At 37.8% G+C, this 144,179-nt stretch overlaps 4 protein-coding genes, 2 long non-coding RNA genes and 2 pseudogenes across 11 annotated transcripts in view; 5 read left to right on the plus strand and 3 right to left on the minus strand.

The window, feature by feature from the left end:
• Positions 1-2,261, plus strand: part of LOC135198394 (uncharacterized) — a 23,497-nt gene extending 21,236 nt beyond the window's left edge. For all 4 annotated transcript variants that reach the window (XR_010310793.1, XR_010310792.1, XR_010310790.1 and 1 more), the window contains exon 5: positions 2,009-2,261. This is a non-coding gene — a long non-coding RNA (uncharacterized LOC135198394). The remainder of the gene's footprint in view (positions 1-2,008) is intronic.
• Positions 2,262-10,108: 7,847 nt separating this feature from the next.
• On the minus strand, positions 10,109-80,170 carry LOC135198630 (uncharacterized). Its single transcript, XR_010310848.1, has 4 exons — positions 80,108-80,170; positions 22,067-22,256; positions 20,969-21,104; positions 10,109-15,507 (listed from the first exon to the last, which is right to left on the minus strand). It is a non-coding gene; the product is annotated as an uncharacterized LOC135198630 (long non-coding RNA).
• Positions 80,171-86,904: 6,734 nt separating this feature from the next.
• Positions 86,905-99,595, plus strand: LOC135198631 (uncharacterized). 3 transcript variants are annotated; one of them, XM_064226398.1, is made up of 3 exons: positions 86,905-87,321; positions 91,916-92,599; positions 98,305-99,595. In XM_064226398.1, the coding sequence occupies exons 2-3, from the start codon at positions 92,056-92,058 to the stop codon at positions 98,574-98,576; spliced, it is 816 nt and encodes a 271-aa protein (XP_064082468.1). In that variant the 5' UTR covers positions 86,905-87,321; positions 91,916-92,055; the 3' UTR covers positions 98,577-99,595. The 3 variants fall into 3 exon arrangements, with proteins under 3 accessions (XP_064082468.1, XP_064082466.1, XP_064082467.1); XM_064226396.1 differs by lacking the exon at positions 98,305-99,595 and adding an exon at positions 94,323-94,951 and having other exon boundaries at positions 86,912-87,321; XM_064226397.1 differs by lacking the exons at positions 86,905-87,321; positions 98,305-99,595 and adding exons at positions 90,697-90,841; positions 94,323-94,951.
• Positions 99,596-101,807: 2,212 nt separating this feature from the next.
• Positions 101,808-110,261, plus strand: LOC135198396 (uncharacterized). The gene is made up of 4 exons (XM_064225935.1): positions 101,808-102,056; positions 102,723-102,824; positions 108,239-108,715; positions 109,654-110,261. Exons 1-4 carry the CDS (start codon positions 101,991-101,993, stop codon positions 110,176-110,178), a joined length of 1,170 nt encoding a protein of 389 aa, XP_064082005.1. The 5' UTR covers positions 101,808-101,990; the 3' UTR covers positions 110,179-110,261.
• A 7,742-nt stretch (positions 110,262-118,003) lies between these two features.
• On the minus strand, positions 118,004-118,159 carry LOC135198872 (U4 spliceosomal RNA; annotated as a pseudogene).
• A 1,220-nt stretch (positions 118,160-119,379) lies between these two features.
• LOC135198873 (U4 spliceosomal RNA) lies at positions 119,380-119,535 on the plus strand (annotated as a pseudogene).
• A 6,966-nt stretch (positions 119,536-126,501) lies between these two features.
• Positions 126,502-134,087, minus strand: LOC135198268 (uncharacterized protein DDB_G0271670-like). Its single transcript, XM_064225838.1, has 3 exons — positions 133,911-134,087; positions 131,427-131,625; positions 126,502-126,776 (listed from the first exon to the last, which is right to left on the minus strand). Exons 1-3 carry the CDS (start codon positions 134,085-134,087, stop codon positions 126,502-126,504), a joined length of 651 nt encoding a protein of 216 aa, XP_064081908.1.
• The window catches only part of LOC135198269 (adhesive plaque matrix protein-like), an 18,854-nt gene continuing 8,760 nt past the window's right edge, over positions 134,086-144,179 (plus strand). Inside the window, exons 1-4 of the mRNA XM_064225839.1 lie at positions 134,086-134,107; positions 134,616-135,482; positions 136,041-136,466; positions 138,432-138,707. Of these exons, the coding sequence (XP_064081909.1) occupies positions 134,086-134,107; positions 134,616-135,482; positions 136,041-136,466; positions 138,432-138,707 (1,591 nt within the window). The remainder of the gene's footprint in view (positions 134,108-134,615; positions 135,483-136,040; positions 136,467-138,431; positions 138,708-144,179) is intronic.

Genomic DNA, 144,179 nt, shown 5'->3' on the forward strand with positions numbered 1-144,179 from the left:
GCATAAAGAAGGCTACAGCGCGCAACGCGTAGGACAGATTAGATTAGAAAAATCTGAGTTGAAAAAGTGTTAATTAACGAAGCTCGAGGTATTGTTTAATAGGATGTGTATCCCCTCCCCCCACCTCCATATCCTTAGAATCCTTCCTAAGAATCCTCAGGTTGGGATCCACTCATTCCCTGCGACACGAAGCTATTGTGCATAGAAATGAAAGACATGGAAAGGAATTGACTAGTCGAAAAGTACTAAATAAATCTTACCTTCTGTTTGAATTGTACCGACATTTTTGTATTTTTAATTTGCTGAAGTGTGTATGAAGTACTTATTCATTGCCTTTGACATCGTATAAACTACTGACGTCAGTATGTAGCGGTGGTTTCCAACCTAATCTTGGTCATGCCCCACCTGGTTATTTTTTTTATCGACATTCTGATGTCTCCTGTTGTGATTTATAATTCTTAATATTCAAAACTTGAATATTAAGAATGGAAGAAACTTAAGAAGGCCATTAACTAGGTTTAAACATTTTCGAATTTCCCCCGCCCCCCACCCCCCAACCTTTACGTCAAATCGGGAATACTATTTCACTGAAAGGGGTAGCTTAGACTATACTCGCGTGATACATCAGCATTTTGACAATGCCAAATAGTCATTAGCTTTTGCTACTGGGAAATTTCAAGTGGTTATAATCCAGCACAACAGTTTTCCTCCTTTCAAGTATTAAAATCCAGCTTCAGAATTTATTCGCTGTGAGCTTTTAATACTGAACAGGTAAGAAGTAGTTATATTTGCAATTTCTTATGGGTTAATAATCTTTATCAACTTAATTTTTTCCCTTTGATGAACTGAAGTAGATAATGTAAGTTTTTTTTATGCCAAGATAGTCTATTCAGTTTTCTAAATGTTTGACGTAATTACTGCTTGGTCACTTCCTCAGTCTTTTCATATCTTTTGTTGATACTTGGAAGTTTTTACTTTATCATACTTTTTTTTAACTTTAAATTAAATCTGTCTTCATTGCCTTTTCAAGTTCTTAATTTACGCGAATCCTTAGCAAGCGATTGAGTCCTCTGTACTTTGCAAAATCACTTGAGCTAAGGTCATTGCAGGCGTTTCCCTTATCAGCCTTTGTATTCTTTGTATTCTTTCATGTTACTGAAACTTCTCCATTTTCGTAGAAACCACTCCAAAGCTATGAAGAATATGTAACGCCGTAGAAAACAGCCCTCCGTGGACAACGGGTTATAGAGAAAAGGTTGCAAGATGTCAAAATGTTAGGGCCAGCGCTATGAGAGAGATTCATACTTAATATAATTTAGCTATTCAGTTTTAGGTCTAGTAATAGCAATTACCACTTATTCCTTGTTTCATAAGTTGGGTGTTTTAAGTAAGGTTGAATTCTCATGGAGCCACTTACAAATATTGCAAGAACTTTTGTGATTTCCATCTTCTAAATAGTGGTTATTGAGTTAATCATGCATGATTCACTTACATTGTAAGAAATGTGTGATTTCCATCTTCTAAATAAAGTGGGTATTAAGTTAAGCATTGTAAGAACTCCTGTGTGATTCCATCTTCTAAATAGTGGGTATTGGTAATATCTCATATCTTGGTTTTTGTGAAGCCCTCAATCACTTTTTTGAACTCTTAATTTGCCCTAATGAAACTTAAATGGTGCAACATCTGGACATAAGGGGATGTCCCATTCTTCCCTAAGCAACATTTTGATTGTAATTTTGATATTCTGGTTCCTCTATATCTTCAAAACATAATTACTATATATGCAAAGTTACTTACCTTTTGTAGTGATCCCGCAATTTTAAGCTCTCTCTCTCTCTCTCTCTCTCTCTCTCTCTCTCTCTCTCTCTCTCTCTCTCTCTCTCTCTCTCTCTCTCTCTCTCTCAGGGGCGACGTGATAACCAAGGAATATTTGGCTAAAGTGTTTTATGAGGTAGGCAACATTCCTAGGAGTTCTTTTGCCTTTACTATAAATTTTTTTTATCTCCAGGTTATCTTTACCTTCGGGACGAAATAGAGAAAATTGAAGAATACTTCTCATATTCAACTCTGCCTCTACGACGAATGGAGACGAAGAATACATCTCATATTCAACTTTACCTCTGCGTCAAAATGGATTAGATTGAAGGATACTTATCGTATCCAACTTTGCCTCTACGACGAAATGGAGAAGATTGAAGAAAACTTATGTTCAACGTTCATATAACCGAGGCGTCTCCCTTTTGTCAGCTTCTCCCGCATTCCCTCCCCCTCCCCCTCTCCCCCCCTCCCCCCTTCCCCCTCCCCCCTTTTCACTCCCCACCATCCTTCCAGCTTCATCAGATGCCGCATAATTCTTTGTCAAGAAGTGACCAAAGAGTTTGAAATATAGGTCTTGCATTGCATTTACAGAAAAGCCTGTTGTTCATTTGGTCTGCCATTCCACTAAGTATGTAGAGAGCTGATTTGTGTTCTCGTTGGTGCCAACAAGTGCTTCCAGTTGTGTTAGACAATTAAGGTTGATAACCATGGTAGATGTTAGGTATTTGTTCCGTTTAAAAATACAGCAGTTTCCTTCTAAATTTTCATGTTAGAGATTTGTCCCGTTTAAAAGTTCATCTGTTTCCTTGTAAATTATTATTAATTTAGGTATTTGTTCCGTTTAAGAATACAGCTGTTTTCTTCTAAATTTTCAGTCATTGTTAGAAATTGCCTTGGCGTATCCTCAAAGTTGCTCAAAAATTTCAAAAGCAGAATTTTATGAATTTCGACAGCTAGGAACTACAGTTTAGTTTTAAGAATCCTATGTGGACTTTCATATTAACAGTAATATCAGAGATGAAAATATATTTTAACATCTTAGAAGTCAGATATTGTTGAAGATTGAATTGATACCGAATGTATACAGGTTTTGGGGTAATGTTTTGAGCATTTCCATGTGAATGTGTATACTCAGTTTGGTCAATGACAGAAAATTGGTTCTCAAGGTTTCAAAGATTACAAAATAGCCCCGAATTTCCTTTATTTGAAATTTAATTTCAAATGCTACCGCTAATTTTTGAATTTCCCGGGAGGGAAACTTAAGTATAATAGTTAATATAAATAATTTAGCGTATAAATGTCCATTATTGACATAAAAGGTAGATACTTATGTAAAGGGGAGGTAAATGTTATTAATATAAAGGGGAAGTAAATGATGTTAATATAAAGGGAGGTAAATGTTATTGATGTGAAGGGGAGTTAGATGTTATTGATATAAAGGGGAAGTAAATGTTATTGATATAATGGGGAAGTAAATAGTATTGATATAAAAGGATATAAATGTTATTAAATGTTAGGTAAATGTTATTAATATAGAGTTAAATATTATTAACAAAGGAAAGGTAAATGATAATTTTTGACGTAAATGGTAGATAAAGGTTAATCATTAAATCAGAAAAATATTTTGACATAAGTGGAATATAAAAAAATGAGTGGAAGGAATATTTTATTAAAATAAAGGAAAGTGAAATGTTAAATCTTAACAAATGTTAAAGGTTGATTATTAACCACAGGAGGTTTATAATGCGCTGTTTTTTCAATGATTCCGTAACAGACATTTAGGGTCTTAGAAGGGTAAAAAAAACTCCAATATCAAATTTTGAAGAAGTCATAATTCACGAAAGCATCTCTTGTCGGTGTCGTTGTACTGAAGGTAGAAATTTTTTTCTGGTTTGACTTTAAGGTCTTCCAGATTTTATATTAGATTTTCTAGAAGGTTTTCCAGATGGTTTTCAAAAGGTTTTTCCGGGCGATTTTCCAGGTTTTATAGGTGTTTTTTCAGATGATTTTTCAGAAGGGCTTTCCAGAACGTTTTCCAGATTTGTCAGAAGGCTTTCAGATGGGTTTTCCAGATGGGTTTTCCAGAAGGCTTTCTAGATGATTTTCCAGATGGGTTTTCGCTCCATGGGAAGTGGTGATTGTGGATACTTGAAATGGATACTGATGTGCTGGAATTTTCTGTTGAATTGTGTAGAAATTCAACAGAACAGAAAGAATTGAAGTATTAAAGTAAGAATAAAATTGTAAAACAGTGCAGAAGGAAGAGTATCTTTTGTGTTCCAGAAGTAAAAGTATCTGTGTCCCTGAGAATGAGGATTCATGTAGACCCTCGATCCATTACCAAATGTTCAAATTGTCAAGAATGTTTGCATACGCTTGAGTCATGCTATTTGTCCTAATGAACTTAACTATTTCTATGAAGTCTCTTCATCCACTTGCAATGGTGTAAGGAAAAGAAATTTCTTTGTCTGTTCTGAGAGAGAAACTAGTTTGCCTGACCAGAGCCTAGTTGAAAGTCTTTGAAAGGTTGTCATATGCCTGAACTTACTACAATTAATTTACGAATTACTGTATAATGACAGTAATAATTTGTTATAAATTTATTCCATTTGATGTATGATTTTCTATGTCCTGTAGTTTTAAAGTATCAACCTAACTAATGCGACAAGTACTATTACCAAGCGGGTGAGTGTGCTTAAAAATGATTTGAAATTTAAATTTAACTAAGATGACGGAAGTTTCATTCAGAGGATTAATAAGTAGAAAATTGTCTTGAGATTAGCGAATAATTACCAATTACAAAAACCATCTTCGATTTTGGTCCTCGGAAAAAGGAAGTGTTTTTATGTATTCATTCCACGAATCAATGTTAAATCCCCCACCCCCCTCTCTCCCAAAAAGGAAATATTTTTATGTCTTCATTCCACGAATTAATTGAAATTTCTCTCTCTGTGTGTGTGTGTGTGTGTGTGTGTGCAAACAAGTATTTTAAGTTTTCATTCCACGAATTGATAACTCTCTCTCTCTCTCTCTCGTATCTCCCCCCGCATCTCTCCTCTCTCTCTCTCTCTCTTACCCTTCATAGCATAAGTCTTCCTAAGTTCTAAAGTTTTTAGAGAAAATGGTAAAACAAGAAAGGCCTTAGGAAAAAAAGTGCCACTATGAAAGCATGAATTTTGTTTAACTTTGATAATCAATATTTTGTTCCATGGTAGTTTCTTGGTACATCAGTATCCACTGTATGATTGGGACGTGAGTGATAAATCGTAGTATGTTTGTTGTCTTGTTCAAGCTAGCAGGCTTTGGGAACAATCCATTGTCTGACGCTTGTATGTGAATTCATTCTTCATTTCCTTTGGCAGACCATTTTGTTATATATTTAGGTCGTCTGGGAGTTTAGATAAGGTTTGAGGAATAAGATTATGAAATCGTATGAAATGAAAGTAATGGGTGTTCTACGTAAGTGGTAATTTTGGAAGTTCATTTTAAAATTTTTACAAGGGTTTCAAAGTGGTTTCATCTTAATATACAGAGAGAGAAAAGAGAAGATGGAGCCATAGAACTGGCCTTTTAAGTAAGATGTAACGTTCAAAATACTTAGCTCATCAAGAATCACTAAGTCACAATCTCTATTTTTGAGTAATAACTTTTATTAACACTCAAAAACACGTAATACATCAACTCGAACGTTTCTATAGTCAGATAATCTCGTTACAAATAATTTGGAATGTACCCCGCAATACTTTGAGCAGCCATCTCTTATAAATTTTAGAACGAATTCAGTCAATATCCGTCTGAAGTTTTTCTTGAATATTCCGTGTAAATTCGTAAATATGAACTGTAAATTATATTAGCAGGCCTTAAGATCTTCCAAAAAATTGTAGTGAATAGCCAAGTTAGCTTTGCAATATGCAATAATTTCTAAGAAGTCACGCGAGAGAGAGAATGCAACTCTTCAAGGCCGACAAAAACGTTTCGCGTAGCAAGTTGATTTTTAATCAAATTCCTCTCACGAAAACTTAACACAATTAACTAACTGTTTAGACGTGCTGTCGGTGTAATGTAAGTAATCTTAGTGCCTTGTCTAAATAAACTCAATGTAGAACTTCGCCGTAATTTGATCCTGAAAGATCCTCTGTTCTCATGAACTGTGGGGGTTGGCAGCACTGCAATATCACTGTTGGCAACTTGGCAGCACTGCAACGTAATCCACTGCGCCTTTGCATGCTTTCTTCAATTGCGCCCAATGTTGGCTGTCAAGTTTTGCTTGTATTGAGAAAACAGCTCTTAAAACTATTTCTAAAACTATTTGGAGATTATTTCTCTCTTCTGGTTGGTCAGCTGTAGTGATGTCATTTCCTTCCGTGAAGGAAACGAATAGTTCGAGTGTCTTCAGTCTCCTCTATGACAGTTTGTTTCAGCACAGCTCGCTCTCTCTCTCTCTCTCTCAAGTTTCACCCTGTTTCTTTCTTCCCTACAGAAATTGTAGACTTGGTACCTTTCTCTTTATTTTGTCTCCTGCGACTCTCCTTTACTTTTCCCCTACGGTTTTCTTATTATAGTCTTCGACAGCAGATTTACCTTCTTCAGTCCTCTTCATAGCAGTTTTACCCTCCTTTTTTATCTTAGCAGTTTTATCCATCGTTGGTCTTTCCTACAGCAGTTTTAAGCATTGTCTGTAGACTGTGACAAAAATGTCGCCTTGACTCTGCTGCCAGGTGGTTTACCGTATCTTTGTCAGTGGTATTAGTAAACACATTATCTGTTGACTCAGCTCCTCGATTCTGTTCTTTCAAAGCTGTTGGAAGTTTCCACATTGTTGAATCTTCGGTGGTATGCTAAGGGGGAGTTCGTCACTCATGCATACATTAGCTTAAAACGATTTGATGGTGTACGTGTAGGAATATCTGAGAAATCTGGCTATTCGGCTGGGAGAGGATAAAGCCAGGGGGCGTGGATTAGACGAGCATTCGTTCAAGTTTTCCTTTAATTTTATGGTGATTCACTCGTAGAGAGAACTGTACGAATTCGAGGGACGAACTTGTCCATTTGTGTGATTGTCTGCTTGGAAGAGGGACTTCGGTGTGTTTAGATTCTACAGTGACATGATTGTTGTGAGATTCTGGTCCCCAAACTTTATTTTAAATATTATCAAAGGTTATTCATTATATGGTTCTGCGCTCACAAATCAGTGTACATCGTGGTTAACGTAAGTCAGTCAATAGAAAATAAATTTCTAGGCTGGACGGGGTGGTCCTTTTTGGGACTTAGCATTTCCATATAGAAGAAAAACTATGATAGTCACGGCAAATGTTATCTTGCAAAATGAGCTTCGGGTGTTATTTCTGTTCGAAACTAAAGAGAGTACTAGACCTACTTAAATCGCAATTGAAATGTGTGAAGTAGGATGGTGAGCCCGCTTTCTTTGACTATTACGTATGACATATTTGAAGCTTTAAGAGAACCATTTTCTGTCAGTATTATATATTCACTTTAAATGCTTACTTAGCAACACTTGTTACACCAAATCCTGTGTCATTTGTAGCAGTCAGTCTTCAATACAGGATTACAATGACTGGTGTTTACTTCAGGCAGAGTCGGTGATTTGACTTAACATTTACAATAGTATCTGTCAATTCCAGTAACGTTGACTAATGTATGATAAATTGTCAGTTCTAGTAACTCTACTTTAGTGTCCGAAGTATTTGGTACGAAGTTAAATTTTTCATGCCACATTGTTAGTGAAACTTCAATTGCAACCTTTCAGTAACTGTCAATTCGAGTTAAATTAAGTCAACCAGAAAGTCCTATACTCAAGTAATTCTTTGTACTTGAGTCAAGAGACGTGAAAAAAGGTAAGCTATAGACTATTAGCCACCCGAAGTCAGGCTTCGTCTAGGCCTGTACATATTTGTGATAGTTAATATTTTTTGATACATTGACTAAGTATGCATCATTGAGAAATATGTTTTACTATATAATTTAGTGACGAGGGGAAGCACTTAGGCATTCTAGTTCGTAACACCCCTATGTTCTATACGTTGCCATTCTCTTAACATGACTAAAGGGTTTTTCTTAAACAGTTAAGAGCAAGGTTGTTTCATAGACGCCCTTGGGTCTGTTCTTGGCTAGATATTGAAAGTAGTATCTACTGGAGCTTTGAGGTTGTTGGGAGGAGGCGGTTTGATGTTGGAGAGAGTAGTGTTATATGAACGTTTTGAGTTAGAAATTTGTTTGGAAATTCTACTACGTTACTGTATTGTATAATTGTGTGTATATAATAAACAAACTAATTAAATATACAGGTTTTTTTATTCCCTTTTGATATAAATAAAACCAATTAAATACAGAATTTTTAATTCCTTTTGATATCTTCATATATAGTTTTTCTTTGCGTTTCTTTTGTACAATATCTTTTCCTTTCTTTTTTTTTCTTTCTATTTCTTTATGTGGGTTATGTTAAACACCATTTGCATTGCTGGTTGTTGACATTCAGTGTATCCAGTCAGTCTTTTACTGAAGTCCCATTCTCTCATCTATGTGCATTCACTTGAAAATCCTACTTTAATGTAGCAACTATTTTAAAGTAATATTCCCAGTGAATGCACAGAAATGAAAAGAATGGGACGTCAGTAAAACATTGACTGGATAAACACTTCAAGAATATGTACAACCAGTAATGCAAAATGGTGTATTTTAGAACCTTCCGAGGAAAAAGCTTCGGTAAAATGTGGTCAATTAGCACTATACATACAATTTTTCATTAAAAAGCTACCAAGATACCAAGAAAAAAAACTTTTACATCAGGCTTACACGTCAATTAGGCCTAAGCATACCAAGTAGCGTAAAAGTATCAAAGTGACTCTCAAATGCCATGTATTTACATTGGCCACAATGATCTTTAGTTAAGTCTAATCTCCAATACTTAAAAGCTGCGGTCTTCGCAAACAAGCCTTGAAATCCCCCAAAGGGAAAGGATGAAGAAGACTTCTTTGCCAAGTGAACCTCAAACCCACGCTGATTACAAGGCAGAGGTGAGTGCCCTCAAGTCCGTTACACCTGTTCTGATGACGTAACGGGCAAGGCACTAGTCACATAAGTCTTCGGTTTGGGTTCGAATCCCACCCAAAAAGGAGAACTTTCTTCCATTTTCCTTGATTTCAGGGCTTGTAGTGTAAAATTTGGCTTACGAATATAAGGAGCTGGATCTAACTAGAGATTGTGACCAACATAATGCTAGAAATAAGTTTACAAAATTTCACATAAGGCCTACGTTATAGTGTGATAGTAAGTAAGGTTTACGTTATAGTGTGATAATAAGGCTTACGTTCTAGTATGATAAGTAAGTTTTACGTTATATAGTGATAATTAGTAAGGTTGACGTTATAGTGATAATTAGTAAGGTTTAAGTTAGTGATAATTAGTAAGGTTGACGTTATATAGTGACAATCAATAAGGTTTACGTTATAGTGTGATAATCAATAAGGTTTACGTTATAGTGTGATAATCAGTAAGGTTTACATTATAGTGATAATAAGTAAGGTTTACATTATAGTGATAATAAGTAAGGTTTACATTAAAGTGATAATAAGTAAGGTTTACATTAAAGTGATAATAAGTGATTTAGGACCATTAAAGTGATAATAAGTAAGGTTTACATTAAAGTGATAATAAGTAAGGTTTACATTAAAGTGATAATAAGTAAGGTTTACATTATAGTGATAATAAGTAAGGTTTACATTAGTGATAAGTAAGGTTTACGTTATAGTGACAATCAATAACTAAGGTTTACATGATAGTGTGATAACCAATAATTTGCAACCAAATACTCAACTAGATCAGTAAGTTAATAGATAAGGTTTTAAACAAACAGCCGAACATCTTAAAATAACACTGGAACATCTCGTTCTCTCAGCGATGGATACAAATATTAATAAAAAATCCAAAAAGAAACAAAATCAAAATGACAAAGCTATAGGGAACGCATTTATTAAGAATAATTAAGCCTAAGAGCGTAAAACTTGTCTTGGCATCAGGAAGAAGATTCATTACGAGTTACGTTGCAGATTTTCGCGAGCTTTTGAAATGAAAAATTATGGTTTGTAGACCTTTCAGAGGCAGTTATTAATATTATGCAGATAATGGCTGGAATGTTACATTACTATTATTATTATTATTCTAACCAGGATACAAAGCAAAATCTCAATATAAAAATTTTAGAAAAATTATAAACTCAACCTTTAAAGTGGATTGTTCACGCATTTTGAAAAAGACAAACTTTGTTTAAAAAAAAAAAAAAATCTGAAGGAACTACAGAGGCCCAACTTTCAAAAGTTACAAATATAAACTTTATCATTTATAATTTCTGTCCTTTTGAGTTTTTTCAATGAATTTCATAACCATACTGAGATAAGCATTGTAAGTAGTCTGAACAATGTCTGGGGCTTTTTTTTCTTCTTCAAATACACAAATACTCTGAGGTCAAATCCAGTAGTTACAGACCAGTCAATCTTTAGTTTTACAATGACCAATAGGTACCACAGACAATTCTGTCAAAAAATCATATACAATCTTTAGTCTTCGAATGACAAATAGGTACCACAGAATTCTGTCAGGATAAATCACACACCAAAGTCTTAGAATGATCAAAGAACAACAACAAAAGGTTTACGAACCATTCTTTACCAAAAAGCAGCTGGTTTAAAGTATTATGGATCTGCCCTAAGATTTGGATATTACGTGCCAATTTGAACCACATGAAATTAGAGTTTTCGAATCGTATTATATCACGACTGGAGGATGTCTAGACATTCTTCTCAATCTTGTGAAGAGTAATTATGACCAAGGAGATTTGAAAGTGAATAAACTTCAATCAAAATTAAAAGTGCTTGGTTTTATTCCAACTACAAAAACTTTGTGAGCAGTAATTATGGCTAAGGAGGTTTGAAAGTGAATGAACTTCAAACAAACAAAATTAAAGTGTTTGGTTTATTTTAACTACTAAATAAACTTCAGCAAGTTGTATGCGTTAGTCGAGCTGAATTTGTAGATAAAGTCTAGTTAACTGAATTGTTTGTATCGTGTTTTTACGTTACATGGAACCTGTGGTTATTCAGCAACGGGACCAACGGCTTTACGTGACTTCCGAACCACGTCGAGAGTGAACTTCTATCACCAGAAAGTTAATTGAATTGGTTTTGGTTGACTTCAAAGATCACAAACTTTGAAAAATTTATGTCTAGTCTACTTGAAATTCTGAATGTCCTGCTAAATCAAGTATTTTGGATGAATTATTAAAAGACAAACTTCTGCAAAGTCAACTGGATTTGGTTGACTTAAAAGAACAACAGACTTCTGCATAAACCAGCGAAGTTTGGTTAACATGAAATTCTATAACTTCCAAAATATTAATGGAGTTTTAACTTTAAAACTATGAACTCTTATAAAACAAAGGGGTTTAGTTCACTTAAAAACCTGTAACTCAAGCTAAAGGGAAATACTTTAGTTGGAAAATACTACTAAATTTCAGAAAAACTGACTCTGGTTGACTAAAACACTTTATAAACTTCGACAAAATTCAGGTACTGATCATCCAACTAAGTGAAAAATCTGAGTCATATTCCAAGTATGAACTCCAGCGTTCAAAACACTTCTTGCCGACTTATTGAAAAAAGCTCTCAAGGGCAAATGTTTTTTTAATCTTGGAACCTGAGTGAAAATACCAACGCATGGAAGTATAACCAAGCAATATTCCAAAAGTAATGCTATATCATTTATAGATTAAACCAGCCTTGGGCGGGCACGGGCTCTTGCTCTTAATTAAAACTTCCCGTGTTACTCTTTCAGTAATAGGATCCAGAACTCTTAAAACCAGCAGATTAAAAATTAAAAATTCTTGTTCATGAGACAATATTCATTCACTGGTCATTCCAAGACTATAGTGATAAATGTCAAGTAATTCAAAATAATTATAAAGCAAACTAGAATTACTTTAAACAGGACTTTGACAAAACAATTCTGTTGTTTTGTTCCTTGTGAGACAGCATGAGTTATCAACAAAAGCCTAAGAAGCAAAATGTATAATATCGAAGGTTAATACATATAAGAATTGAAAAAAATGAATTCTTGATGAAGATATAAACAAATAGAAAAACTAAATACAGTAGACTACTGACGTTTTCACGGTTAATGTGTTGAGAGAGAGATCTTATTAGAATGAAGCTGATTAATGAAAATATGGAGACGAAGATAAGCCAAAACAGGTTTAAGCCCAAAATCCTGCAAAACATAATCACAAGTACACAACTGACTACAATACACGTTATCATTAAGAGTATTATAAATAACTTTAGACTTTTGATAATTTTCAAAAATTCAATTGATAAAACCTTTAATACAAATATCCTGCAATATAAGTTATCTTTGAGTATAGTATTTTATAAATAACTTTGGAATTTCGATAATTTCCAAACAAATTCAATTGCTAAAACCTTTAATAAAAATATTCAGGAAATGCCACAAGATGCGCCGTGTCTTATGCCTTACTGACAGCGACTAAAAATTAACGAAACAAATAACTTGCAATAGTAATTTGACTGTCGTTAATGTCCACCTTTAACACCATAAAATAGGTCCGTTATGAAATGGAAGCAGGACCCAAATAAGTATAACATTAAAACTTCGCATTTGGAGAGGACTCCGCCCTTATCAGTGTAAGTTGCTTATTAAGTTGCTAATAAAATTTTAATGCAAGCACCTCCCTAAACTGTACAGGATCTCCTCAAAAGCTCCAAGAAATTTACAAAATTTACCACTGGAGGCAGAACTAAAACCCCTGAAGCCTGCTACGAAACAGCTGCAAATTAAAGGATCCTGAAGTGTAGAAAGTTTGAAATTTATTAGCCATAATCAACTGCCAATGAAGACCACCCTGAACGTTACTAAACAATCATTAGGTACAGGATGGTACCACTAAATCACTATAGAGAAGTTTCAAGGCACCCTAAACAGTGTAGAAAACATCTACAATATGTCAGCTGCAAATGAAGGCACCTAAAGTGTAGAAAACTTCTAAAATATGTCAACTGCAAATAAAGGCACCTAAACAGTATAGAAAACATGTAAATAGTTCGTCAACTGTAAATGAAGGCATCTAAACAGTGTGGAAAAGTTATACAAAAATTTGTCAAATGTAAATGAAGGCAACTAAACAGTGTAGAAAACCTCTAAATAATTAGGCAACTGTAAATGAAGGCACCTAAACCGTGTAGAAAACTTTTGAAATAGGTAAACTGTAAATCAAGGCACTAAAACAGTGTGAGAAAACTTCTACACTGTCAACTGCAAATGAAGGCACTTAAACAGTGAGGGGAAAACTTATAAAAAAAACTGGTTAGCTGTAAATCAAGGCACTAAAACAGTATGGGAAAACTTCTAAACTATTTGTCAACGGAAAATGAAAAGCACCATATTAATCATTACTAAGCACTAATTTGTAAAAGAAAGCACCACCAAGTCACAACAGAAAAGTTTCAAGTTGCTTGACAACTGCAAATGAAGGGACCCTGAACAGTGTAGAAAACTTCTAAACTATTCATCTATTGTAGATGAAGGCACCACCCTAAACGTTACTAAACATTCAATAGGTACAGGACAGCATCACTAGAGAAAATTTTCAAGTTACTGGACAATTGCAAATTGAGGCATACTGAATTATGTAGAAAACTTTAAAAAGTATAAGTAAACTGCATATCTAAGTCAATTTCCCTTTAATATTCCTTTAACGAAGCCGACCCCAACTTAAAGTTAAAGTGAAGATGCAATGCATTACTACCATGAAACTAATTCTAGTTGCATTTTGATAAATTTGTATCAATTAACTATTTTTTCTTCCTTAATAAGCAGGATGATCTCTCTCTGTATTTCTTTTTACCTCCTCTTAATCTTCCTAATGAACACCATAACATTCTTTTGAAGCTTGAATTTCAAGTCGATGGCCCCTGTGCTTGTTCCATATGAACAGCGCTCATCCTCTGAATTTCTAACAGTATGTACAGACACCGAGTTGAAACAGTTGCTAGTCAGCTGTGAATGACAAAAGGATTTACAATAAAAAAAAACTCTCTCTCCAAAGAAGTGAATCGGAGAAAAAAGATAATGGCGCAAGGAAATACGTGGAATCAATGAAATGTCTCTTTTGAAATACATCATATGCAAGAAGTCTCCTAAAGCGTGTGACAAATTATAGGAAAGATGGAGAGATGCTTTTCAAACCCTGACACCAGATATGGAGTTGCAAAGCACAGCACGGGATAAATGATAGCAATCACTAAGAAGTTTGGATCAACTGACTGAAATTTATAGTATGAGGTTACTGCTGTTATTCCTAGCTAAAAGTTTTACCCTTACAAGAAAGTTGTGAAGTTTGAAGGGATTAGTCGATAGGCTGTTGCAGAAATACACAAAATATTTCATGAAAATTGCTAATAAACTTGACAATGACACTAAATTTTAGATTTTGAAAACAGTTACATATAGGACTAACAGATTGCAAAACGTTCTATAGACGATTGTTTTAAGTGTTGTCACAATTTAACAGATACTATTTGGAAGTGTAACAGGAGAAGAAAAATAAACTTGGTTCAAATGTTGCAAGTAAATTCTCTCTCTTTTGTCTCTACACAATACTTAGATTTCAATATGACTGGTATTTATTAATCCTCATTATATGCAACCTTATGTTTTTTTTTAATTACTAAATGTTAAGACTTAAGTTACTTCATTTAGCAAAGAAACACAAATGCTGTATTGTGTCTTTCAGTCACTGGTTTTAAATAAATGATATAATAATATTCAACTACTGAATGACATACAACTTCCAAATAGTTTACAGTATCTCATTTAGTCCTCAGAATATTTCCGGGGTAAAAATTTTACAAAATTATGAAAAAGAATATATATACGTAGTACCTTATACTGGAAAACAACTAAGCAGATTGTGGGATGGGATGGAGTAGCAAATATACTTTTTAATCATTTATAAAGCCATAATCTTGAATATCAAAACTTAAAATTCTTATTAACAGTCAAAGCTACGGATTACTTCAAAAATTTAAAGTGAAAAATATGATTAATCAGGTCATGTGTTAGCTCTGTGCACCAACTTTTTTTTTCAAACCTAGTTACATTAAGTCAGTCCTGATAGAGATGCTGAAAAGTGGCTTTGAAAATTTCTGAAAAGAGGGAAATGTAGAAATGAACATCAACCAGTTTAAAGTGTGTAAAGGGAGAGTTCACATTACTAGACTACAGAGATGCCAGTGTCAGAAAGCAATCTGGTTCTTCTCGAATGGACCACCAAATTTGTACAAGACAAAAGGTTCTCAGATCCCTGTCTTTTAGATGACCTTTTTTCTCTACAGTGGGTCTTTCTTGGTGGATGTCAATTTGGACCAAAAGAGTGTGAATTCAGTCTTGATGTGGATCCATCTTGATGTGAGTATGCGACGAGTTCTGTAATTAATTCTTGAAATGATGGACAAATACTTCTTTAATTCTTGCAATTCTGGGTAAATATTTCTATCTGGCAGAAGGAATATGACGTTCATAAGATCAGGTACTACTGGCAAAGGTGTATTAATCTTCCTCACTTGTTTTGAATTCCTGCTGGTATACGTTTTCATCTTAGACCTGCAAAAGGAAATCAGTTATTCATCTTCAAAGACATTGAGTTTTTTTTTTACCAAATGATGCATTGGTGCATTAAATGATAAAATGCTGATCATTGTTAATATATCATTCATCACTAACAAACATCCACATGGAACAAGACTGAACGTCTACTGACTTACAAAGCAAGCTCTGCGCAACAGAAGGACCACATTACTTTGAATTAAATTCAAGGAATATCAAAGATAAATGAACTTATTAATAAATACACGAACAGAACCACAAGTCATGGAAATTAGAGCAACTGTGCATAACACTTTCCAGTACCATTACAGCCTCTTTCAAATTACAATAGCTGGAAAAAACAAAACCACAACCACATTTTTGGACCCGCCCCCAACCGCTGGGAGACTACGGACGTCATGAACATGATCTCACGGTAAAGCAAAGACCCGAATTACCTGGCATTTAATGCCACCACCTTCGTAGAAGACTCGGGAGGCCCCATGAACAGGGCCACTACCTATGCCAAGTGATTCAAAGATGCGGACAGTATGAAGTCACCCAATCAAGTCTCGGTTTGGGTGGAATCCAGACTTGTTCCTGGAAATACATTGGATTGTATATTAAATTTATGCCAAATGCCAAGCACTGAGACCTACAAGCTACGAGGTCATTCAGCACTGGGGCCTACGAGCTACAAAGTCATTCAGCACTGGGGCCTACCAGCTACGAGGTCATTCAGCACTGGAACCTACCAGCTACGAGGTCATTCAGCACTGGGCTACTCCCAGCTACACGGTCCACACACTTTGTGCCTACAGCTACGAGGTCATTCAGCACTGGGACCTACCAGCTACGAGGTCATTCAGCACTGGGACCTACCAGCTACGAGGTCATTCAGCACTGGGACCTACCAGCTACGAGGTCATTCAGCACTGGGTACCTCGCTACAGGTCATTCAGCACTGGGACCTACCACTACGAGTCCATTCAGCAACTGGGACCTACCAGCTACAAGGTCAATTCCAGCACTGGGACCTACCAGCTACGAAAGGTCATTCAGCACTGGGAACCTACCAGCTCACGAGGGTCAGTTCAGCACTGGGACCTCCAGCTACAAGGTTCATCCAGCACTGGGACCTACCAGCTACGAGGTCATTCAGCACTGGGACCTACCAGCTACGAGGTCATTCAGCACTGGGGGACCTACCAGCTACGAGGTCATTCAGCACTGGGGCCTACGAGCTACGAGGTCATTCAGCACTGGGGCCTACCAGCTACGAGGTCATTCAGCACTGGGGCCTACGAGCTACGAGGTCATTCAGCACTGGGACCTACCAGCTACGAGGTCATTCAGCACTGGGACCTACGAGCTACGAGGTCATTCAGCACTGGGACCTACCAGCTACGAGGTCATTCAGCACTGGGACCTACGAGCTACGAGGTCATTCAGCACTGGGACCTACCAGCTACGAGGTCATTCAGCACTGGGGCCTACGAGCTACGAGGTCATTCAGCACTGGGGCCTACGAGCTACGAGGTCATTCAGCACTGGGGCCTACCAGCTACGAGGTCATTCAGCACTGGGGTCTACCAGCTACGAGGTCATTCAGCACTGGGGCCTACGAGCTACGAGGTCATTCAGCACTGGGACCTACCAGCTACGAGGTCATTCAGCACTGGGACCTACCAGCTACGAGGTCATTCAGCACTGGGACCTACGAGCTACGAGGTCACTTCAGCACTGGGGCCTACCGAGCGTACCGGAGGTCATTCAGCACTGGGACCTTACCAAGCTACGAGGTCATTCAGCACTGGGACCTACCATCTACGGGAGGTCCTTCAGCCACTGGGGCCTCCGCTACGAGGTCATTCAGCACTGGGGAACCCTACCAGCTACGAGGTCATTCAGCCCTGGGCCTTACCAGCTACGATGTCAATTCAGGGCACCTGGGACTACCAGCTACGAGGTCATTCAGCACTGGGGCCTACCGAGCTTACGAGGTCATTCAGCACTGCGGGCCTACCAGCACGGGGAGGTCATTCAGCACTGGGGACCCTACCAGGCTTACTTGGGGAGTTCCATTCATTGCCACTGGGACCTACCAGCTACGAGGTTCCATTTTCAGCACTGGGGCCCCCTACGAGGCTTACGGGATGGGTCATTCAGCACTGGGGCCTACCAGCTACGAGGGGTCATTCAGGGCCACTTGGGCTCCTACCAGCCTACGAGGTTCATTCAGCACGGGGGCCTACCCAGGCTACGGAGGTTCATTCAGCAACTGGGACCTTACAAGGGAGCTAACGAGGTCATTCAGCACTGGGGCCCTACCAGCTACGAGGTAATTTAGCACTGGGAACCTACCAAGCTACGAGGGTTCATTTCACGGGGCCAACTGGGACCTACCAGGGCCTACCGAGAGGTCATTTCAGCACTGGGGCCATTACGAGGCTACGGGAAGTCATTCAGCACTGGGGGCCTACCAACTAGAGGCCATTCAGACTGGGGCCATACCAGTCTTACGGGGAGGTTCATCAGCACTGGGGACCTACCAGCTGGGGCGAGGTCATTCCGGGGCCACTGGGGGTTGACATACCAGCTACGGAAGGGTCATTCGCAGGGGCCACTACGAGGTCATTCAGCACTGGGGCCCTACCAGCTACGGGTCATTCAGCACTGGGACCTACCAGCTACGAGTCATGTCAGCCTGGGTACCTACGCAGCTACGAGGTCATTCAGCACTGTGACCTACCACTACGAGGTCATTCAGCACTGGGACTCTGACCAGCTTACGCGGTCATTCAGCACTGTGACCTTACCAGCTACTAGGTTCATTCATCACTGGAGAAGCCTACCAGCCTACGAGGTCATTCAGCACTGGGGTCTAACCAGCCCCTACGAGGTCATTCACACTGGGGCCTACCAGCTACGAGTCATTCAGCACTGGGGCTACCAGCTACGAGGTATACATTCAGCAACTGGGACCTACCACTACGAGGTCATTCGCACTGGGCCTAACAGGCTACGAGGTCCATTCAGCACTGTACCTACCACTACGAGGTCCTTCAGAGCACTGGGGCCTACCGGCAGCTACGAGGTCATTTCAGCACTGGGGCCTACCAGCTAGCGAGGTCTTCAGCACTGGGGCCTACCAGCTACGAGGTCATGTCAGGCAGCACTGGGCCTACCAGCTGCAGGTCCTTCAGCACTGGGACCTACCACTTACGAGAGTCATTCAGCCACTGAGACCTACCAGCACGAGGTCATTTCAGCACTGGGGGCCTACCAAATACGAGGTCAATCCAGCACTGGGACCACGCTACGAGGTCATTCAGCACTGGGCTACAGCTACGAGGTCATTCCAAGCAGGGGCCTACGCCAGCTACGAGGTCTTCAGCACTGGGGGCCCTACCAGCTACGAGGTCATTCAGCACTGGGACCTACCAGCTACGAGGTCATTCAGCACTGGGACCTACCAGCTACGAGGTCCATCAGCACGGGGTTACAGCTACGAGGGTCACACTGGGGACCTACCAGCTACGAGGTCATTCAGCAACTGGGGCCTACAGCTACGAGTCATTCAGAACTGGGGACCTACCAGCTACGAGGTCATTCAGCACTGGGGACTACCAAAGTAAGAGGTCATTAGCATTGGGGGACCTACAGCTACGAGGCATTCAGGGCACTGGGGCCTACCAGCTACTACGAGGTCATTCAGGCACTGGGAGCCTACCGAGCTACGATTGGTCATTCAGCACTGGGACCTACCAGCTACGAGGTCATTCAAGCACTGGACCTACAGCTTCGAGGCATCAGCACTGGGACGCTACCAGCTACGAGGTCATTCAGCACTGGGAACCTACCAGCTACGAGGTCATTCAGCACTGGGACTAACCACAGCTACGAGGTCATTCAGTCACTAGGGACTGGGGCCTACCAGCTACGAGGTCATTCAGCACTGGGGCCTACCAGTTCTACGAGGATCATTCAGTTCACTGGGGGGGACCGTACCGCCAGCTACGAGGTCATTCGCACTGCCTACCAGCTACGAGGGGGTCATCAGCACTGGGGCCCACCAGCTACGAGGTCATTCAGCACTGGGACCTACCAGGGTACCGAGGTATTCAGCACTGGGGGGCTAAGCCTACGAGGTCATTTTTCAGCACTGGGACCTACCAGCTACGAGGTCATTTAGCACTGGACCTACCAGCTACGAGGTCAGGTTCATTTAGCACTGGGGACCTACCAGCTACGAGGTCATTTAGCCACTTGGCCTACCAGCTATTTTCGAGTCATTTAGGCACTGGGGCCTACCAGCTAAATACGAGGTCATATAGCAATGGGACCTACCAGCTACGAGGTCATTCAGCACTGGGGCCTACGAGGCCATTCAGCGCTGAAACTGAAACTGACAGTAAACGATTTGAAAGGTGTAACAGGAGGAAAACTTCGCACTTGCACTAAGAGTCAATTGTTAAAAGAGGGTGGAGAGTAAGATGGAAGAAAGAATATGAAAGGAGGTACAGTAAAAGAAAGAAAAGGGGCTGCAGCTGGGGGCCGAAGGCACACTGCAAAGAACCTTAAGTAATGCATACAGTGCAATGTAAGTGGTGCACTGACGGTACACTAACCCCCTACGGGGCACGTGAAAATATGCAAATTTGGATCTATCCTAGATAATGACACCCGACCCCACCGCCGGGGGTTTTAACCAGCTATGTATCCACTTTGCTGCCTCTTTACTATAAACCCGTTGGGAATGACCGTCAAAACAATCAAAACAGTAAATATCTTAAAAGGCAATGACCACCAAGAAATATTTGTCCTAGATAAAGACCACCCCCACCCCGCCCCCGAAAACCCTTGGGGGTAACTGGCTAACATCCCAAATTCTTAATAAAATAATTTTAATGAATTATTGCACAAAAATTTCATATGCAAGAACAGCAAAATGTTATATGATGGACGTCATTTAAGTATAAGCCAGAATTTCTTCCAACACTTATCTCACTTCCGTTTTCAAACCTGATGCATTATAAGGGCTGACTTCGTTCTCAGTATTTTAGGAGCACGTCCAGTTTAATCAGACGTTCCGAGTCACCAAACTATTCTACTAATCAGGAGTTTTAATCCAGAACAAAGTCGGGAATAAATATGCAAATGCACTCTTCTGATCACAGCAGAAATTGCGTCTGTATACCAGTGGTTCTAGATCTATTTTTGGTGATGGCATCCTTACTAATGTAATCATTACCGTGGCACCCTTTTTTCACCATCCCAACAGTGTGTGTGTGTTTTGTTAGAGTATACACACTGACTATTATATGAAGACTTCTGCAAACTTTTTTCACAATGTTCATTGAGATAATCTAGCTAATACAAAATTCATGACAGTCCTGCGGTGCCGCTAAGGACTGTCTGTGGCACCCAAGTGTGAATCATTACCCTATACAGTATACAGCTATCCTTTTAAATTTACCTTGGTAGGGCTCCAGTCATATCTCATCCTGTTAAAGTATCAGAAGTCTTTCAGTTTCCCTCTGGCGAACGAGACCAGTACTCATATGAAGGGGGCACGCTAATCCTCTTGTACTGCTAAGTCACAGTGCCCAAACCTGAAAAGGAAATGAACTTTAGACATCATAACACTTCCAACAATCATATTGGAATTTCTTAAGGTAGGTCGAAAAGCATTCTGTCAATAGCTGAAAATACCTCATGTATTATAAAAGGAGTCACTTGGTTTTCAACAGTTATGGACGGACATTTAAGCTGACCAATTCGCACTGATGCGAGCGTTAAGTGGTAAATTCTGGTAAATTCCTTTTACTTTAAGAGCCAAATTGTCATCATGTAAATTACCCTTAGCTTGACCCTAGATTCCTATTGGGGAGATAATATAACCATCTAACTAACAGATAAATCAATGAGATATGCTAAGATGCAGCTAACCCCAAACTACGTTTCTATTGAACTCGTGCAAAAATTTCGAATGTCAGATCCATTACTTGATACCAGATTCCTAAATGGAGATTATTATTGTTATATTAACTGTTTGACTTTTAATTTCTCAGAGAGGATAGTTACGAATGTCACCTTAGTTTCTATGAACCCTTTAAGGTGAAAACACAACTTCATCTGTAAGTGAAAAATGTTATGACTTGGGTATCGTGATCTCGAGGTGGTGGTGGTGGTAGTAGTAGTAGTAATTTGTCTTTGTAAAGGACTGCGTAATAACAGTAGTAGTAATAATTTGCCTTTGCAACGGACTCTCCCTTGAAGTCTTGGCGACTGAGAACTTTGAGTGGCCAATAATTTCCCAGCACAGTAACCAATCTTGCTTTGTAAGTATATTAGTCCTCACAGTCAAAAACCGCTGCCCAAGTTCGACTGTTTTCACGTGAATTTGAACACATCTCTTTGATCAGCGACTACACTCAACTTATTCTGTTGCTAAAGTTTTAATGACTAATGTTGACCTATCACCAATTTGAAATGGATGATACCAACAAAACTTCCGATCAAAGGATCACCGCCAACAGCCTTTGGACAACAGGATGATTCTCCTCATCATTACCTTATTATGATCCAGAAATTTCCGATCCTATTAGCTTGTTAGGTTCCAGGAATGAACGATCCAATTGGCACCAAGAATCCTTCACCTTCCCTCCAGCTTGTGATTCCAGCATCCTTCATATCCTATTAGGAACCAGCTTCCTGTAGGAGAGAATCCTCGTCCTGCGAGTAATGCAAGTTGAAGCCCCAACCTGAAAAACAAAAAAGAAAATTGTCAATAATATTAAAATGTCTTTCAAAGAATTGAAAATTTCTATGGTAGACTATTATGCAATGTAGCCCTTCGGCTCCAAGATTAAACACCTCTCATTCCTCTTACTGTCTCCCCGTTCATATTTTTTCTTCCACCTGACTTTCCACTTTCTCTAACAACTGTTTCACAGTGCAATTGCTTTGAGGTTTTCTTCGTTACATCTGTCAAACCTTCTTAACTGTCAATTTCCCTTGCAGCGCTGAATGACCTCAAAGGTACCAGCGCTTGTCCTGTGGTGGCCTAGATTCTATATTCCATTCTACTCCAGGGTGCCATTTGCTGCCTAATTATTGTGTGACAGTAGACGTCTCCAGAAAGGTTTGTCCTTAAGAGCATTTCATACTTTTGTTAACATAATGTACTGTATGAACTGGTGATAACTTATTCTTTACAACAGTGCAGACGGAAGGCAAATTGAGGATATACAAAGAAGAAAACTAGGAGTAGCAAGAGCTCTAAGTTCTGAGAAGAAACGTGTGGTCAAGGCATGAAATCAGCTTGAAAACCAAGATGAGAATATTTAATGCAGTAGTACTACCAGTCCTGATGTATGGTCCACCTGGGCACTGACCAGAACAAAGGAGAGAAGGTAGGATGCTATTGAGATGAAGCTGCTGAGAAGGATACTTGGCATTAAATGGGGAGATTATGTTAGGAATGAAGACATCAGGATGAGATTGAGGCAAAGGCCAGTCAGTATCAGGCTGAAGAGGGAAAGGCTGAAACGGTTTGGACATGTTAGAGAGGATGGATGGGGAAAGAGACCCCACGAGAGCACTGAGAGCAGTACAAATAGGAAGAAGACCACTGGGAAGGCCAAGAACTAGATGGATAGACATAATTGTCAGACATCTTGATGAGGAAATCCAGAACCTAGAGGAGGAAGCGAGGGAAATGGTTCAGGAAAGAGACAGTTGGAGAGGAACTATATAAGCCTTATGCCACTGGCAAGTGGCGGGAAGATAAAGTAAAAGTAATTAGGCAGATTGTAATTATACAGAATGTAATTATATGTATACTACTCTTGTATATATTGTCCTTTCAGAACATTTTGAGGTAAGTAAAGCCTAGATCATCATATATTATTAACTCAGCTGTTCGGTGTAGGATTTCCTTCCCGGGTTGGAGCAAAATGTGCTTCTTATATTTCTTGGGATTTGAGTTATATCCCGGGATTTTTACTGGTATTATTTATTTCCGATGCACAGCTATTACAAGTCGTGGTGTAAATTATTTGGATACGAGAAAGTGAAAAAAGAGGGAGAAAGGCTGGGAAACAGAAGTACAACTTTGCTTAGTTCAGAGGGTATATTTTTATTCATATTAAAAGAACTGGATGAGCAAAATTCTCCATTTTCAGTTAAGCTGAAAAGTTCCTTATTCAAAAGAATAAATGAAAGGAGGAATACAGTTCTCGTTGCCCTTAGGAATAATGAGAATTTGGATATATCTATTGAAGAAGAAATGACAGTTGCTAACTACAGGCAGCAACAGAACAGGTTCACAGCATAGGCAAAAAGGAGTATGATTGCAAACATATAGGAAAGGAATTTAATGTGCTTGAGGTAACAGGAGAGAGAGCACAAAATTTTGAAAAAATATTCCAGGCCCTCAAAAATGTACCACCAACATCAGTCAGTTGAAGCTGGACTCTTTATTACAAAACTAAGAACCAAGTTAACTGATTGCAGTTAATGTACTAAGATTTAATGGAGCAAGGATTATTATCCTATTACAGTAGCTTCTAATTCTAAATTACATTTAGTTTAAATATAAAAGGTACCAATAATATCAATATAAACTAATAGAACTTTTCTGATTAATTAAATGAGATTAAATAAAATTGTGCTTGATCAACCACGTGTATCATTCGACAGCCTAGTTTACTGCTGTTAAACTATTTTTACACAAAGTGAAAGTATGATACACTGAAGCTCTGAGATATTTAAGCATTAATAAAGCTTAGTATAAAACCTTTTAACAACAACTGATGCGGGAAATCCCGGGATCCTGGGAAATAGCATGATTTTTCCCCAAATCCCGGGATACAGAAAAGTTCCTTAAACAGGAAACCCTACATTCAACTTTGGCGTTGGCCTTGACCAGCACCACGCATGCGCCACCAACCGAAGAGCAAAATCTACCTACGACGAACGACACATTTTATCGAACTACTTATCCAAAATTAAGTACAGCAAGCAACATCACAGTCAAGACACCAACGCCATTAAACAGAATGAAGAGAAAAACTGCTTGTTGAGTGAACTAGAGCAAAGAAGCCAGTCATTCTGCATAATTGGACAATGTGTCGACCCAAAATTTGTGCAAGTAATGGCCAAGATCTATAGCCTTGTGAATAACTAAGCAACGCAGTAGTATATAAATTAATACGTCAATAGTTACAAAAGGCAAATATTAACCATAAGGAATCAAGCACTGTCCTTGGCAGCTGTTAATTCTCGTGATACAGAGTGAATGCAATGACACTGATCGGTGAACTGTAACTAGAAATCATTAATTAATAATACGAAGGGGAAAAAAAACTCAAAATGTTAGCCTCCATAATGCAGAAAAAAATACTTGAAAAGTTAGCCTCCATAATGTAGAAAAAAACTCAAAATGTTAACCTCAATTATGCAGAAAAAAATACTCGAAAATTTAGCCTTCATAATGTAGAAAAAACTCCAAATGTTAGCCTCCATAATGCAGGAAAAAACTCCAAATGTTAGCCTCCATAATGCAGAAAAAAAAACTCAAATGTTTTAGCCTCCATAATGCGAAAAAAACCACTCCAAATGTTTAGCAAATCCATAATGCAGAAAAAAACAAAAAAAACTCCAAATGTTAGCTCCTAATGCAGAAAAAAACTCCAAATGTTAGCCTCCATACTGCAGAAAAAAAAAACTCCAAATATTAGCCTCCATAATGTAGAAAAACTCCCATAATGTAGAAAAAACTCCAAGTACAAATGTTAGCCTCCATAATACAGAAAAAACTCCAAATGTTAGCCTCCATAATGTAGAAAAAACTCCAAATGTTAGCCTCCATAATGTAGAAAAATACTCCAAATGTTAGCCTCCATAATGCAGAAAAAACTCCAAATGTTAACCTCCATAATGCAGAAAAAACTCCAAATGCAAATGTTAGCCTCCATAATGCAGAAAAAACTCCAAATGTTAGCCTCCATAATGCAGAAAAAAAACTCACAATGCAAAAAACGTTAGCCTCCATAATGCAGAAAAAAACCACTCAAATCCGTTAGCCTCCATAATGCAGAAAAAAAACTCCAAATGTTAGCCTCCATAATGCAGAAAAAAACTCCAAATGTTAGCCTCCATAATGCAGAAAAAAACTTCCAAAGTGTAATCAGCCTCCATAATACAGGAAAAACTCGAAATGTTAGCCTCCAATTGCAGAAAAAAAACCTCCAAATTTTAGCCTCCATAAATGCGATCCAAATGTTAGCCTCCATAATGCCAAAGAAAAAAACCTCCAAATGACAGCCTCCATATGCGAAAAAAACTCCATTGTTTAAAAATCTCCAAAATACGCAGAAAAAAACCAAACCTTCCAAATCTTAGCCTCCAATAATTGTAAGAAAAAAAAACAAAAAAATAAATGTAGAAAAAAACTCCAAAAGTAAAAACCAAATGTTAGCCTCCAAATAATAAAAACCCAGAAAAAACCTCCAAATTGTTAGCCTCCATAATGTAGAAAAAACTCAAATGTAAGCCACCATAATGTAGAAAAATAAAAAAAAACCTCAAATTGTTAGCCTTCATAATGCGAAAAAACCTCCAAATGTTGTTAACCTCCAATAATGCAGACCTCCAATGTTGACCTCCAAATAATGCCAGAAAAAAAAACCTTCCAAATGTTTTAGCCTCCATAGAAAATTGCCAGAAAAAAACTCCAAATGTTAGCCTTCCTAAATGCCAGAAGAAACTCAAATGTTAAACCTTCCATTAAACCAGGCACCCAAAGCCTCCAAATGTTAGCCTCCATAATGCAGAAAAAAAACTCAAAAACCCAAAGGTTAGCCTCCATAAATGCAGAAAAAAAATTCAAAGTTAGCTCCAAATAAGCAGAAAAAAAACCCTTCCAAATGAACAAGCCGGGGGGCCAAAAATAAATGCAGAAAAAAAACTCCAAATGTAAGCCTCCAATTACCTGCGAAAAAAAACTTCCAAATTATAAGCCCCATAATTGTAGAAACACCCACAAAAAATAATGTAGAAAAAAACCTTCAAGTACCAAATGTTAGCCAAATCCCATAAATAAAAAAACCAAAGAAAAAATCCAAAGTTAGCCTCCCAATGTAGAAAAAACAAAAACCAAATGTTAGCCCAAATATTGTAGAAAAATACTCCAAATGTTTAGCCTCCATAAATGGCAGAAAAAAACTCCAAATGTTAACCTTCCATAATGCAAGAAAAAAACCCAATTGTTAAAAAAACCTTCCAAAATTGCAATTGGTCACCTCCAAATTTGTAGCTCCAATTAATCCATGAAAACAAAACCCTCCAAATGTAGCCTCCATAATGCCAGAAAAAAACCTCCATGTTAAACCTCCATAATACAGGAAAAAACTCCAATGTTAGCCTCCATAATGCAGAAAAAAAAACTCCAAATGTTTAGCCTCCTAATGCTAGAAAAAAACTCCAAATGTTAGCCTCCATAATGCAGAAAAAAAACTCCAAATGTTAGCCTCCATAATGCAGAAAAAAAACTCCAAATGTTAGCCTCAATAAAGCAGAAAAAAAAAGCTTCCAATGTTAGCCTCCATATGTAAAAACTCCCATAATGTAGAAAAAACTCCAAGTACCAATGTTAGCCCTCCATATACAGAAAAAACTCCAAATGTTAGCCTCCATAATGTAGAAAAAACTCCAAATGTTAGCCTCCATAATGTAGAAAATACTCAAATGTTACCTCCATAATGCAGAAAAAACTCCAAATGTTTTTAACTCCATAATGGCAGAAAAAACTCCAATGCAAATGTTACCTCCATAATGCAGAAAAACTCCAATTTAGCCTCCATAATGCCAGAAAAAAAACTCCAATGCAAACGGTTAGCCTTCCATAATGCAGAAAAAAACTCCCAAATGTTAGCCTTCATAATGCAGAACAAAACTCAAATGTAGCCTCCATAAAGCCGAAAAAAACGGCCAAATGTTAACCTCCATAATGCAGAAAAAACTCCAATGTTAGCCTCCTAATACGGAAAAACTCCAAATGTTATCCTCCATAAATGCAGCAAAAAAACTCCAAATGTTAGCCTCACATAATGCAAAAAAACTCTCCAAATTTAGCCTCCATAATGTAGAAAAATACTCCAAAATTTTAGCCTCCATAATGCAGAAAAACTCCTAAAGTTAACCCTCCATATGCAGAAAAAAACTCCAAATGCAATGTTTAGCCTCCATAATGCAGAAAAACTCCAAATGTTAGCCCTCCATAATGCGAAAAAAACTCCAAAATGCAAACGTTAGCCTCCATATGCAGGAAAAATCCAAATGTTAGCCTCCATATGCAGAAAAAAACTCCAAATGTTAGCCTCCATAATGCAGAAAAAAACTCCAAATGTTAGCCTCAATAGCAGAAAAAAACTCCAAATGTTAGCCTCCGTAATACGGAAAAAAACTCCTAAACAGACCAAATGTTAGCCTCCATAATGGCAGAAAAACTCCAAAGTTAGCCTCCCATAATGCAGAAAAAAAACTTCAAATGTTAACCTCCGTAATTGCAGAAGAAAACTCCAAATGTTAGCCTCCATAATGTAGAAAAACTCCGAATGTTGTAGCCTCCATATGTATAAATAAACACTCCAAGTGTTAGCCTCCATAATGCATAAAACTCCAAATGGTCCTCCGATAATGCAGAAAAAACTCCAATGCAAAATGTTAGCCTCCATACTGCAGAAAAAACTCCAAATGTTAGCCTCCATAATCAGAAAAAAAAACTCCAAATGTCCAACGTTAGCCCCATTAACCATAATGCAGAAAAAAACTCCAAATGCAAACGTTAGCCTCCATATGCAGAAAAAACTCCAAATGTTAGCCTCCTAATGAGAAAAAAATTCCAAATGTTTAGCCTCCATAATCGGAGAAAAATTTAAAAAACTCCAAATATTAGCCAACCATAATTCCAGAAAAAACCTCCATAATGTTAACCTCCATTAATGCAGGAGAAAAAAAAACTCCAAATGCAAATGTTAGCCCTTCCATAATGCAACAAGAAAAAAAACTCCAAATGTTAGACCTCCATAATGCAGAAAAAACTCCAAAATGCAAACGTTAGCCTCCCATAATGCAGAAAAACAAAAAAAACTCCAAATGTTAGCCCTCCATAAAATGCAGGAAAAAAACTCCAAATGTTAGTCCTCCATAATGCAAGCAAAAAAACTACCAATGTTTAGCCATCCATAATGCAGAACAAAAACGCCAAATGTAGCCTCCAGAAAAATACAGAAAAAAAACTCCAAATGGTTAGCCTCCCCATAACTGCAGAAAAAAAAAACTCCAAATGTTAGCCTCCATTAATGCAGAAAAAAAACTCCAATGTTTAGCCTCCATAATGCAGAAAAAAAAAACTTCCAAATGTTAGCCTCCATAATGCAGCAAAAAAATCTCCAAATGGCTAAAGCCTTCCATAATTGCAGGAAAAAAAACTTCAAATGTTAGGCCTCCCAATAAGCAGAAAAAAACCTCCAAATGTTAGCCTCCAATAATGCCCCCCCCAGAAAAAAGAAAAAAATCCAAAATGTTAGGCCTCCATAATGCAGAAAAAAACCTCAAAAATGTAGAAAAAAATCCAATAAGACAGAAAAAATCTCCAAATGCTTAGCCTCCATGCAATGCAGAGAAAAAAATCTCCCTAAAAAAAATGGTAGCCCCATAAATGCAGAAAAAAAACCTCCAAATTTGCCCTACATAATGTTAAGAAAAAAACTCCAAGGCAAAGTTAGCCTCCATAATGAAGAAAAAAAAATTTCCAAATGTTAAAAAAGCCTCCAAAATAATGTTAGAAAAAACTTCCAAAATGTTAGCCTCCATTTTTTTTACTGTAGAAAAAAACTCCAAAATATTAAGCTCAATAAGCAAGAAAAAAAAACTCCACCAATGAGTAGCCTCCATAATGCAAGAAAAAAAACTCCCAAATGCAAAACTGATAGCCTCCATCAATGCAGAAAAAAAACTCCAAAATGTTTAGGCCTCCATAATGTAACAAAAAACTCCAAGGGTTCAAATGTTAGCCTCCATAATGTGGACAAAAAAAACTCTAAATATTAGCTTCCATAATGCAGAAAAAGCTCCAAATGTTAGCCTCAATATGCAGAAAAAAAACTCCAAATGTTAGCCTCCATAATGCAGAAAAAACTCCAATGTTAGCCTCCATAATGCAAAAGAAAAAATTACCAATGCCAAATGTTAACCTCCATAAAAATGCATAAAAAACTCCAAATTTTAGTCCTCAATTAATGTAGAAAAAAAACCGCCAAATTGTTAAGCCTCCATATGCAGAACAAAAAACTCCTAAAATGGTTAGCCTCCATAATGCAGAAAAAACTCCTAATTTTAAGCCGCCATAAAATCGCGAAATAAAACTTCCAAATGTTAGCCTCCATAATGGCAGAAAAAACCTCCAATGTCAGCCTCCAAAAATAGCTGCCAAAGGAAAAAAACTCCAAAATGTTAGTCCTCCATAACTGCAGAAAAAAAACTTCCAAATATTAAAAAAACCTCCATATGTAGAAAAACAACCCTAAATGTTTAGAAAAAACTCAAGTACGAATGGTTAAGCCGTCCATAATATAAGAAAACAAAACCTCCAAATGTTAGCCTCCATAATGTAGGAAAAAAACTCCAAATGTTAGCCAAAAACCATAATGTAAAAAATACCTCCAAATGTTAGGCCTCCATAATGCAGAAGAACTCCAAATTGTTAAAAAACCCTCCATAATGCAGAAAAAACCTCCAAATGTTAGCCTCCATAATCAAAAAAAACTCCAAATGTTAGCCTCCCTAATGCAAAAAACAAAAAAAACTCCCAAATGTTAGCCTCCATAATTGCCAGAAAACAACTCCAAAAATGTTTAACCTCCATAATACAGGAAAAAAAACTCCAAATGTTAGCCTCAATAATGCAGAAAAAAAAAACTCCAAATGTTAGCCTCCATAATGCAGAAAAAAACTCCAAAATGTTAGCCTCCATTAATGCAAAAAAAAACTCCAAATGTTCCCATCCATAATGCAGAAAAAAACTCCAAATGTTGAGCCTCAAAAAAAAATTAACGCAGAAACCAAAAGCTTCCAATGTTAGCCTCCAATAATGTAGAAAAACACTCCAATAATGTAGAAAAAACTCCAAGTACAAATGTTAGCCTCCATAATACAGAAAAAACTCCAAATGTTAGCCTCCATAATGTAGAAAAAAACTCCAAAATGTAGCCACCATAATGTAGAAAATACTCCAAATGTTAGCCTCCATAATGCAGAAAAAACTCCAAATGTTAGCCTCCATAATGCAGAAAAAAAACTCCAAATGTTAGCCTCCATAATGCAGAAAAAAACTCCAAATGTTAGCCTCCATAATGCAGAAAAAAAACTCCAAATGTTAGCCTCCATAATGCAGAAAAAACTCCAACTGTAACCTCCATAATACAGGAAAAAAACTCCAAATGTTAGCCTCCATAATGCAGAAAAAAAAACTCCAAATGTTAGCCTCCATAATGCAGAAAAAAACTCCAAATGTTAGCCTCCATAATGCAGAAAAAAAAAAACTCCAAATGTTAGCTTCCATAAAGCAGAAAAAACTCCAAATGTTAGCCTCAATAATGCAGAAAAAAGCTTCCAACCATTGTTAGCCTCCTATAATGTAGAAAAACTCCCATAAGTAGAAAAAAAAACTCCAAGTACAAATGTTAGCCCTCACCATAATACAAGAACAAAAAAACTCCAAATGTTAGCCTCCATAAATGTAGAAAAAACTCCAAATGTTTTTTATTAGCCCTCCCATGAATGTAGAAAAATACTCCAAATGTTAGCCTCCATAATGGCAGAAAAAACTCCAAATGTTAACCTCCATAAATTGCAGAAAAAACTCCCAAATGCAAAATGTTAGCCTCCCATAATTGCATGGAGAAAAAACTCGCAAATGTTAAGCCTCCATAATGCCAGAAAAAAACTCCAAATGCAAACGTTAGCCTCCATAATGCAGAAAAAAACTCCAAAAATGTTTAGCCTTCCATAATTGCAGAAAAAAACAAAAACTCCAAAATGTTAGCCTCCAATAAAACGCAGAAAAAAATTTGTTATTGTTATGATACAATAAAGTTTGTTCATACTTACCCTGGCAGTATATATATAGCTGTATTCTCCGACGTCCGACAGAATTTTCAAAAACTCCCGGCACACCCGCAAGTGGGCGGCCAGGTGGTTAGTACCCATTCCCGCCGCTGGGAGGCGGATATCAGGAATCATTCCCATTTTTCTATTCAGATTTTCATACACCCCTGTCCCCTGAGGGGAGGTGGGTGGGTACTTTAATTATATATATCTGCCAGGTAAGTATGAACAAAACTTTATTGTATCATACAATAAAGTTTGTTCATGAAACTTACCTGTCAGATATATATATAGCTGAATCCCACCATTGGAGGTGGGAAGGGACAGAATAGAAGGATTTAGGAAACACCTCAAGTGCAGATGATTGACATCTTGATTCCTTACCTGTTAGCATAGCTGACTTCTTGATTACTGTCACCGAAGTCTGCTTTTGCTTTACTAGAGTTGCCAACAAGGTAGTGACCTGTGTAGTTGGTGCGCTCTAGATGATCTGTCAACGGGGGCGTGACCACAATGTGACTAGACCATATTGACCATACTGTGAGGGCAACGAAGCTAAAAATAAACCACCACCTTGACCTAACCTATCGAAGTTAGTCCCATAACTTCTAGGCTAAAGAAAGGGAAGGCGCCTCAAGCAACCAACCCTTCAACCATAAACCAACACCAAAATTAAAAAGCACACCTACCCCTTTTCTATAGGGTAGTATTTGTGCTGCTCCCTGCCCCCAACACCATTTCTGCGGATATGTATGGTCCAAGCGACTCGCAGTTCTCATATGCCGTCTTCACATCCCGCAGGTAATGTGAAGCAAACACAGAGTTGCTTCGCCAAAAAGTAGCGCTAATGATATCATTAAGTGCCATATTCTTTCGAAATGCCATTTGAAGTCGCAACCGCTCTCACTTCATGGGCTTTTATTTTCAAAAGCTTCATATCACCATCCGAGCAGGACGCATGGGCCTCCGTGATGGTGTTTCGCAAAAAGAATGCCAGTGCATTCTTCGACATAGGAAAGTCGGGTCTCTTAACAGAACACCATAAGTTCTCCGAAGGACCCCGACAATCTTTGGTCTTTTGCATGTAAAATTTGAGAGCCCACCCTGCAGGGCACAGGACTCTCTCTGGCTCTTGTCCGATGAACTCTGTTAACCCCTTGATTTCAAAGGTTTTTGGCCAGGGGTTAGATGGGTTCTCATTCTTCGCTAAGAAATTAGGATCCAAGGAGCACACTGCACGTGTCCTCTGAAACCCACATCTTTACTAATTGCTTGAATTTCACTAACTCTCTTTGCCGTAGCAAGAGCAGTTAGAAAAATCGCCTTTCTAGTAGTGTCTCTCAATGAGGCAGCATGCATAGGTTCAAAGGGAGCCGACATCAAGAATCTTAGAACTACATCAAGGTTCCATGATGGAACCTTTGGTTGTAGTACTTTGGTTGTCTCAAACGATCTCAAAAGATCGTGAAGATCTTTATCATTTGTCAGATCTAATCCTCTGTGGCGGAAGACAGCTGACAGCATGGCTCTTATATCCTTTTATTGTGGGCACTGCTAATTTGTCCACATTTCTCAAATGCAGGAGAAACTCAGCGATTTGGTTCACAGAGGTCGTGGAGGAGGAAATACCTTTCTTCCTACACCATCTCCTGAAGACAGTCCACTTCGACTGATAAACTGCTCGAGAGGAAGCTCTTCTCGCATTGGCAATAGCCTCTGCCACTGATCTTGAAAAACCTCTCGCTCTGGCCAACTTCTTGATAGTCCTGAACGCAGTCAGACTCAGAGCGGAGAGGTTTCCGTGGTACCTCTCGAAGTGGGGCTGTTTGAGAAGATCGACTCTCTCTGGCAGGGTCTCGGAAGTCTACCAGAAGGAGACATGACCTCCGTGAACCAATCGCTTGAGGGCCAAAAGGGGGCGATCAGAGTCATTCTCCGCTCCTGGCGACGCCGCAAACTTCCTTGTTACCTCTCCTAAGAGTTTGAACGGGGGAAAGGCGTTACACATCCCATCCCCGTCCATCCCATAAGGATGGCATTCTACACCGCTATTGCTTCCGGGTCGAGTACTGGAGAGCAATAAATCGGAAGCCTCTTCGTTTTCGAGGTTGCGAAGAGGTCGACTAGCGGCCGTCCCCACAACTTCCATAGCTCTTGACAAACTTCTAGATGTATGGTCCATTCTGTGGGAAGCATCTGATGTCGACGGCTTAAAAGATCCGCTCGAACATTTGAATTCCTGAAATGAACCTTGTCAGGATCACTATGTTTCGAGCCTTCGCCCATAGAAGGATGTCTCTCGCTATCACGAACAGTGACCGAGAGTGTGTCCCCCCCTGCTTTTTTATGTAAGCGAGAGCCGTAGTGTTGTCCGAGTTGATCTGGACAACTCGGCTCACCAATCGTTCTTCGAAGAACTGAAGAGCCAACCGAATAGCCTCCAATTCTTTTAAGTTTATGTGCCAGGACCTCTGTTCCCCTCTCCAGAGGCCTGACACTTCCTCTTTCCTAGTGTTGCTCCCCAGCCCACCATGGAGGCGTCTGAGAACAACACTAGGTCGGGGCTCAAAAGCTTGAGGGACAATCCCTTCCGAGAGTTTGGTCAGATCTTGCCACCACTTCAGATGATCCTTGAACCCGTTTTTTGATATAATCAAAGTCGAGTCTAGATTCTTGTCTTTCCAGTTTTCTGCCATAAAAAACTGGAGTGGCCTGAGGTGCAACCTCCCAGGGAAACAACTTCTCCAGCGAAGAAATGGTTCCCAGCAGACTCATCCATTCCTTCGACCGAGCATGTTTCTTTCCCTAAGAAAGGCTAACACTTTCTCTAAGCATCTCTGCTGACGTTCCTTTGATGGAAAAGCTTGAAAAGCCGCTGAATCCATCTGAATCCCCTAGATACACGATGGACCTGCGTGGGGATCAGATTGGGTACTTTTTCGTATTTTACTATAAGGCCCATGGGCCTTTCGTCAGCTGTAATGTCGTCTGAAGGTCCTCCAGGCACCTTGACTTCGAAGGCGACTTGATTAGCCAGTCGTCCAGGTAGAGCGAGACTCTTATTTTCGATAGGTGAAGCCATTTCGCACATTCCGCATGAGGAAAGTAAAAACCATCGGCGCCGTACTCAGACCGAAGCACAGAGCCCTAACTGGAAGACTGTCCTTTTAAGACGAACCTCAGGAACTTCCTTGATTGGGGATGGATCGGGACGTGGAAATAAGCGTCTTGAACAAGGTCCAATGACACCATCAATCCCCTGGTCTCAAGGCTCCCTAGCACAGACTGAGAAGTTTCCATCCTGAATTTTCTTTCTTTACAAAAATGTTCAGTCTGCTGACGTCTAGGACAGGTCTCCATCCCCAGACTGCTTCGGAACCAGGAATAAACCTGTTGTAGAAGCCTGGGGAATCCAGCATCAGAACTTCCTCTACGGCCTTCTTTTCCAACATTTGATCTAGAAGGTCGAGTAAGATCTGTTGCTTCTCTGACCTGGTATGCGGGCGACAGGTCTATCGGCTTCGTGCTCAAAGGAGGCGTAGAGAGGAAAGGGATCTTGTATCCTCTCTCGATCACTCTAGGGTCCAGGTGTCCGCCCCTATCGTCCTCCATGCCTGAGCAAAATAAGGTGAGTCTCGCACCTACAGGTGCCTGAAGGGCAGAAATGTCAATTTTTTCCCTTCTTGGTAGAAGAGATCTTACCTCTGAAGGACCCCCTTCCTCTCGAGGAACCTCTAGAGGAAGGTGCTCCACGAAAGGGCTTAAATTTCTTCTTGGGTGCTGGAGCTGTTGAAGTAGAAGCCTGAGGAGTAGGTCGTCTTGAAGATTGAGTCAAGAGGTCCCTTGTTGCTTTTTCTTGCAAATTTACCGACAGATCCTTAATCATGGACTGCGGAAATAAATGCGTAGAGAAAGGGGGCGAATAATAACCTCCGCTTTCTGAGCGGGAGAAACTGCTTTCGCCGTAAAGCTACAATAGAGAGCTCTCTTTTTAAGCAGACCTGTAGCAAAATGAGATGCTAACTCATCAGAGCCATCCCTTACTGCTCTATCCATACAAGCTAGTACACTCGAAAGCTCTTCTAGCGAAATTGAGTCTTGACTCCTCGATTGTACATCCAGCGCCCCGAGGCACCAATCTAAAAAGTTAAACACTCTAGCGTCTTATATAACCCCTTGAGGTGATGATCCGTCTCCAGTCAATTGTTCCAGGAAACCTTAAGCCGATGACAAATAAGATCTCCTTGGAGCGTCCACCAAATTGGCGAAATCTCCTTGAGAAGAGGACGGTGCCTTCAATCCTGCTTCTTCTCCTGTCTCGTACCAGATCCCGGCTCTCCCTTTCAGTCTAGATGGAGGAAGTGCAAAAGAAGTCTTCCCTTTAACCTTCCTTGAATCCATCCAAACTCCTGGACTCTCTTAAACGCTCTCTTCGCGGAGAGCGAAGTGGCCATCTTAACGAACGCCAGGGGCCTTCTGGCCTTCGATGAAGCAAATTGTGAAGGTGGAGAGCAAGGAATGGCGCTTGAAAATTCTGGAATAATTTCTTAAGTAAAATCCGTCAACGTCTTATAGTCTGACGCCGCTGACGCATTGGGTTCGTCATCATCAGTAGGCAGCTGATCACTAGACGAATCTTCTCTTGGTCATCAGCGCCCTTTCAAAGATCGCGATGACTTCGACACTTTAACCTGAGAAAACATCCTTACGTTTCGGACTCAACTGTTGATTGTCCTGGAAAGCGTCCCAATATGCAAGGCGCCGTGCGTTCTGAGAAAGGTCCTGCAGAAACCATCCTGATGTGAAGAACGCCGTGCGTTCCTGAAGAGCGTCTTGCTGAGCGTCATGATGTGAAGGACGCCGTGCGTCCTGAACAGCGTCAGCTTGAGCGTCTTGCTGAGCGTCATGATGTGTAGGACGCCGTGCGTCCTGAACAGCGTCAGTTGGAGCGTCTTGGCGAGCGATCCGCGCGTCTTGAAAAGCGTCTTCTCGAGTCTGGTAAGCGCTTCGTTGTTTAAGACGCCGAGCGTGATCATCAACATGCAAAGCTTGACGTTCCGATCTGATTCTTGAGCGTTCTCGGCCTTTTGACAAAGACGCTGGCCGCTTGTGCGACAACTCCAGTCTCTGTCAAATTCGTCTCTCCTAGACGCCCTTTCATGAGGAACGTAATCACGTTCTCTAATGCGTCGGCTACTAGGAGTTAGACTCAAAGGCCCCCGAAAAAACGCGGAGTAGGAGCCGGGGACTGCCTAGTTCTCTTAACAGGCAGCCACCTATCCTTCCTTCTATGATAGTTTCTGCCTCCTTTCTCTCAAAAAAGGAGGCTAACTGTCTCTGCATTTCCCAAAGCATTTTCCTTGAAGGGAAAGTTCTCGATCAGGAGAAGGACTCATCCTGTGCGAGTAAGATGGCGAGGGATGCCCTTTCCTTCAACTCAGGAACAAGCTTAGAGCGACTGGACGCTCGAAAGAGTCCTCCCCTGATGAAGCCTTGTTCCTTTTCTGTGGCGGAAAAGCTTCAAAATCTTCAGGTGACGAATCTACATAACGATCAGAAGGACGTGAAGCGTCTCTTCTCTGAAACCTCTCTTAAGAGGGCGACAAGAGCGACGGCCGCTTGTGCGACAACTTGCGCCCCTGCGCTCTCCCCTTGAGAGGTCTTCCGAGCGTCCCAACCTCGGCGAGGAGAGGAAGTCTCGGAAGAAGAGAAGCACTCTTTAAGTATTCGTGCCCGTGCACGAACACCGGCAGCCTGAGATTCGTCCTCAGTTTCTGCCGAAGGGACATCAGACCGGTCAATTAGATCCCGTAACCCTCCTTCGGCTTTCGGCGTGCCCTCTCCCTAAGGCCTGGGAGTCCGGCAGGGGCTAGGCCTAGAGGCATTATGGGACCGATCTGACACCCCTTCCACTACACTAGATGCACTAACACTTTTATCACAATTCACATTGACTGTAGAGCAATCACTTAGATTCCAAGGCGCGAATCGACTCCATGATCGTAAACTAATACGCTTCCTTCTGCAGACACTCTGATTGTTCGGCAATACAACAGGATCTGGTTGAATTACATCTGCAGGAGGATTTAATGGAGACACAATTCTACCTTGACTTCTACTCACAGAAGCACTCCTAGAGGAAGACCTCCTGATTCTATCACGCTCAAGCTTTTTCACGTAAGAATCATATGCCTTCCATTCAATTCAGTCAATTGCTCACTCGATGCATCTATCATTCAACATACATACATCGACACGACATTTCGAGCACACTGAATGAGGGTCTACCGAAGCTTTCTTGCACCTCACCTTACATTCATGCACCTTACCACACCCTGAAGCTCAGCAGCGCTAGATCCAGAACATCGTAATCAAAGAAAAGTCAAAGCCAAATTCAAATCAAATCCACTATCACGTATGCCAAGCCAACAAGCCAAATCAAAACCAAAAGTCAATCAGAATACTCAAGTTAGCACAAGAAGTTTCAAATCCTAGGCGGAGGTCTGTAAACAGTTGTTTACCGACCGGCGACAGAGAAAATCTGAATAGAAAATGGGAATGATTCCTGATATCCGCCTCCCAGCGGCGGGAATGGGTACTAACCACCTGGCCGCCCACATGCGTGTGCCGGGAGTTTTGAAATTCTGTCGGACGTCGGAGAATACAGCTATATATATATCTGACAGGTAAGTTTCATGAACAAAACTCCAAACGTTAGCCTTCCATAATGCAGAAAAAAAACCCCCTCCAAATGTTAGCCTCCATAATACAGGAAAAAAAAACTCCAATGTTAGCCTCCAAATGCAGAAAAAAAACTCCAAATGTTAGCCTCCATAATGCAGAAAAAAAACTCCAATGCCTCCAGAAGGCAGAAAAAAAACCCAAAAATTGTTAGCCTCCATAATGCAGAAAAAACTCCAAATGTTACCCTCCCAATACTGCGAAAAAAAAAACTTCCAAATATTAGCCTCCATAATGTAGAAAAAAAACCCCACCCAATAGAAAAAAACTCGAAAGTACAAAGGTTAGCCTCCATAAAAAACAGAAAAAACTTCCAAATGTTAGCCTCCATAAGTAGAAAAAAACTCCAAAATGTTAGCCTCCATAATTTGTAGAAAAAAGACTCCAAATGTTAGGCCTCCATAATGCAGAAAACTCCAAATGTTACCTCCATAATGCAGAAAAAAAAAAAAAAAACTCAAAGCAAATGTTTAGCTCCATAATGCAGAAAAAACTCCAAAATTTAGCCTCCATAATGCAAAAAGCAAAAAACTCCCAAATCAAACCGTAGCCTCATAAAGCAGAAAAAAAAAAACTCAAATGTTAGCCTCCCATAAATGCAGAAAAAAACTCCAAATGTTAGCCTCCATAATGCCAGAAAAAAACTCCAAATGTTAGCCTCCATAATGCAGAAAAAAAACTCCAAATGTTAGCCTCCATAAAAATACAGGAAAAAAAACTCCAAATGTTAGCCTCCATAATGCAGAAAAAAAACTTCAAATGTTAAAAAAGCCTCCATAATGCAAAAAAACTCCAATGTTAGCCTCCATAATGCAGAAAAAAACTCCAAATGTTTTACCCTGCCAATAAAAACTGCAGAAAAAAAAAAATTCCAAATATTAGCAAATGTAGAAAAAACACCCATAATTGCTCCAGTACAAGGTTAGCCTCCAATAAACAGAAAAAACTCCAAATGTTAGCCTCCATAATGTAGAAAAAACTCCAATGTTGCCTCCAAATGTAGAAAAAATATCCCAAATGGTTAGCCTCCTAAATGCAGAAAAAACTCCAAATGTTAACCTCCATAATGCAGAAAAAACCTCCAAATGCAAATGTTACCTCCATAATGCGAAAAAACTCCAAATGTTAGCCTCCATAATGCAGAAAAAAAAACTCCAAATGCAAACGTTAGCCTCCATAATGCAGAAAAAACTCCAAATGTTAGCCTCCATAATGCAGAAAAAAAATTCCAAAATGTAGCCCCCATAATGCAGAAAAAAAATTCCAAATGATAGCCTCCATAAGTGCAGAAAAAAAACTCCAAATTTAGTTTCCCATTAATACAGAAAAAAAAACTCCAAAAGTTAGCCTCCAATTAATGCAGAAAAAAAAACTCCAAATGTTTAGCCATAATGCAGAAAAAAAAATTCAAAGTTTTTAGCCTCCAGAATGCAGAAAAATAAAACTCCAAAATGTTAGGCCCCAAATGCAGAAAAAAACTCCAAATGTTAGCCTCCATACTGCAGAAAAAAACCTCCAATATTAGCCTCCATAATGTAGAAAACAATTAATGTAGAAAAAACTCCAAGTACAAATGTTAGCCTCCATAATACAGAAAAAACTGCAAATGTTAGCCTCCATAATGTAGAAAAACTCCAAATGTTAGCCTCCATAATGTAGAAAAAAACTCCAAAAATGGTAGCCTCCATAATGTAGAAAAATACTCCAAAATATTAGCCACCATAATCCAGAAAAAATCCCAAATGTTAACCTCCATAAATGCAGAAAAAACTCCAAATGCAAATGTTTAGCCTCCATAATGCAGAAAAAACTCCAAATGTTAGCCTCCATATGCAGAAAAAAAAACTCCAAATGCAAACGTTAGCCTCCATAATGCAGAAAAAACTCCCAAATGTTAGCCCTCCATAATGCAGAAAAAACAAAATCCAAATGTTAGCCTACATAATGCAGAAAAAAACTCCAAAAAGTTAGCCGCAATAATGCAAAAAAGCTCCAAATGGTTTAGCCTCCATAACAGAAAAAAACTCCAAATGTTTAGGCCTCCATAATGCAGAAAAAAACTCCAAATGTTTAGCCCTCCATAAGGCAGAAAAAAAAAACTCCAAAGTTAGCCCTCCAAAGCAGAAAAAAACAAAAAAACTCCAAATGTTAGCCTCCTATGCAGAAAAAACAAACCCAAAAGTTAGCCTCATTAAGCAGAAAAAAAAATTCAAATGTTAGCCTCCATAATGCAGAAAAAAATCCAAATGTTTAGCCTCCAAAGCCAAAAACAAAAAAAACCAAATGTTTAGCCTCCATAATGCAGAAAAAAAACTCCAAATGTTAGCCGCCATAATGCAGAAAAAAATCTTCCAAATGCTTAGCCTCCATAATTGCAGAAAAAATCTCCTAATGTTAGCCTCCCATAATGTAGAAAAAAAAAACTCCAAATGTTAGCCTACAATAATGTAGAAAAAACCCACCGTGCAAATGGTTAGCCTCCAGAAGGGCAGAAAAAAAAATCCAAAATGTTAGCCTCCATAATGTAGAAAAAACTCCAAATGTTAGCCTCCATAATGTAGAAAAAACTCAAATATTAAGCCCTCCATATGAAGAAAAAAATCTCCACATGATAGCCTCCATAAAAAAAAAAATGCAGAAAAACTCCCAAATCAAAATGATAGCCTACCATAATCGAAAAAACTCAAATGTTAGCCTAATAAGTAAAAAACTCCAAGTGCAAATGTTTAGCCTCCATAATGTAGAAAAAAAATCTAAATATTAGCTCCATAATGCAGAAAAAAAGCTCCAAAATGTTAGCCTCAATAATGCAGAAAAAAAACTCCAAATTTTTGTTAAAAAAAACCTCCAAATGCAGAAAAAACTCCAAAATGTTGCCTCCATAATGCAGAAAAAAACCAAAATGCAAATGTTAGCCTCCATAATGCAGAAAAAAACTCCAAATGTTAGCCTCATAATAGAAAAAAAACCTCCAAATGTTAGCCTCCCTAATCAGAAAAAAACCTAATGTTTTGCCTCCATAATGCAGAAAAAACTCCTAAATGTTAGCCTCCATAATGCAAAAAAAAACTCCAATGTTAGCCTCCATAATGACAGAAAAAACTCCAAATGTCAGCCTCCATACTGCAGAAAAAAAAACTTCCAAATATTAGCCTCCATAATGTAGAAAAAAACACCCATAATGTAGAAAAAAAACTCAAGTACAAAATGTTAGCCTCCATATAACAGAAAAAAACTCCAAATGTTAGCCTCCATAAGTATAGAAAAACTCCAAATTGTTAGCCTCATATTTCAGAAAAATACCCAATGTTAGCCTCCATAAGCAGAAAAAAATCTCAAATGTTAACCTCCATAATGCAGAAAAAAAACTCCAAAATGCAAATGTTAGCCTCCATAATGCAGAAAAAACTCCAAATGTTAGCCTCCATAATGCAGAAAAAACTCCAATGCAAACGTTAGCCTCCATAATGCCAGAAAAAACAAATGAAATACCACCCTCCATAATGCAGAAAAAAAATTCCAAATGTTAGCCTCCATAATGCAGAAAAAAAATTTCAAATGTGAAAAAAACTCCATATGCAGAAAAAAAAAACTCCAAACGTTAGCTTCCATAATACAGAAAAAAAACTCCAAATGTTAGCCTCCATAAGCAGAAAAAAAAACTCCAAACCTGTTAGCCGCCATAATGCAGAAAAAAAAAATTCAAAAAAGTTAGCCTCCATAATGCAGAAAATAAACTCCAAATGTTAGCCCTCCATAATGCAGAAAAAAAACTCCAAATGTTTAGCCTCCATAATGCAGAAAAAAAAAACCTCCAAATATTAGCCTCCCATCTGTAGAAAAACTCCCTTGTAATATAGAAAAAACACCAAAGAAAAAAAAAAAAAACTTTAGCCCATCCATGAATACAGAAAAAAACGGCAAATTTGTAGCCTCCATAATATAAAAAGCCAAATGTTTAGCTCCAGAATGTAGAAAAAACCTCCCAAATGTTAGTCCTTGCCTAATGTAGAAAAATACTCCAAAATGGTTAGCCTCCATAATCCAGAAAAAATCCAAATGTTAACCTCCATAAACTGCAGGAAAAAACTCCAATGCAAATGTTAGCCTCCATAATGCAGAAAAAAAAAACTCCAAATGTTAGCCCCATAATGCAGAAAAAAATCCAAAATGCCAAACCGTTAGCCTCCATAATGCAAAAAGAAAAAAAACTCCAAAGGTTTAGCCTCCATAATGAAGAAAAAACTCCCAAGTAGCCTCCATAAATGCAGCAAAAAAACCTCCCAAATATTAGCCGCCATAATGTGAGAAAAAAACTCCCTTAAAGTAGAAAAAACTCCCAAGTACAAATTTGTTCCTATAATACAGAAAAACTTGCAAAATGTTAGCCTCCATATGTAGAAAAAAACTCCAAATTTAGCTCCATAAGTTAGAAAAAACTCCCAAATTTTAGCCTCATAATAAGAAAAAGAAAAATCTAAATTTAGCCCCCACCTAATCCAGAAAAAACTCCAAATGTTAACCTCCATTAATGCAGAAAAAAACTCCAAATGCAAATGTTAAGCCTCCATAATGCAGAAAAAAACGCCAAATGTAACCTCCATAACGCAGAAAAAAACTCCAAATGTTACTGAATAAAGAAAAAAACCCAAATGTTAGCTTCCATAAAGCAGAAAAAACTCCAAATGTTAGCCTCCATAAGGCAGAAAAAAAAACTCCAATGTTAGCCTCCATAACCGAGAAAAAAACAAAACCTCCCAAATGTTAGCCTCCATAAATACAGAAAAAAAACTCCAAATGTTAGCCTCCATAATGCAGAAAAAAACTCCAAATGTTAGCCTCCATAATGCAGAAAAAACTCCAAATGTTAGCCTCCATAATGCAGAAAAAAAACTCCAAATGTTAGCCCCTCCATAATGGCAGAAAAAAACTCCAAATGTAGCCTCCCTAATCAGAAAAAAAACCCTTCAAATGTTAGCCTCCATAATGCAGAAAAACCCTGTTTAGCCTCCATAATGCAGCAAAAAAATCAAATGTAGCCTCCATAATCAGAAAAAAACTCAATGTTAAGCCTCCATAAGCAGAAAAAAACAAAATCTCCAAATGCCTAGCCTCCATAATGCAGAAAAAAAATTCCTAATGTTAGGCCTCCCTAATGTAGAAAAAAAACTCAAATGTTAGCCACATAATGTAGAAAAAAACTCCAAGTGCAAATGTTAGCCTCCATAATGCAGAAAAAAAAATCCAAATGTTAGCCTCCATAATGTAGAAAAAACTCCAAATGTTAGCCTCCATAAGTAGAAAAAACTCAAAAATAATTAGAAATCCTAATGAAGAAAAAAAACTCCACATGATAGCCTCCATAATGCAGAAAAAAACCCAAACTGCAAATGATTAAGAACCTCCATAATGCAGAAAAAACTCCAAAATGTTAGCCTCGTAAAAATAAAAAAAACTTCCAAGCAAATGTTAGCCTCCCCATAATTAGAAAAAAACCTCTCAAAAAAATTATTAGCTTCCATAAGCAGAAAAAACTCCCAAAGTTAGCCTCAATAAGCAGAAAAAAAACTACCAAATGTTAGCCTCCATAATGCAGAAAAAACTCCAAATGTTAGCCTCCATTAATGCAGGAAAAAATTCAAATGCAAATGGCCTTAGCCTCCACATGCAGAAAAAAAATCCAAAAAATGTTAGCCTCATAAGTAAAAAGAAAAAAAAACCTTCCAAATGTTAGCATCCATAATTGCAGAAAAAAACTCCTAATGTTAGCCCTCCATTAATGCAGAAAAAAGAAAAAATCCTTAAGTTAGCCGCCATAATGCAAAAAAAAACTCCAAAGTAGCCTCCATAATGCAGAAAAAAACCTCCAAATGTCAGCCTCCATACTGCAGAAAAAAAAACTTCCAAAATATTAGCCTCCATAATGTAGAAAAACCACCCATAATGTAGAAAAAAAAACCAAGTCCAAATGTTAGCTCCAAATACAAAAAAAACTCCATGTTGCCTCCATAACCGTAAAAAAAAAAAAAAAAATCAAATGTTAGCCTCCATAATGTAGAAAAAATTACTCCAATGTTAGCCTCCTCCAATGAAGAAAAAAATCTCCAAATGTGAACCTCATAATGCAAGAAAAAAAAAAACTCCAAATGCAAATGTTAGCCTCCATAATGCAGAAAAAACTCAAATGTTAGGCCTCCCTAAATGCAGAAAAAAAAACTCCAAAAGCCAAAACGTTAGCCTCCCATATGCAGAAAAAAAACTCCAAATTTGCCCTCCATAATGCAGAAAAAAACAGAAATGTTAGCCTCCATTAATGCAGAAAAAAAATTCCCAAATTGTTTAGCCTCCATAATGCAGAAAAAAAACTCCAAATGTTAGCTTCCATAATACAGAAAAAAAACTCCCAAAAATGTTAGCTCCAAAGGCCGAAAAAAACTCCAAAGTTAGCCTCATAATGCAGAAAAAAAAAAACTTCAACAAATGTTTAGCCTCCATAAAAATGCGAAAAATAAACTCCCAAATGTTAGCCTTTTCCATAAGCAGAAAAAAAAAATCCAAATGGTAGCCTCCACTTGCAGAAAAAAACCTCCAAATATTAGCCTCCATAATGTAGAAAAAATCTTAATGGTAGAAAAAACTCCAAGAGCAAAAGTTAGCCTCCATAATACAGAAAAAACTGCAAATGTTAGCCTCCATAATGTAGAAAACAAAAAACTCCAAATGTTAGCCTCCCCATAATGTAGAAAAAAACTCCAAATGTTAGCCTGCAAATAATGTAGAAAAATACTCCAAATGTTAGCCTCCATAATCCAGAAAAAAACTCCAAATGTTTAACCTCCATATGCAGAAAAAAAACTCCAAATGCAAATGTTAGCCTCCATAATGCAGAAAAAAACTCAAATGTTAGCCTCCATAAATGCGAAAAAAACTCCAAATGCAAACGTTAGCCTCCATAGAAATGCAGAAAAAAAACTCAAATGTTAGCCTCCATAATGCCAGAAAGAGAAAAAACTCCAAAGTTAGCCTCCATAATGCAGAAAAAAACTCCAAATGTTAGCCTCCATAATGCAGAAAAAAATTCCAAATGTTAGCCTCCATAAATACAGAAAAAAAACTCCAAATGTTAGCCTCCATAATGCAGAAAAAAAACTCCAAATGTTAGCCTCCATAATGAAGAAAAAAAAACTCCAAAATGTTAGCCTCCATAATGCAGAAAAAAAACAAACCCAAAGTTAGCCTCCAATTTTTAATGAGAAAAAAACTCCCAAGTTACCCTCCAGAATGAGAAAAAAAACTCCAAATAAATTAGCCTCCATAATTCCAGAAAAAAACTCCAAATGTTAGCCTCCCAACCTAATGCAGAAAAAAATCCAAAGGGTTTTAGCCTCCATAATGCAGAGAAAAAAAACTCCAAATGTTTCAGCCTCCATAATGCAGAAAAAAACTCCAAAATGCTAGCCTCCATAATGCAGAAAAAATTTCTAAATGTTAGCCTCCATAATGCAGGAAAAAAAAAACTCCAAATGTTTAGCCTACATAATGTAAAAAGCAAAAAAACTCCAAGTGCAAATGTTTTAGCCTCCATAATGCAGAAAAAAACTCCAAAAATGTTAGCCTCCATAAATGTACGAAAAACAAAAAACTCTCCCAAATGTTAAGCCAACCATAATGCAGAAAAAATACTCCAAATGTTAGCCTCCATAATGCAGAAAAAAAAACTCCAAATGTTACCACCATAATGCAGAAAAAACTCCAAATGTTAGCCTCCATAAAATGCAGAAAAAAACTTTCCAAATGTTAGCCTCCATCAATGAAAAAAAGAAAAAACTCCAAATGTTAGCCTCCATAATGCAGAAAAAAACTCCAAAATGTTAACCCCTCCCATATAAGGAAAAAAACTCCAAATGTTAGGCCTCCATAATGCAGAAAAAAAAAACTCCAAATGTTAGACTCCATAATGCAGAAAAAACTCCAAATGCTAGCCTCCATGATGCAGAAAAAAAAAAAACTCCTAATGTTAGCCTCCATAATGCAGAAAAAAACTCCAAATGTTAGCCTCAATAATGGCAGAAAAAAAAACTCCAAAAGAACAAATGTTAGCCTCCAAATACAGAAAAAAAACTGAAAAAAACAAATGTTAGCCTCCATAATGTAGAAAAAAACTCCAATGTTAGCTGCATAATGTAGAAAAAAACTCTCCAAATGTAGCCTCCCCATAATCCCAGAAAAAACTCCAAATGTTAACTCCATAATGCAGGAAAAAAAAAAAAACTCCAAATGCAAATGTTAGGCCTCCATAATGCAGAAAAAACTCCAAATGTTTTTTTAGCACCTAATGGCAGAAAAAACTCCAAATGCAAAACGTTAGCCTCCATAATGCAGAAAAAAAACTCAAATGTTAGCCTCCATAATGCAGAAAAAAAACTCCAATGTTAAGCCCTCCATAATGCAGAAAAAAAAAACCTCCAAATATTAGCCTCCATAAGTCAGAAAAAACTCCCTCCAAAATGTAGAAAAAACTCCACGTACAAATGTTAGCCTCCATAAAGACAAAAAGAAAAAAAAATGCAAATGTTAGCCTCCATAATGTAGAAAAAAACTCCAAATGTTTAGCCTCCATAATGTAGAAAAAAAACTCCAAATTTTAGCCTCCATAAGTAGCAAAAATACTCCAAACCCTATTGTTTAGCCCCACCATAATCCAGAAAAAACTCCAAAGTTAACCTCCATAATGCAGCTCCTAAATGCCAAATGTTAGCCTCCATAAATGCAGAAAAAACTCCAAATGTTAGCCTCCCATAACTGCAGAAAAAAAAAAACTCCAAATGCAAAACGTTAGCCTCCATAATTGCAGAAAAAAACAAAAAACTCCAAATGACCTCCATAAGCAAGAAAAAAATATTCCAAATGTTAGCCTCATAATAAAAAACAGAAAAAAAAAACTCCAAATGTTTTTTAGCCTCCATAATGCAGAAAAAAAAACTCCAAATGTTAGCCTCCATAATAGAAAAAAACAAAAAACTCCAAATGTTAGCCTCCATAAATGCAGAAAAAAAACTCCAAAATGTGCTAAACCATAATGCAGAACTCCCAATGTTTACGCCTCCATAAATGCAGAAAAAAACTCCAAATGTTAGCCTCCATATGCAGAAAAAAACTCCAATGTTAGCCTCCTCCATATGCAAGAGAAAAAAAACTTCAATGTTTAGCCTCCATAATGCAGAAAAAAACTCCAAATGTTAGCCTCCATAATGCAGAAAAAAAAAAATCCAAAGTTAGCCCTCCATAATGCAGAAAAAAAAAAACTCCAAATTGTTAGCTCCATAATGCAGAAAAAATCTCAAATGCTTAGCCTCCATAATTGGCAGAAAAAAAATCTCCTAAATGTTAGCCTCCATAATGCAGAAAAAAAACTCCAAATGTTAGCCTACATAATGTAGAAAAAAAAAAACTCCAAAGTGCAAATTTTGCAGCCTCCATAATGCAGAAAAAAACAATCCCAAAAATGTTAGCCTCCATAACCCCGTAGAAAAAAACTCCAAAGGAAAAAATTTTAGCCTCCATAAGTAGAAAAAAACTCAAAATATTAGGCCGGGCCTAATGAAGAAAAAAACTAAAAAAACCACAAATGTTAGCCTCCCATTAAATTTGCAGAAAAAAACTCCAAATCAAATGATAGCCTCCATAATGCAGAAAAAACTTCCCAAAATGTTAAAAAACCTCCGCCTAATGTAAAAAACTCCAACCGTTGCAAATGTTAGCCGTTCCATAATGGTAGAAAAAAACTCTAAAATATTAGCCTTCCATTAAATGCAGAAAAAGCTCCAAATGTTAGCCTCCAATAATGCAAGAAAAAAAAACTCCAAAATGGTAGGCCTGCCCCATAATGCAGAAAAAAAACTCCAATGTTTTTAGCCTCCATAATCAGAAAAAATTCCCAAATGCAAATGTTACCTCCATAAAAAATGCAGAAAAAAACTCAAATGTTAGCCTCAATAATGTAGAAAAAAAAAACCTCCCAAAATGTTAGCCTCCATAATGCAAGAAAAAAATCCTAAGTTAGCCTCCATAATGCAGAAAAAACTCCCAATGTAGCCTCCATAATGCAAAAAAAACTCCAAAGGTTAGCCTCCATAATGCAAAAAAAGAAAAACTACCTCAAAATGTAGCCCCTCCATACTGCAGAAAAAAAAAAACTTCCAAATGTTAGCCTCCATAATGTAGAAAAAACACCAAAATAATGTAGAAAAAACCTTTCCCAAGTACAAATGTTAGCCTCCATAATACAGAAAAAACCCAAATCCAAATGAGCCTCCATAAAGTAGAAAAAAAAAACTCCAATGTAGCCTCCTAACCTGTCGAAAAATACTCCAAATGTTAGCCTCCCATAATGCAGAAAAATCGCCAAATGTTAACCTCCCAGGAATGCAGAAAAAAAAATCCAAATGCAAATTGTTAGCCCTCCAAATGGCAGAAAAAACTCCAAATGTTAGCCTCCATAATGCAGAAAAAAAATCCAAATACAAACGTTAGCCTCCATAATGCAGAAAAAACTCCAAATGTTACCCATCCATAATGCAGAAAAAAAATTCCCAATGTTAGCCTCCATAATGCAGAAAAAAAATTCCAAATGTTAGCCTCCAGTAATGCAGAAAAAAAAAAAACTCCAAATGTTAGCTTTCCATAATACAGAAAAAAAACTCCAAATGTTAGCCCTCCATAATGCAGAAAAAAACTCCAAATGTTTAGCCCTTCCCCATAATGCAGAAAAAAAAAACTTTCAATGTTAGCCTCCATAATGCAGAAAAATAAAAACTACCAAATTTTAGCCTCCAAATGCATAAAAAAACTCCAAAGTTAGAAAAAAACCCTCCATTACTGCAGAAAAAAACCCCAAATATAGCCTCCAGAAGTCTCCTTTAAATGTAGAAAAAACTCCAGAAAAAACAACCAAATGTTAGCCTCCATAATACAGAAAAATAAAAAAAAAACCTGCAAATGTTAGCCTCCAATAATGTAGAAAAAAACTCCAAATGTTAGCCTCCCATAATGTAGAAAAACTCCAAATGTTAGCCTCCATAATGTAGAAAAATACTCCAAATGGTTAGCCTACCATAATCAGAAAAAAAAACTCCAATGTTAATGAAACCGCTCCATAATGCAGAAAAAAAAAAAAAAAAACTCCAAATGCCAAAATGTTTAGCTCCCAATAATGCAGAAAAACTCCAAATGTTAGCCTCCATAATGCAGAAAAAAAAAACTCCAAAAAATGCAAACGTTAAGCCTCCATAATGCAGAAAAAACTCCAAATGTTAGCCCCTTCCCTAATGCAGAAAAAAAAAAAACTCCAAATGTTAGCCTCCATAATGCAGAAAAAAAACTCCAAATGTTAGCCTCCATAATGCAGAAAAAAAAGAAAAAAATCCAAATGTTTTAGCCTGCCATAATACAGAAAAAAAAAAACTCAAATGTTAGCCTCCATAATGCAGAAAAAAAACCTCCAAATGTTAGCCCCTCCATAATGCAGAAAAAAAAACTCCAAACTGTTAGCCTCCATAATGCAGAAAAAAACTCCAAATGTTAGCCTCCATAATGGCAGAAAAAACTTCCAAATGTTACCCTCCATAATGCAGAAAAAAAACCTTTCAAATGTTAGCCTCCTAATGCAGAAAAAAAACTCCAAATGTTTTTTTAGCCTCCCCATAATGCAGAAAAAAACCAAAAAAAAAAAATGTTAGCATCCATCAAATGCAGGAAAAAACCGCCAAATGTTAGCCTCCATAATGCAGAAAAAAATCTCCAAATGTAGCCTCCCCATAATGCAGAAAAAATTTCTCCAATGTTAGCCTCCATAATGCAGAAAAAAACTCCAAATAAATTAGCCTACATAATGTAGGAAAAAACTCCCTTAAGTCTGAAAGTTAGCCTCCAAAGCAGAAAAAACTCAAATGTTAGCCTCCATGAATGTAGAAAAAACTCCAAACAAATGTTAAGCCACCTAATGTAGAAAAAACCACTCAAATGTTAGCCTCCATAATGTAGAAAAAACTCAATGTTAACCTCCATAATGCAGAAAAAACTCCCAAATGTTAGCCAACCATAAAATCCAAAAAAAAAAAAAAAAAAAAACTCCAAATGTTAGCCTCCATAATGCAGAAAAAAAACTCAAAATGTTTACCTCCATAAATGGCAGAAAAAAACCAAATGTACTCCATAATACAAGGAAAAAAAACTCCAAATGTTAGCCTCCATAGCAGAAAAAAAACCAAATGTTAGCCTCCAAATGCAGAAAAAAACTCCAAATGTTAGCCTCCATAATGCAGAAAAAAAACTCCAAATGTTAGCCTCCATAATGCAGAAAAAAAACTCCAAATGTTAGCCTCATAACGCAGAAAAAAAAGCTTCCAAATGTTAGACCTCTTATAATGTAGAAAAACTTTCCATAAATGTAGAAAAAAAACTCCAAGTACAAATGTTAGCCTACAAAATTAGACAAAACTCAAAATGTTAGCCTCCATAATGTAGAAAAAAACTCCAAATGTTAGCCTCCATAATGTAGAAAAAAGACTCCAAAATGTTAGCCCTCCTAATGCAGAAAAAAACTCCAAATGTTAAACCTCCATAATGCAGAAAAAACTCCAATGCAAATGTTAGCCTCCATAATGGCAGAAAAAAAACTTCCCAAATGTTAGCCTCCAGAATGCAGAAAAAACTCCAAATGCAAACGTTAGCCTCCATAAATGCAGAGAAAAAAAATTCCAAATGTTAGCCTCCATAATGCAGAAAAAAAAACTCCAAAATGTTAGCCTCCATAAAAGCAGAAAAAAACAAAAAAAATCCAAATGTTAGCCTCCATAATGCAGAAAAAAAAACTCCTTAAATGTTAGCCCTCCATAATGGAACAGGAAAAAACTCCAAATGTTTTGCCTCCATAATGCAGGAAAAAAAAACTCCAAATGTTCAGCCTCCATAATGCAGAAAAAAGAAAAAAAACGCCAAATGTTAGCCTCCATAAATGTTCAGAAAAAAACTCCAAATGTTAGCCTCCATAATGTAGAAAAAAACTCCCAAATAGTTACCTCCATACTGCAAGAAAAAAAAAACTTCCAAATATTACCTCCATAAGTTAGAAAAACCACCCATAATGTAGAAAAAAAACTCCAAAGTACAAATGTTAGCCTCCATAATACAGAAAAAACTCCAAATGTTTAGCCCTCCATAATGTAGAAAAAAAACTCCAATGTTAGCCTCCACTAATGTAGAAAAAAACTCCAAATGTTAGCCTCCATAACTGCAGAAAAAAACTCCAAATGTTAACCTCCATATGCAGAAAAAAACTCCAATCAAAGTTAGCCTCCATAATGCAGAAAAAAACCTCCAAATGTTTTAGCCTCCATAATGCAGAAAAAACTCCAATGCAAAACGTTAGCCTCCATAATGCAGACAAAAATCCAAACCCTGTTAGCCTCCATAATGCAGAAAAAAAACTCCAATGTTTAGCCTCATAATGCAGAAAAAAACTCCAAATGTTAGCCCTCCATAATGCAGAAAAAAACTCTAAATGTTAAGCCTCCATAATACAGGAAAAAAAACTCCAAAATGTTAGCCTCCATAATGCAGAAAAAAAACTTTCAAATGTTAGCCTCCATAATGGCAGAAAAAACTCAAAATGGTTAGCCTCCAATAATGCAGGAAAGAAAAAAACTCCAAAATGTACCCCATACGCAGAAAAAAAAACTTCCAAAATATTAGCCTCCCATAATGTAGAAAAAAACAACCCCATAATGTAGAAAAAACTCCAAGTACAAATGTGAGCCTCCATAATACAGAAAAAACTCCAAATGTTAGCCTCCATAATGTTAGAAAAAAACTCCAAATGTTTAGCCTCCATAATGTAGAAAAATACTCCAAATGTTAGCCTCCATAATGCAGAAAAAACTCCAAATGTTAACCTCCATAATGCAGAAAAAACTCCAAATGCAAATGTTAGCCTCCATAATGCAGAAAAAACTCCAAATGTTAGCCTCCATAATGCAGAAAAAAACTCCAAATGCAAACGTTAGCCTCCATAATGCAGAAAAAACTCCAAATGTTAGCCTCCATAATGCAGAAAAAAATTCCAAATGTTAGCCTCCATAATGCAGAAAAAAATTCCAAAATGTTAGCCTCCATAATGCAGAAAAAACTCCAAATGTTAGCTTCCATAATGCAGAAAAAAACTCCAAATGTTAGCCTCCATAATGCAGAAAAAAAACTCCAAATGTTAGCCTCCATAATGCAGAAAAAAAAACTTCAAATGTTAGCCTCCATAATGCAGAAAATAAACTCCAAATGTTAGCCTCCATAATGCAGAAAAAAACTCCAAATGTTAGCCTCCATACTGCAGAAAAAAACCCTCCAAATATAGCCTCCATAATGTAGAAAACTCCTTAATGTAAGAAAAACTCCAAGAACAAATGTTAGCCTCCATAATACAGAAAAAAAAACTGCAATGTTAGCCTCCATAATGTAGAAAAAACTCCAAATGTTAGCCTCCATAATGTAGAAAAAACTCCAAATGTTAGCCTCCATAATGTAGAAAAATACTCCAAATGTTAGCCTCCATAATCCAGAAAAAACTCCAAATGTTAACCTCCATAATGCAGAAAAAACTCCAAATGCAAATGTTAGCCTCCATAATGCAGAAAAAACTCCAAATGTTAGCCTCCATAATGCAGAAAAAAAACTCCAAATGCAAACGTTAGCCTCCATAATGCAGAAAAAAACTCCAAATGTTAGCCTCCATAATGCAGAAAAAACTCCAAATGTTAGCCTCCATAATGCAGAAAAAAACTCCAAATGTTAGCCTCCATAATGCAGAAAAAAAACTCCAAATGTTAGCCTCCATAATACAGAAAAAAACTCCAAATGTTAGCCTCCATAATGCAGAAAAAAAAACTCCAAATGTTAGCCTCCATAATGCAGAAAAAAAAACTCCAAATGTTAGGAGCTCCATAATGCAGAAAAAAAACTCCCAAATGTTAGCCTCCATATAAGCAAAAAAAGAAAAAAAATCCTTTTAAATGTTTACCAAAAAAACTCCGCCTAATGCAGAAAAAAAACTCCAAATGTTAGCCTCCATAATGCAGAAAAAAAACTCCAAATGTTAGCCTCCATAATGCAGAAAAAAATCCAAATGTTAGCCTCCATAATGCAGAAAAAAACTCCAAATGTTAGCCTCCATAATGCAGAAAAAATCTCCAAATGCTAGCCTCCATAATGCAGAAAAAATCTCCTAATGTTAGCCTCCATAATGCAGAAAAAAAAAACTCCAAATGTTAGCCTCCATAATGTAGAAAAAACTCCAAGTGCAAATGTTAGCCTCCATAATGCAGAAAAAAAATCCAATGTTAGCCTTTTTCATAATGTAGAAAAAAAACCCAAATGTTAGCCTCCATAATGTAGAAAAAACTCAAAATATTAGCCTCCATAATGAAGAAAAAAAATCCAAATGATAGCCTCCAAATAGAAAAGAAAAAAAACTCCAAATGCAAAGATAGCCTCCATAATGCAGAAAAAAACCAAAATGTTTAGCCTCCTAATGTAAAAAAACTCCAAGTGCAATGTAGCCTCCATAATTTGGAGAAAAAAACTAAATGTTTAGCTTCCATAATGCAGAAAAAAAGCTCCAAATGTTAGCCTCATAATGCAGAAAAAAAACTCCAAATGTTAGGCCTCCATAATGCAAGAAAAAACCCAAAAAAATGTTGCCTCCATATGCAGAAAAAAATTCCATGCAAATGTTAGCCTCCATAATGCAGAAAAAAAAACTCAAATGTTAGCCTCAATAATGTACGAAAAAACAAAAAAACCTCCAAATGTTTAGCCTCCATATGCCGAAAAAACAATGTACTCCAATGCAGAAAAACTCCTATGTTTAGCCTCCATAATGCAAAAAAAACTCCAAATGTTAGCCTCCATAATGCAGAAAAAAACTCCAAATGTTACCCTCATAACCGCAGAAAAAAAAAAACTTCCAAAATATTAGCCTCCATAATGTAGAAAAACACCCATAATGTAGAAAAAACTCCAAGTACAAATGTTAGCCTCCATAATACAGAAAAAACTCCAAATGTTAGCCTCCATAATGTAGAAAAAAACTCCAAATGTTAGCCTCCATAATGTAGAAAAAATACTCCAAATGTTAGCCTCCATAATGCAGAAAAAACTCCAAATGTTAGCCTCCATAATGCAGAAAAAACTCCAAATGCAAATGTTAGCCTCCATAATGCAGAAAAAAAACTCCAAATGTTAGCCTCCGCTAATGCAGAAAAAAACTCCAAATGCAAACGTTAGCCTCCATAATGCAGAAAAAAACTCCAATGTTAACCCTCCATAATGCAGCAAAAAAAATTCCAAAATGTTAGCCTCCATAATGCAGAAAAAAAATTCCAAATGTTAGCCTCCAATAATGCAGAAAAAAACTCCAAATGTTGCTTCCATCCAAATACAGGAAAAAAAAACTCCAATGTAGCCTCCATAAAATGCAGAAAAAAAACTCCAAATGTTAGCCTCCATAATGCAGAAAAAAACTCCAAATGTTAGCCTCCATAATGCAGAAAAAAACTCCAAATGTTAGCCTCCATAATGCAGAAAAAAACTCCAAATGTTAGCCTCCATACTGCAGAAAAAAAACTCCAAATGTTAGCCTCCATAATGTAGAAAAACTCCCATAATGTAGAAAAAACTCCAAGTACAAAGTTAGCCTCCATAATACAGGAAAAAAAAAACGCAAATGTTAGCCTCCATAATGTAGAAAAAACTCCAAATGTTAGCCTCCATATTGTAGAAAAAACTCCAAATGTTAGCCTCCATAATGTAGAAAAATACTCCAAATGTTTAGCCTTCCATAATCCCCAGAAAAAACTCCAAATGTTACCTCCATAATGCAGAAAAAAACCTCCAATGCAAATGTTAGCCTCCATAATGCAGAAAAAAAACTCCAAATGTTAGCCTCCATAATGCAGAAAAAACTCCAAATGCAACGTTAGCCTCCATAATGCAGAAAAAAAACTCCAAACTGTTAGCCTCCATAATGCAGAAAAAAACTCCAAAGGTTAGACTCCCATGCAGAAAAAAAACTCCAAATGTTTAGCCATAATGCAGAAAAAAATCCAAATGTGAGCCTCCATAATACGAAAAAAAACGCCAAATGGTTAGTCCATAATGCAGAAAAAAACTCAAATGTTGACCTCCCATAATGCAGAAAAAAACTCCAAATGTTAGCCCTCCATATGCAGAAAAAAAAACTCCCAAAATGTTAGCCTCCATAATGCAGAAAAAAAAAAACTCCAAATGATTACCCTCCATAATGCAGAAAAAAAAACTTCAAATGTTAGCCTCCATAATGCAGAAAAAAAAAACTCCAAATGTTAGCCATAATGCAAAAAGAAAAAAAATCCCAATGTTAGCATACCCTATGCGAAAAAAAACTCCAAATGTTAGCCTCCATAAGGCAGAAAAAATCTCCCAAATGCTAGCCTCCATTAATGCAGAAAAAATTTCTAAATGTAGCCTCCATAATGCAGAAAAAAAACTCCAAATGATTAGAAAAAACTACATTAATGTTTAGAAAAAACTCCAGTGCCAAATGTTAGCCTCCATTAATGCAGAAAAAAATCCAAAAAATGGTTTAGCCTCCGAACATAATGTAAAGAAAAAAAAACTCCAAATGTTAGCCTCCATAATGTAGAAAAAACTCAAAATATTAGCCTCCATAATGAAGAAAAAAACTCCAAATGATAGCCTCCATAATGCAGAAAAAACTCCAAATGCAAATGATAGCCTCCATAATGCAGAAAAAACTCCAAATGTTAGCCCTCCAAATGTAAAAAAAACTCCAAGTGCAAAATGCTTTTAGCCTCCTAATGTAAAAAAGAAAAAAACTCAAAATTATTAAGCTTCCATAAGCAGAAAAAGCTCCAAATGTTTGCCCTCATAATGCAGAAAAAAACTCCAAATGTTAGCCTCCATAATGCAGAAAAAAACTCCAAATGTTAGCCTCCATAATGCAGAAAAAACTCCAAATGCAAATGTTAGCCTCCATAATGCAGAAAAAAACCCAAATGTTAGCCTCAATTAATGTAGAAAAAAAAACTCCCAATGTTAAGCAGGAAAAAATGCAGAAAAAAAATCCTAATTTTAGCCTCCATAATGCAGAACAAACTCCAAATGTTAGCCTCCATAATGCAGAAAAAAAAATCCAAATGAGCTTCCATAATGCAGAACAAACTCCAGATTTTAGCTTCAATAATGCAGAAAAAAACTACAAATGTTAGCCTCAATAAAGCAGGAAAAAACTCCAAATGTTAGCCTCAATAATGCAGAAAAAAACTCCAAATGTTAGCCTCAATAATGCAAGAAAACTCCAACTGTTTGCCTCCATAATGAGAAAAAAAATCAAATTTGAGCCTCAAGAATGCAGCAAAAACGCCAAATGTAGCCTCATAATGCAGAAAAACGCCAAATGTTAGCCTCCATATGCAGAAAAAAAACTCCAAATGTACTCCAAAGATCCAAATGTTAGCTTCCATAAAGCAGAAAAAACTCCAAATGTTAGCCTCAATAATGCAAACAAACTCCAAATGTTAGCCTCAATAATGCAGAAAAAATTCCAAATGTTAGCCACAATAATGAAGAAAAAAAACTCCAAATGTTATGCTCAATAGTGCAAAAAAAACTCCCAATGTTAGCCTCCGTAAAACAGAAAAAACTCCAAATGTTACTCAATAAAAAAAATCCAAATGTTAGCTTCCATAAAGCAGAAAAAACTCCATAAATGTTAGCCTCAATAATGCAGAAAAACTCCATAAATGTTAGCCTCAATAATGCAGACAAAACTCAAAATGGTTAAGCCTCAATAATGCTAGAAAAATTTCAAAAATGGTTAGGTCTCAATAATGCAGAAAAAACTCAAAATGTTAGACCTCCATAATGTCAGAAAAACTCAAAATGTTAGCCTCAATAATGCTTAAAAATGACTCCATGTTAGCCCATCCGTTAAAGCAGAAAAAACTCACCAATGTTAAGCCTGGCCGTTGGTCAAAAATGCGGATAAAAACCCACAATGTTTAGCTTCCCAAAAATTGCAGAAAAAACTCCAAATATTAGCTTCCATAAAGCATGGAAAAACACTAAATGTTAGCTTCCATAAAGCATGGAAAAACTCCAAATGTTAGCTTCCATAAAGCAGGAAATAACTCCAATGTTAAAAAAGCCTCCAAATAATTGCAGAAAATAAACTTCCGAATGTTTAAAGCCTCAATAAAGGCAGAAAAAATTGGGAAAAACAAATAAATTAGCTTACCCTTAAAGCAGGAAAAAGCTCCAAAATGTTAAAGCCTATTGCAGAAAAAAAACTCCAAATTTTAGCCTCAATAATGCAAGAAAAAAAACTAAATGTTAGCCCAATATTGCAGAAAAAAAATCCAATGTTAGCCTCAATAATGCAGAAAAAAAAAAACTCCAAATGTTAGCCTCAATAATGCAAAAAAAACAAAAAAAAAACTCCAATTTGTAACAGCCTCAAATAATTGCAGAAAAAACTCCAAATGTTAGCTCAGTAATGCAGAAAAAATCCAAATGTTGAGCCTCAAGTAAGCAGAAAAAATCCAAATGTTAAAAGCCTCAATTAAATGCCAGAAAAAAAATCCAAAGGTTAGCCTCCAATAATGCAAGAAAAAAATTTCCAAAATGTTAGCCTACCTAATGCCCAGAAAAAAATCAAAAGTTAGCCTCATAATGCAGAAAAAAACCTCCAAAATGTTAGCCTCAATAAATGCAGAAAAAAACTCCAAATTGGTTAGCCTTCCAATAACGCCGGAAAAAAAAGTAAAAAAACTCCAAATGTTAGCCTTCAATTTTTTTAAAAAATTTTGCAGAAAAAAACTTCGAAAATGTTTAGCTTCCAACAAATGCAGAAAAAAACTCCTAAATGTTAGCTTCAACAGGGCAGAAAAAAACTCCAAAATAATTAGCCTCAAGAAATGCAAAAAAAACTCCAAATGTTAGCCTCAATTAATGCCAGAAAAAATCCCAAAAATGTTAGCCAATCCAATAATGACAGAAAAAATACCAAATGTTTAGCCTCCCAATAATGGCAGAAAAAAACTCCAAATGTAGCCTCAATAAATTGCAAAAAAAGAAAAAAACCAAATGTTTAGCCTTCCATAAATGCAGAAAAAAACTCCAAATGTTAGCCTCCAATAATGCAGGAAAAAAATCAAAATGTTAGCCTCAATAAAATCAGAAAAAAACCTCCCAAATGTAGCCTCCAATAAATGCCAGAAAAAACACCAATCTGTTAGCCTTTCAATAATGCAGCAAAAAAAAACTTCCAAAATGTTAGCCTCCAATAAAATGCAGGAAAAAAAACTTTCCAAAATGTTAAGCCTTCCAACAATGCCAGGAAAACTCCAAATGTTTAGCCTTCCAACAAGTGCAGAAAAAAAACTCCAAAATGTTTTAGCCTCAATAATGCCAGGAAAAAACTCCAATATTAGCCTCATAATGCAGAAAAAACTTCCAAATGTTAAGCGCCATAAAGCAAAACAAAAAAAACCAAAACGGTTAGCTTCCAATAATACAGGAAAAAAAATCCACTAATGGTTATCTTCCAATAATGCAGAAAAAAAACTCAAATGTTTACCTTCACTAATGCAGAAAAAAATCCACAAATGTTAAAAGCCTCAAAATGCGAAAAAAAACTTCCAAAATGTTAGCCTCAAAATCAATGCAGAAAAAAACAATTCCAAATGTTTAAGCCTCCAATAATGCAGAAAAAAACTCCAAAATGTTAGCTCAATTAAAAAAAAGAAAAAAATCTTCCAAATGTTAGCCTTCCAATAATGCAAAGAAAAAAATTCCAATGTTAAAAAAGCCTCCAAATAAATGCAGAAAAAAAACCTCCAAATGTTAAAGCCTCAAAAATAAAACAGAAAAACTCCCAAAATGTTTAGCCTCCAATAAATGCAGAAAAAAACTCCAAATGTTAGCCTCAATAATGCAGAAAAAACTCCAAATGTTAGCCTCAATAATGCAGAAAAAAACTCCAAATGTTAGCCTCAATAATGCAGAAAAAACTCCAAAATGTTAGCCTAATATTTGCAGAAAAAAACAACCAAATGTTAGCCCAATAATGCAGAAAAAAAACTCCCAAAGTTAGCCCTCCATTAAGCAGAAAAAAATCCAAATATTAGCTCAGTAAAAAATGCCCCCCCCCCCCCCGCCAAAACTCAAAAGTTAGCCTCAATAATTGCAGAAAAAAAACTCCAAATGTTAGCCTCAATAATGCCAGAAAAAAAAATTCCAAATGTTAGCCTCCCTAATGCAGAAAAAAACCTCCAAATGTTAGCCTCAATAAAGCAGAAACAAAAACTCCAAATGTTAGCCTTCCAATAACAAACAGTTTTTGAAAAAAATCAAAATCTTAAGCTTCAATTTTAAAGCCTGAAAAAAATCGAAATGTAAGCTTCCATAAAGCAAGAAAAAAACTCCAAATGTTAGCCAAATTCAATAATGCAGAAAAAACTCCAAATGTTAGCCTCAATAATGCAGAAAAAAAAACATCCAAATTTTAGCCTCAATAATTCAGAAAAAAAAACTCCAAATGTTAGGCCTCATATTGCAGAAAAAATCCAAATGTTAGCTCATAATTTTAGCAGAAAAAAAAAACTCCAAATGTTAGCCTCAATAATGCAAAAACAAAAAAAAAACAAAAAAAAAACTCCAAATGTTAGCCTCAATAATTGCAGAAAAACTCCAAATGTTGAGCCTCATAATGCAGAAAAAATCCAAATGTTAGCCTCAGTAAATGCAGACAAAAAACAAAAAAAATCCAAAATGTAGCCTCAATAATGCAGAAAAAAATCCAAATAGCCAGCCTCCCATAATGCAGAAAAAATCCAAATGTATGCCTCCATAATGCAGAAAAAAAATCAAAATGTTAGCCTCAAATAATGCAGAAAAAAACCCTCCTAAATGTTTAGCCTCAAGAATGCAGAGAAAAACTCCATATGTTAGCCTCAATATTTGGCAGAAAAAACTCCAAATGTTAGCTCAAACCTAATGCAGAAAAAAATCCAAATGTTAGCCTCCATAATGCGAAAAAAAATCAAATGTTAGGTAGCCCGTCCATAATGCCCCCCCCCCGAAAAAACTCAAAATGTTAGCCTCAATAAATGCAGAAAAAAAACAAAAAAACCTCCAAATAAATGTTAGGCCTCAATAATGCAAAAGAAAAAACTCCTTAAATGTTAGCCTCAATAATGAAGAAAAAACTCCGAAATGTTAGCCTCAATAATGCAGAAAAAACTCAAAATGTAGCCTCAAACAATGCCGAAACTCCCACAAAATGTTTAGCCTCAAACAGTGCAGAAAAAAACTCCAAAATGTTAGCCTCAACAATGAAAAAAACTCCCAAATGGTTAGCCTCAATAATTGCAAAAAAGAAAAAACAACCAAATGTTTAGCCTCCAATTTTGCGGAAAAAAATCCAAAGTTTAGCCTCCAATAATGCAAAAACAAAAAACCCAAAATGGTTAGCCTCAAATAATGCAGAAAAAATCCAAAATGTTAGCCTCCATAATTGCAGAAAAAAAATCCAAAATGTTAGCCTCCAATAATGCAAAGAAAAAAATCCAAATGTTAAGCCTCAATAATGGCAGAAAAAAACCTCCAAATGTTAGCCTCAATAATGCAGAAAAAACCTCCAAATTTGCCACCTCAATAATGCAAAAAAAACTACAAAGTTAGCCTTCAAATAATCAGAAAAAAAACTCCAAATGTTTAGCCTCAAAGATAATGCAGAAAAAACTCAATAATTAGGCCTCTAAATAATGCAGAAAAACTCAAATGTTAGCTTCATAAAAGAAAGCAGAAAAACTCCAAAATGTTAGCCTCAATAATACAAGAAAAAAAAATCCACTATTGAGCCTCAAAAATCCAAACTGCAGAAAAATCCACCAATGTTAGCATCCAATAAATGCGAAAAAAAACTCCAAATTTAGCCTCAATAATCAGAAAAAAACATCCAAATGTTAGCCTCAATAATGCAGAAAAAAACCCAATCCAATCCCAAAGTTTAACCTCAAGAATGCAGAAAAAAATCCCAAATGTTAGCCACTGCAATAATGCAGAAAAAAAACTCCAAATGTTTAGCCTCAATAATGCCAGCCGAAAAAAAATTCCGAAATGTTAGCCTCAATATGCAAGAAAAAAAACTCCAAATGTTTAGCCTCAATAAAGAAAAAAAACTCCAAATGTTAGCCTCAATAATGGCAGCGAACAAAAAAAAATCCAAATGTTAGCCTGCAATAAAATGCAGAAAAAAAGCTCCAAATGTTAGCCTCAATAAAACTAAAAACCGAAAAAACTCAAAATGTTAGCCTCAATAATGCAGAAAAAAAAACTCCAAATGTTAGCCTCAATAATGCAGAAAAAACTCCAAATGTTAGCCTCAATAATGCAGAAAAAACTCCAAATGTTAGCCTCAATAATGCAGAAAAAAAACCCCCCAAAAAAACTCCAAATGTTTGTTAGCCTCATATTGCAGAAAAAAAAAATCCAAATGTTAGCCTCATAAAAAACCAAATGCAGAAAAAAAAACTCCAAATGTTACCTCCAATCAATGCAGCAAATGAAAAAACCTCTCCAAATAGTTAGCCTCAGTAATGCAGAAAAAATCCAAATGTTAGCCCTCAATAATGCAGAAAAAACTCCCAAATGTTAGCCTCAATAATGCAAGAAAAAATCAAATGTTAGCCTCAATTAATGCAGAAAAAATCAAAATGTTAGCCTCCATAACGCAGGAAAAAAAACTCCAAATGTTTAGCCCATCCAATAATGCAGAAACGAAAAAAACTCCAATGTTAGCCTCAATAATGCAGAAAAAACTCCATATGTTAGTCTCAAAAATGCAGAAAAAAACTCAAATGTTAGCCTCATTTAATGCAGAAAAAACTCAAAATGTTAGCCCTCAACAATGCAGAAACTCCCAAATGTTTAGCCTCAAAAGTTGCAGAAAAAAATCCAAATGTAGCCTCAATAATGCAGAAAAAACTCCTCCCAAATGTTAGCCTCAAATAATGCAGAAAAAACTCCAAATGTTTAGCTTCCCATAAAGTCCAAACAAAAAAACTCCAAATGGTTTAGCCTCAATAATGCAAAACAATCCACTAATGGTTTATCCTCAATAATGCAGAAAAAAACTCCAAATGATTAACCTCAATAATGCAGAAAAAAATCCGACAAATGTTTAGCCCCTAATAATGCAAGAAAAAAACTCCAACATGTTAGGCCTCAAGAATGCAGAAAAAAAAATTTCCAAATGTGTTTAGCCTCAATAATGCAGAAAAAAAACTCCAAATGTTTAGCCCTCACTAAGTAAGAAAAAAACTTTCAAATGTTAGCCTCCCATAATGCATAAAGAAAAAACATCCAACTGTTAGCCGCAATAATGCAGAAAAAAACTCCCACCAAATGTTAGCCTCAATAATGCAGAAAAAAGCTAAATGTTAGCCGCATAACGGCCAGAAAAAAAACATCCAAATGTTAGCCTCAATAATTGCAGAAAAAACTCCAAAATTGTTGAGCCTCCATACAATGCAGTAATAAAAAAAACTCCAAATGTTTAAGCCTCAATAATGCAGAAAAAAACAAAAAAACTCCAAATGTTAAACCTCAATAAAGCAGAAAAAAAAAACTCCAAATGTTTTAGCCTCAATAATGCAGAAAAAAACATCCAAATGTTAGCCTCATAATGCGGAAAAAAACTCCAAAATGTTAGCCTCCATAATGGCAGAAAAAAACTTCCAAATCCAAAGTTAGCCTCAAATAATGCAGAAAAAAACTCCAATGTTATGCCTCAATAAATGCAGACACAAAAAATTTCAAATGTTAGCCTCAATAATGCAGAAAAAAAACCAGCCAAATGTTTAGCCTCCAATCCAATGGCTAAACAAAAAAAACTCCAAATGTTAGCCTCAATAATGCAGAAAAAAACTCCAAATGTTAGCCTCAATAATGCAGAAAAAAACTCCAAATGTTAGCCTCCATAATGCAGAAAAAAAACTCCAAATTTTAGTCCTCAATAATTGCAAAAAAGAAAATTCTTCCCAAATGTTAGCCTCCATAATGCAGAAAAAAACTCCAAATGTTCCAGCAAAAAAACTCCAAACTGTTAGCCCTCAATAACTTGCAGAAAAAAACTCCCGAAAAATGTTAGTCCTCAATAATGGCGAAAAAATCGTCCAAAAAAATCCCAAATGTTAGCCCCTCAATAAGGCAGAAAAAAATCTCCAATTGGTTTAGCCTCAATAATGCAAAAAAAAAACGAAAATGTTAGCCTCAATAATGCAGAAAAACTTAAAAACCTCCAAATGTTAGCCTCAATAATACAGAAAAAAACTCCAAATGTTAAGCCTCAATAATGCAGGAAAAAACTCCCAAATGTTAGCCTCCATTAATGCGAAAAACAAAAAAACTCCAAATGTTTTAGCCATTAATAATGCAGACAAAAAAATTCAAATGTTAGCCTCAATACTGCAGACAAAAAAACTAGAAATGTTGATCCTCAATAATGCAGAAAAAAAAACTCCAAATGTTAGCCTCAATAAATGCAGAAAACAAAAATTCAAATGTTTAGCCTCAATAATGCAGAAAAAAACTCCAAATGTTAGCCTCAATAATGCAGAAAAAAAAAAAACTCCAAATGTTAGCCTCAATAATGCAGAAAAAAACTCCAAATGTTAGCCTCAATAATGCAGAAAAAAAACTCCAAATGTTAGCCTCCATAATGCAGAAAAAACTCCAAAATGTTTTAGCCTCAATTAATGGCAGAAAAAAATTCAAATGTTTTAGCCTCAATAATGGCAGAAAAAAAACTCCAAATGTTAGCCTCAATATGCCAGAAAAAACAAAAAACCCAAATGTTTAGCCTCAATATGCAGAACAAAAAAATTTCACAAATGTTTAGCCTCAATAATGCAGAAAAAAAACTCCAAATGTTAGCCTCCATAATGCAGAAAAAACTCCAAATGTTAGCCTCAATAATGCAGAAAAAACTCCAAATGTTAGCCTCAATAATGCAGAAAAAAACCCAATCCAAATTTTAGCCTCCTAATTGCAGAAAAAAACAATCCAAATGTTAGCCTCAACATGCAGAAAATTCTCCAAATGTTAGCCCTCCATAATGCAGAAAAAAAACTCCAAATGTTCAGAAAAAAAAACAAAAACTTCCAAATGGTTAGCCTCAAAAAATAAATTGCCAAGAAAAAAAACTCAAAAAATGGTTAGCCTCAATAATGCCAGAAAAAATCTCCAAATGTTAGCCTCCAATAATGCAAAGAAAAAAATCTCCAAAAAATAAATTAGCCTCCAATAATTGCCCCCCCCAGAAAAAACTAAATTGTTAGCCTCCATAATGCAGAAAAAAACTCCAAATGTTAGCCTCATAATGCCAAAGAAAAACCTCCAAATGTTTAAGACCTCAATAATGCCAAAGAAAAAAACAACTTCCAAATGTTAGCCCTCCAATAAAATTAAAGAAACAAATTCAAAAAAAATGTTAGGCCTCAATAAAATGCAGAAAAAAACTCAAATTTGTTAGCCAAATAGTGCAGAAAAAAAACTCCAAAATTGTAGCCGCAATAATCAGAAAAAAAATTCAAATGTTAGCTCAAAAAAATTAATGCAGAAAAAAAACTCCAAATTAGCCTCAATAATGCGAAAAAAACTCAAATTGTTTAGCCTCCCAATAAAAAAATGCCGAAAAAACTCCCAAAAAAATAAATTAGCTCAAAAAAATAATGCAGAAAAAAACTCAATTGTTAAAAAAAGCCGCTCCGTAAAATGCAGAAAAAAACTCCAAATGTTAGCCTCAATAATGCCCAGAACAAAAAAAAAATTCCAAATGTTGCCTCAATAATGTTCAGAAAAAAAACTTCCAAATTGTTAGCCCAACCAATGCAGAAAAATTGCAAAAGAAAAAACTCCAATGTAGCCTCCATAATGCGAAAAAAAAATCCAAAATGTTAGGCCTCAAAAAAAAAACAAATGCAAAAAATTCTTTTCAAATTGTTAGCTAAAAAACATAATGCAAAGAACAAAAACGCCAAATGTTCCAGAAAAAAACTCCAAATGTTACCTCATAATGCCAGAAAAAAACTCGAAAAATGTTACCTCAAAAAAAATAAATGCAGAAAAAATCTCCAAGTTAGCCCTCACTATGCAGAAAAAAATATCCAAATGTTAACCTCAATAATGCAGAAAAAAAAAAATAAATGTTTAGCCTCAATAATGCGACTCCAAATGTTAGCCTCAATAATGCAGAAAAAACTTCAATGTTTAGCCTCAATAATGCAGAAAAAAACTCCAAATGTTAGCCTCAATAATGCAGAAAAAAAACTCCAAATGTTAGCCTCAATAATGCAGAAAAAAATCCAAATGTTAGCCTCAATAATGCAGAAAAAAACTCCAAATGTTAGCCTCAATAATGCAGAAAAAAAATCCAAATGTTAGCCTCAATAATGCGAAAAAAAACTCCAAATGTTAGCCTCAATAATGCAGAAAAAAAATCCAAATGTTAGCCTCAATAATGCGAAAAACTTCAAATGGTTAGCCTCAATATGCGAAAAAAAACTCCAAATGTTAGCCTCAATAATGCAGAAAAAAAACTCCAAATGTTAGCCTCCATAATGCAGAAAAAAAACTCCAAATGTTAGCCTCAATAATGCAGAAAAATACTCCAAATGTTAGCCTCAATAATGCAGAAAAAAACTCCAAATGTTCAGAAAAAAAAACTCCAAATGTTAGCCTCAATAATGCAGAAAAAAACTCCAAATGTTAGCCTCAATAATGCAGAAAAAAACTCCAAATGTTAGCCTCAATAATGCAGAAAGACTCCAAACGTGATCCTCCATAAATGCTTTCTGTCCTTTCATGTTACGCATTATGCACTGGAGTCTAATCCAATTAAGTACAATGTTATTAAACTATTTACACAGCAACACCACAAACGAAATAGCGGGATCTTTATAGAGCAGAATACAGAGAATTCAGGCCAAAGGCCAAGCGATGAGACCAATGAGATCATTCGGCGACGAAACAAACTGACAACAAAGATTTTGAAAGGTGTAACAGGAGGAAAACCCTGCAATTGCATTTAAATTTTTTTTGGAAAGGGAGAAAAGTAGATAGGAAGAGAACATGACCGGAGATACGGTAAAATGAATGAAAGGGGTTGCAGCTAGGGGCCTACGGGATGGACGCTATAAAGAACATTAACTAATGCCTAAAGTCCACCGCGTGAGGTGCACTGACGGCACTACCCCACTACGGAAGGAAAGCAGGCACCAAGTCAAGCGCTGGAGGGAACTGAGTAACAGCTAGCAAAGGACCAAGCAGGCTGGCCTAATTACACAATCATTTGTCATGAACCTCGTTTAAAAATAAAGATTATTTAGATACGAAACAAGCTCTAAAACTAAAATCCCGTGAGAATGAAGGCGTAAGTTACGGTTATTTCCCTCTACTTCCTAAATACTAGTACCATAATATTCTTTGGAAGCTTGAATTACAAGTCAATGCTCCCTGTGGCGTGCTTGTTCCATATCAATAGCGTTCATCTTCTGAACAAAAGCACACTTCCCTTCAACTTTTTTTTCACCTAGTTTGTATGGTGTTTTTACGTTGCATGGAACCAGTGGTTATTCAGCAACGGAACCAACAGCTTTACATGATTTCGAACCATGTCGAGAGCGAACTTCTTTTCACAGTTTGGTTTGTGTAAAGTTCTCCACAGGAAGTCGGTTGCATCATCGGTTGCAGAGAGTGCAAATAAACGCGATTTCATGTACGAAAGACCCATATTTTTTTTTTTAAACCCGTAGCAAACTTTTTAAACCTTATTCTGTAAAATGTTGACTTAACAAGCCTTCATTCGTACACACTATACACGCCTTTTAAGGTAATTCTCTGCGTTTGTATGGAGTTTTTACGTAGTATGGAACCAGTGGTTATTCAGCAACGGGGCCAACGGCTTTACGTGACTTCCGAACCACGTCGAGAGCGAACTTGTCATTCTTTGTGGCCAGTTTATCGAACTTTAAAAACTGGCTTTGCAGAAAACCAGCAAACTTTCAAAACCTTACTTAGCAGACGCTAAAGCCTTTATACATTTAATTATGTACAATCTACAACCCTATATAACCTAAGGTTAGTTAGTCTATTAACCGAACTGACAACCAGTGCCGCCTAACCAATGAATACTGCCAACGATCTTTTGAGAAAAACTGGGCGAAAAGCTACGCCCACTTCGAAATTCTTTAACAAGGTATGAAGTTCTTCCCTCCCACCCCCACCCCAAACCCCTCCACCCATGGTAATGAAGATCTATAGGCCGGTGATAAGGGTTGTTGAGAAATCAGGTTGAAGGTCGTCCTGATCATTCGCAAATGTTACTCTAGCTGTGGGTCCTAAGTTCAGTTTTAAGATTTCGCTTCAACCTTCTATATTTATCGAAGAAAAATACAAAAATATGTCGTACATGCGTTACAGGCAGATAGCGAAACCAGGCATTTCGCGAACAGCCTGAACTTTCAGGCAGATAGCGAAATGCACTTAGGGACGTTTGATCCCCACAGGGGGCGTTTCGCCGTGTTTAGTACTAGCCGCTGGGCCGGGGGTGGGGGGGAAATAAAATATCCCTAAAGCCTGGTTCACACTATGCCAGTAATTTAGTCAAGTGGCGAGTAGTTTAGTTACTACTTTCCTACTAAACTGATCAATTTCGTTCGCACAACCAGTCAAGTAGAGTACATTAGTGTGTAAGTCATCGCAAGATGAACAGGCAACGCAGCAAAGCTAAAAGGCTAATAAAAGATATTGCAATAGCTATTTTAGAGGAAGTGGAGGAAGAAGTAAGTGTCAAAAAGAAAAAGATTATGGGAACGAAAATGGATTCAGAGAAGAAATCAACTACTATGAGATTCAGGGCTTCTGTAACACGGTTTTTTGGCAATAACTTTTTATCTATGCATTTCATAGATATAACGCTTATTCAGAATACACATTATATCTACACAAATTTTGACTATTCTGCATTACGTAGGTTGAATAAATTTGGTACTTATAATGTAAAAGTTATTTTTATGACGGGCCAACTTACTCAGAGATAAGGTTTCGAACGCACTCGTTACGTAACTTATGACAGCATTTCTTCCCTCTTTCTCGATGGATGATTGGCTATACGTAACGAAGGCTATACCTCTGGCAACAATGACATGAAAATTTAAATACAAGCAAAGCAGTACACCTTTATGAACTCTGAATCCTCTCCACTGAAAATTGTCATAATGAATAAACCAACAAAATGTTAATAAATACATAAACACTTCGATTATTAGTCTAACTCCCAAAATAAGTGTCCTAAGAAAGTATAATCTACTTTATAGGTCACAATCAGATTGACAAGATGTAGGGAATAGTTGGTAATTTTCAAAGACATGGTAGACAAGCTTGATTTGATAACTGCTGTATCCAATGTCAAGCAATTTTTATTTATCGGCTATCTACCTATTTACTAAAAAAAAAAAAAAAAAAAAAAAAAAATAGCCGGTACCGTATTTTGGCTTTAAACCTTCACCAATAATTATCGTCAGAATGAGGACTTCATGAGGCTCCACCCACTTTGGCCTCGTTGTAATTCAGGCTAACACTGAAGGCTATCATGGACATTGTTGTATTAGAAAATTTAAATTCTGGCTATAAAAACTCATTTCTCGAGTAGTTGTAAGAAGTGCTAAATGATCCTCAAGGATCCCAGCAGTTGGCCCAAACGTTTAATTCATGTATATTGCTGCTATTACTAATTTTGCGGCACTACTGCTACAGTAGTCTTACCACGCTAGCACAGATACCCCACCCACATCTATGTATCGTTCCGCCATTCATAAAGTCTTTATATCCAACATGGTCGTACAGACTAAAGAAGAAGAAAAAAAATTATATCGGATGATCCGTTGGTCTGCTGGAGAATTTAGCACAAACTTGTATTTACTTTGGATAAAAATCTTATTTCAACAAAAATCGTTATATAAAGACTGTTTACTTACAATCTCTTTCTCTCTCTCTTGGTGGCATAGTGAATAGTTAATGGAAATGTTCAAAATCCTGAATGACATTACAAGTATTATAATCACGTTACGCTAAATACAAATCAGACCATAAACATTGGATTTAAACTAGAAACTGAATAATTACCTATTCAGGCTATAGTAAGTATGGCCACGGGCTTCCTCTTGACTGTATAAAGTTGCAAGTCGTAAGACAAATGCAGTTTTGCAACCACGGGAACAATTCCAAATCCTGTTAGCCATTCTTGACTACTATGGGTTTCAGAGCCGATGGAATAAGGTGAATGGGTTTCCGTCTGGTAGATGGGCGGGGCAATATTTCGTAAAACAATGTTTACCTTGCTTACGTAATGAATGTTTTTCGACTCTTGGCTAGCAATCATTGGCCATGGCGTCGGCTATATCATTTTTACTCTAAGAATTAAAACTTTCTGGTTTAGGTTATTGATAATGTTGACAAAATTTGTGTGTAGTTGTAAAATATGCATATGTCAACTTTCAGCTACATCCGATGCTTTGATAAGGAGCAAATTCAAAAAACCGTGTTACAGAGGCCCTGAATTTCATAGTAGGAGCTACTAAATCACTTCAAGGAATTAGAAGTAGAAGATCCTAGAGAATACTACAACATTCAGAATGAATCAAGAATGTTTTAAATTTCTGTTGATGAAAGCGCAATCACATAAATTCAACGAAATGATACCCATTTAAGAAGTGCAGTTCCGGCAAAAAACAAACCCAAATTACACAGGCAGTTTCTAAATACCTTCTCGCTACTGGATGTAGTTTAAGCACACACACATCTATTTCGACTTGGGAATCAAACTATTTTCAGAATTTTTGATAGAGGTTTGCGATTGTATCTACGAATCATTAAAGGAAGTCATCAAGGTAAGAGTAAATAAATCATAAATGTATGTCACAAATCATTTATTAATTAAACATTTGCTACATTTATGTTTAGTTATCATAATTCGCAATATTAAGGGCTTCAGTAATTATGTCTGTCGATATTATTGCAGACTCCTGGCTACACGTATTATGTTCAACATGTACTTCAGATATAGTAGTGTGGGGTGTATAGTGTCTTCCTTCCATTGAATCACCAGATGAAAGTGGTGTGATTGGTCTGCTAATTAATTGTTTGGGGTTCATTTACGCTTAGCAGATGCTGACGTCGAATTGAGAAAAATCAAGGAATCCAAAAAATCTGGTGCCGGGACGGACTCGGTTTACACTCCATTGGTGAAATGGTTCACCATATTAAATGAATGCCTAGGGAACATGAATGCAATAATAATGGAAAGTGAAAGCAATTTGGTAAATACATATATTTAATTATATCTGAATTATAGTATTTCCTTACAATTCTTAATGTATCATTCTTGCCTGCCAAGGAACAGAGCCATCTTCCACAAAGTAATTGGCATATCTTTCCCGAAGATCAGTAGACCGACCAGAAGAACGGTTGCTTAACATGTTGGTAGAGGTTCCAATCCTTCAGGTGCTGGCACCTCTCTCCAATTACCGGGGATGACAGTTGCTTCATTGAGATTTTCTTTGTCTACGGTATATACAAACTGCGTGTTCTGTAATGTTGTTTGTCTGAGCCAATTGTGTAAAGCGCAACATGCCTTGACGATGCTCACCACTTTCTTAGGACTGTAGGGCATTGGTTTCTCAAACACTGAATCTGGCAGCTAGTATACCAAATGAGTTTCAACTATTCTCCTAGCCCGCGACAAACTATAATGAAAAATCTTTTGCTTTAATGTTAATTTACTTCCTGGGAAAGGTTTTAACAAGTATTCTTTCATGGGAAATGCATTGTCGCCAACTAGGAAATGACCTTCTGGTAGCATACCATTCTCTAAAGATTGATACAAACTACGGTTACGAAAAACTCCTCCATCAGAAACTCGACCATTACAACCTATGTCTATATAATTGAAGCAATATTTATGATCTACAACTGCCATTAAGACAACACTGTTTGATTCTTTGTAATTGTAGTATAAACTTCCTGAGTCATGAGGTGCTTTTATAATGACAATGCTTGCCATCTATTGCTCCACAGCATCCAGGAAAATTCCATTCTTTCTGAAAACCATTTGCAATCATTTTCCAATCTGTTGTACCAGGAACCTGAAAAAAGTAAAAATTAAGTTAAATTGTGGTTTCAATTTAAACTAATATATTATAGTGGTGAACGGTAGGTACTAATCCCATTAGTATGTCCACCACTTTACATTCCCTCCCTTTATATTATAATGGCTCCTAACTTAAATATATACCTATTAAAATACTTTTCTTTTCCCAGATTAACAACGATGGCGAACATATTGCAGAAACTGAACACAATGACTCTGTAGTGCAGGATAGTTTAGTACATGACCCAAAACCTACACCTGCTAGAAAAAAAACGAAAAGTGATGCAGCTATCTAGTATGGTATCCTAACTGAAAGACATATCTGAAGCTGCTATGACAAATGAAAACGAGTTCGAGGTTTTCGGGAGACATTGGGCTTCAACTTAAATCTTTCCCAACACTATTGGCACTCGAAGCCCAGGAGCACATTCAACTCTACTAAATAGAGTTCGACGTCAGCATCTGCTAAGCGTAAATGAACCCCAAACAATTAGCAGACCAATCACACCACCTTCATCTGGTGATTCAATGGAAGGGAAGACACTATACAACCCCAGTCACTATATCTGAAGTACTATGAACAAATACGTGTATAGATCTGCAATAATATCGACAGACAATTACTGAAGCCTTTAATATTTTTAATCATAACTAAACAAATGTAGCAAATGTTTAATTAATAAATGATTTGTGACATATATTTATGATTTATTTACTCTTACCTTGATGACTTCCTTTAATGATTCGTAGATACAATCGCAAACCTCTATCAAAAATTCTGAAATAGTTGATTTCCCAAGTCGAAATAGATGTGTGTGTGTTCTTAAACTACATCCAGTAGCGAGAAGGTAAGAAACTGCCTGTATTTGTTTTTGCCGGAACTGCACTCCTTAAATGGGTATCATTTCGTTGAATTTGTGATTGCACTTTCATCAACAGAAAGTTAAAACATTCTTGACTCATTCTGAATGTTGTAGTATTCTCTAGGATCTTCTACTTCTAATTCCTTGAGAAGTGAATTAGTAGCTCCTACTTGATTTCTTTTCTGAATCCATTTTCGTTCCCATAATCTTTTTCTTTTTGACACTTATTTCTTCCTCCACTTCCTCTAAAATAGCTATTGCAATATCTTTTATTAGCCTTTTAGCTTTGCTGCGTTGCCTGTTCATCTTGCGATGACTTACACACTAATGTACTCTACTTGACTTGTTGTGCGAACGAAATTGATCAGTTTAGTAGGAAAGTAGTAACTAAACTACTCGCCACTTGACTAAATTACTGGCATAGTGTGAACCAGGCTTAAGTGCGTTTCGCTTCTGCCTGAAATTTCAGGCTGTTCGCAAAATGCCTGGTTTCACTATCTGGCTGAAATGTCAGGCAGTTCGCAAAATGCCTGGTTTCACTATTTCGAAATGCCTGGTTTCGGTAACTGCCTGTTAACTTACACAAGCAAATCATCAGGTGTTTAGTACCTGCCCCTTGGGAATGGAACTAAAGACTAACTTTTTTTTTCAAATTACGTAGATTTCACAGATTAGATCTGTAAAAGCCCTTTGGGGACGAACGTAAGAACATAAAGGAAATTTCTCATATTGCGTTATTTACAGCAATAAAAAAATCTTAATAAACTAAGAATAATCTAAGATAAACGTACCAAAACAAAAGATGGTAAACTTCGCAAATTACCCATGTATATGCTTCATACCTCTGTACTGCATTATGTACACCCTTTACAGTTAAGTAAAAATATCTTGATAAACAATACTGTCTGGGGACCTCCTTGCAAAATGGCCCAGGTAAACTAAAAACACAATCGGTAAATTTCTCTAATAACCTGACATGCACAGAAATATACATACCTGTATTATTCAGTCAAGAAATTTCATCAATGAATGATATCCCTGGAACCGAAACATACGAGACAATTGCGTAGACTTATTCAAAATGGCTCAAGTTGAAGTCTGTCTGCTCTACAGAAATAGAATGCCAAGAATGTCCATATTCACCATTAAACCTAGGCATTACACTTAACTCCTCGACACAGGAATTGAATTTAACGCAACTAGACATTGCAATTTAATATAACATAAATTGCAGTTTAATATAACTAGACATTGCAATTTAATTTAATAACTAGACATTGCAATTTAATATAACCTAGACATTGCAATTTAATATAACTAGACATTGCAATTGCATTTAACAGCTCCTAGATGCCGGAATTGCATTTAACAGCTCCTAGACGCCGGCATTGCATTTAACAGCTCCTAGATGCCGGCATTGCATTTAACAGCTCCTAGATGCCGGCATTGCATTTAACAGCTCCTGGATGCCGGCATTGCATTTAACAGCTCCTGGATGCCGGCATTGCATTTAACAGCTCCTAGACGCCGGAATTGCATTTAACAGCTCCTAGACGCCGGAATTGCATTTAACAGCTCCTAGCGCCGGAATGCATTAACAGCTCCTAGACGCCGGAATTGCATTTTAACAGCTCCTAGACGCTGGGACTGAATTAAACAACTCCTACACACTGGAATTGCATTTAACAGCTCCTAGCGCCGGAATTTGCATTTAACAGCTCCTAGCGCCGGAATTGCATTTAATAATAATAATAATAATAATGAATAATAATAATAATAATAATATAATATGCTTTATTTCGGCTCGGGCCATAATACATTGAATATACAAAATACAGACAGTAGCAAACACAATCTAGATACATGTGACATGATAAAATAGAAAAAGAAAATGAATAATCGGCACTTATCCACAAGGTAGCTGAGGTAGGATAAAAGCTAGTAATCATCATACTGGTAATAACAGTAATAATATTGGTGAGAAAAAAAAAAATATGCATTGAGAGTAATAACTCAAATTTCAACTAGAGACCTTAGGTGGTTACAGTAGTCAGGTCCAGAGGGTGGGGGCTTAATACATAAATTAAATGTAAATAAAACTTTAACTTGATAGTAATCACAGTAATAATGAAAATTAAAATATCAGCAATAAATGTAATAATGACAAAAACTGCAGATGACATCTTGCCAATACAGAGATTAAGTCCTTTAGGGGACAAAGGCCTCATTTTCCCATCTTTCCCACAATTTTGATTTTCTTCTTGCTTCACTCCTTAGGATGCTTTGTATGAGCGAGTTGCTGCTGTTCTCACTCGGGTTACCAGACTGGACATGTTTCGCCTCAACAATGATTTTTTAAATTGTCCAGGTGGTTTCTATGAACAATCGTGTTGGCGGAAGTGGTAGCGGGGAGTGTTTGAGGAAGGATCTCAGAAGTGCATTGTGCACAACAGTGATGCGTCGCATGGTCTCTCGGGTATAGTTCGTCCAGAGGGAACACCCATAGATACTGTAGCAGTACGAGCGGAAGAGCCAGCAGTTTCACGTCTCGGTGACAGAAGGCAAACCTCCTTGCAATCATGTTGCCCGCTGCACATAGTTTACGACGCCTCTGTTCAATGTCTGCCGTATCTTTTAGGTCGTCGGTGATAATGTGACCCAAGTACGGAAATTCGTGCACAAATTCCAGCCGATGGCTTCCGAGGAAAATTTGAGGTTCTGCAATATGCTTAAGCGATCTCGGAGCAGCGACATGCACTGGGTCTTGGTTTCGTTGAAGATTATATCAAATTCCTCTGCATATTGGCGGCAAGTGTCATGAGTCGGAGACTTGCACTGATGGGGGGGAGGGGAAATCAGAACCATATCGTCGGCCGTAACAGAGGTTGTTTATAGTTGTTTGTTTTTTCATTGACAGTGCATCCGATTTGGGAGCAAGTTTCAGTTTGACGTTCAAGGCACTGTGTACGTATTAAACAAAAAGGTATGGAGAGAGAATGCCCCCTTGCCGAAGCCCGTTTAGGGAGCCGAAGGTGTAAGATAATACGTTTCCCCATTTGACACAGAATTGCTGTGTGGAGAACCAGCAATGTAAAATGCCAATTAGATATAGGGGTGTGCCCCTATTATGCAGCTTCAGGAAGAGCTTCAGGTAGTTTACTCTGTCAAATGCTTTTCTCACAAAACAAAGGAAAACAGGAGAGGCTGATGATAGGTAGTAGTTCAGCAATTCTTTCAGTATGTAGATGCAGGTGTCGGTTGAGTGGTTTGCTTTAAACCCGAACTGGTTGTCAGTGGTGTGTAGAAAGGGGAGAAGTCTCACTAGAAGAACAGACTCAAGTATCTTCGATGCGATCGTTGTGATTGCAATCGGCCGGTAGTTTGCCAGGGTCAGCTGCATCCTTTAGCTTGTTTTTGATTAATGGTATCAGGTGAACTAAGAGTAGGGAGTCTGGAAGAAACCGGTGAATTATGCACGCATTGAATAGGGCAGCTAGCAAAATGTAAATTATCGGATGGCAGAGTTTGAAGGCCTCTGCAGGAAGACCTTTAACAGCTCCTAGACGACTGGAATTGCATTTAACAGCTCCTAGACGCCGGAATTGCATTTAACAGCTCCTAGATGCCGGCATTGCATTTAACAGCTCCTAGACGCCGGGACTGAATTAAACAACTCCTAGACGCCGGAATTGCATTTAACAGCTCCAAGACGCCGGCATTACATTTAACAGCTCCTAGACGCCGGCATTACATTTAACAGCTCCTAGACGCCGGCATTGCATTTAACAGCTCCTAGACGCCGGCATTGCATTTAACAGCTCCTAGACGCCAGCATTGCATTTAACAGCTCCTAGACGCCAGCATTGCATTTAACAGCTCCTAGCGCCGGAATTCCATTTAACAGCTCCTAGCGCCGGAATTCCATTTAACAGCTCCTAGACGCCGGCATTGCATTTAACAGCTCCTAGACGCCGGGATTGAATTTAACAGCTCCTAGACGCCAATTAATTCCTAGACGCCGGAATGGAATTTAACAGCTCCTACACACCGGGATTGAATCCAACAACTCCTACACACCGGAATCGAATCCAACAACTCCTACCCACCGGAATCGAATCCAACAACTCCTACCCACCGGAATCGAATCCAACAACTCCTACCCACCGGAATCGAATCCAACAACTCCTACCCACCGGAATCGAATCCAACAGCTCCGACACACCGGAATGGAATCCAAACAGCTCCGACACACCGGAATGGAATCCAACAAGCTCCGACACACCGGAATGGAATCCAACAGCTCCGACACACCGGAATGGAATCCAACAGCTCCGACACACCGGAATGGAATCCAACAGCTCCGACACACCGGAATGGAATCCAACAGCTCCGACACACACCGGAATCGAATCCAACAACTCCTACCCACCGGAATCGAATCCAACAACTCCAACACACCGGAATGGAATCCAACAACTCCGACACACCGGAATGGAATCCAACAACTCCGACACACCGGAATGGAATCCAACAACTCCGACACACCGGAATGGAATCCAACAACTCCGACACACCGGAATCGAATCCAACAACTCCTACCCACCGGAATCGAATCCAACAACTCCTACACACCGGAATTGAATCCAACAACTCCTACACACCGGAATCGAATCCAACAACTCCTACACACCCGAATTGAATCTAACAACTCCTACACACCCGAATTGAATCTAACAACTCCTACACACCCGAATTGAATCTAACAACTCCTACACACCGAAATTGAATCTAACTCCTTCTACACACCGGAATTGAATCTAACTCCTACACACCGGAATTGAATCTAAACTCCTACACACCGGAATTGAATTTAAACTTCTACACACCGGAATTGAATCTAACAACAACTACACACCGGAATTGAATTTAACAATTCCTACACACCGGAATTGAATTTGAACTTCTACACACTGGAATTGAATCTATCAACTACACACCGGAATTGAATTTAACAACTCCTACACACCGGAATTGAATTTGAACTTCTACACACTGGAATTGAATCTAACAACTCCTACACACCGGAATTGAATCTAACAACTCCTACACACCAGAATTGAATCAAAACCCCTACACACCGGAATTGATTTAACAACTACACACCGGAATTTAATTTAACAACTACACACCGGAATTGAATTTAACAACTCCAATACACCGGAATTGAATCTAACAACTCCTACACACCAGAATTGAATTTAAACTTCTACACACTAGAATTGAATTTAACTCCTATACACCAGAAATGAATTTAAACTTCTACACACTGGGATTAAATCTAACAACTACACACCGGGATTGAATTCAACAACTCTTACACACCGGGATTGAATCCAACAACTCCTACACACCGGGATTGAATCCAACAACTCCTAGATATATACTGGAATTGAATATAGCACTAGACAATGAAACTTAATTTAACAACTCCTAGACACTAAAATTGATTTAACGTAACCCCTATACAAAGGAAATTAATTTTACGTAATCCCTAGACAATGGAAATTAATGTAACAGCTCCTAGACACAGGAACCGAATTTAATAATTCCTAGACAATGGAATTTAATTTAACAAATCTTCTAGACACTGGAATTGAATTTAACACATCTAGACACTGGAGTTAAATTTAACAAAACTCCTTGACACTAGAATTGACTTAACGCCTAGACACGAACTGAATTTAACAACTAGACACTGGAATTGAACTTAATACACTGGAATTTAATTAAACTAGATACTGGAACTGAATTTAACGCAGCTCTTAGACACTGGAATTGAATCTATATACTCCTAGACACTGGAGTTGGGTACATCTAGTGTACCTATCCGCGGCGGCCCAGAGTATGGCAGTTGCGGTTTTTCTATGTAGTTTTACCTCCTGAACAAGAATTTTAAGTAATATTTATTCGGAAGACTGTAATTAACCCCCAGGGGCCAGTCCTAAAGGTAATACTTCAGAAGCACTCGGCACTGGATATTAAAATACATAATCACCTACATGGAAAGAGCATGTGAAAAGCAATATAAAAAGTATAGTCATTATATGAGAGATTGAATGGGGTGGAATTAAATGACCTTGATAAGTTTTTACCTAGAATATTTCCTAAGTCGGGAGAGGAGTTTCCTCTACGGTAATGTTTACTTTTAATGAGCCCTCTAACTTACTTTCTTATGCAAACAAAAGCAGTTCCAGTTACTCATTATTGGCCGAGAGGTGTGACATCATTATGACGTCATGGGTTTCATAACCAATTACGAACGACTTTAGTCGAAAACTAAGTTTCACTAGCAGTTTCAGCGGAGTAATAAAGTTACCTGTCCAGTGTCCACTGGTATCCTTGTTTGACTGAATAGTCGAATAATGAAGCAAAAACCGGTATTTTGTCTTCCTGTAGCTATGGCAGAGGCAGTGGCTGGCCCTTCTGGCATTAATTTTGACAGACCTCTTCGATTCCTATCTATTGTTTGCAGTGCAATGTGGGTTACGGTGAATTTTATCATTATTTGTCTAGTGGTGGTAAAGAAGTTGTGATTGAATATGCTCAAAGACAAATTCATTCTAAAGCAAAAAAACTGCAAGTGTTGTGGAGCTACTATTTGTCGGATCTGCTTTTGTTTGTGTAAGAAAGTACGTTAGAGGGCTCATTAAAAGTAAACATTACCGTAGAGATAACACCTCTCCCGACTTGGGAAAAATTAGAGGTAAAAACTTATCAAGCTCATTTAATTCCACCACGTTCAATCTCTCATATAATGACTATACTTTTTATATTGCTTTTCACATGCTCTTTCCATGTAGGAGATTATTTTAATATCCAGTAAGGAGTGCTTCTGAAATATTACCTTTAGTACTGGCCCCTGGGGGTTAATTACAGTCGTCCATATAAATATTACTTATAATTCTTGTTCAGGAGGTAAAACTGCATATAAAAACCGCAACTGCCATACTCTGGGCCGCCGCGGATTGGTACACTAGATCTACCAAGGATTGTTATTTGTCTTTTAGAAACTGGTGATGCGGCTTGCTTCTGAAGAATTACCGCCGTGTTTAGTACTGGCCCTTGGGGGTTAATTACAGTCTTCCGAATAAATATTTTAAATTCTTGTTCAGTGGGTAATAAATGAACAATAGGAAGGAAAAGGTCAATTGCCATAGTCTAGGCCACCGCGGATTGCTTCTGTAGAAATACCGCTTTCGAGATTGATAAGATAAGGAACTCAAGACTGGAAAGCTACTCTGGAAACTTACTACTTTTAAAAACGCGAGAACTAAAATCCTCCATCTTGGTTAACCGGTTGCGTTCGATTCGACAACTCCCGTGAATCAGTTGCCTTTATAAGACACAACGCGACTCCATAAACCTAATAGCCATAATGGGAGGTTTATCAGGGTTTTCACTAAGAAAAAAACACGGATTTTGTGATGGCAAGAATGGGCAGGTTCGCCTTAGTCCTTACCTCCAAACGGAAGTCCCAGCTCGCCACACACCTTCACCGTACGTCGTTCAGACCGAGAATGACTGAACAACCGACGAGTGACGACGACGAGCTCTTTGACATTCCCGAGAATTCCAAAAATTTCTCAGGAAGCATTTTGGCATTCTTAAAACCTCTCCACATCACTGTAATTCTTGCTGTTATCAACGGTACGTAATCCATCCTCGCTGGTATTTTTTCTTTTTATGACGGGACAAATAATCCTAAAATTCGCCTGTGTCCTTCCTGTTTTTTTGGTATTTTTTTTCGTAAGAATTGCCATGTAACTCCTCGAGGTACAGAGTTTTCCGGACCGGATCCGTATGGTAAGGGGCTGGGGGGGTGGGGGGGGGGGGGGGGTTAGAGGACCAAGGTTGGTGAATTGTGGTTTAAGCTTGGGTTTTAGAAGGGGGGAGGGGGAGGTGAGGTTTGTTAATTCGAAGACGAAGGAACAGTCCCCGACCGATGACTTGCCTTGTTGTTTACAGCGGCAAAGTGAGTTTTACCAGAAGCAGAAATTAGAAATATAAACATTTCGGTGAATTTTTGAGTTCCAATTGAATCAAAACTTTAACTGCTTCAACTTTGTCAACCTAAAAATTAGTTATACCTTTTACTGAAGTAAAAGACGTGAATAGGTGTCATGAACTGATCCCTAATTATTTATATTAATTATCGGGTGATTATGGAACGAAGGAATTACCTCCTACCGTCAATGTAGGGTCGATATTGCAGCCTACTAAAGACCTAAGGGACCTATTGCAAGCGGATCTAGGCCACAACAAGGCCGGGAAAGATATTATATCCAGAGATATACATTCAATAGCCTCTTAAACTAAAAACAATGAGCGAATACCACAGGAAAATGATTGGCAGCAATCCAAGCGCTCACTTTCGTCGGCAGAATTAAGTTGTATTAAGCTGAAAATGCAAGCAGAGAAAGAGAGAGAATGCAGGCTGAAAGAGAAAGAGAAGACAGGCCAGGAGAAACGAAAGAGAAGAGGAAGAGAAGAAGAAAAAGCAGAAGAAGAAAGAGAAAGAATACAAGGAGACATTGTCTAGCAACGACAATGTCTTAGTAAAGACGAAAGCGCTTGGCTGTGATATTCGGTTATTTAATGAAGTCACGTGCACTTACTGTGGGATTTTTTTAAAGCATATATATATATATTAATATATAAATATATATATATAATAATATAATAATATATATATATATATCTGAATAAGTTTGTATTCTAATATACAACCAGACATAGACATACGACGTAAGAGGCAAAAAAATGACCGAACAATACCGAGATGACGTCACATACGCAAAACTACGATAATAAATTTAGGACGAACCAAAACAAACCAACCCTCATACGATTATCCCATTATCTTTTTTTTTTTTTCTCCTCCTTCCGATGCTTCTGGGAACTAGAGGAGAGTTGCTTCACGATTCTGGCTACTGATTGTGGAAGCTTACCGACTGGACAAGTCAGTCAGACAGACAGATGACCAAAAAAATAAAAAATAATCACAAAAAAAAAAAGAATCGTAGGCGTTGAGTAACAATAGAGTAGCAACAATTTTCTAATTTGTATCATAACTCACTTATATATAACAATAGCAAACAAAATTAAGAGAGAGAGACGGCTCTTCCACACTCCTCTCGCCGCTCGCGTCCTTTAGGATTCAGTCACTGTTCTTGGGTTGATCTCAAGTTTCTTTGCTGGGGGGGTTTGGTGGGTGGGTGGGGGATGCTGGTGGGATTTGGGAAGTCGGGGGGGGAGGGGGGGTACCGTGAGAAAGGGCATTAGGACTGTTACAAAAGTAGTCGTCACTAGTCACTACATTTGACTAAAATTTCGTGGACTTAGTCTCTCTCTCTCTCTCTCTCTCTCTCTCTCTCTCTCTCATCTAAACACGCACAATATGTCTTGCAGCAAACAAAAGACAAAATAAAAAAAAAACACAGATTAAGCTAAAAGAGCTTTTATCCTCAGTTAGGCCATTGTCTTGTTGAGCTTTCAAAAGGAAACATTAATTTGCCTCGTAACGGAAAATAGGATAATTGCTATGCTTAAGAACAAAAGGCTGCTAAGGACAACTTCCTTCTCTCTCTCTCTCTCTCTCTCTCTCTCTCTCTCTCTCTCTCTCTGTCTCCTTTTCCGAAGACATATGCTGGTTAGAAACAGGCACCTTGTATTATTCGTTGCTAGTTTCCCTATACAGAGGAGGCCAGTGGGTGGGGCAACCCGACGCCTCTTTTCTAAACCCAGTTTCAGAGAGGACGAGATAAATGACCTACTCATTGAATGCCATGAGCTAGCGTCGCAGAGTTCCCCCTCCCCCCACAATTGGCACAGAGAGCACAAAGTTAAACTTCCGACCAATCCGTGTAACTGAAATCGCTTCTTGGTTGATTCTCGTCTTCATCCAGCGTCCTCTCTCTCTCTCTCTCTCTCTCCAAAGCAACGCAGTTTCTAATCTCACGTGACAGTTTGCTGAGAGATTTATCTTTGCTAAGGACACATCAGTTATGTTTTCCATTTATGTTTCATGTAGTATTCATTTATCACCTTTTCCTCTCTCTCTCTCTCTCTCTCTCTCTCTCTCTTCTCTCTCTCTCTCCAGGATGATTAGCATTTGGAGGCCTCTTGGATGTACGTACGTTGACCTTGCTCCTAAGTGTTCTCAGCTGACGATTTGAAAGAGAGAGAGAGAGAGTATCAGGCGCCAGCGGGAGTCAACTAGAAGAGATGTTTGCTTGTTTAAATACACTGTGAGATATAATTGTCAAATAATGCCATCATCTAGCCGAGACACTTCTTAAGGGGGTCAGTCATTGTTCACCTCACGTGGTGCACTGTAGGCATTACTAGAGGTTCTTTGCAGCGTCCAACTTCCTTGGGACTCTAGCTGCTGCAACCCTTTCATCCCTTTTACTTTACCTCCGTTCATGTTCTCCCTCTCTTCCCTTTTATTTTCTTCAACTTTCCCCTAACAATTAATGTTTTCAACATTGACTTTAACACTGGATTACCTCATAGGTCCCAGCGCTTGGCCTTAGACCTAAATTTAAACAAGACAAGGACAGGAATGATGGGGGTGGGGGGTGTGGGAAGGAGACCGTAAAACCTTTACTGAAAACAACAAAAATAAGACGTGATCCGACCTCCAGCTTACTCGGTAGACGCATGCAAGATTTTTTTTCCAGTCGCACATAAGTTGTAAACATTATATTCCTAACTTGACGTAAAGTAAAAAGTGCTAAAACTTAGAGTAAAGTATATCGTTGTTTCACCAACGAAAAATTAATATAAATACGCTAAATTTTATTAGAAATAATTTCTATGTACTGTTTAAAATGCACATTATTTATTTTTTACATCTTTATTCTCATAAATGACTCATAAACATCCTGCCCTAAAATTTCTGTATCTTTAACTCGACGCGAAACATCTTTTTCAGACCTTTTGAGGCTCTTCCATAGACCTTACCTACCCCCCAACAAGACCAAGAACGACAACATGAGAGTAAGTTTGTAGGCTTACTCCCCAAGTAAGCGATTAAACAGACATATCTGTCTGGTACCAGACGAAGAGTGACTCCAACCGAACACATACGAAAACAAAGACGGGCTGAATAGCGTCGGCGGCGAAGGTGTTTGGGGAAACATATAGCGTCCGAGATTGTGAACCTCTCTAGTACCATTGCAGCATACGAGTGTGTGTTACTACTCTCTTTCCTCTTCTTCTCCTTCTTCTTGATAACGGTTCCCGTTTCATGCAATTCCGTCTGGAATAACGGTTCTTTGGAATAAGTCTCCTCTCCTTTAATGACGTGAGAATGTTTCCAAGTCTGGATAATGATTTCTTCATTTTTAACGTCGGCTGATGGTTCTTTCCTATTCTTACCATAGGATAACGGTGCCTTGTCATTCTTAGCGTTAGATAAAGGTTCATCTTTTTTCCTGACAGGAAAGGATAACGGTTCCTTCCTATTCTCAGTATAGGGTAAAGGTTCCTTCTTATTCTTAACGTAGGATAACGGTTCATCCTTCTTGACATGAGAAAGGATAAAGGCTCCTTCCTATTCTCAGTACAGGATAACGGTTCATCCTTGTTCCTGACACAGGAAAGGATAACGGTTCCTTCTTTATTCCCAATTTAGGAAAACGGTTTCTTATTCTCGACACAGGTAAACGGTTCCTTCTTAGTCTTGACATAGGATAACGGTTCCTTCTTTATTCTTAACATGAGATAACGGTTCCTTCCTACTCTCAGTATAGGATAACGGTTCCTCCTTATTCTTCGTCGAAGTAACAGTTCCTTGCAGATTCTCCTTTACATTCTCATCGGTTCCTTGTTAATATTCTCTCTCTCTCTCTCTCTCTCTCTCTCTCTCTCTCTCTCTCTCTTTCAAATACAGTATTCACTTCCCATTTTCAACTTTTCCATTTAATGAGAATTTCATTCTCGAGTTATTAATATTAATATTGATGACAACAGTTTTATATTTTGTTTCATAAAATATTCAACCTCTTTGATAAAAGACTTTGTTTAGGATTAAGTCAGAAAAATCTCGGGTTATTAAGATTAATAATATTAATAACTGTTGTATATTTTCATACAAACATACAACCTTGTTAGTCAAGTTGGTGTTTATAATTACAACAGCAAGACCTTGAGTTATTAGATTCATTATATTACAATTATAATAATATTCCATCGATTATCATCAATAAAATAAGCCTAATAATCAAATGAACTTGAGGTTATTCCATGACTGGAATAACCTCACGTTTATAATTACAACAGCAAGATCTTGAGTTATTAGATTCATTATTTTATGATTATAGTAATATTCCATCGATTATTATCAATAAACTAAGCATAAAAATGAAATAAACTTGCGTGCAGTCTTCCCATGACTAGAATAAACACACGTTTATTTAGAGGAGAAAACAAAATAAACCATTTCAACGGAGAGGAAAAATCAGAAGTGGTGTTACAAGCTACCACTGAATTCATCGCTTCGGGGTTAGTGAGAACAGCCTGGTAGCTGCTGTTTTAGGTCACGTGTTCGTGCGTCTGTTTGCTTCAGTGTCGATTTTCGTCTTCAGGACACATCTGAGCAAAGGAAGTCGGTCGACGGATTCGTGATGGCTCGCATGTAACGGTCGAACTTAGATATTCATATTCTGTCTGTCTGAAGACAGAATATAGTTTTGTGAATCATGAAGGATATATATCTAACTCTGCGATTGGGTTTGATCACATTCCCACTAAATTACCGATTGAAAAATTAATGTGAGACTAAAAGCCTCATCTAGTATGTGTGTTTTTATACTATTTACTACTCCTAGTGTGCTGGTTGCGATCTCAGTGCACTTGGAAAGTGAAGTTTCTTCTCTTTCTTCGTCTCTGCTTGGACAGATTTGAAGTCTTCTTCTGTCCTTTTCCTTCAGGAAGCGTCCCCCCCCCCCCCCCACCCCCTCTCAACCCATGGGCCTTCATTAAACGGTCTCCCAAAAGGCTTTGCACCCTTAGGGACCTTCAGTGACCTTCAGTGACCTTCGATGACCTTCGGGTAATTTTGCACTGTCAGGTAACCTCACCTCTGATGATCCTTTTGCTGATCACCAGATTTGGAAACTCAAGATGGGACAAAGCTCCTGGGATTGTAGGATCCTCTAAGCTTAATATACAAGAAAGCTCCGTTGAAACTCTATGAATCCGCGAACTCCTCCTGGTCCCAGGTTAAACTAGAGAGGTTTTACATCTCATTCAAAGACCAGACGTTGCTCTAACTGGCAACACGCCTTAGCCGTCTGGTGAGAAATGCAAGCGATCAGTCATGAGGAAGTCTGACAGCCAAAAGATGTAGTAAAATGAGATCTTAATGATTTTTAAAAGCGAGAAAACCAGTCAAAACCAAAAGCATTTTAACATTTCATATACGACTCCTGAACCTCACTCTCCTTCAAAATTAGAAGAAAAAAAATTAGTAAGCCCTGAAAAATGTATTCACATTTTGCTCAATCTGGGGTCATCTTTGTTATATCTTTGAAATTATATTTATATAACTGTGTACTTACTTATAGTTATTTATTGATATATTTTGTTTCATTCCTTTTCGTTCAAATTATTTCTTTAAGTCCTGAAAAATGTATTCACATTTTGCAAAATGTGGTGTTATCTTTGTTACAGCTTTGAAATTATATTTATATAACTGTGTACTTGCTTGTAGTTGTTTATTGATATATTTTGTTTCATTCCTTTTCGTTCAAATTATTTCATTTTAGAACATTCTCATCTCACACCTCTGATTTATATCTTTATAAAACGCTTAAGTGTCCATTATGGTTATGCTTACTCTCGAAATTGATCCCATCTTTGGATTGTTGTAATTTATTGCCCTTGTAATTTCATAAGGAGGAGTAACTTACGTACACAGACTTAATCATGTGTTAATAAGGAATAACACGAGCAACCTATACATTGGGCGATAACTTGGTGCAACTCGAAACACAAGGAATACGAAGAAGCAACGACTTTCAAGCCACTCTCTCTCTCTCTCTCTCTCTCTCTCTAGGTCTTGTAGCACTGAGAGGGACCTGATCACTCTCCTGGCGGGCCAGAAGAGTATCAGGACATAACCGTACTTAAGGACTAGAGGCCAAGGACCACGGGCTGTGGGTCAGTCGGTGCTCTCAATCCGCGCCACGAGATCCAGAGAGAGAGAGAGAGAGAGAGAGAGAGAGAAAACGCAGCCGCTGCACTGGAAGTTTCAGGTTGGCGATCGGGCGGTCTCATTCGCCGCTGGAAGGTTGCTGCAACGGCAGCTAGTCTCTCTCTCTTCCTCTCTCGTTCCAGGACGTTGCTGTTGCTTTTTTTGGTGGATGTTGGTTGACCCTTACATACTGCAGCAACAGCAGCTAGCAGTGGTCTCTGGTTTGTCGGGAAAGACTGGTAGCAGTGGTTGCTCGCGTTTATAGCAGCTCACGTGTATGTCCAAAAGGACTCCAGGCAATTCTGGAACTCTGGAAAAAAAATAAGCCGATTTTCCGTGAAGTGGGAGGCCAATCGGAGGAGCCTCTGACCGACATATTCCACTTCTGCAGGACTCGAACTTTGCCATTCTTCGACAGGAGGTAGTAGACCTCCTTTGGAGAACCCTCAAACGACTCAGGAACGATTCTGGAGGTAAGTAGTTGACCATGACCTTGAATTACAACGAGGTGATATGATGTGCTTGAGGAACATGTGGAAGTGTTGTTTATAGAATTTTTAAGCATGTGGAAGTTCCCGTGTCGTCACTTTCATTCCTGAAGGAGGAAGCTTCAAGCCCCGACACCATATACAAACTGGCTGCGACCCCTAACAATCGACCAACCACCAGGTATTCGTTTTCCGTAAGGTGGTCGAAATGGTCTCTTGCAGATGAGGGATACATACTACCTAAACATAAAAATATATATATATAGTATATATATATCTATATTATATAATATATATATATAATATAATATATAATAATATATAGATATAATATATAAAATATATATATATATATATATATATATATATATATATAATATATATATATATATATATATATATATATATATATATATATATACATATATATATATATATATATATATAGGATATATATATATATATATATATATATATATAATATATATAGAGAGAGAGAGAGAGAGAGAGAGAAGAGAGATGAGAGAGAGAGAGAGAGAGAGAGAGAGATGTGTTTGATGCATATATCAAAACGTACTAAATCAGCTAAAATAAATAAAAATCATTATTATTATTATTATTATTATTATTATTATTATTATTATTATATTATTACACCACCGGAGAAATCCTACAGGCAACATAAACAACAATGAGAGAGAGAGAGCGAGAGAGAGAGAGATAAAAAAGTAATAAATCAGTAATAAAAACAAAATAAAAAGCATTATTATTATTATTATTATTATTATTATTATTATTATTACACCGGAGAAATCCTATAGGCAACAACAAAATCGAGAGAGAGAAGAGAGATGGAGAGAGAGAGATAAAAAAGTAATAAATCAGTAAAAAAAAAAACAAAATAAAAACCATGATATTATTATTATTATTATTATTATTATTATTATTATTATTATTGTACTTAGGAAGAGACCCTCTCTCAAGCATACTTTATTAAAAGTAATGGCTACTTCAGCAGCATTACACTTGTAGAGATTCTTCTCTATTTCCGAATAGCGGCTTTTTCCTTGCTACTTAGACAGGCTAGTAGAGCGCCTATAGAGGTCATGATCAAATACAGTCTAAATTGGTGTATATATTTGAATTTTACAGATAAACTATGATACCATAGTTATCAAGGTCATTAACGATATATATATATGTCTCTCTCTCTCTCTCTCTCTCTCTCTCTCTCTCTCTTTCTTCTTACCTCTATAGGCGCTCTACTAGCCTGTCTAAGTAGCACGGAAAAAGCCGCTATTCGGAAAATAGAGAAGAATCTCTACAAGTGTAATGCTGCTGAAGTAGCCATTACTTTTAATAAAGTATTATTATTATTATTATTACACCGGAGAAATCCTATAGGCAACAAAAAAATCGAGAGAGAGAGAGAGAGAGAGAGAGAGAGAGAGAGAGAGAGAGAGAGAGTCACCAAGTTGACTTCGGAAATGACCGCTAACTCGGTACCGCGAGTCGCTTACCTGGTGGTACCGCTCACCACTGGACAGCGCAATAAGTTTCAGTGCGATTCTTTAACAAAAAAAATCTAAAGAATTTCGCCCATCGCGGGGAACTGGTACCGATATCCATTCCCGTTGCGCTCTCTCTCTCTCTCTCTCTCTCTCTCTCCTCTCTTTGTTGCCTATAGGATTTCTCTGGTGTAATAATAATAATAATTTTTTTCTGATTGACTCCGTTTTGATATATATATACACACGCACATATCTCTTCTCTCTCTCTCTCTCTCTCTCTCTTCTCTCTCTCTCTCTCTCTCTCTATACCTTCGTAACATCTATCATTTTAGTTGACCCGTTTCCGTCTTGTAGTTTTTGTTTTCTTAAACGAATTTTTAACTGAAAAGTTATACACTTCACGATTCCCGTAAAACAGGTATCTCTGCTCGCCGTGCCGTGATTGTCGTATAGTCTCATTTTTATTTTTGGGTGTGGGGGTGGGGGGTGGAGATGGGGGTGTCAGAGAATGGGAACTTGTAAAGGAATTTTATCTGTTTTTTATTTGGTGGATTACAAGTCAAAATAATAGATGATTAAGGTCTCTTTATTTTTTTAGACACCGCTCGAGCCGTGCTTATAATTTTATTTATTAATGGGGGGGGGGTGGGGGGGGGGTAGGAAAAATGGAAATTGGGGGTCATTTGTCTTTTTATTTGAAGCATTGCATCTACAAATATTATGTTTAAGACTTGCTTTCCCCGTATCCGTTATTTTTATTTTTAGTTTTTTCTTTCCCTGACTGACCGCCTCCCAGCCGACACAGATCTCATTTCCGTAAACCGCCAACCTTAATAATAGACGACAAATTGTCGCAATTCCTCTTCTGTCGCTCTCGTAATCTGTCGTTCCGTTCGCGTCTGCTCTCTGTCGTTTTCATGTGCTTCTGATTCGAGGCAAAAGACGTCATTAATCCATTAAAAATGTGAAAAAAGACGTAAATATTTGGAGGTCAGACAAAATAAAGAAAGACTACGGCGCAACCGAGTCACGCATCAGTGCGCATGCGTATACGCCACCTCCGTTGCTGGTTTGTTGTTTATTTAACACAAAGTAACAACAACAACAACAACAACAATAATAAATATAATAGAATGGTTAGTGGTTTATCTATCAATCAAATAATAATAATAATTTATATAAGATTCAATTTTTGTCAATCTCTAGTGATCTACGATAGGTCTACAGTCCACAAGACAGGTTTCTGATCATTTGGTAAATGTGTAATTAACGTAGGCAAGTGCTGGTAAATGAGCAATTAACGAGGACAAGTGCTAGTAAATGTGTAATTAATGTGGTAAATTGCTAGTAAAGGTGTAATTAACGTGGGTACGGGCTGATAATGTGTATAATTAACGTGGGAATGTTCTGCTAATTTTGTAATTATCGTGGGTATGTGCTGGTAAATGTGTAATTAACGTGACTGCTAATAAACCTGCAAACAGATTTCTATTGTCTATTAATCCAGATAATTCAGTTCCCAGCGTCAATTGTGAGAGAACGCAGAAAAAATATATACTTTTTTTTTCTTCAACTTTGGATTACTCTTTTTTTATAGATTGTAGGATAGCTTCACGTTTTTTTATGTCATACTTTTAGATGGATAAACCTTGGTGTATTGTACTACTGTACTGTTATTCTTGAAGTGATTATTTCATGTTTCTGTGTTTATGATGCTCCTTGATGTAGCATGTAATATTAGCTAAACAAAGACTAGCTCATATATAAAGTGTATAATTTAAAGAAAAAAAAAAGACTTTGTATCCCAGATTCTGCATAAAGGAACACGGCGTATCCTACCTAGAGACGATCACTAATTCCGCACAGACCTCTGCACCTGTTCTTCGTGGCCCCGTTGTCCCCATATGCAAATCAATCACGTGTGTGTGTGTGTGTATTTTTAGACGGGAAGGAAGTCGCCCGTCTACCGTTACCTGGGACCTTTGAATGGGACGGTGCGTAAATAAAAACGGGTTCTGTCCTGATTTGTGTGTGTGTGTGTGACCTCTCTCTCTCTCTCTCTCTCTCTCTCTCTCTCTCTCTCTCAGTATTACGTAATGTGTGTGGATCTAACTGGGCGACTCGTACTCGTGAAGAATGTAATAGTAATATAAGGATATAGATTGCTAGATGCGATAATCTCTCTCTTTCTCTCTCTCTCTCTCTCTCTCTCTCTCTCTACACACACACACACACACACACACACACATATATAATATTATATATATATATATATATATAGATATATATATATATATATATTTATATATATATCAATACATATACGTGTATATATTTACATATACATACACACACATATATACATATGAGTGCTCGTGCGTACGTACGAAAGACTTAGAGAATGTAACTTCTATTTTTATCAGAATGTCATAGTTCGATCATAAACACTTGTCAGAAACTACAGCAGAGGAACCGAGGCGACGCCACATAAAACCTAAAACAATCACCAGCTCACAGACCCGGAGATTTCCCCTCGTGACGAATATTTCCAAAGGTTTCAGCTGAAGTAGTCAATATTAAAAGCTCATATTGCCTTCGTCGTCCTCAAGACAAATATTTACGAAGGATTTCCTACATTTTGCACAAGAATAATAAGTGTAAATGAGTGAAGTTTTAAAATGCGCAAAGAAGGACGTAAGTTACAATTATTACTGTGTTCAGGTACTACTATAAGTAAAGTTTTAAAATGTGCACAGACTGGCATATGTTACAATTATTACTGTATTTCAGTTACGACTATAAGTAAAGTTTTAAAATGCGCAAAGAATGACATATGTTACAATTATCACTGTGTTTCAGGTACTACTTAAAGTAAAGTTTTAAAATGCGCAAAGAAGGACATATGTTACAATTATTACTGTATTTCAGTTACGACTATATAAGTAAAGTTTTAAAATGCGCAAAGAATGACATATGTTATAATTATTAATGTGTTCCAGGTACTACTATAAATAAAGTTTTAAAATACGCAAAGAAGGACATATGTTACGATTATTATTGTGTTTCAGGTACTACTACCCAGTTTCCTATTGAGCGTTTAGAAGAAGGAGAAGACGACTAAGAAGAAGAAGAAGCAGGAAAAGAAGGAAAAAACTCTCTCGAGAAAGAAGAAGAAAACGAAGAAGAAGAAGGAAAACAAACAGCAGACATGAAACCCTCATTAACATTCCTCCTCCTGTCGAGCGTCCTGCTCTCAACAGCCATGGCCGCGCCTTCGAAGAAGTCGGCTGACGACCTTGTGGAAGACCCTCCTCCTGAGGAATCCACAACACAGCCGCCTCAGGAGATCCACAGCAGAGCCGTCGGTAAGGTGGACAAGGCCAACGGCTTCTCGTGGATCGCCATAGGCGTCTTCGGCGCCTTCGTCAAGTACATGGCGTACCACTTCATCTCCAAGAACTCGGAAGGCGGTGGAGGAGGGGCGAAGCGATCCGTCGAAGACACAATCCTGGACCTGTCGAGGATCTCGGCGTGCCTGACGAGCGATCCCGAGGGGGATGTCCTCTCCAACTTCCACCTGCACTGCTTCTTCCCCTCCCACTTCAGCAAGAGGGACAACGACATCATCTCCGGAGTCATCTGGGGGAGCTCGCGGAAGGAGCCGGTGGAGTTGAGTCTCATCCGGCGGGGGGAGGACCTGAGGAAGGAGCGGAGCCAGCGGCGGTCCAGGGAGGCTTCGGAGGAATCCGAGGGTGAGTAGGCCTATTGGTGACATCGTCCAGAAACCTTAATTAATTAAGTGGTATTATTATTATTATTAGTATTATTATTATTATTATCATTGCTGTTGTTGTTCAGAAAAGTATCTCCACATATTCATCCGCCCATAAACCTTTATTAAGGTACCATTATTATTATTATTATTATTATTATTATTATTATTATTATTATTATTATTATTATTATTATTCACAAAAGTATCTCCACATATCCCTTCGTCCAGAAACTTCAGCCAAGTATTATTATTATTATTATTATTATTATTATTATTATTATTATTATTATTATTATTATTATTATTATTATTATTAAGGATAAAACACCCAAAAAAAAACATCGACTTCTCAGCAAAAATGAGATCAGAACAACTGTAATTAAAAACGAGTACATAAAAAAAGAACAAAAACAGTTAAAAAAAGGACCGACTAAAAACGAAAAGATACACAAACGCAGACAACAAACAAATGAATAAAAAACAATTCATCCTCCACAAAATAAATAGCATTTTGAATTACATATAAGACTTAAGAATAATACATATGACACGTTTAATCAATAGTGATTTACTTAGCCCTTGAATACAGCATCTTTAAATATAAGTATATATATATATATAAATAGCATTTTGAATTACTTATAAGACTTAAGAATAATACATATGACACGTTTAATCAATAGTGATTTACTTAGCCCTTGAATACAGCATCTTTAAATTATAAGTATATATATATATACTATATATATATATATATATATATATATATATATATATATCTATATATATATATATATATATATATATGTGTGTGTGTGTGTGTGTGTGTGTGTGTGTGTGTGTGTGTGTGTGTAGTGTATCGTTATTAATATTCATTACATGCAAAGAACACTTGTGATTCAGCACAAAGGGATAACGGTTTAAAAAAACTCTGTTTAATGCAAGACACATCTTAGGACGCACAGCATTAGATTATTGATAAGCTGGACGTTATGGTGCGACACGGTGACCTAGTCTTGCCGTAAGGAGAGAGAGAGAAAGAGAGAGAGTCTGGTGCATTTCGACGAGGAAGGATTAAGTGTGTATATTCCGGTGGCGAATGTTTATCGGGCGAATAAAGTAAGACTTGAGTGATCTGCCATAATATATTCGCTAGCATCGAAGTCTGTCCACTGTCCCTAACAAGTTCTGGTTTCAAGATATAATCTTTGCAGCTTTTGTCCGTCGAGTTATTTCTGTATATTTTTTATATATTTTTTTGTGTCACGTGAACTGTAGTAATCGTTGGTGATGGTCTCAGTAGAGCCACTAGTAGCAGTAACAGTAGTACTATAGTAGACTCACATCAACTGTGCACATGACGTCTACTGATTGATAAGCCAATCACAGGGCTGAAACCCTCAGTCTCTCGAGAGACTTCACATGGGTAGCATATCTGTTCCACCTCTCCTCAGGTATACTTCTTTCAGGAGAGGTGGAAAATACATGCTGCCTATACGAACTCTCGAGAGACACTGAGAGTTTCCAGCCCTGCGATTGGCTTATCAACAGCCAATTAGGAGCGTAGTCGGGGCATGGCCTAGACGTCAAATGCTAGGTTGATGTGAATCGACGATAGTAGTAGTAGTAGTAAATGGAGGCTTTGCAAACGGGACGGCTCCCCCTCTCTCTAGACTAACCCACTTCTGTTCTCCCTCAAGAATCGAGGAGGTTGCGAGACTTCCCGAAGGCGGAGAGGAAGCCCTCCGCGGGAACAGGCCTCTCGTTCCTGGCCGTGGCGATCGTCGGAGCCCTGGCCGTCTACTCGGCCCTGAACAGGTCCTCCAACGAAGCCAAACAAGAAGAAGAAGAAGAAGGTGGAGGACCAGGAGCAGTTATCAGCAGAGGATTTTCCTCTGCCGCTGCAGGGGATTACCTAAGGAACGCGAATTACATCCTGCGGTGCCTCCAGGAGGAGGAGTTCGTTCGAAGTATGCGGTGTCTGCTCGATTAGGCAGACGACCAAGTCTGCTGTCCATCTCCTCCTCGTTGTTTTTTCAAAGACGAACTTGTTCTCTCGGCTTCGTAATCCGAGAGGGCCTTTTCCTGCATCTCGTTGTAAAAGTTGAAGAGCATGGTGTGTTATTAACCCTAAATATTGGTTAATTGTTGACGATGTAACTGCCAAGATGGTACTACAAGACATCAACACCTTCAAGGAAATGGCGAGAAACGAAGAAAGGTATTCAGCCTATTGGGTAAGATACCTCTAGGAAAAACCTAAACATCTTGGAACTATAGTAGATTCACATCAGCCGTGCATTTGACATCTAGGCCAGTCCCTTACGACGCTCCTGATTGGCTGTTGAACAGCCAGTCAGGAGCGTCGTAAGGGACTGGCCTAGACATCAAATGCACGGCTGATGTGAATCTACTATAGTAGTAAAATAAGCTCTTCTTTCCTCAGTTTCTCGTGGAAGTGACTCACGGTGTCTTTGAGTAAACATTTACATTTAGAGCAGGTTTGAAGAGCCTGGGCCTATAATCCTAGACGCATGAAATTTGTAAATAGCGTTATCTGTTATCTACCTAGTTTAGTGGGTCTATTTTAGAGGACTGGACAATCAAGCAGGTGCTCTGAACGGTCGAACCTTGTACTTGTTGATATATATAGCTTTAATCTTAACAGAATCTTTGTATCTATGCATGGAAGGGCATTTTATGGACTACTGGTAAAAGACAATTCATTTAATGTTATGTCAACTTCTGTGAATGCTTTCCTAGGATTTATACTTGGAGGGGTCGTCCTGTGACCTTACAGATAATCATGTGATTTCTAAAATGGCATTAACTTACTCCCTCAAGAAGTCGATCTCAGGAATACTCCCCAGGAACTGATAGGAAACCTTTCACAGAGTTAAATGTCTTTTATTTATGTTTTCATATTCTTAGAGTTTGCAGTTTTTGTTGATATGATATGTCATGTGGAACTGTTTATTTATTTCTGAACTATTCCTTTAATGTATTTATAAATTAACTCTGCATCACAATTTCCTACGTACCATGGCTTAGACTCTTCGTATCTAACAGCTGTTAAGCAGTAGTGGTTATACCAATGTACAGTGGGGCTCAAATCTCTATGCGACATGATTCTTTTTTTGTATCGTCCATATTCTCAGACTCAACGTGATGTTGCCAAGTAGCGCTATTTTTTTATTTTTTTTATTTGTAATGTCATTCATGTCGAAAAGTTTGTGAATTACAGCCAGCCTTATTTTCCGTATGGTTAAATAGATATGATCCCTTTTATGCATTAGTATAATTCTTGATTTGTGTGATTTGAATCGATTTTGTTATTTTTCTTATCTTTACGTTGCTCAGTTCAAGTGTGGTTTGATAAGGTTAGCGGTGCCAGCAATAAAAGCACACTTAACATGCTCCTCGGACTGGTCAACATAACATGTCTGCAGCATTATGACAGTAGACCTAATAAGCTCAACAGTCATAACAACACTTTCAACGTAGGAATATGAATTAAAACAAGTTTTATTTGAATGTTGAAGATTTTGGCTGCGTTAAAGCTGCCTGTATGTTGGGAAATGTTTTATAGGCCTAAGAAAATAATCTAAGCCATCTGAGATGTAATCTGTTACTAATGAATTTATTTGTAGAGATCACCTGTTCTTTGAGGAATATGAATTACAACCAGTTTTCTTTGAATGTTGAAGTTTCAGGCTGTGTTTAAGCTGCGTGTATGTTGCAAAATGATTTATAGGCCTAGAAAAATAATCTCAGCTTTCTGAGATGTAATCTTTATTAATGTTTTTATTTGTAGAGATTACCTGTTCTTTGAGGAATAAAAGATGACGATGATTTTGGTTACATGGAGAAGATGGTTATTAATCGAAATATCATAAGTATTAATATCAAGGCATATGTAACACTTGTTTTTCAAGTGGTTTACAATATTATTTTCTTAAAAGTCCTTCTGCTCGCTTTTGGTGTATAATTTATTCTTTCATAAGGTAACTTGAAGTGCAGGAATGTGTAGATAACCTCATTTGCTTTCTGGCCAGAAATTGTTAATATAGAGATGTGAATGTTAAGTAAGAGTAAAGAAATCTAACAACCTAGGCCTAGGAATAATATCTTGGCTTTGACAAATAGGCGAATATTTGCTAGTATGCTATCAGTTTTGAAATATTTAAGAAAGATAACAAATAATTATGTATGAAAATCCAAATATTCCTTTAACACATAAAGTAAATGTTTTCAAGATAATTTAATGGTCTCTACTCATTGTAGACCTACTTATATACCAGGTGGTTGTTGTTGCACCGACACTGATACGTCACACATGCTCCCCTCACACGTTGATATCGGTGGGCGCATTCTACTTTTGTATATACATATTTACATTTTTTCAGCGTTGAGGGTAAAAGCAATCAAATAGGAGTATTTCAAATTTTATGTTTGCTTTGGAAGCATTATTAATGTTACGACAATTTTTTTCGTTCTTCTTTTTATTTATTTAACATTTGAACTGAGGTTTGATTGCGACTTCGTTTTGGGTCAAATGCTTCAGCAATGAGTGAATGAAAGTTTTGAAAATGTTTCGTAAGGGTTTTTCTGAAATTTTGGCTACACATGACATTTTTCTTACAATTTTTAAATATATGACAGATTTCACTCTTATGAAACATATTATGGCTTTAGTGTATGCGATACTCGCGTTTTCGCATTGAAATAAAAAATAAATATGGAGCATGCTAGGTTGCCAGTTAGTGAATTTTGAACGAAATCCTATGGAGTCATGTCGCATGAGATTTGAGCATCACTGTACAGACGTCGATCAAAATTTGTAATTATTAATCACTGGAAGAAGTGGCGATTTCCTCCTGTCCATCAATCATGACTTAGTCACAGGGTGAGATATGTCAACATGCTACCAAATCTTTGGCATCATATACAGGTCAGGCAAACCTTCTTGGACAGGAAGTGAGTTAACCGAAGGTAATGCATGCAGTATGTGGCTTCGAAAGGACGTTGTAAAGAACATACAAACTTGTAAATATTAACAAGCAAGCCAACACGATAAGTAACACATTCCCATGAAAGGTGGGTGCCACACTTACTTCAGACAACAGAACTGTCGCGTCCCCAGTAAAGGTCTGAAATATTTAAAATATCTTTTTCCCTTTCCCTAAGCACACATATACCTAAAACAGATGCATGACACACTTGCAAACATGTTTACATACGGGCATGAACCCTAAAACTCTCATCATCACATAGATTTAAAGGCTGGCCTAAACTTTCATGAAAGACTATGATAATTTGCTCACAGTTTAACATATAGAGTTACGTTCAGTAAGTTAGAATGTGAATCATAATACGTTAGGCAAAAGGGTGCCGAGTGAAACGGGCGATTAAATTAGGGAAAACGGTTCCTTTAGCTCTCAATTTTGGTATGAACTCGCACCAAGAAATGCTCAGAGCTGAGCACGGAGCAAGCGATGACGTCACCAGTGCATCTGCGCAGTGTTGCCAACCACACAACCAGACGCATCTTCAGCTGAGTTTCAACTGATTCGAGTTCCAAAGGAACCGTCTTACCCCAGTTTAATCGCCAGAGTGGTTGCTCCTTAGAAAGGAAAAGACCTGCAAGCCCTTCTTTAAAAGCCGTTCCCTTTTCTCCCGAAGAAGGGAGGGCCCGCAGAGTGCGACGCAAAAAGCCTGCTGGGACCGAGATCTCCCTGCTAGCCATTGCCGCCTTCGGGGCGTTCTTCTTCTTCTTCGCCTACTTCAACATTACGAAGTACCTCGCAGGAGGAGGAGGAGGGGGCGGCAGAGAAGGAGGAGGAGGAGGTCAATTCCTCTCCCCAGGCCCCATGGTCGAGTACCTGGGGGAAGTGGCCTCCATTCTCCAGTGCCTTCAGGAAGAAGATTTCATTTCTCAGTTCCCATGTTTTTGATCCGGCTCGGAGAGGATTATTCCTGTTTAGGTTCGAAGGAGGATTTCATTCATATTGGAGGAACGTTTGTGATGACATTGATAAATCTAGTGTCAGTTTAAATTTGGTTTGTTAAAAATATTGGATGAATGTTCCCAGTGACAATGGAAATAACTTTTTATCAGAATTTTAATGGAAGAATGTTCCCAGTGAGATAGAGGCACTTTCTTCAGTAGAATTCGGAGAATGATTGTCTCGGCTTACTGAAATCATGTTCTTGATCATGATAGCAAAAGGGAAAAAGACTGTCAGTTGAAAATTTAGATTTTCTTGTGGCTCAGTGAAATAGATGAGGTCAAAAATCACATCTCAATCAGATTTAATCATAGACTTATTGTATATTATTATGAGTGTCAATAATCCAGTAGTAACACAGGTTTTCTACCAAGAGTTACCTGTTGATAAACTGATTCTTCAAGACTATTTTATTTTTCAGGGAATTTGATAAGTACATATGCATTTAAATCATGAAAGACATGTTATCAGAACTATGGAAGAATTCTTTCTTAGTAAGATGCTGAATGAAGAGACTAAATAAATAAAGTTTCAAGGAAATGTATTTACTAAGTAACTTACTGAAGTCATCACAGGATTTCCTATGTAGAAACGAAGTCAAGTCTTTGGGAGAAATAGTCTTAAGGAAGACTCGACGTCTGTCTCAACTTAGAACCCAACTTGCAGTCTTCAGATAATTGTTTTAAGTGAATTATATAAGGTGCCTGTCGATTCTCTTAGTTCTTTCTCCATTTATTCGTTGTTTATCTTTTCTCTGGCTGTCCTTTTTGTTTATCATAATTCATCAATTATTTATATATATCATCAGTGTCATCTATTGTTAAATGTCTCATATACAATCTGTTATGTTGTTGATTAAGGTCATGGTTCATTGCTGATTGTGTATCTAGCATAAACAAAAAAAACAACAGCAAAATCAATTATACTTGTTACTTTGCATTCACTGTGAAATTGACATTAAACTATCTTTCTCCTCTCTGTATTTTCATTCCTTAAATAAAATCAGAGGTTTTGGATTAAGAGGCCGATGGGGCTGCCCATCCCCTTCACCAATACACACAAGGAACCCAAAGGAAGAGAGAGAGAGAGTGAATTCCAAAGCCTGACAGAAGAAGGAAAAGAATGGAAGTATGAAACGCTTGGGGGGGGGGGGGGCGGTCTCTGCGGATACTTCACGCCCCCCTGCGACGGAGTTGCTAAATAGCGACAGATATGTCGCCATCATAAGCTGCTTGTCGAAAACGTTTTGGAAGTATGTTGCAATGCTCTTCACGAGTGAGTGGAGACGGACCAGTTGCACAGATTGGGGAATGGTGTTTCCTTGGCCGCCTCTTGCAGCGCAACAGAGATTTGAAGAAATATGCAAATGATTAATCAGAATACTTCACGCATCAACGATGGCGAAGCACGAGATCAATGGAGGCGATGCATGTGATCAAATCTGGGTGTTATTTCCTAATGGGGACAATGGGGTGTGAGAGGTTTGGGTGGTGATGGGTGGGAGGGAGGAAGGGGAGCACGAAGGGAGGAGGAGGAGGAAGAGGGAGAGCTGTAGGAGGAGGTTTATTTAGATGCGTTAACGATTTAATCAGAATTCCACGAGATAGGACCAAAACGTTTTTGTCCACTACTAAGCTCTCTCTCTCGCTCTCTCTCTCTCTCTCTCTCTCTCTCTCTTACACTCTACGTATTGGAGTCCGTAATTTCTACTCTGAGTCATAGTCATCACTGTATTAGATATCTCCAATTTGTTCCCCATGGAAGACATTCTTTAGAAAATTTGTATGTGTGTGTATCTATATATATATATATATATATATATATATATATATACATATAATTAAAACAGCCAAAATATAGATAGTAAGTATACTATATTGCAGGGACTGCTGTCTCTCTCTCTCTCTCTCTCTCTCTCTCTCTCTCTCTCTCTCTCTTCAGGTAAGGTAAAGTAGGTAAGGAAGAGAGAGACAACAGTCTCTAAAATATAGTACTTACTTTCAATATTTTGGCGTTTTTATCGGCTCCTTTTATTAGATATATGTAGATACACATACTTACATACATACATGCAAACTGCTGTCTCTCTCTTCAGGTATGTAAGGAAGAGAGAGACAGCAGTCTCTGAAATGTAGTACTTACTCACTTTCAATATTTTGGCGTTTATATGGGATCCTTTTATTAGATGGAATTTTATCTGTCTATCTATCTATCTATATATATATATATATATATATATATATATATATATATATATATATATATATATATAAGGACAACCGTATTATATTCCTATACATTTTCCTCGATTGCAAACATCTAATTTCGTTCCACATTTTCCTCATTCGTACGCCAGTCATTCGTTAGCTTCGGTGGGGCTTGGACGAATTCGTAAGACGTCTAGTGATATTTCGTTGGAAAAAAAACACACATATGCACGCGCAAATTTCAAATATAAAATCGTGTACGTTTACGCGTCTATGCTCGCTGGATAGATTGATTTACTCGTGTGGGTAACTGGCGTCGCTTAAAGACTAATAGGTGACGTTATATTTGCATAAGTCTCTTAAGACTACTAGTTGATGTTATTATATTATATTTGCATAAGTCTTTTTTAACGATGAAATTCCATTTGACGCAGTATACGATTTCATTTCAAACATCGTGATACATTTAATCGACTATCGTCGGTGTAATAGTGAATACGTAATAACAGTTACATTTTCTTTCAGAATTTACATTTGTTAATAAATTTTGCATTCATTTTTCCTTTCTCTCTCTCTCTCTCTCTCTCTCTCTCCTCAAAGACCTAGGCCTACTGCACGTATTATTGTCGAGGAACTATTAATGTAATAATAATTACACTTTCTATCATAATCTCCTTTGTGAATATATTTTGCATCTATTTTTTCTTTTCCCTCTCTCTCTCTCTCTCTCTCTCTCTCTCTCTCTCTGACTTGAACAACCTCTCTCTCTCTCTCCTCAAAAAACCTAGGCTTACTGTACGTAATATAGTCAAAGTAACTATTAATGTAATTATAATTACACTTTCTATCATAATCTCCTTTGTGATTATATTTTTATTTTATTTCCCCCCCCCCCATCTCTCTCTCTCTCTCTCTCTCTCTCTCTCTCTCTCTCTCTCTCTCTCTCTCTCGAACTGCGAGTCGACAAAATCATTAGGACACATTGAATGAACAGTAAAACCTGCTCCTACAGATATAAGTGAGCACACGATGTCTCCTCTTAAGATGGACTAACATGTCTTTGAGACATCCTAATCCTTGTAACTCCTTGTAACTCAGAACCTAGGCCTATAAACGGTACCGATCAAGTTCAGTCAACATTGTATCACTAATAATGAGGTGCCACAGGAGAATCAACACCAAATCTTGGTTCCTGATACTTCTAGGCTTCTTCTTCGGTGTGAGTATTTGTCAATGTTGTCGTTTTAAATGTTTTTTTTTTTTTTAAATAGACAAACAAGTGGCTTTCACCATATCTGATATTAGTTGATGAGGGGAGCAAAATGTCTGATTTCACTAATAAAATAGGCAATTAAGCAACACTGTTTAGATTTCCTGAACGAGATTATTATTATTATTATCATTATTATTATTATTATTATTATTATTATTATTATTTTATTAAAAGTAATGGCTACTTCAGCAGCGTTACACTTGGAGAGATTCTTCCCTATTTTCCGAAAAATAGAGAAGAATCTCTACAATTTTAACGCTGCTGAAGTAGCCATTAATTTTAATAAAGGAGGCTTGAGAGAGGGTCTGCTTCCTAACTATATTATTGTTACTAGCATTATTATTATTATTATTATTATTATTATTATTATTATTATTATTATTATTATTCAGAAGATGAATCCTAGTCATATAGAACAAGCTTTTGAACCGTAATCATATAGAACAAACCCTCCCAGTCAGGTTCATATTACTATTAAGGAAATACGAGCGAGGTATCGTAATACCACTATAGTAGTAGTAATAGGGGGGGATTTCGTCCTTGGAACGGCTTTCTGCCACATTCTTTACACATAACCTGAACCTCCTTCTGTTCCACCGTCGCTGGAGGCAGAGTGGAGTTCTCAGGGCGCTGAACGATCGAGCGGGTGATGTGGCATCGCCGCGGGTATCCGCCCTGGACCTAGCCGAGAATAACCAGAAGTCTATTGAGGAGGTAAGGGTACGGTTATATTCATAAGTCTACTACTGCTTGCTTGGGTTCCTTCTCTCTCTCTCTCTATCTCTCTCTCTCTCTCTGTATGTATGTTTGTAAGTATAACTCTCTCTCTCTCTCTACTCTCTCGTAGTAGCCATCTTGCTTGGTGAGACGTACCCGCGTGAAGTCACAATAATCAACAGATATCACAAGTTTAACATACGACTAGAATTTGAGAAATATCTAGAAGTGTTCGTGAACTATCGGTGATAAGATTAGTGTGAAAATAGTAGGATAAAGCGTCTTCTAAGTTAGTTTATCAAGTGTAATACTATAAATCAGAACAAGATGGCAGTATAAGTTCCAACTGCGGGAAGAGGTGGCGTAATTTGGCGTGTTTAGCAGATTCGTAATACGATGAGGTAGCAGGAAGGGAACTGGCATTTCTCATCTATGAAATACAGCAACAGTCCTACCAAAAAGATACAAAAGCATCATAGATATATTAGAAGGATATAATCCTTCAAACTGAACAAATCTAATGAAAACATCTTGAAAATAATGAAGAAGTTCCAAATAAAATCCAAGTGGTCAAGAGACTCATAAAGAAAATATACATAAACCAACATATTCCGACAAAGAAAATGAATAAGGTGAATCTTGTGAATATCCTAATTGATGCATTAGGAAAAAGAATGCCAAAAGCATGCAAACTGTGTAAGGTTTGGTATAGCATAGTCAATCACAAAACCTAATCAGAAAATGTGCTGCATGCAAACATTCCGACCATCCACAGTGTGCTGAGGTAATACAAGATTTGAGAAAAGATACAAGAATTTTTTGTTCAACATGTCTATCATGGATAGACAATGTTATTAAATCAAGATTGAATGTACAAATAGTTGAGGATGAAGAAGAAGAGGAAGAGGAAGAAGGAAGAAGAAGAAGAAGAGGACGGAAGAGAAGTAAACAAAAATGAAATGACAGAAAAAATAAGGAAAACAAAGAACAAGATAAAAGTATGGATGCAGAGATACTCATTGATACTACATATGAGGCAATAAAGCAGCATACCTACGAAGAAATAAATTACGATATGACAACAGAAAAGCAAATCCCGAAGAGGCTCTACCCAGATCTATACAATGACGGGAAAGAGGAAAAATAGACAAGAAAGACAAAATCTGCAACCTTTTGAAAAGAGGGAATTGCAGATTTGGAGAAAGATGTTACTACAAACATCCTAAGATATGTCAAACTATGAAATATATGTAATGTGCATACTTAGATGGATATGGGATGATTGCAGAGATCTGCATCCAAAAGATGTAAAAACCTAAAAGAAGGAAAAGGATGTAAGTTCGACAAAAAATGCAAATATATGCACCCTGTAGCCATGAATCATAATCAAATAAATAACCAACCAAGTAATAAAATCCAAAATAAGAAAGAAACAAATAAGAGAGAAATCAAGAATATCAGGTAAAAGAGAAAAGCAAACCACCAATGAGATAGCAGAGGTGTCAGCAAAAAATTTCAAAGCTCAGCTCCGAAATTCTACTCAAGAGATAATAACTGTATTTATTATGCAAGAGGATATTGCAGAAACGGAGAAAATTGCAGATTCAGACACAAAATGAATAATTATGATGAAGGAAGATCAAAATATTATGGAAAAGTTGGATTTTTTAATGTCAGAATTTCTGGAAAGTGAAAAAAAGAACACATACCAGAAACAGGAAAGAGACATGGGAAAATCCTTATTACTACCAGTATTAAATGAAGGAGAAAAACACGCAAACCATCATAGTGATGAATGCGCAGGGTTTAGTTACGAGTAACTCAAAAAGAAAAATAGAGTACTTAGAAGAACTAACCCAAAATGAAAAGAAAATAGATATAATGAATATAAGTGAAACCTGGTATTCCCAAGAGGACTGGGAATGATGATCAAATAAAAGGGTTCCAAACTATAGATCAGATAGAAAAAATAGGAATCAAGGGGGAACCGCAATATATGGGAAAGACAAAAAACAAGGAAAAATATATGAGAAATATAGTAACCTCAGAATGTGAACTAATAGCGGTAGAATTTGAATCTGAAAAATTGAGAACATAGTAATATATAGACCTCCTAATACTAAAGAGTTTGACTTAATAATTGAAAATTGGATGATTATATGTAGAAATCACAAGGACTGGACTATTCTCCTATCTGGTGACTTCAACTTTCCTTTCGTAGAATGGAAAGAACGAACTAGGAGATTGTGGTTGTACTTATACATATAAAAAAGAGAGGAAATAGTAGTGCAGAAGATAAGAGGCAATTTGAAAAGCTATTAGATATGCTACTAGAGAATACAAACCATTCAACAAATAAATCACCTGCCAACAAAGAAAGGAAAATACTTTAGACCTAGTATTGTGAACGAGATGAATTATGTTAAAGAAATAATAGTTTATAATGCGAGTTATTTCAGACCATAATGTCATAGAATTAACAGTTCATTCCAAAGCAAGTGAAAAATAGAGATAAGCAAGAAATGAAAAGTGGGAAGGATATGGAAAATACAACTTCTACAGTAAAAATATAAAATTGGTCAGAAATTAATGAAGAATTAAACAAAGATTGGGATAACATTTTCGTAAGTGATGACATAAGGGTAAATACGGAGATATTATATAAAATATTGGAGATAATAGTGGAAAAATATATACCGAAGAAGAAAAGTAAACATCATTCATGCATACCAGAGACAGAAGGATCTTGTTCCAGAAAATCAGAAAGTGGAAAAAAGGTCTTGCAAAAGAAAAAAAATGCATGGAAAGTTATAGAACTAAAAAGTAAGATAGAAAATGCAGAAACAAAAGATATACAAAAATCAAAAGAAAATGAAAAAACGGGGGACTTGCAAGAAAAAACCCTATTAAATATCAAGCAAAACCCCCAAACTATTATACTCATATGCGAAGAAGATGAATAAAAGAAGAATAGAAATAGGCACCCCTGAGAATTGAAGGGAGATTAACGAATGAAAAAAGGAAATTTGCAAACATACTGGCAGAACGATATAAGAGAGAATTCACCCCTAGAATAGATAATGAAGATAATGAATAGAAGTAAGGGATAAGAAAATAGTGAATATTTAGCTGACATAGATATTAATGAAGCTGATATTTGTGCAGGCTATTAATGAAATTAAAAATGGAGCTGCTGCAGGGCCTGATGGAATTCCTGCTATTTTTTGTTAAAGAAAGTAGTTCATTCTATCGCAAAGCCACTTGCAATATTATTAAGACAAAGTGTAGATACAGGCAAGATATATGATGAGCACAAATTAGCATATATTACCCTACTTTCAAAAGTGGATCAAGACAAGTAATTATAGGCCTGTGAGTTCTAACATCACATTATGAAAGTGTATGAAAGGGTAATGAAGAAAAATATTATGAAACATTTAATAAAAAATAATTTGTTTAATAAAGGACAACATGGTTTCGTACCCGGAAAAAAAAGTACACAAAACCCAACTGTTAGTCCACCGTGAAAACATATTCAAAAATATGAAAAGCGGAAATGAAACAGATGTGGTTTATTTAGACTTTGCAAAAGCTTTTGATAAAGTAGACCATAATATATTAGCGAAAAGGAAGAAAATTAGAAAAACACAATACGTGGATAAAGTAGGAAGATGGTTAAAAGAATTTTTAACACAACAGAAAACAGATAGTTTTATTGCAAACGACGAGAATATCGGATGAAGCCAAGGTATCCGGTGTGCCGCAAGGTACGGTGTTAGCTGCAATACTGTTTGTTATTATGATGAAGACTAGACAATAATGTTAAGGATTCGGTAGTGAGTAGTTTCGCAGATGACACAAGAATAAGTAGAGAAATTACTTGTGATGAAGATAGGAACGCTCTACAAAGAGACCTTAACAAAGTATATGATTGGGCAGAGGTAAAATAGGATGGTATTTAACTCTGATAAATTTGAATCAATAAATTATGGAGACAGAGAAAGAAAGCTATATGCATAATAAGGGACCTAATAATGAGACCATCACAAATAAGGAAGCAGTTTAAAGACCTGGTGTGATGATGAATAGGAAAACAGTTATGCAATGATCAAATAGCAACTCTGTTGGCAAAATGTAAAGCAAAAATGGGAATGTTGTTACGGCACTTACAAAACAAGAAAAGCTGAACACATGATTATGCTTTATAAAACATATGTTCGTAGTCCCACTTGAATATTGCAATATGATATGTACCCACACTATCAAAAGGATATTGCACAAATAGAGAGTGTACAAAGGTCCTTTACAGCTAGAATAGAAGAAGTTAAGGACCTAGACTACTGGGAAAGACTACAATTCTTAAATTATATAGTCTGAAAGGAGAAGAGAACGCTACATGATAATTCAGGCATGGAAACAGATAGAAGGAATAGCGAGAAAAATATCATGGAACTAAAAATATCAGAAAGAGCAAGCAGAGGTAGATAATAGTGCCCAAAACTATACAGGAAAAATAAGGAAAGCACACAGGACATTAATCCACTACGCACCAGCATCGATAATGCAGCGTCTATTCAATGCGTTGCCAGCTCATCTGAGGAATATATCAGGAGTGAGCGTAGATGTGTTTAAGAATAAGCTCGACAAATATCTAACTGCATCCCAGACCATCCAAGATTGGAAGAATGCAAAATATACCGGAAGATGTACTAGCAACTCTCTGGTAGACATTAGAGGTGCATCACACTGAGGACCTGGGGCAACCCGAACAAGATGTAAGGTCTGTAAGGTAAGGTCCTATCTTTCTCTCTCTCTCTCTCTCTCTCTCTCTCTCTCTCTGTATATATATTCCTGCAAATGCGTCATCCTCTCTCTCAGTAATTTTCTGTATAAGTGCCTGCAAATCTCTCTCTCTCTCTCTCTCTCTCTCTCTCTCTCTCTCTCTCTCTCTCTCTCGTATATTTCTGCCCCTTGAAGGAAGAAGTGTTGTATGCCAAATAAACACATAAGCAAGAGGAAAATTCCGAAGAAGTAATTAAACTGACAGAAGTTTTTTTTATTCCGCGCATGCGCGATAAGATACTACATTTCCGTCACAGTCTTTGAAGGTCAATAAAAAGATGCAGCTCTTGGCTAAGACTGTTGATTCCCGTGAGAGAGAGAGAGAGAGAGAGAGAGAGAGAGAGAGAGAGAGAGAGTTTAGGAAGACAGTTGCCTCCTTGTTATTATTTGTTTATACAAAGTTTTATTTCTAAGGCTTGAGAGCTAGATGACGTTACGTATCAGTACGATAATAATGGACGCTTTGGTGGCTCATATATATATATATATATATATATATCTATATATATAATATATATATTATAATAGTATATATAACACAACATGCACGGAACTTCCTATCATTCCAGTTAGAGATCCTGGCGAGGGGCCCCATACCAGCTGATGACCTGGAACTGATCAAACTCCTGAGGACGAAGTACCTGTACCCGCCGAGTCCCGAGCCTTACAACCTGAAGGAGGGAGAGCCAGAGGACGTCGCCTACACGAACTACAAGAGCGTCTTCCCGTCGTGGGCGTTCATCAACAGCATCCTGGAAGACCTCTACTCCGAAGGCCCGCCTGGGTTCTTCGTCGAAGCGGGCGCCCTGGACGGGGAGTACCTGTCGAACACGCTCCAGCTCGAAGTCCACAGGAACTGGTCCGGTCTGCTGATCGAGGCCGATCGACAGAGCTTCGACATCCTCAGGAGGAAGCACAGGAAGGCGTGGTCTTCGCCCGCCTGCGTCTCGACCGAGGACTACCCGAAGGAGGTCGTCCTCAGCTCCTTCATCAGGCAAGGGAAGACCTCCGTTTGGAGGGATAGGGGCGCAGCCCGCATCGAGAAGGTAAGGGTCTTCGTCGCGTCCTGAGAGACTGATGTCTAGTGCCGTTTGTTTGTTTACTGTTTGTTTATTTATTTATCTGTATTTCTAATAACTGAGCTCCTCTTCTTGTGTTTCCCGTTACTCTCTGTTACTTCTTTCTAACGAACACTATAATACTCTTGGGAAGGTTGTATTTATTTGTCACTTCATCTGTTTTTCTAATAATTGATCTCCTTCTGTGTTTCCCATTCTTACCCTCTGTTACCTCTTCCGAATGAACACCATAATATGATTTGGGAGCTTCTCGAATTTCAAGTCAATGGCCCCTTTTGGCGGGCTTGTTCCATACGAATATGGTTAACCTTCTGAATGACGTGCATAGTATTTACGTATGTCATGGGTCAGGAAAGTATTTGGATAAAGGCAGAGAATTTATTACAAACTGAATAATTTCTATCCATTCTGAAATGTCAATAGTGTAAGACAATCTTACAAAAGCTGCTCATTTTCTGAAAGTTTTGATTGTCTGTACAATTCTCAAAACAAAGTTAAGAAAAATTTCAAATGTACGAGAGAAATGACTAAACTTCAGGTCCCGAAGTGGTGGAAATGACTCACTTTTTCCAAAGTTAAAACCAGAAGCAATTTTGCCGTTTTTATCAGTCGTTATGACCTGTGTTTCTTGAGATTAACAGCCATGCCTGCTTATTTAGCAGTCCCTACCTCTTTCTGCTATGCATTCCAGGATCCTGTCTTCCAGGAGAGCGGTCCAGGCTACAAGTCGTTCAAGAAGGTGCAGTGGTTCCCGACTTATTCAATGACGTCTCTACCTCTTTCTACTATGCATTCCAGGATCCAGCCTTCCAGGAGAGCGGTCCAGGCCACCAGTCGTTCAAGAAGGTGCAGTGGTTCCCGACTTATTTAATGACGTCTCTACCTCTTTCTACTATGCATTCCAGGATCCAGTCTTCCAGGAGAGCGGTCCAGGCTACAAGACGTTCCAGAAAGTGCAGTGCTTCCCGACTCTCACCTTCCTGATGGCCCTCAACATCTCCCACGTGGACTTCTTCAGCCTGGACGTGGAAGGCGTGGAAATGGACATCTTGAAGGCCTTCCCGTTCCACAGGGTCACCGTGGACGTGTGGGCCATCGAGCACATCGGGAAACCCAAAAACAATTCCATGTTCTCCCGCGCTGATTCCGTCCACGGGAAGCCCTGGGACTTTGAGGACCCTGAGTTTGTGGCCTTCATGGAGGCGCGCGGGTACTACCTCCTCGACATGTTTTGCAACCCCATCCCCGACTACGTCTTCGTCAGGAGAGAGAGCAGGGTCTTCCAGCGGCTGAACGTGCCCAAGAACCTGTGGGTGCGCAGGGGTCTTTGCTTCCAGAAGCCGAAGTACGACGCGAATGGGTATCACTTCCTGAAGGAGATTCACAGGGACAAGCGACACTGGCCCACCTTGGGGTATTCCAGTACCTGAGGTCTGGAAGATCATTTTTTCCCCCCGGCGAAATAACCAGTGATGAAGACGCTTTTTAATAAAAATAAATATACATATACAAAGTTGTTGTTTGACCTTGGATGATTACTACAGTCTAAAGTTTCAGAATACCTAAGAAAGGGAAATGAAACGAGAGAGGAATTATATATCAACAAAGGAATATACAATCTGGTTGGTTACAAGAAACGTCAATAACCGGCCACTTTTCTCACTAAATCCTACTGTCAGGCAAGGAGCAAGAGACAATGTTGGCATAAGGCCAAATCGATCTAATTCTATCTCATACCCGTTCCCTACTCTGAGGTCACCTTAGGTCAAGTTAAATTTCAAAAAACTAAGCTACCTGCTGTCAAGTAAACATCTGTTGCTTGCAACTAAAAGTTGCTGTTTGCCATTAAACATGTGCTTGCTATCAGGTCTGTTGTGTGCATGTTCCCTGTCTTCAGTCTGTTGCATGCAACTAAAAGTTTCTGTTTGCTATCACAAACACGTGCTTGCTATCAAGTCTGTCGGTGTGCATGTTTTCTGCCTTCAAGATCTGCTTGGTGTCAAAATTATTATCACTTGCTATGAAATCTGATCTTTGCTTTCAAAACCTGCTTGATACCGAAACCTACTGGTAGCTGTCACGGTTCCTAATTGCTTTCAAAATCTCCCCTCTATTAAAATCCAAAGCTTCCTATCAAACTTGCTATCAAATTTGAACTACATCAGGATTAAATGCAAACGACAAAGTATTATTTAAAGGTACGTGACAAAAGTGATGACTTATAATACAATAAACCAAGTGTTAAGATACTTCAACGCATAGGTTCCATTTTGAAGGAATCATTCAACGTCTATTTTGAAGGAATCATTGGGAGGGTAAAAATAATTCAATGACGAGAGGAGAGGAGAAGAGACATGACGAGAGGAGAGAGAGAGACGAGGAGGAGAGAAGAGAGAGAGAGAGAGAGGCAACTTCGCATCTTCATTCAGCGCGCAGTCTTGGTAGCAGGCTCCTGGGAGCTATTACGAATAATATTCAAATAAATATCAGACAACAGAAAATCACAGCACTCACTGTGATGTTGCCCACGTGTCAAGACGAGACCAGGGGTCTATACATCAAAGCAACGAATTCGTTCTTACCCAGATATTATTATTACGAATGTTATGGTACGTTCCCATCATTCCCAATTCCCTCTGAATGTCATCGTACGCACCCAGTTTTCTATGACTCACGGAAAGACAATCGTAATGCAATGCAACGCGACGGACATAAATCCAAATCAGACAGATGAACAGGATGTTAAACCTTCGTTGGCTCGTATTAGTAATCTGCATGGTTACCCCCTCCCCTTCCCCATACCACCCACTTTGGTGCTTTACTCTTGCTCGTAATATTGCATTCCTCTGAAACCAGAGAGAGAGAGAGAGAGAGCTCTCAAGTTTCAGAGGGATGCAAGATTAAAAAATAATTCAAAAAATTAAAGCCTAGATCTCTAACCATCCAACAGAAACAAAGTTTCCACTACATTTTCTTTCTTTGCTTCTTGATCATACATACTAGGTCACGGAGCTACGGTTCATCTGATGGTGAGCCCATGTTGGTTGGACAGAGTCCAGGGATCCAAACTAGGCTTCGTATTCACTTTAACATCTTATTACTACTGGCAAAGAGCAGGATTATTTATTGGAGAGCCCTCTGCAAGCAGTTCCTCTCAAGCTCAACTTAAAGGATTGACAAAAGGATGTAGGTGTCACACGAGGTCACATGGGGCCACACAAGGTCACACGAGGTTACACGTGGTCACATGGGATCACACGAGGTCACTCAGGTCCACACGAGGTTACAAAGACTCACACCAGGTCAAACAAAGGTTGTACGAGGTCACCCATAGTCAAAGAGGATCACACGAGGTCACTCAGGTCCCCACGAGGTGACACAGAGTCACACGGGGTCAAAAGAGGTCATATGAGGTCAAACAAGGTTACACGGTATCACTAGAGGTCACACGGGGTCATCATACAACAAACCGTGCTGCGCCCAAAAACAGGTACAGAGAAGGCACCAGTACGAAAAGCACCATTTATAGTCTGGGGCAAAACGTTAGGAAATAGACCGGGAATCCCTTCTTCCTGTGAAATTGACTGACTGACTGGCCTTGATGAAGTCATCATGAAAAATATGGTTGCTTCTTCTTCAATCTAACCTCGGGATTTCAGAGCCTACATGGGAGCTGAGTGGTCTCCTGCAGGTGGCATACTTTTAGGGGGATGGTGTACCCTTGCTGTTTCTTTCCTCGTCCTGACAAGAGAGAGAGAGAGAGAGAGAGAGAGAGAGAGAGAGAGAGAGAGAGAGAGAAATAACCGGGAAAACCCCCCTACATTTTCTAGGATCGTTTCCCACGCCGAAGCCAAATTTTCTGAGGTCGTTTTTCAAGGCAATACCAAATGCTAAAGGATCGTTTTCCCACGGAATACTAATATTCTTCGAAGAACTTCTCCGAAATGATTACCAAAGCTTCTGGGATCGTTCCCAAATGTGACACCAAACCTTCTGGGATCGTTTTCAAAATTAACACTAAATCTTTTGGGATCGTTGGTATCAAATCTCGCAAGTGGCATCAAAACTTCTTGGATCGTTTTGAAAAGTGACACCAATTCTTTGGGTAATTTTATTGTTAAACTCATACAGTTACCTTTGGGGCTTTAAAAAAACCATGTCTTAAAGGAAGACTTTACTCGAGAGAGAGAGAGAGAGAGAGAGAGAGAGAGAGAGAGAGAGAGAGAGAGAGAGAGAGAGAAATGTTGCAGTTTGAGAAAAGGTTGGTTGAAACTCTATGTTGTATTCCCGTAGAGTTTTGCAGATTTTCCCTTAATGTACTTGACTTTCACAATATTTACAAAGCAAGCCTTATTTAAAGAGTGCTTTATATATATCTACAGACGAAGAACCCAGAATAAGAAGGTAAATCATAGAATATAAATCTAAAAGAGTTGAATCTTTCAAATATTTAGGATACAATGACCATCCAGTGCTTGTTCTCTCTCGAGATTTCTCCTGAGTTCTCTCAATCTCTCTTGAGTTGCCTCAGAGTTCTCTTGGGTCCTATCGAATTCTCTCGAGTTGGAATTTAGTGACAGAGTAAAGAACGCCAATCAAACAATGGTCAGGCTGAAAAGATTCGGAAATAAAATATACTATATCGATAAGATGTTGGCAATTTGATGACATGACTTCACGAAAAATAATCAGCCGTCAGATGGCAGGACGGAAGTAAAAATAAAACTGACACCATTATTATTATTATTATATATTCAGAAGATGAAAACAAGTCCACCAAAGGGACGAGCTCCTCGTTGGACGAGTGGATTTCGCGCTCGGCTACCAATCCGGTAGTCCGAAGTTAGATTCTCGGTTCGGCCAACGCGGAACCAGAGAAATTTATTTCTGGTGATAGAAATTCATTTCTCGATATAATGTGGTTCGGATCCCACAATAAGCTGTAGGTCCCATTGCTAGGTAACCAACTGGTTCCTAGCCACGTAAAAATATCTAATCCTTCTGGCCAGCCCTAGGAGAGCTGTTAATCAGCTCAGTGGTCTGGTAAAACTAAGATATACTTAACTTAAGGCAAAAATATAAATGAACAGTAAAATATAATGCACTTGTTTTCCTGTAAAACGTTCCTTGAATTACTGCTATAGTTGTTGATGGGGATCAAAGTAGTGTTTGTTGACTTATCCTACATAAGTAATTTCATCGTCTTGATTTTTCATAGATTAAGTATTTTTCCTTATTTTTATGCTTTTCATGATTGTCCTTTTTTAGGCTTGATTTGTTTTTGTTTTTAAAGTAAAAATATATATTTAGTGTTGGAAAACCTAATTGGAAAATCTAGTTGGATAATGAACTGTAAAACGTTTTAAACATATCTAAACATGTTTTACAGCATATTTAGTTTCAGAACGTTTATAACTTTTCTAACACTCACCAAACAACTTTCAGTATTAATGGGGGTTTTTTATTTTTTATTTTTTATTTATTCTTTTAGCGTCGATGATTATCAGTTGTTTGACCCCAGTCTTATATCTGACTCAATTAATCGGTCTACGAAAAAAATCTTCATTTGTATGAACTCTTGCATGGCACTTTGTTTTATAAAACTGGTCACATCTCCAAATAGTTTTTTCGCCACTTTTTCGTTTTTTCACAAATAGATGACTATTATCAATGAGCTTTTTCTTATTCCTTATGCTTTCGACGTACTGCACAAGCATCTTGATGGGTTTACTTTTGTTTATTTACAAAAACCGGTAATGTTTACCACTCAGAAAACAAGTTGATTACAAAAACCGAAATTTTTTCATTAAAAGTTTTTTTATATAAGAAAAGTCAACAAGCAGGACATTTGCTAATAGTTGGAAAGTTAGATACTTTGATCTCATCAAGTATAACAGTAATACTTGGACGTTTTGGATAGAAACAAGTGAATTATATTTTATTGTTCATTTATTTTTTGGCCTTGTGCGGTGAAAAAACCTTACGATGAAATTACTGACGATGTGATATATTGCAATGTAGTTACAATGCGGTGAAAATGTATGAGATGTAATTACCATGCGGTGAAATTAACACGATGAGGTTACCACGATGTAATTACTGAGATGAAATTACCGGACACCAGGGAGACGAATGGCGTGAGCTACTTCCACGTATTGTGCGTTGCAGGAAGAGAGCGAGACAAAAAATTACCGGAAACGATATTATCCTTTGTGAAATGATCCCGTCAGTTCTCACGCTAACAGTCTGTTTTAAGGACATGTTCGAGAGACTTTTTTAATGATCGTACGTCAGTCAGACGCCGGAGTCATTCCAAAGTTATTTGCATCTCCGACTGACCAAGCAATCCGTCTTTTTCTTCTTCAGCTGTCTCTGGGAGAAAGTGCCGGATTGAACGTGAACTTTACCGTGGAATTGAAATAAGAAACAAATTCCACACCAGACTGGAACAGAAGCCAGATTGAAAACGAATTACAATAAAACTAATTACAAAGTCCACGCCAAAATTACAAAAACCGGACCCGTAATTGTAAACGCTCATGTAAATAGCAAGTGTTGTAAATATGAATATCTGCCAAAGACTTGTTCGGTTGTTTTATATTGGTTGTCTGTGAAAATACCACAGTGATATTTTTTTCTTCTAAGCCAAAACTAAAAGACATGATTTAGTATTTTTTATTTGTATATATTTGTGTGCGCCAGTTCTTCATTCATTGTATCAACTTGATCTATTAATAGTAGATTTGTTAGAATTTTTTACTCATTGTATGAATCTGTTCATGCGTTGTAATTTTGTATTCATTGTATAAACTGTTCATGCATCATGATTTCATTTATATGAATGTTTTTCCATATAAATGAACTTTACACATTCATAGTACATTTGTGAGAATGCTATTTTATTCATTGTATAAATTGTCCATGCACTATAATTTTAATTTATATGAATGTTTTTTCATTCATTGCATGAACTTTATACACTCATAGTACAGGTGTGAGAATCTTTTTATTCATTGTATTAACCTGTTCATGCATTATAACTATTGTATGAAAGATATCATTTGTTGTATCAATAGTTTATGAATTCAGTTCGTTTCATCAGCTGCTGCTGCTTATAAATTGTAACGTTATTTATATGATTTTTTTGTCATTCATTACATCAACTGTACATACAGTCATAACTCATTTGCGAGAATGTTTTCACCATTCATTGTATCAAGTTTGTTTGCATCATAGATTTATAATGTGTCGTGTACCTGACTTTATTTTTTTGAATTTATTTGTAAGATCATTTGCACAAAACTTCACCTCCTATCAATAAAGTATTATTCTTTTTTGACACGTATTTTTTGCTGACAATGACTTAAGCTTTCACAAAAGCTAAAAATCAATAGAATATAAAAGTTCTGAAAAAAATAATAATGAAGGAAATGATTTTATTATTATTGTTCTTCAGAAGTTGAACCCTATTCATATGGAACAAGCCCACAGGGAGTATTGACCTGAAATTCAAGCTTCCAAAGAATATTAAGGTCTTCATTAAGAAGAAGAGAAGGTAAACGGAAATACAGAAAGAAGAGATCTCACCTGGAAAAAAAATAAATGAACAGAATAATAAATAGATAAAAATGCATTGAAATGCAAAGAGAATATTGCCATTAGGGTAGTAATGCATTGAATCTTCTGAAGAAGTTCAGAAGAAGTTCCAATCGCAAGACAGCGCCTCAGCGCCTGGTGATGGAAGTCCACTCTCGACGTGGTTCGGAAGTCACGTAAAGCCGTTGGTCTCGTTGCTGAATAACCACTGGTTCCATGCAACGTAAAAACACCATACAAAAAAAAACAACAAACAGCTACTGTCAGGAAATAGAGACCTTTGGAGCAAGAGCCAGTAAAGTATCTATCAAATCACAGATTAAGTAAAATATTGACGCCGTTATTGAATGGCACGAAGGAAGAAGGGTCTAAGAGAACAATTAGGATGTACAGGACAGAGGAAGATGGAGGAGAAGGCTGACGAGAAACAGCGACCCAATATAGAAATGGGAAAAGCTGAAGGCAAAGAAGAATAAGAAGAAGAAGAAGTTATCACAGAGACAAATGACTGAGTCAGGCATCACAGAGTCGGTAAAAGAAGCCACCGTCTGTCATACCTGACAGGACACCTCTTCTCTCATTTGGATAAAATTTTCACTGAGAGCCTGGAAATTCTTTCATTTCCTTTGATTTTTGGTTTATCCAGGACGTTGGGTTGCCACTCCCTTCGGCCTTTTTTGCGAGTCATAAGTAAAAATCCCTCATATCAGTCAGTTTTGTAATAAAGATTGACTCAAATTCCACGTTAAGCCGACTGCACTGTGCTTCTCTGTATCCTGTGTTCTGCCTGGTTTTTATACGGGAAGTAGTCATAGAGGTACCGCATGCAGTGCATCTTGCATGGCACACTGAAGGCGGTGGTGAATGTTCTCTGCAGCATCCTTATAGCCACAGCTGCAGATTCGTCTGTTTCTTTGCAACTGTGACCACTTACTTAGCTGTCCAACTCCTTCAACTTTGTTCACTTATCTTATTTATTGACCCGAATTGTTTATTATTATTATTATTATCATTATTATTATTATTATCATTTATATTATACATTATATAAAATATATATATATATATATATATCTATATATATTCTATTTTGGTCTATCACACAATTCGTCTGGGTGGTATTTTTAGTGGGGTCCATCACTTTTCTTACTATGTGCACCGTCTCTAGGATCACACTCTTCTGCATGAGTCCTGGAGCTACTTCAGCCTCTAGTTTTTCTAGATTCGTTTTCAGGGATCTTGGGATCGTGCCTAGTGTTCCTATGATTATGGGTACAATTTCCACTGGCATGTCCCATATCCTTCTTATTTCTATTTCAGGTCTTGATACTTGTCTATTTTTTCCCCTTTCTTTCTCTTCAACTCTGGTGTCCCATGGTATTGCGACATCAATGAGTGATACTTTCTTTATTATTATCATTATAATTATTATTATTTTGGAAGGAGACCCTCTTTCAAACAAGTCTTATTGAAAGATATTGCTGCATCAGCTGCATTCAACTTGTAAATAGTCTTCTCTATTCTTCTAATAATAGCTTTCTCTCTGCTATTACAACTGGCGAGTATTGCGCCGATATTACTCATCAGGAGCAGTCAATTTCAGGGATAATTGTTACAAATTTATTCATTTGTTACAGTAAGTGAACAAATAAGTCAAAATATAAGTTAATATAGTGGCCAACGTTTCTCTCGGTATCATCCGAGCATGATCACGGCAGTGGATCGGAGCAGACTGTTGGTGCTGTTTTTTTCAATTAGCAATAATCGCACCTCGGTTATCCCTCATTGGTTACGATACTGCCACTGCGCAAAGCTTGGTGCTGTCAAGATCTACTCAATATATAGCGGCAGGTCAGCGGGGGTTCAACCGCTATCTGCGTTTTCATTGGCCGGTGGCGCAATGCGCTCCCGCCATTGGTTGAAGGAAGTTTTCTTCAAGACGCTTCTCGTCGTTGAAGGTTGCGAAGTTGCAGCCTAGCAGACCGTCGAGGTTGGGGCAAGGCTTCTCTGGGCGTTGTGTCTCGACAGCTCGCGATGTCATTGGCTGCTGGGCTGCTCGTCTCATCTGGTATTCTTAGATCGGGGGTGTCGCTCGGTCTGGTATTACTTGTATTATTTGTACACATAGGTCTCCTTAAGTTGGTGGGGAGGAAGAGCACTTCCTGCGTCGTATTCAATGAGGGCTTCTCTTGCTGTATGAGGAGTGCCTCGAGGAGTCGCAAGCGTCGCTGGTCAGGAGCCCTCCTCACGTCACCGTGAGGACGAAGATGCTTTGAGAAAAATAATCAAAGAGAATGTGACCCCTACCGAAGCCGACAAAGAACTCGAACTTGTAATTTATTACCAAAATCGACGTACCCGGGACCTTATTATGAAGAACAACCCGACCACCCCAGCAAGAGACCTCTTGAAACAGTCGAATGTAGTCTACCAATTCTTATGCCCCGTCCGTGGATGTCCCGACTCTTACGTTGGTATGACTTCTATGAAACTGTCCAAGAGGATTTCCTGCCACGTACAAGAAGGAGCGATTAAAAACCATATCATGACAGCACACCAGGAACTATCTCCCGCGACGGTATTATCAAGAATATAAAGATAATAGGGAGGGCTCCTGACCAGCGACGCTTGCGACTCCTCGAGGCACTCCTCATACAGCAAGAGAAGTCCTCATTGAATACGACGCAGGAAGTGCTCTTCCTCCCCACCAACTTAAGGAGACCTATGTGTACAAATAATACAAGTAATACCAGACCGAGCGACACCCCCGATCTAAGAATACCAGATGAGACGAGCAGCCCAGCAGCCAATGACATCGCGAGCTGTCGAGACACAACGCCCAGGGAAGCCTTGCCCCAGCCTCGACGGTCTGCTAGGCTGCAACTTCGCAACCTTCAACGACGAGAAGCGTCTTGAAGAAAACTTCCTTCAACCAATGGCGGGAGCGCATTGCGCCACCGGCCAATGAAAACGCAGATAGCGGTTGAACCCCCGCTGACCTGCCGCTATATATTGAGTAGATCTTGACAGCACCAAGCTTTGCGCAGTGGCAGTATCGTAACCAATGAGGGATAACCGAGGTGCGATTATTGCTAATTGAAAAAAACAGCACCAACAGTCTGCTCCGATCCACTGCCGTGATCATGCTCGGATGATACCGAGAGAAACGTTGGCCACTATATTAACTTATATTTTGACTTATTTGTTCACTTACTGTAACAAATAAATAAATTTGTAACAATTATCCCTGAAATTGACTGCTCCTGATGAGTAATATCGGCGCAATACTCGCCAGTTGTAATAGCAGAGAGAAAGCTATTATTAGAAGAATGCAGCTGATGCAGCAATATCTTTCAATAAGAATTATTATTATTATTATTATTATTATTATTATTATTATTATTATTATTATTATTATTATTATTATTATTATGGATTGCAGGTCCACAATAATATCGCATGAGAAGTATAGTCTTTAATAATAAGAGCTTTCGAACCTTGTACTAGGTTCATCTTCAGTCAAGTGAACATTATGAATTTAAAAATCCGTCGAAGTAAACTTTTGAACAGGACAATTCCACAACGACGAACGCAGATGGAGGAAGCGCTCAACAGCCCCAACTAGATAAATCAAAACGGGACTTTTCCACTTACAAAGTAAATAATTTATCATCCGTCAGGCAAGACAAAGAGCAATTGGAAGTCCTTAATCTGAGAATGGGGTTTCGCACAAAAACAGATAAATCCGATATCTTAAACATAAAAAGTAGTGTTAACCTTTTCAATTTCAAACATTCCGATTTTACATTGAATTTTTTGAAAGGGGCAGCATTAAATGACAGTATGAAGAACGAAGTGATAAACGTTTTACCCAAAAGACACCAGTTAGCTTTGACTGCCCTAAAGAACAACAAGAACATAAGGATTATGAGAGCGGATAAGGGAGGATCCACAGTAGTAATGGATACAAACGTATACATGGAAAAAGCTTACGCCCTTCTTAACGATAGCCACACAGACACTCCTCTAGAATCGCCTCCCACCGCTACAAAGATGCAACAGGAGTTTAATGGGAAACTTAGGAAAATTACCCACACCCTCCCCGTTACCGCACAGAAAGAATTAATCCTTACTAAGATATCCTCCAAATCCCCAACTGTGCCTTAGTTTTACGGAGTACCCAAAATACATAAAGCAGGATGTCCTCTGAGACCAATTGTTGCTTCATGTGGATCTCCACAGAACAATTCCAAGGAACATTTTCAAATGCTCACCTTCAACATTCACATCAATTCATCCAGCACGTTAGGGAGTTGGGATGTGTTGACGGCAATATGGCCAGCCTTGATGTTACGGCTTTGTTTACAAAAGTCCCCTTAGACTATGTACTAACTAATCTAAAAGAAGAACATGATCTTGGCAACATTAGTTTTCCTTTTCCAGTAGACCAATTCTTTGCACTTATTAAATTATGCGTAACATCAATAACCAAGGATTTGCCAAAAAGGAAGGTGTAGCTATGGGTTCCCTCTTGTTCCCCGTACTTGCAAATCTATGTATGGAGTTTGATGAAAGAGAAGTCTTAAACAGGTGCGATGATACAATAAAACCATTGCTCTGGGTTAGGTATGTAGACGACATATTCGTTGTCATCCGAAGAAACGATCAGAACTTAAACGGATTATTAGTAATAGTATTCTCCCCTCCATAAAATTCACAATAGAGAGAGAAGTAGATTACAAGCTACCTTTTTTGGACGTACTAGTCATTAGAGATCACAATAATCATAAATTTAAATTCTCTGTGTATCGCAAAACAACCAACTCAGAAAGTTACATACATTTTTATTCATTCCATCCCAATAAAAATCAAGAGCAATGTAGTAATGAACTTTGCCCTACGTGCGTTTAAAATATGCGACCCGGAGTTTGTCGATGGAGAAATTCAGCACATACGATCAACCTTCAGAGGACTAAGATACCCCGATCATTTTATTGACAAAGCCATTTCACGAGCTAAGAAAGCATTTTATCGTCCTCTTAGCAAACCCAAGGAAAAATCCAACAGATTCTTACCCCTCCCATTTAATCCCAACCTCGACAAATTATGTAACTATGTTAACAGTAGCCAGAAAGATACTAAAATAGTTTTCAAACACCCAAACACGATTAGCCATAAACTAATTAGAAACAACAATAACGATAAGAATACTATCATTCCAGGTGTTTACGAAATCTCCTGTCACGACTGTAAGGAAAAATATTTTGGGGAAAGTGGAAGAGGACTACCGACCCCATGCACAGAACAATGCAATAGTCTCCCGTGCTTTTAAAAACAACCATAGACCGAAGTGGGATGGATCTAACATAATTTTTAAAAATAACAATATCCAAACAAGAAGAATAGTGGAAGGCGCCGCCATAAACTTAGGAGAAGCTTTTTACGGTAACAAGCCGTTCGTTGGGGAAGACCCATTAGTCAATTTTTGCATTCTTAAAAACTTTGTTATAAAATTCATTTTAAGACAAGCTCTGTTTTTCCTCCGCCTGATGCTGCCCCCCCTTCTGCTCTCCTCCCTCAGACAGATCACAGCACGGGGGACGTGACGTCCAGCATTGTTGCAGCCGCGCCGCCAGGGGAACACCATGCAGCATCATCACAGCCCACAAGACGTTCCAGCACAATAGCAAACAGGAATTCGAACAACAACAACGGAATTACCTAGTTGGGCTGTTGAGCGCTTCCTTCATTAGCGTTCGTCATTGTGGAATTGTCCTGTTCAGAAGTTTACTTCGACGGATTTTTAAATTCATAATGTTCACTTGACTGAAGATGAACCTAGTACAAGGTTCGAAAGCTCTTATTATTCAAGACTATACTTCTCATGCCATATTATTGTGGACCTGCAATCATTGTCATCATTTTCGACACTGAAAATTGTGCCCATTACTATTATTATTATTATTACTACTACTTCTGCAACTGTCTGGATATTGCTACCAAAGAATATTATTATATTATTATTTTTTTTATTATTATTATTATTTTATTATATTATTATATTATTATTTTTATTATTATTCAGAAGATGAACACTATTCACATAGAACAAGCCGACCAAAGAGACCATTGACTTGAAATTCAAGCCTCCAAAGAATATTATCATTATTATTATTATTATTATTATTATTATTATTATTATTATTATTATTATTATTATTATTATTATTATTATATTCAGAAGATGAAACCCATTCATATGGAACAAGCCCACTTGGCTCCTTAAAGGCTATTTGTTCCGTAGGATTGTGGAAAATGTGTGTTGTCCCCGTAGAGTTTTTTATATCCTTTTCAGTTTAATTAATTAATAATAATAATAATAATAATAATAATAATAATAATAATAATAATAATGACTTCTATCTCAGCTCAGGTCCATATACTTGGAATATACAAAGTGCAGACACTACAATTCACACAATCTAGAAACACGAGATAAAATTATGAGAATGATAAACGGGCAATATCCAGACAGTTGCAGAAGTAATAATAATAATAATAATAATAATAATAATAATAATAATAATAATAATAATAATAATAAAATAATTAAGAAAGTATCACTCATTGATGTCGCAATACCATGGGACACCTGAGTTGAAGAGAACGAAAGGAAAAAAAAAATAGTTAAGTATCAAGACCTGAAAATAGAAATAAGAAAGATATGGGATATGCCAGTGGAAATTGTACCCATAATTATAGGAACACTACAATTATGGGAACACTATAATTATGGAAAGGAATCTAGAAAAACTAGAGGCCGAAGTATAGCTCCATGACTCATGGAGAAGAGTGTGATCCTAGAAACGGCGCACATAGTAAGAAAAGTGATGGACTCCTAAGGAGGCAGGATGCAACCCGGAACCCTACACTACAAATGCCACCCAGTCGAATTGGAGGACTGTGATAGACTAAAAAAATAAATAATAAATAATTGAAAAATAATAATAATTAAAAACAGATCGGGTCAATAAACACGAAAAGTGAACAAAGTTGAAGGAGTTGGACAGCTAAGTAATTGGTTACAGTTGCAAAGAAATAGACGAATCTGCAACTATGGCCGTAAGGACGCTGCGGAGGACATTCACCACCGCCTTCAGTGTGCCACGCAAGATGCGCTGCATGCGGTACCTTTATGCATACTTCCCATATAAAAACAGGCAGAACACCGGATGCAGAGAAGCACAGTACAGTCTGCTTAACGTGGAATTTGAGTCAATCTTTATGACAAAACTGACTGATATGAGGGATTTTTACTTATGACTCGCAAAAAAGGCCGAAGGGAGTGGCAACCCAACGTCCTGGATAAACCAAAAATCAAAGGAAATGAAAGAATTTCCAGGCTCTCAGTGAAAATTTTATCCAAATGAGAGAAGAGGTGTCCTGTCAGGTATGACAGACGGTGGCTTCTTTTACCGACTCTGTGATGCCTGACTCAGTCATTTGTCTCTGTGATAACTTCTTCTTCTTTGCCTTCAGCTTTTCCCATTTCTATATTGGGTCGCTGTTTCTCGTCAGCCTTCTCCTCCATCTTCCTCTGTCCTGTACATCTTAATTGTTCTCTTAGACCCTTCTTCCTTCGTAAAAACACCATTGTATGGTGTTTTTACGTTGCATGGAACCAGTGGTTATTCAGCAACGAGACCAACGGCTTTACGTGACTTCCGAACCACGTCGAGAGTGGACTTCCATCACCAGAAATACACATCTCTCACACCTCAATGGAATGCCCGAGAATCGAACTCGCGGCCACCGAGGTGGCAGGCAAAGACCATACTGATCACGCCACTGAGGCGCTGTCTTGCGATTGGAACTTCTTCTGAACTTCTTCAGAAGATTCAATGCATTACTACCCTAATGGCAATATTCTCTTTGCATTTCAATGCATTTTTATCTATCTATTATTCTGTTCATTTATTTTTTTTTCAGGTGAGATCTCTTCTTTCTGTATTTCCGTTTACCTTCTCTTCTTCTTAATGAAGACCTTAATATTCTTTGGAAGCTTGAATTTCAGGTCAATACTCCCTGTGGGCTTGTTCCATATGAATAGGGTTCAACTTCTGAAGAACAATAATAATAAAATCATTTCCTTCATTATTATTTTTTTCAGAACTTTTATATTCTATTGATTTTTAGCTTTTGTGAAAGCTTAAGTCATTGTCAGCAAAAAAATACAACGTGTCAAAAAAGAATAATACTTTATTGGTAGGAGGTGAAGTTTTGTGCAAATGATCTTACAAATAAATTCAAAAAAATAAAGTCAGGTACACGACACATTATAAATCTATGATGCAAACAAACTTGATACAATGAATGGTGAAAACATTCTCGCAAATGAGTTATGACTGTATGTACAGTTGATGTAATGAATGACAAAAAAATCATATAAATAACGTTACAATTTATAAACAGCTGATGAAACGAACTGAATTCATAAACTATTGATACAACAAATGATATTTTTCATACAATAGTTATAATGCATGAGCTGGTTAATACTTTCACACCTGTACTATGAATGTATAAAGTTCATACAATGAATGAAAAACATTCATATAAATCAAATTATAATTCATGGGCAATTTATACAATGAATAAAATAGCATTCTCAAAAATGTACTATGAATAGGTAAAGTTCATTTATATGAAAAAACATTTATATAAATGAAATTATAATGTATGAACAGTTTATACAATGAATACAAAATTACAACGCATGAACAGATTCATACAATGAGTAAAAAATTCGAACAAATCTACTATGAATAGATCAAGTTGATACAATGAATGAAGAAAGACATATAAATAGAATTACCATTTATCACCAACTGGCACGCACACAAATATATACAAATAAAAAATACTAAAGCATGTCTTTTAGTTTTGGCTTAGAAGAAAAAAATATCACTGTGGTATTTTCACAGACAACCAATATAAAACAACCGAACAAGTCTTTGGCAGATATTCATATTTACAACACTATTGTTATTTACATGAGCGTTTACAATTACGGGTCCGGTTTTTGTAATTTTGGTATGGACTTTGTAATTAATTTTATTGTAATTCGTTTTCAATCTGGCTTCTGTTCCAATCTGGTGTGGAATTCGTTTCTTATTTCAATTCCACGGTAAAGTTCACGTTCAATCCGGCACTTTCTCCCAGAGACAGCTGAACAAGAAAAAGACGTTTTGCTTGATCAATCTGAGATGCAAATAACTTTGGAATGACTCCGGCGTCTGACTGACGTACGATCATTAAAAAAGTCTCTCGAACATGTCCTTAAAACAGACTGTTAGCGTGAGAACTGACGGGATCATTTCACAAAGGATAATATCGTTTCCGGTAATTTTTTGTCTCGCTCTCTTCCTGCAACGCACAATATCGCACGATGGCGCCCCTTTTAAACAGACCTGTGTCCGTGCCGATGTCTCCTCGGTTTCTTAAGCTCACATTTGCACAGGATGTCGTTATCCAAGGGAACGTGGAAGTAGCTCACGACATTCGTCTCCTTCTCCGTGGCCCTGATCGTGTAGTTCACCGTCTCCTGTATCTTCGCTCGACAAGACTTGACCTCCGCCATGCCCTGCTTCAAGCTGCGCCCATCGACCTTCACCTTCTTCGGGTTGCAGTAGCTGCAGTTCTCGTCGCACTTCATAACGGAGAGAACTTCGGGGAAGATTTCGAACTTTTCCGCCTCGTGGTACTCCAGATACTCCGGGATGTGCTCGTGGGTGAGGATTTTCTGCAGGACGGGTTTGCATCTCATCCTTTTGAGAGCTCTCACCTGGTTCTTGATCTCTTCCTCGTGGTCGAGGCGGTCGTCTGAAGAAGCCCGGGTGGCTTCGACGTCGTCAAGAGGAGCCCTGGTGATCTCCTTGCCGAGAGAGCACGAGACCAGCGCCGCCAGGGGGATCAGCACTCCAAAGTTGACGATCATTTTTCTCGAAAAGCTCAGGCGTTAGTAGTACTTCAGCTTCACCGGAGATATTTCACTTTTACGTCTGAGCACTTGGGGGAAAAACAGTTCCGAACTGTGGACGTGTATGTGTATATAAAGTGGCAAGCAGTGCCAAGACGACCTCACCACAACGGGTAGTTCACAGCAGTGTGGCTGAGGCAACACTGATTATCATGGGGCTCGACGCAGCTTTATATAACAAAACACAGCGACTGGGTGAGTTCCCTAAACGTGGCGCAACATCTCGAAACGTTTCTGAGACCATTCGTCCGACCATTCGTCTGATGGCGGCGACGAGTGAAGACGACGTTCGGAATATACCAGACTGATACGAATATATCTGGCGAGTAGTGACGAATTCGTCGTCACTCGGTAACAGCTGCATTCGTAACTTGTGACTCATGACTCGAGACGCTACAAAGTTAAACAGGAACGTTTAGATACGACGTAAAGAGAGAATGCATCTTGATGTATAAAATTTGGCACTGAATATTATCCTCTGAATTCGTGCAGTTAAATGTTTTTAAACGAAAAATGTATATGTATAAATTTGTATATCATATATATATATATATAATATATAATATATATACAAAACTATTTTTTATAGTAAAATTCGGCATAACCCATTTTTTCATTTTAAAAAAAATCATATTTATTCTCTTTTTTTAATTATGATGAAAAGCAATCACGAGAAATAGCCTTTAAAAAAATAGTATTTTATAACAATCTCAAAATAAAATGATCTGACGTTAAAGTGTCATATCAAGGACATGTCTGTGACATGTCAAGGCTATATCTGGGACTTATCAATGACATGAATGTCTCATATCAAAGACATGACTGTAACATACCAATGACATATCTGTGACGTGTCAAGGACATGTCTGTGACATACCAAGGTCGTGTCTGACATATCAAGGTCATATCTGTAACATATCAAGGTCATGTCTGTGACATATCAAGGTCATATCTGTCATATCAAGGTCATATCTGTCATATCAAGGTCATGTCTGTGACATATCAAGGTCATATCTGTCATATCAAGGTCATATAGGTCATATCAAGGTCATGGCTGTGACATATCAAGGTCATGTCTGAATCAAGGTCATGTCTGTGTCATATCAAGGTCATGTCTGTGACATATCAAGGTCATGTCTGTGTCATATCAAGCACATGTCTTTGGCATAACAATGACATATCAAGGACATATCAGTGTCAAAGCAAAGACATGCCTGTGATATGTCAAGAACATGTTTCTCGGAATGACTATCCCACTGTTCGTATGCAGTGCGATAGGACCAATGCGTCACTTCCTCAAAGGATGACGCAATATGGCTGGACGAACAGCTTCAAATCTACCGGGTCAATCTAGCCGGCAAAATTGACAGGGAGAATTGGAGACATTTTACCTCTATGGTTACAAAACATCTTGTAACTGAAGTGAATTACATGAGTAAAAGAGAGAAAGTATCCGGTGACCAACAGAGTCTTCTCAATCACGGAGCCTATGATTCACTGTCGAAGCAGAAATCTGACACTTTTGGGACCTAAGCACGTGAGAGAGAGAGAGAGAGAGAGAGAGAGAGAGAGAGAGAGAGAGAGAGAGAGGTGGGGGGGGGGGAGAAATGGGTAAGCAATCGGTTAGTTAGTTCTTCTACTCGACTTACACTACACTCTCTACTTTCAGACAAGGGGAAAGGAATATTTGATTTAATTCTTGCTTGGATTATGTGTGAGAGAGAGAGAGATAATAATAATAATAATAATAATAATAATAATAATAATAATAATAATGCGAAATATGGTGCCCGTGTCTTGCCCACGTAAGACAGAAAACGAGGACTATAAAGATACTGTATCTTTAGGTATGCAAATTTACCGCCTACTTATCCGCGAATTATGTCAAGTGTGTATGATTCTAGAAACATATTCATGTTATTGTTTAGAACGTTCTTTAGAACACCCTTACGAATTATTTGTCTTATCATAATATAGCTTTTTATCTGACCGTAGGTTTTCTATAGTGTTCATGTTATTTGGCGAAAATACTCCTTTTAATCTTTCTTATGAATACTCCTTTTAACATAGTAGTAAGAAGAATCTTTATCTGACTAATACTTCTATTGTCATCGAATAGTTTAGAGTTTTTAAACAAAAGGAAAAAAAGAAAGCGAAGGCAGAAATTCAGTAGGTTGGAGGAGCCTGACATGCGGGAGACTGTGACGTCACGCAGACCTTCCTGGTATACTCTCGAGGACAGACTTAGTTTTCCTACTGTAATTTCTAAGCAATTGACAATTCATCTCTCTCTCTCTCTCTCTCTCTCTCTCTCTCTCTCGATCTGAAGCATCCCAGAGAGAGTTACAAGGATTAGGATGTCTCAAAGACATCGTGTGCTCACTTATTATCTCTAGGAGCAAGTTTTACTGTTCATTCAGTGTCCTCCTAATGATTTTGTCTAGCTTTCTCTCAAACTCTTCCACACTGTTGCTGTTCACAACTCCTAGTGGTAGAGGAAATAAAAAAATTAATTCACTGAAAGGTACTAAAAAAGTATATTAAAATTGCACAGCGATGGAGAGGAAGAGAGAGAGAAATCTGTTTTTAGAGAAATAAAATAAGTCACTGAAGAATAGAGGAGAGGTTATTAAAATATGAGGGAGAGAGAGAGAGAGAGGCCTACCCAAATCTAAAATTTCACAACGATGGAGAGAGAGAAATGTTTTTAGAGAAATAAAATAAGTCACTGAAGAATAGAGGAGAGGTTATTAACATATGAAACTTTAAAGAGGAGAGAGAGAAGAGAGGAGTAGAATAGCGATGAGGAGAGAGAGAGAGAGAGAGATAGAGAGAGGAGAGAGGAGGGAGAGGAGAAGAGAGAGAGAGAGAAGATAACCTACCCAAATCGTACTTATTTACCTCGTCCATGAATCCCTAGAAATGTGACAAAGTTGCTGCTCTGTTATCAGCGATGCTCCGTTGTTATGAGAGAATGCTCTCTCTCTCTCTCTCTCTCTCACTCTCTCTCTCTCTCTCTCTCTCTCTCTTTGTGTCTTCGCTACGCAGTTTGATAAACAGTAGGAAAACTGGCGGTTTCCTGTGACGTAGCACACCCACCACTTTGGGAAAAAATAAGGCTCTTGAAAATTTTTATCTTCCGCTGGTGTTTCCAAGCTAATGGATCGATCAAACCACTCCCCCCCCCCCCCCACAACAATACCCCATCCCACCCACCCCACAGCACCCAAAATCATCCTACATTATCCTAAAATACCACCACACCACGCCAGCACCCGTAGTCCCCTGCAGCCCCAAGCATATATATATAAATGTGTACATATGTACTACGTACGTATGTGCACGCTTCTCCGAAAAATCAGGTATGTGCCGGTTTTAATCCCAACATATCCGGCTTCTTCAAAACTGGAATCTGTCGTATACCTTTCTCAATCTAGCCATCCGGGTGTTGTGAGGCAGCAACAGTGTAATATTTCAAATACACGACTTGAATATATGTATACATAATGCGTATGAATGCACACACACACACATTCTTCTTAAATATGCATAGAATTGCATCAACAGTACGATAGACGCGAGCAAATTCCCGGAATGATTCAAATCAGGTCTTCGGAAAGTGGAATAATTAGTCTCTCTCTCTCTCTCTTCTATTTTGTTGGTAATGACGCTAACGACTTTGTTTTTGTTGTTTTTGTTACTGTCAAAAGGGAAAGGTATGCTGAGTCTGAAGCGAAAGAGGTGACTGTGGACAGTAACGCTTACGAATAATCATAAACTTTCCGGTGCAGAATCCTAGACTCACACACATGTGAAGACCGTCTCAAACCATGATCGATCTAGAGATAAAGCAGCAAGGAAACGACGCCGTAGCGCAGAGAAGACAGTAACAAATAAAATGAAAACAAAGTCGTTAGTGTCATTACCAACAAAACAATCAAAGAATGACACAGTAACATCGGCATGCGCAGCCACATTCGTAGAAAACCGAACGTTTTGAGGGACGATCTGTAAGTGATAGGTAGCCCCACTTTCTTCAGTAGCCAGCAGCACTAATAGGATACCGGGGATCAATCCCACTAGAGAAAACTAGTTTCCTGAAGGATATGTCTTGCTCTGTTGATAAGCGGTGAATTTAGCAACGCACGCCGAAGCCAATATGGCTAGCATTCTCAGACGCAAGAACTATAAGCCTACTCTCCCTTATTCACTCGTTAATCGTCAATTTATTCGTCATTTCCAAAATTATTTTCTCATTACATTCCTCTGTTTCTTCTCACATTCCCGGATATCTGATTGTCATAGATAAATATGAGAGTATACTAATGTTAAATCCACTCGTCTCGGATGTTTGGTTAAGGGAAACATGAATGACCAGTAAAACTCAGTCACTGCTTTTTAAACAAACAAAATCATCACGACCCCGGCTTTAATGACACCAGATTCCATATGTCTTATCTATATCAAACACTTCTAAGAGTGTTACTCCTCAAAATCAGCCTGATCTTCTAATGCTTTTTGTCACTCATGGGCTGGCAAACGTTCTAGGCTGATATCTGAGAAGCACCTTTGTGTGTGGTACAGCTTAGCTCTAAACAAACACTTTAGAGCGCAAGCCTCGCGCGCTCCAGAGAGAGAGAGAGAGAGAGAGGACTTTCTGAATAGTATTATGTAGAAATGACATATTGGAGATTGCGCGAATTCAATATTTCCGATTAAACTCACGGCGGGGCGTCAAATCTTGGCAAACTTGGTGGACTAAAGTTTGAGAGAGAGAGAGAGAGAGAGAGAGAGAGAGAGAGAGAGAGACTCAAAGGAACATTTGCATCAAAGAACGAGACGATTAAAAAAAATCACTCATAAAGTTTCAGGTGGCCAGCGAAAGAGAAAGAGGCCTTCTCGTCGCCATCATCGAGTACATAGTAAAGCGTTGAGCGACAAAAACTGTTGCAGGCTGCTCCTCCTCTCCACAAGGTAAGAAGTCGCTAACGAACGACTTATCAGGCGCTGAGAGACGAAATACTCTATACACGCCGTTTTAACCTGTGGTTCTTCTTCTTTCAGCTCGATGCGACGACGCTGACAGATTGAATTGGAGCTCTGATGCTGACTGATTTGTTTGTGAACTGGCGTCGCGCGCCTGAGAACCATCCAGTCGCTCAGAAGATTTGGGTGTCGTACTACTTAGACGTCTCTTTCTTCGTCGTGAAGTACTCTCACAATTTCGTGGCTCCTTGTGAGCCTGACACAAGGAAAAGAGATGGTTGGGGTCTAACTCCATAGAAGTATAGTACTGCTGTTTCATTTCACATGAAAGAGGGTTTATACGTCTTGATAGAGTAATGATAATTTACTTCAAGCAACACCTCCTCCTCTGACAGCCACTTGGAAGGTTATTACTGTCCAATATTATTTCCTAAGCCAAAAATCACGTCTGAAAGGAGGATAAACAACAGAGGCCCTAAGCAATGGCCCTGTGGAGCACCAGACAATCTAGATTTAAGCTTTCTCATTTCATTAGAAATGACACACATACCCTCTGGCTGCACTGGGAAATTTGTTATTATGAAATATTATAATCTATGCCAGCAATCATGTCCAAACTGAGGATAGCTAACAAAGGGTCTAAACAATTGCCCTGTGGAACAACAGACAATCTAGATCTAAGCTTTCTCATTTCATTAAAAAAAGACATATCCTCTGGCTGCACTGGGAAGTTTGTTTTAATGAAATATCATTTTCTATACCAGCAATCATGTCTAAATTGAGGATAGGTAACAAAGGTTCTAAACAATTGCCCTGTGGAACAACAGACAATCTAGATCTAAGCTTTCTCATTTCTCACTGGGAAGTTTGTTTTTATGAAATATTATTTTCTATGCCAGCAATCATGTCTGAATTGAGGATGAAGAACAAAGGGTCTAAACAATTGCCCTGTGGAACGCCGAACATTCTTAGGTCTACCCTTCAGGCAGCCACAGGGAAGCCTTTTGCTGTGCAATGTTATTTCCTAGAGCAGAGATCACGTCTAAAACGAGGCTAAATAACAACTAAGACCATAGACATTCTACATAGGTCTAGGCTCACTCGAAGCACCATCAGGAACATCTGTGACCAGGATCAAACAGGAGGCCTCAGCCAAACCTAAGAAAAGAATCAAGTCCCCAGAGCAAGTACGAGAACATCCGAGACATTCCTGATACCCCTGTCTAGCCCAGGGCTGAAGGAGCCAATATTTCCCAGGTCGCAGAGAGAATTTTCGTGCGAGTTATAGAAGTTGATTTTATACATGTCCTTGTAGAGTACAATTTCATTTACATAACTTCACTAAACGGTAAGTTGTTCATTCTCTCTCTCTCTCTCTCTCTCTCTCTCTCTCTCTCTCTCTCTCTCTCTTCTCAGAAATACATATTTAGAAAGAAGTTCTCCAATTTGATTTCTATACAGATTCTCTAAATCCCTTACCATGAAGGGGCATCTTTAACACAATGTGATCTCTCTCTCTCTCTCTCTCTCTCTCTCTCTCTCTCTCTCTCTCTCCATAAACCATAAAATGCCATCAGGTATTTTTGAGTGACAAGGAACAATTTAACCAAATACCTGAGATATGAAGACTCCCTTAATCCTATACTACCACAAAGGAGGGTTAGGCGAACAACAATCTTCTCTCTCTCTCTCTCTCTCTCTCTCTCTCTCTTGAAGGATTCCATACGAGGTGTTCTCGCGTTAGGCCTAAGCTGAGCATGGGCATGGGTGTGATACCCAGGCCATGCCAACTCCTCGTCTTTTTCACAGTGGGTGGCAAAGATCTCTTTCTTCTTTCGTCTCCTTTTTATATATTTTTTTATTTCGGGTACAAAGGGAATATGCGCCTCTTTGTTGATCGTGTGTGTGTTCGTAAGCCTGTTTCCTTTCTTTTAGGACTGCGGAACAGTGGAACAGTCTCCCTGAAGACGTTTTGCAATTGGTACCACGAAAATTCAATCGAAGGTGCAACGTATTACTAACAGCCTACAACAAGGCTCCTTGTACTGGTTTAATCATTTACTTTCAATTTGTTATGTTTATTTATCAATTCATTCATTTAGACTTCTTCTTTTCTTAACAAGTGACCTCTTCTTTCTGTATTTCCTGTTATCTTATTCTTCTAAATTAACACCATATTCTTTGGGCCCACATGAATAGGGTTCGTCTTCTGAATAATAATAAATAAAAGTTTAAAGTTAACAATGATCATTTTTAAATCACAACACGATACATATGAAACACATATGCCTATTGATTCATCGATAGATATCACTGTCACTTGGGTGTATAGGCCTAGTACATGTTAGTTGTACGTGTGGGCTTATTTATTTTGCTGCTGGTGAGCATAACTGTAAATACATACGAGTATATTTGCATGCGGAATTGCCTTAGTTACAGAGCGGGAAATGTAATCTGCCTGTATCTTTTACAATCTCTGTCTACTCCCTACTTTTTCTCTCTGTCTAACCTCGCGAGTTTACAAGGCCTATTATCCATCACTCCACCGTTATGGAGAAGAAGAAAAGAGGAGGAGGAGGAGGAAGAGGAGGAGGAGGAGGAAGAGAAAGCATAAGCCTCCTTATCATTCTTCGTCTTGCCTAGAGAGAAACGCCCCCTTGCAAATATGGCAAAGTCTGTCGAGGTGCGAGTTACGCTCATGTATTTCTTTAGGCCCATGTTGAACACAGCTTTGCAATGTGCGGTTTTACAATACACAAATGGGAGGATTTTTCTTTTGCTTTGTTGTTGTTTATTTTCTGTTTGTGCACGACTGTGAGTTGCTTTGTTTGCTGTTAATTTTCTGTTTCTGTGTGCCTGTGAGTTGCTTTGATGTTTTTTTCTGTTTGTGTATCTGTTTGTATAGAAACAACAAAGCTAGTTCAACAAACAACAAATAACAAAGCTAGTCCAACAAACAACAAAGCTATTCCAATAAAAAACGAAGTTAGTCCAATAAACAACGAAGTTAGTCCAATAAATAAAGCTATTGCAATAAACAACAAAGTTAGTCCAATAAACAAAGCTAGTCGAATAAACAACAAAGCTAGTCCAATAAACAAAGCTAGTCCAATAAACAACAAAGCTAGTCGAATAAACAACAAAGCTAGTCTAATAAACAAAGCTAGTCCAATAAACAACAAAGCTAGTCGAATAAACAAAGCTAGTCCAACAAACAGCAAAGCTAGTCAATAACAAAACACAAAGCTAGTCCAACCAAACAAACTAGCAAAGCTAGTCCAATAAACAAAGCTAGTCCAATAAACAACAAAGCTAGTCGAATAAACAACAAAGCTAGTCTAATAAACAAAGCTAGTCCAATAAACAACAAAGGTAGTCCAACAAACAAAGCTAAACCAATAAACAACAAAGGTAGTCTTACAAACAAAGCTAAACCAATAAACAACAAAGCTAGTCCAACAAACAAAGCTAGTCCAATAAACAACAAAGCTAGTCCAACAAACAAAGCTAAACCAATAAACAACAAAGCTAGTCCAACAAACAAAGCTAGTCCAATAAACAACAAAGCTAGTCCAACAAACAAAGCTAAACCAATAAACAACAAAGCTAGTCCAACAAACAAAGCTAAACCAATAAACAACAAAGCTAGTCCAACAAACAAAGCTAGTCCAATAAACAACAAAGGTAGTCCAACAAACAAAGCTAAACCAATAAACAACAAAGCTAAACCAATAAACAACAAAGCTAGTCCAACAAACAAAGCTAGTCCAATAAACAACAAAGGTAGTCCAACAAACAAAGCTAAACCAATAAACAACAAAGCTAGTCCAACAAACAAAGCTAGTCCAATAAACAACAAAGGTAGTCCAATAAACAAAGCTAGTCCAATACACAACAAAGGTAGTCTTACAAACAAAGCTAAACCAATAAACAACAAAGCTAGTCCAACAAACAAAGCTAGTCCAACAAACAAAGCTAGTCCAATAAACAACAAAGCTAGTCCAACAAACAAAGCTAAACCAATAAACAACAAAGGTAGTCTTACAAACAAAGCTAAACCAATAAACAACAAAGCTAGTCCAACAAACAAAGCTAAATCAATAAACAACAAAGGTAGTCCAACAAACAAAGCTCAAACCAATAAACAAACAACAAAGCTAGTCCAACAAACAAGCTAGTCCAATAAACAACAAAGGTTAGGCCCACAAATAAAGATAAACCAATAAACAACAAAGCTAGTCCAAACAAACAAACCTAAAACCAAATAAACAACAAAGGTAGTCCAACAAACAAAAGAAATAGACAATAAAAACACAAAGCTAGTCCAACAAACAAAGCTAGACAATAAACAACAAAGGTAGTCCTAAACCAACCCCCCCCAAACAAAGTAAACCAACAAACAAACGCTACCCAAACCTAAACCAAACCCAGTCCAAAAACAACAAAGCTACCTCCCCAACAAACAAAGCTAAAGTACCAATAAACAACAAAGGTAGTCCCAACAAACAAAGCTAAACCAATAAACAACAAAGTACCTCCAACAAACAAAAGCTAGCCAATCCACAACAAGCTAGTCCAACCAAACAAAGCTAAAGTGCCAACAAAACAAAGCTAGACCAATAAACAACAAAGGTAGTCTTACAAACAAAGCTAAATCAATAAACAACAAAGCTAGTCCAACAAACAAAGCTAGTCCAATAAACAACAAAGCTAGTCCAACAAACAAAGCTAAACCAATAAACAACAAAGCTAGTCCAACAAACAAAGCTAAACCAATAAACAACAAAGCTAGTCCAACAAACAAAGCTAGTCAACAACAAGCTAAACCAATAAACAACAAAGCTAGTCCAACAAACAAAGCTAGTCCAATAAACAACAAAGCTAGTCCAACAAACAAAGCTAGTCCAATAAACAACAAAGGTAGTCCAACAAACAAAGCTAAACCAATAAACAACAAAGCTAGTCCAACAAACAAAGCTAAACCAATAAACAACAAAGCTAGTCCAATAAACAACAAAGGTAGTCCAACAAACAAAGCTAAACCAATAAACAACAAAGCTAGTCCAACAAACAAAGCTAAACCAATAAACAACAAAGGTAGTCCAACAAACAAAGCTAAACCAATAAACAACAAAGCTAGTCCAACAAACAAAGCTAACCAATAAACAACAAAGCTAGTCCAACAAACAAAGCTAGTCCAATAAACAACAAAGCTAGTCCAACAAACAAAGCTAAACCAATAAACAACAAAGGTAGTCCAACAAACAAAGCTAAACCAATAAACAACAAAGCTAGTCCAATAAAACAACAAAGGTAGTCTTTCAAACAAAGCTAGTCAACAAAACAAAAAACAAAAGGTAGTCCAAACAAACAAAGCTTAAACCAATAAAAACAACAAAGCTAGTCCCAACAAAAACAAAAAAGGCTAAACCAATAAAACAACAAAGGTAGTCAACAGGGACTAAACCTAAAACAATAAAACAACAAAGCTAGTCCAACAAACAAAGCTAAACCAATAAACAACAAAGCTAGTCCAACAAACAAAGCTAGTCCAATAAACAACAAAGGTAGTCCAACAAACAAAGCTAAACCAATAAACAACAAAGCTAGTCCAACAAACAAAGCTAGTCCAATAAACAACAAAGCTAGTCCAACAAACAAACAACGGTAGTCCAACCAAAACAAAAGCTAAAACCAATAAACAACAAAGGTAGTCCAACAAACAAAGCTAGTCCAACCAATAAAACAACAAGGGTAGTCCAACAAACAAAGCTAGTCCAAATAAACAACCAAAAGGTAGTCCAACAAACAAAGCTAAATCAAGATACAAACAAAGCTAGTCCAATAAACAACAAAGGTAGTCCAACAAACAAAGCTAGTCCAACAAAACAACAAAGGTAGTCCAACAAACAAAGCTAGTCCAATAAACAACAAAGGTAGTCCAACAAACAAAGCTAGTCCAATAAACAACAAAGCTAGTCCAACAAACAAAGCTAGTCCAATAAACAACAAAGGTAGTCCAACAAACAAAGCTAAACCAATAAACAACAAAGCTAGTCCAACAAACAAAGCTAGTCCAACAAACAAGCTAGTAACCAACCAAACAACAAAGGTAGTCCAACAAACAAAGCTAGTCCAACCAAACAACAAAGGTAGTCCAAACAAACAAAGCTAAACCAATAAACAACAAAGCTAGTCCAATAAACAACAAAGGTAGTCCAACAAACAAAGCTAGTCCAATACACAACAAAGGTAGTCTTACAAACAAAGCTAAACCAATAAACAACAAAGGTAGTCCAACAAACAAAGCTAGTCCAATAAACAACAAAGGTAGTCCAACAAACAAAGCTAAACCAGTAAACAACAAAGGTATTCTTACAAACAAAGCTAAACCAATAAACAACAAAGGTAGTCCAACAAACAAAGCTAGTCCAATAAACAACAAAGGTAGTCCAACAAACAAAGCTAAACCAACAAACAACAAAGGTAGTCCAACAAACAAAGCTAAACCAATAAACAACAAAGCTAGTCCAAGAACAGTAAGAGTCTCTAGGAAAAGACCTGCCTCGAAGAACCACAGTTGGGGGAGGGTGATAGACGGGAAATATGACGAATTAGTCCTCCGCTTTTCGGGTGTGGCCTGACTTGGCAGTTCTTCTGACCAGGGGGGGGACGTGTGGGAGGGGGGGGGGGAAGCATTTGTCAGCATTTGAGACGAGTCACATGGTCGGGTGGGTCGCTAAAAAATAAAAATATTGAAGTGACGATACACCGGAGAGAGAGAGAGAGAGAGAGAGAGAGAGAGAGAGAGAAGATAGAGAGAGAGATGAGAGAGGAGAAGAAGAGAGAGAGAGAGAGAACCTTCGTTGGAATCTCACACTTATGTATATATATGACTCAGTGTCACTTCATTCAGCCGGGTGAATCGTATTGGACAAAAACACGGGAGTGCCAACCCGCATTGTGCCTGTTATGTAACGGAACAGCCTCAGTGGGTCCTTTTGTTCCTTATCACTCTCGTCCCCATTGGGTTATGTTATTCCTGGCCACTTTTGTCCCCAGTGGGTCATGGTATTCCTGGCCACTGTTGTCCCCAGTGGGTCATGGTATTCCTGGCCACTTTTGTCCCCAGTGGGTCATGGTATTCCTGGTCACTGTTGTCCCCATTGGGTCTGTATTCCTGGCCAATTTTGTCCCCAGTGGGTCCTGTTATTCCTGGCCAATTTTGTCCCCCAGTGGGTCCTGTTATTCCTTCCACTTTTTCCCCAGTGGGTCCTGTTATTCCTGGCCAATTTTGTCCCCAGTGGGTCCTGTTATTCCTGGCCAATTTTGTCCCCAGTGGGTCCTGTTATTCCTGGCCAATTTTGTCACTGTTGTCCCCACCCATTGGGTCTGGGTATTCCTGCCAATTTTTGTCCCCATTTTGGGGTCCCCGGGTCCTGTTATTCCTGGCCACTGGGGTCTTATCCCCGGTTTTTCATACTCCTGGATACATTAGATCCAGACCCCGTGTTTTGATGGTGCCCCTTCAAACGACCCCTTGTTAGGTGGTTCAAGCCCGTTGAGAGATGGTCGTCATATTATTTGTAAAAGGGCGTAAGAAATTAGTCGTGGCAGGCTACTACGTAAGACCACTACGAATTTCCTCCAGACGTAATTCGATATATTTACGGGATGGCTGACGAAGTGTCTCTATACGTGTGTAGGATTATTTTTGTTTACTACTTTATCCCACAAGGGAAATACTCGTAGAATGAATGGGATGCTTCACTGACGCCGTCTTTACTATGAGGATTCGGGTGCTGGAGATAGTGAGTCAAGTTTTTCATACTTACTCATTCACTTCTTTTTTATTTTATTTATTTATTTATTTTTTTAGTGGTCGTCTTTGAACCTTTCACCAAACTTTCTTTGTGTTCCCTGACTCCTCTCTCCTACCCTAGAAAAATTCTTCTTCATTATCAATTTCTTCAACATTAAGGCTTTTCAAAAAAACTTTATTTTTCATTATATTATTTTCTTAACATAGGACTTTTCCTTTAACAGAGAGCACAGCTCATGTTGGAAATATATTGCAATGAGTCACTGCTAAATCAACATATTATCTTACATATCATTATTATCATTATTATTATTATCATCATTACTATTATCATTATTATTATTATTATTAAGGCAAGTCAACAGAGAAATATGTCCTCTGGCGTCGCAATTACCATGGTCACTGACACCGTTATACATATGGTCTCAAAAGTACAGTGTAGCAAACACGTGTTTGAATAGCTTTTTATTTTCTAAATGCCTGTCGACATACATCATTTAAATGGCACTCAACATCAGCATACATCACTTAAATAGCAGTCGACATCTGTCAATTAAATGGCTGTCGACATCTGTCAATTAAATAGCAGTCGACATCTGCCAATTAAATGGCTGTCGACATCTGTCAATTAAATGACTGTCGACATCTGTCAATTAAATGGCAGTCGACATGCATCTTTTAAATGGCAGTTAATATTCAACAACTGAATGGCATTCGAAACTCTCCATTAAAATGGCATTCGACGTGAATCACTTAAATTGCAATCTCGATATTTATCATTTAAATGACAGACGCCTCCCAAAACACTAGCACAGAAAACTGTATTATTATCATTATTATCATAGCTGTTTCAACGCCATTTAATTTACATAGAATCTTTGAGAAGATTCTATTTAAATTAAATACTGTTGAAACCGCTATACTGTTCAATGCACTGCCCCCAGAGAAGGTCTCCTTCCTTATTATTATTATTTTTTTTTTCTTTTTTTTTTTTCTTTTTTTGTCTATCACAGTCCTCCAATTCGACTGGGTGGTATTTGTATTGTGGGGTTCCGGGTTGCATCCTGCCTCCTTAGGATTCCATCACTTTTCTTAGTATGTGCGCCGTTTCTAGGATCACACTCTTCTGCATGAGTCCTGGAGCTACTTCAGCATCTAGTTTTTCTAGATTCCTTTTCAGGGAACTTGGCATCGTGCCTGGTGTTCCTATGATTATGGGTACAATTTCCACTGGATATCCCATATCCTTCTTATTTCTATTTTCAGGTCTTGATACTTATCCATTTTTCCCTCTCTTTCTCTTCAACTCTGGTGTCCCATGGTGATACTTTCTTCTTGAGTGATACTTTCTTCTTGATTTTGTCAATCAACGTCACGTCTGGTCTACTCGTCCCAGAGGATCTTTGCCTGATCGTTTTCTATCACTCCTTCAGGTTGGTGCTCGTACCACTTATTACTGCAAGGTAGCTGGTGTTTCTTGCACAGGCTCCAGTGGAGGGCTTTTGCCACTGACTCATGCCTTTTTTTGTACTGGTTCTGTGCAAGTCCCGAACATTCGCTTGCTATGTGGTTTATGGTCTCATTTTTCGTATTGCGCTTCCTACATATGGGAGAGATGTTATTTCCATCTATCGTTTTTTGAACATATCTGGTTCTTAGGGCCTGATCTTGTGTCGTTGTTATCATTCCTTCTGTAGCCATTGCCATGTGTCATCGCTGGCTAGTTCTTTAGTCTGTCTCGTGCATTGGTTTGTTGTGCCAGTCCGCTGTTCTGTTTGTCATTCTCCTGTCTCTGTATATTTGTGGGTCTTCGTCTACTTTTATCAGTCCTTCTTCCCATGCACTCTTGAGCCACTCGTCTTCACTGGTTTTCAGATATTGCCCCAGTGCTCTGTTCTCGATGTTGACGCAGTCGTCTATACTTAATAGTTCTCTCCCTCCTTCCTTTCGTATTACGTATAGTCTGTCCGTATTTGCTCTTGGGTGTAGTACTTTGTGTATTGTCATATGTTTCCTAGTTTTCTGGTCTATGTTGCGTTCTGCCTTCGTCCATTCCACTATTCCTGCGTTGTATCTGATTACTGGCACTGCCATGTGTTTATGGCTTTTATCACATTTCCGGCGTTGAGTTTTGACTTGAGTATTGCCTTGAGTCTCCGCCTATATTCTTTCCTGATCGTGTCCTTCATCTCTTGGTGTTTTATATCCCCTCCTTCCATTATTCCCAGGTATTTGTATCCCGTCTCATCTATGTGTTTGATGTTGTTCCCATCTGGTAACTTTATCCCTTCAGTCTTTGTTACTTTGCCCTTTTGTATGTTGACTAAGGCGCATTTTTCTATTCCAAACTCCATCCTGATGTCCCCAAATACAATCCTTACAGTCTGGATTAAGGTATCTATTTCCTTGATGCTCTTACCATACAGCTTGATGTCGTCCATGAACATCTGTTGCCTCTTTTTTTGAGTTGGTACCCAGCATCCATCTTCTGCAGTACTTTTGTCATGGGAATCATGGCTACTACGAAGAGTAGTGGGGACAGTGAGTCGGCCTGGAAGATCCCTCTCCTGATATTAACCTCTGCTAGTCTTATTCCAGAGCTTGTAAGTATTGCATTCCAGTTGCACATTGTATTTTTGAGGAAGCTGATGGTGTTTTCCTCTGCCCCATATATTTTCAGGCATTCTATTATTATTATCATCATCATTATTATTATTATTATTATTATTATTATTATTATTATTATTATTATTATTATTATTATACCTGAACATGTTAAAACTGCAACGATCTCCCGAGGAGTCCACTTTGACCAAGTCATTCAAACCTCCTCCTTTCCTCCAGTAAAGTGAGCAAAACAAATTCTTCTTCTTCTAATTCTTCTTCTTATGCTTCTTCTTCTTCTTCCTCTAAAGACTCGACACTTGAAGACCTTTGTTCATTACCGTCTTCCGGCGAGACTTGAAATTTCAGCAGGAAAATAGATCCTGGAAATATTAGTCGAGAAAAATGTAAACGACTTTGCCGCCGTTGCCTTAAAAAAAAATCCCAGTAATTGGAAACCGGTTCACCTTGAGCCAGCCACTGGAAACGATTTCAGCCACCCTTTAAATTTCGAGTTCAGTCATTCTGGAAATTGCCAGTCACCTGGAAACGTTTCCAATCAACTGGTAAAGTAAAGTTCTCAGTCAATGGTAACTGGAAAATTTTCAGTCAAACAGAGACTTTTCAGTCAACTGCAAAAGTTTATATCACCTGGAAATGTTTCCAATCAACTGGAAATGTATTCAGTCACTTGGGAACATCTTCAGCCACCCGGAACTGTTTCCTATCACATGGGAAAGTTTCCAGTCACTTGGAAACGTTCCTGGAAAAGTTTCCAGTAAAAAGGAAACATCCTCAGCCACCCGGAAAAGTTTCCAATCACATGTAAAATTTTCCAGTTACCTAGAAAAGTCTCCAGTCAACTGGAAACGTCTCCAGTCGAAGAGAGATAGAATTCCACAGCTTAGTAAGCTCTCGACTGGAAAATGTCAGCTAAATAAACTGAGCGGTCGAGCAAATGGCAGCTTAATAAGCTGGACGATTGAGAAAAAGTCAGCTTAATATATTAATAAGCTGAAAACTTCAAAAACTGACAGCTTAACAACTCGAAAGATTATAAACTCCAGTTTAGTAAGCTGAAATCCCGAAATACAAAAAGTTTGGTTGAAAAATCACAAACCTGTCTTCTTGGAAAAGCCCAAAAAAACTGTTAAGAATCTCGAATCCCGATGCTGATAAAAATGAGAGAGAGAGAGAGAGAGAGAGAAGAGAGAGAGAGAGAGAGAGCGCTTTCCACTATTATTTTACACTGGCGTCACAAATCCAATGGTTAGTGGCCACATTATTCAGGCATTCCCACGGCAACATCAGTGTACGATTTCCAAAGAGTCACGGCCGCGTTCAGTTGCCTCCAATCCAAGGTCAATCGAAAAACTGGTTTCAGCAGCGTTCAACTGACCTACGGGACTGGACGAAAACCACCCTAATCGCTGATGCTGTTAAGGCCACTTAGCCATCGGTTTTCTCCGAGGGATAAGCAATAGGCACTTTTCAGTCACGTTCGCCTACATGGAGTTGAACAAGACCACCACCACCTGGTAGAATTTGTGTGTTGATGCGGACGATATATGAACAAGGTCATTATCGAATGAGAGAGAGAGAGAGAGAGAGAGAGATTGTGCTTGCATGTATATATAGCCTACCATATCTATATTTCTATATCTCGTAGTCATTCCCTTGATAGAAATTATAAATAAAAATATATATGTACACACACACACACACACACACACACACACACATATATATTATATAATATATATATATAGATATAATATATATATATATATATAGCATTATATATATTATATATATAATATATAATATAATGCATGTGTGCATGAGCATATGTTCACACGAGTAAGAGAGAGAGAGAGAGAGAGAGAGAGAGATTTTGCGTGTGGATTTATATTAGGATATCTCAGAGACTTATTATCCATCCGAGGAGACATCAAGTGCTCACTTATCTCTACTGTAATTCATTCACAGCGTCCTAATGATTCTGTCTAGCTTTCTTTTAAACTCTTCCACACTGTTGCTATTTACAACTTCTGGTGGCAGTTTATTCCACGTGTCACATATCTTGCTCGTTTTATCTCTCCAGTTCTAGTTTCCATCCATTATTTCTTGTCTGGTTTTCGTTTGATGAAAAGAGGTTACTGTCCACTTTTAAGCTGTGCCTTTCCTATTTTGAATGTCTCTACTATAGTAGGTCCACATCAACCGTGCATTTGATGTCTAGGCCAGTCCCTTACTACGCTCCTGATTGGCTGTTGATAAGCCAATCAAAGGGCTGGAAACTCCCAGTCTCTCTCTCTCGAGTTCACATGGGTAGGATCTATGTTCCACCTTTCCTGAGGGATACGTCTTTCAAAAGTATCCAT

Source organism: Macrobrachium nipponense, chromosome 22 (assembly GCF_015104395.2).
Source record: "Macrobrachium nipponense isolate FS-2020 chromosome 22, ASM1510439v2, whole genome shotgun sequence".
NCBI lineage: Eukaryota > Metazoa > Arthropoda > Malacostraca > Decapoda > Palaemonidae > Macrobrachium > Macrobrachium nipponense.

Bases quoted from the DNA above. Each gene is read 5' to 3' on its own strand.
- LOC135198631 (XM_064226396.1), top strand. From the start codon at position 92,056: ATGAAACCCTCATTAACATTCCTCCTCCTGTCGAGCGTCCTGCTCTCA. The intron at 92,600-94,322 runs GTGAGTAGGCCT...TTCTCCCTCAAG, and splicing joins GGCTTCGGAGGAATCCGAGG to AATCGAGGAGGTTGCGAGAC.
- LOC135198396 (XM_064225935.1), top strand. From the start codon at position 101,991: ATGAGGTGCCACAGGAGAATCAACACCAAATCTTGGTTCCTGATACTT. The intron at 102,825-108,238 runs GTAAGGGTACGG...CTATCATTCCAG, and splicing joins ACCAGAAGTCTATTGAGGAG to TTAGAGATCCTGGCGAGGGG. The intron at 108,716-109,653 runs GTAAGGGTCTTC...TATGCATTCCAG, and splicing joins GCGCAGCCCGCATCGAGAAG to GATCCAGTCTTCCAGGAGAG.
- LOC135198268 (XM_064225838.1), bottom strand. From the start codon at position 134,087: ATGGGCCTAAAGAAATACATGAGCGTAACTCGCACCTCGACAGACTTT. The intron at 131,626-133,910 runs GTGATGGATAAT...TCCTTGTGTCAG, and splicing joins TTCTTCTCCATAACGGTGGA to GCTCACAAGGAGCCACGAAA. The intron at 126,777-131,426 runs GTTAAAACGGCG...TTAACTTTGTAG, and splicing joins TGAAAGAAGAAGAACCACAG to CGTCTCGAGTCATGAGTCAC.